We start from the raw sequence: 117,636 nt of genomic DNA, 5'->3' as shown, positions 1-117,636 counted from the left end.
CTACACACATTTAAGTTAATATTGAACAATGTTGTTGTTTTTGCGCTGCACTGTGGTGTATCGCCTCACAACAAGAAGGGTTGGGGTTCTCCGGCTTCCGCCCACACTCCAAGGACATGCAGCTTATTTTAATCAATAACTCTAAGCTGTGGATGTGAGTGTGAATGGTTGTGTGTCTCTATGTGTCAGGGTGCCCCAGGGTGAACCCTGCCTTCACCCAATGTCAGCTTGGATCGGCTCCAGTCCCCAGGGGTAAAAATTACTGGACGGATCAATGGATGAAAAATGTTTTGCTGCAGCATGGTTGAGCTCACTTGTTTCTACTTTACGTTTCTTAGACGAATCTTAAAATCCTCCATAGTTAACCGATTTATGACACAATATTGAGAAGAGACAAAAACAGCTTGTCAAGGAAGAAAAGTTTCCCTCCAAAAATCTACAGAAACACACACACACACATGCTACAGAATGAGTGTCTGCGTCAGGTTTTGAAAGAATGCCACTCTGAAGCAGACTTTCCACATGGTCGGCTGGCTCTTTCGGTAACCAGATGGCACACTTCCCTCTTTTCAACAGAGGGAGAAAAATTGGAGGCGGGTTTCAAGGGCGTGGATAATTTGAATATTATTTGATTAGGCACTTTTTATGCCACACTGGCAGTTGAAAAACAATTAATTTGTTCACTTTCACTGGCAGTTAGGTTGAACAACATGAAAGCTGGGGTGATGAAATTGTCAGGTTTATTGCCAGGCTCCGTGTACATGTGGTGAATCATAGAATTTAACCGCATTTTGATGGATTTAATCAGGTCTAAAAATTGGCCCCGTAAGAGTTCTATATTAGTTTGACATTTTAGGAAGTAAGCTTAATTGCTTGCTCGCTGAAAGGCCTTCACGCACAGGGGCTGTGACAAATAAACAACATGTTTTTCATTCAGATTCAGATTTGCTACAGTTGCAAAACAGTTGTAGAATTATCCCATCAGTTGGTGAGGTCAATTGTTTGATAGTCTACAGTAAGCTATTACATTGAGTTTCCTTTTAGGGAAATGCTTTGAGAGAATGTTCCTCTATTAAACAGTTATGCATTGTATATGAATGTCAAGGGCTTTTATTGGGAAAGGTAAGGAGTGGATTAAGTCTGTGTTGTCTTCGTCAAGGTTGAAAGGAGTAAAATTAACTTAGGCGTCATGGTGCAGACTATAGAGAATGTTGTTGAACTTGTTGTACACAATAGTTTAAATTAAATGTGTCTGTTCTAAAATGTGATTGGTTGATGCCTTTATTCGTGGTGCAAAAAGCTCAGAAAGATTGACTTGTTTCCGAAAAAATAAAATAAAATAAAAAAGCCTGGGCACCCATGGACAAAAGTAACCTTTCTCCTCTAGTAACACTCACTTCTATGCACGGAAAGTGCAAAAAAACATTTCAGCACTAATATCACCTCGGCAGGCCATGGGTTACTCGCCTGAACTTGCACATGTGTGACCGTGGCTTTACGTAACTTACTGTGTGAATGTACTAATGACAAAAGCAACAGTTTGACAAAATATATATGCAGAGTGTGTTATCAATCTTCTCATCTTACTTTATCTTCCCAAGTTTGAAAGAGCAATAAATGAGAAAGTGAACGAAAAAATGTCTTTAAACTTTCATTCATCAGCAAGCTAGTAAAGTTTATATTTTAAAACCTGACAAACAATTTTCCCAAAGGATGGCAGTGGTCCATACAGTACAAACAATAAATTCAAGAAGTGAATGCAACCTTTCCTTGTTCCTTGTGTCATACAAGCTAGCAAAATGTAACTGAAACCCCACTGCCACAAACTTAAATAATATGTTGATCATGAATAAATAAATATGTTATGCATGGATGGTGTGATATATATAAAGAAAGGTATCATTTCGGGGACTCGACCGCCTCACAGATGGTATACTGGGTTTTATAATGAAAAAGAGTGTGACAAGAAAATGACAACCTTATGATGGAGATATACACATTCGCAGATAATGACTTTGACATTTGAACCAACCCAGCCTCAGCATACAGCTGGAAATCTAACTTTAGCCTCACATGGATTTATGTTATTGATGTTTTTCTGTCAAAATATGTGGGTAAATTGGAAAAGTGTGTCCTAAGAAATGAATCAGACTGGGTAATGTACAGGTTATAACTGGCCTCTTTTCACTGAGCTTAATTTCTTTCTTTCTAAAGGAAAACAACACCAAAACAATGGTAGTCTGTGCAACATAGCAATTTCAGCTGTAACAATATATGTCCCTGTCAGTACCAATGTTCCCACATCAAGCATATGCAGACGACAGGGCTGCAATCTGGGGTTTAGGTCTGCTGCATCTCTCCCCTGTTGCGTTATAATGAGGGCTGACTAGAGGAGAGATTAACTACGATCTGGTTTACGTTAGTCCCCAGCAGTTTCAGGAGCTTCAGATACAGATTAAATGTTTTAACATGGTACTATAGGTCGGTGGTTCAGCTAGTTTTGTCAAGTCTATTCATGAAAAACACACCCAATTAGGCCAAAATTTAATTGGATGGCCATGGTAAAACTTATTAGTGTGAAATTATTGCAAGTCGGTCTTGGCTCATGTAAGTCGGTGGAAGCAGCAGATATAAAGACAAATCTCTTTGACGATGTGCTGATGTCACCTGAATCATGGCGTTAAAAATAACAATGAGTAAAAAAGCAAAAATTTGTGCCTTGTAAACTGAACTTTTAAATTCACCCTCTTCCCCTTTGCTCAATAAGACGTGAAGCACGAGGCTCATGAATGAGGCTGCCAAAACACACCACAGTGCACAGGCAACAGGATCAGCTAGACCTCCCAAACACTCAGACCGTACAAATACCTATGTGTGCGATAGCTTTGTCGTTCTTATTTATAATGAAACTATAATTACCGCCACATGGTTGTATGCCTCCGGCAACCAGCCATGGTGAAGTTTACGTCCATGTATTTCCAAAATGTCATCAGTTCATCGTTTGATCCTGTTAGACTTTGGTGGGAGATTGTAATAATTTACTTATGAATTTGAGTTATGTGTTTTGTGAGGTGAACAATAACGTTTGATTACCAAAATAGTATCGCTTCATTCTTGTGTCCATGTGGAAGTGTGAGCCTAATTTGAAGAAATTCGCTCAAGGCGTTCCTTAAATATGGTGTTCACAAGAATGGGACGGACAGAGGGACAACCCTAAAACATAATGTCTGGGGCCACAGCTGGCGCTGGCACTGAGGCATGAAAACAAAGAGAGTTAAGGTATAGTTTAGCTTGACAAACTGCCAAGCTGCCATTTTAAAAGTTCTTCACACAGTGAGATTGGCTCATTGAAGCCCATGGTCAGAAGTTTAAGGGTAAGATGATTCAGGAATGATACCAAAACAAATTGTTAAGTTTCCCTACCTATTCAAACAAGTTTATTAGGGTGAGTTTGAGAGCGAGAGCATGTGAAATGTCTTGTTTTCTCTTCCAAGCAATAATTGTAAAATTGATTATTAAAACTATTTTATACTGATGTCTGACTGCTTTTGTTGCTGCTGGTTGTTATGATTGAAAATCGATACTAGTTAGATCAGTCATGTATCGGTAATAATGTATATGTATATTTATGTAAACTAAAAAGTGATGTTCTTTTTCTTCTTTTTTTGTTTACAATTTTTGTCTTATTTTTATAGTTTAAGACATTATTTTTATTGGTTACAACAAGAATATACGTACCAACGTAAAATAAATAGATTCAAATGCTTAATTAATCACAAAGGAAAAGTGTTACAGCCGTAAAATCATGCAAACAAAACACAAACAAAAGAGGAACAGAGGTAAGAAAGGAATACAGTACAGTAAATAGCCTTAAACTATAATAACTGAAGAAAAGGTTAAAATAAATCCTAAAAGTATTGGTTCATCATATTTCATTTTAATGGGCACTGAATATACACTCTATCATAATATGCTGCATAGAAAGGTGCTGATTGTCATTGGATATTATTATATAAATATTATATTATATGCTTGTATGTTGAATATATTTCTACTCACAGGCAGATGTTTGTTTTGTAATACTTAAGAGTTAGGAAAAATCTTATTAGATATAAATGACATTTTAAGGGACAACAATTATAACAACAATAGCATTTAACTTAAAAATACATAACACCATTTATGTGTTATGTTTTTGTGCTGAGAGTATTTGCTGAGATCTGGAAACATGGTAACATCACTGCAGTGAATTCAAAATAGGACGAGGACCACAAGTGATCAGATGTTTGGAGAGGTTGAAACCAAGCCAATAGTTTATGACTGTAATTTGGGGCAAAAATAAATCTGAATGCACCCAACATATAAATTGTGCATGAAAACATTTACACAACTATAGCAGTTATGCTAGTTTAAAGTTGAACCAGGGGGTTAGGAGGCCTTTATTTTGTCTTTATTTAATCTGGAGGTTTGTTTCAAACACATAGTCTGTCTGCATGTGTTTCTTAGCCTTCTTTTTCACAGCGTTTACAGATCCTAGTAACTAACTTATTGACTCATATAGTTAAATATTTCCAATAGGAATGATCGCCAAAAGCACAAAAAGGACCCTGGTTGTAACAAACCCGAGTTATTGTTTAGCGTAATACAGAAATTAGAAACCCCCCCTCTGTATTCAGCCTCGATATCTTCTTTGATCCTCTCTTTGAAAATAAACTCTTCACTGAGCTGAAATACAATATTAAATTTGCCTCTTCGATGCTGACCCACACACAGTAACCTCTACCTTAAGGGTGGATGCACATGGCTGATGGATTTAGCCCCAGATGGGCCTTCCTTCTCACATTAAAAAGATGTTGCATCCTGGTTTTTCACTTTCTCCTTCACCACCAACTAAAAGAATGGCTGAACGGCAACTTTGGCACATAATTAAGTCAAGAAATTGTGTAGCGGTCTGCCTCCAGGCTTCCCTTAACCCTCGGTTTTGACTCCATTCCTGTTTCGAGACGTATTCATCCATCCGCACCCTCTTGATCCCCAGTCCAAACCACAGCGATGACTCACGGGTAAATGAGCCGAAAGGGGAGGAGGAGGGGAGGGAAAGGACAGAAAGCGGACAGATTAAGTCTCAGGGAAAGGTCTATGGCGGGGAATCAGAGAGGCGTAGTTTGAATGAGACCGCTCGCGGGTGCTGGAAGTCCATCAGGCAATGCAGTTGCCTGGAATAACAAACAGAGACTCTCAGTATGACGAGCATGGACGGTGGTCCCTACTGTAAAGCCTCTTATAATGGAGCCTTCTCCAGAAAAAAGGAAAAAAAATCAAATTTGTTTTCATTCTGGAAAGGGTTTGGGAAGACATCCAATGTGTGTCTGCGGAGGATAGTAACACTGTTGGATGAATACTACGAACAATATGAAACACTCCTTTCATTCACATTTATCAAAGGGACAGTTTTGTTTATTGTTTTTCTGCTTCTCCCCAATAGAGCTAAATAAAAAACACTGTTATAGGTAACCCTTAAGTAATCCATCATTTTAAACTTAAAGGTTCAGTGTCACTTTGTATTTTTTTATTATTGTCAACAAATCCTATTAAAAGACTTAAACTAGCTATTTATTGATCTCAATAACAAGTATTGTCTGTGTAGCCAAAGCCTGATATAACTTAGTTCTCTTTCCGTAGAGCTCCAAAAACTATTGAAAACACATCGATAACTCACACTGTTGCACTGGATGACATCTTTCTTCATTATTATGAACATGGACGCCTTAGTTTATTTTGAGTTGACATCACACACACTTTCCTGCTGTCGTAAGTAATCGCTAAACACACATGTATTAATACGAAAACAGTCCCAAACAAATGCAATATTAAATCCTGTTTGAGTAGATTTTGCTAAATGCTACAGTGCCAAGCTGTTCCAGGAAATGAGACTTTTTTTAATATGAGACTTCTTATTCATGACTGATTTGCAAAGATTTACATTTTCAGTAGGAACATGTGTTTTGGGCCGAGTGCCACAGACAGGCAAATTAGCTCATTGTTGTTTTTTTCATGTGATTTGTTGGCTACAAGTGCTCACCACTAAATGTGTATTTTTCCACAGCTAAAAACAGTCCCTTGCAAATGCAGTATTTACTCCTGTTTGAGTAAGATTTTGTCAAATCTAGTTTAATATCTACTTTTTTCATGAAACTTGGAATAAACAATAAATAAGTAATTGATTTTGGTAGAAGGGAAGCCAGTATTAAAAGACTGACTACAGCATTGCTGATTTTGGTATGTATTTCTATTCTATTTATCTGTTGAAAAAAAAAATTATTAAAAAAAAAAAAATTAAATAAAAATTATTAAAATGTATAAAAAAAATGTATCCATTAACTATAAAAGCAAAAGAACATGTTGACAAATAATCATAATTTATTTTATGATTTCAATCTACACATCCGCCACTAAAAACCCTGTGATGCTATTCCTTTATTTATCAAAATAAATAAAAAGATCAATCTGGACACAAAACACGATTACTAAAGAACCATCCCATTACAAAAGAAGTAACTAAATCCAAACCATCCAAAAAAATATTTCATTTTATTTATTTAATTTCTGTTTCACTAGTCATCAAATCTTTAATTGAGCCACAGAACAGTCTGTGAGTAATTGTACGTTTTCATCCATTTTATTTGTTAGAGGTAAACCAGTTAAAAAGTTAAGAAAGCCATTTTACAAGTACCACAGTAGAATCACTTAAAGGGAATAAGAAGCACATAGTAGTTGAGATGTTTTTGACTACTGATGTTCAAGCATCGCCAGATGGTTGTAGTTGAGAAACCGGCTGTCTGCCAGGCCACTTCACCAGAGGCACTACCATCCACAGCAGAACGCTGGTGAGTGTCCAAGTGCAGAGAAAAAAGAAGAAAAACACTTCTGTTTTGGTAAACACCATTTGGACATGGGTGAAAAAAACAAAGGTAAGATGACTTAAACTAAAGCAACGAAAACTGAACTCTTATTTTTTTTTAAAATGCATTCACTTTCAGTATTCACCTCTTCATGTGGATTGCATGCACACCGCGTGGCAGACCTGTAAACTGCACAAGAGACAGTTTTAGGAGAACAAGCTGTACCGTTCAGCTGGTCAAACATCACATTGAAAAGGGCCAAACCGACCTTTCATCAACGTGAGTAGAGACAAGTAATTATGAGGTGATAATAGCAGAGTTTAGACAAACGCAACACACACGGCCTGCCCGGGTTACAGATGTATCAACAAAACAGATGTTAGCGCTAAATCCAACATATGTTCTAAACTGTCTTTTATTCTTTGTATTTCTGGGATTGTACTGATTGATTACTGATTAAAACATTTAGTAAAATTGCCATTTTAATTTGAAAGATCTGGAGAAAGAGAAGTATCCAGACAGGCATGGAAGAAGCTCACTGAAATGACAAAAAAAAACAGTATGTAAGATATATAAATAATAGATTATTTATATATTTAAATAATGGATCAAAAAGAGTAATTAATAAATTCAGAAAGATCTGAAACAACAATAGTTCTTCACAATCTATATGATGTATGTATATATATATATATGTAAAAAAAAAATTAAAATGGAACAGGAAGACATCTTTAACAGTTCAACTGAGTGCAACAACTTCATGTTTTGCTGACATGATACTTTGTGTTATTATTACAATAACTGCAATTTAAAAGATACAATGAGTCATTCATAAAAGTACTGGTGTTGTTATGACTTGTCTCTAATGTGTAACAGTGTTTAACTGATGTTACACATTTCAGTGACCTCACTCCTGAGCCTCAGTTCACGTTTCTCCCTCTGAGCTCTTCCTGAAATAAAAGCAGCATGTAGAAGGGTCGTCTGAGGTAGCTACGGAGGATGTACTACTCACGCATCTCCCTGTATGTGTGTGTGTGTGTGTGTGTGTGTGTGTGTGTGTGTGTGTGTGTGTGTGTGTGTGTGTGTGTGTGTGTGTGTGTGTGTGTGTGTGTGTGTGTGTGTGTGTGTGAGAGCCTCAACATCTGGCCGCCATCAGGGGCCCGAGCCGAGGTCCTGCTGACAGTCGGGACCAGCTGGCTGACTGGACAACGACACAGTTGTACCAAAGCAGACCAGCAGCAGACGGAGGCTGCCGCGTCTGACCCTCAGTGTGGGAAAATACTGAGTGTATGACCTTGATTGTGATATTGATTCAGTCTTATTTTGCATTTAGTTGTACGAAGCATAAATGCAATTTCTTCCACTAAACCCTTCTTGCCCCCTTTTCAGGTATATATATAATATATATATATATATATATATTCCTTTGATAATACTTTTATTATTGCATATATTTATGTATGAAGATGGAGATGAAGAGGCTATGAGAGGATACTGATGAAGTAGCATGTTTTTTGATACTTTAATGTATATTTACATCTTCTCTGTGTGAGTGTATTCATGTTGCTGTACATTAACCCATGTTTTCTGTGAGCTTACTGTGAAATTATTTTCCTTATTCATTCGGATTCAGAGATTGTAAGCAAAAGTCAATGGCACAATACATGACATTTAATTAAGAAAATTAAGAATTATATAAAAAGTACTTGTTATTTTGCCTTATTGATCAGAACGAGTCTGATGGTCTGGAGGGGTTTGGCTATTTGGGAAAACTACATGATCAATTAACACAATGCACTGATCAATGAAAATACAGCATGGTGCACGATGTTTCCCTTAGGAGCACCGGCCCAGAAAATCACTTCCTTTTTGTTTTGTAGTCATTATTTTTGAGATGTTGCTGACAATCTGTTTACTACTTGTGTTAAAGGTTAATCGACAACTGCACTGAAATACATTTATCCATTTTATGTTTCAATAATATCAACACATACATAATAAAATAATAATCAGAGAGGTCCCACTTTGCATAATGAGTAATTGGTACTTAAAGTAAATTTGGCTGATGATATTTATTTAAATGTACCTAAAGGATAAGACTGATGTAATTCAACACAATTGTTTTTTTCAACAAACCCACAGTGCTTTAGTCTGCATCTCAATACTTTACTACTTTTACTGTTGCTAAACATAGATCTTAAAAAAACATTTTACAAATGTTTTTGGTTTCTTTTTAAAAGCCTGCCCAGATAAGAGGTTAAACTTTCGCTATCAGGTCTGGAAGTGGAGGGCTACTGTATTTCCTCCATATCCATTCCTGGATGAGATAAGAGTCGGACCAACGTAAAACGTGGAGGACTGAAACATCCTGCCTCGGAGATATCTGCCTTGTAGCTGGCTCAGCCCCTCAGTCGGCTCATTGTATATTCAACAAGTATCAATGACGCAGATTTGAATGCATTGTGGAAATTGCCAAACCGCCTGTGCGACTTACTGGTGAGTCAGTGCATCTTTGTTATGGCCAACTTCCTTGGAATGGGGCCCTACAGACCAGACTGGACCAGACCACAGCAGAATGAGAACAAAGCATGGCCTCTGGCCCCGCTGTTGTTCCCACACTTCCACTGCTAATCACGGACAGTCCATAACACAGGATAAAAACAGGCTTAGCTAATGTCGGCATTTGCATCAAAAAAAAATTGTGCTGGAATACTTTACAGGATGAGCACAGACATGGAGATCATTCTAAATTCGGAAAGGAAATCAAAATGGCATGTTGCTAGCATATCATGTGTCCTTTTTAAGTTCTCTGATCTCTTCATTCCAGCAAAAAATGAGAACCATTCTTGTCTGGTTTCAGGCGCATCATTTATGTTTTAGGTTGAACAGTGTCACTGACATTTATTTTTTGAATACAGATCGAATGTTTGTTTTCCTCTGTGTGCACCGATATCTTCTGCAATCAGAGCACATCATCACGGCTGCGGGGCAGAAATGAGGACAAATAAGTCACGGGTAAATTGTCTCTTTCAAACTGTTCAACATTGCGAAAAAAGTTCTGTATTCATAAAAAGTAAAGCTCTGGAACAGAAGCCAACATGACAAGACAGTATTAAAAAATTCCATGGATTAAATCTATTTAATTATTAACATGAGGTGTGGGTAAATGTGTGCCCAATGGTTTTAAACCATTACTTTTTTGAAGGTTGTGTGTGGCTCGGTGTTACTGTAATTCTGCAAAATGGTCGTGACATTTTCAGTGATCATGTATCACGTCTTTAGAGGCCAGCCGGGATGCCCGGGAGGTCTGAGGGCTGTGACTCATGCTTAAAGCCTTTGCGCCTGTGACATGGAGAAAGGAAATAAGAGCCAGATGCCAACAGATATCCACAAGCACATGGCTAATACAACCAACCCTGCTCTGTGTGTATTCCCAGCAGTCATACACAAAGGATTCAGATGCATCCCAAGTGATTTTCCACTGCCGATTTTACATCAGAGTCTCAACAATATGTTTACAATTCTCAGAAATTCACATTTAGAACCAAAATAAGACTTGCAAAATCATGGCAGAAGTCTAGTTCAGTAAGATGTATCATGGGTTTAAATTGTTTACTTTGTGACCTATAATTTTGTCCTGGTTTTTCTTTTTTTCCCCCATAGTTTTGGCAGGGATCGAAATGTTTCAGCTAAAGCAGATTTTACCAACTATGTTTTGAATTAGCAGAATTTGAGAGCTGGCAAAGACATTGGTTTCCATCAGAAATATCTTAATACACTGTGGTGTGCTGCCAGCAAATAATTTAAAAACCAAGATCCACCAAACAGTGGAACACTCACCATCTGCTTATGTAGTTGATTCACAGATTGAACTCGACTTTATGAAGTAAAGCTTTCACAGGGGTTTGACAAATTTTCCCTATTTTAATTCTTAAAGTTGAGCATCATTTGTTTCTTTTCTTTCTAAAAGTACTCTGAAATGAAGATGACTTGAACATAGTTCTGTAAAAAAACAGTATATTTCAAACTAAAGTCCTTTAACCATCTCTTTAAAATGGACCTCCATTGTTGTGCACACCAAAGAGCAAACCTGAATCCTTTCCATAGTGTTCAAGTTCTGATTTCAAAGTGATCTAATTGGTTACAGGTGTTTTCACAGGTGCTGGGTTCAGGTGATTATTGAGTGTGGCATTTCAATGGCAGTGTTTCGCTAAAAACACACACTTTTAGGTGTGACTGATGCGCCTAATATAGATAACCGTGGGTAGTTATTTCTAAAAACTGTTTTGGAATTTCAAACATAGTATGAAGAGACAGTATGCTTATTGTTTAGCAGAGCTGGTCAATAGATAGGTGAATAGGTTTAAATGATTGTGCCACAAGTTTTTGTGTCATGGCAAACACATAAAAACTTTAGGCCTAATTCCTTTATATACAGTTTAGTCCAGTGGTTCCAACCCCAGGGATTGAACCCTTTAGAAATCTTGTATCCACATAGGTTGGAGAAGGAGTGCAGACTTTACTGTGTGGTAACATTGATGGCTGTGAGTGTGCACTGTATAAACTTTATGTGTAATGGGGATATTTGTATATTTATATTAACACTGTAAATAAAAGACAAAAAAAAACCACATTTAATAACCCTTTGCTAACTTAGCGTAAAGAAAAGTTAGCTAACACATCTGTTTTGCCATTAATTCATGTTATAGCTGGAGCAGACAGTTTTATTACCAAAGTGCTGATTCAATTTATCTTCCATAAAAAAAGTGTACCAGTGTTCTACTTAAATTACATAATGTGAACTAGTCTCATAATTTATTATTTATCCTTGTCAGATTAAATGGAAATCAACTCATCAGAGGTCCCTGTGTCACAGCATCGTCCTTACTAATAGTACAATGCAGAAGCCAAGTTGTCTGATTCTGCCAAAGAAAATCCTCAAATTTTCAAATAAAAATAAAGAAAGAAATTTCCCTCAAGGATGAACAGGGTGTATCATATTAAAGAGAGGTGGAAAACAGAAGAACTCAAGTCACTTCATTTAGGGCCCTCCAGCGAGCACTACACCACACTAAAAAGAAAGATCTGGCAAAGCCGTCCCCCAAAAGCATTAGCTGTGAATGATGGTCCAAGTATCAGCTGGCTGTATTAAAAATCAAAGACTAAACTGTACATCTGGGAAACATGGACTTGTAAGGGTGGGGGGAGGGGGGGCTGATTATCCCAAATATTCATGAGCCTTTAGAGCAATCTGTAATTTTTTATCAATCAGAACAGGGAAGTAATCCATCATTTTACTTGAAGAGGCAATTAGAAATCCATATTTCCATGACTGACACATATTCACACTGTTACGCTAGGCCAAAGGTTGGTTTATTTTAGGTAATAGCTGAATGTTGTGAGGACAAATAGCATGCCTTCATGAATGTCAAGGGCAATTTTACATATAGATGGTGTGCAGACCACACTGCTCTATGGCAAATACACAGTGACAAGTGAAGTAAAAGTAAAATAATTCAGACCTGATGTGCTCTAGTTGGGTTAAACAACTTGTATCTCTAGGGGAATTAGTCACCTGGACATCTGTAACCTGAACAAGAGTTACAATGATGGTATTATAAACAAAAGCCATGGGTGAATGGCTCCAATTTGTGAGTCTTTGACCCATAGAGCTGCTGCTTGTTCATGTAATGCTTTTTAGTTTGACATGAGCCCTGATGTGACTCATGATGTTCACATTTTCCACCACATTCTTCTCTTTACTGGAGCACACAGTGAAAGGGATCAGCACACTAGGAGTTGGGTGTGGTCGAGGTCAATTAGAGCAGGTAGCTAGCGGAGAGTCGTCAGCATATTGTTTAAACCTGTCCGATTGAGTCACTCGGCTTTGTTTAAAATTCCTGTCTACGTAAAAAAGAAGATCCATTTACGTCAAGCATGGGAACATCTCCAGTTAAACACTTTGAGGCTTAAATGGTTCATACATTTCAGATCTACACAAACTCAGAGATGTGCTCATACAAAAGTGTATAATAATTACTACCATTCACAAAACTTAATTAGTACAACTTTCTTTTGCAGTTTCTGTCTGATATATTGAGACCACATAGAGTAAAAACAACGGGAACTCACAGAAATAAGTGAAATGGCCGGGACCTCTTAACAGAGCATTAAGTAGAGGTGGCACGTAATGTGTAAATTACGTGCCACCACCACAAAAACTACTCGGTTTGGTTGAGGAAAGAACAGATCATGATTTGTTACTTAACTTCTTATGTAGCTTACAAAATATAAAATAAATCAATGTTGACTTTTGATTTCGCACAGGACACAAACACTTGTTTCCTGGAGGAAGTCCCGAGTTCGACCCTGCCCCGCTCTCTATTTGGACTTTGACCAAAACCTATTTAACGTAGGGATTTGTGTGATCCTAATTGAATTTCCATTGGCTTTGTTTCTGTGGTGCTGACTTAACAAAAATTGCCGCAAGAGAACAAAAAGGTATTGTATATACGTTACTAACAATCCCACAATGTAACACTTCATCTGTTAGGAATTATAGTAAAATGATGATGATAGTGTTGTCTGTAAATTTATCAAGCAATGATAAAATAAGATTTTTTATATTATATACATAAAGATGGCTTGCTGGCTGATGTGTTTGTATGATTACTTCATCTCCTTTCATTCAAGGGCAAGTCATTTACTAAAGAAACACCCACATCCTTATTTGTAATCCACTTCACATGTTGTGTTTTTGAACAGAGTAGCAGTATCTTTATCAAATAAGTTAGATGTTAGGGAACAACTGTGAGCAGCTGCAGGTAGAGTTATCTCATTTTGGTTTGGTAAATCAGTGGGAGTGAATCGTTTAACTATTTCACTCATCACTTTTAGTAAGACGGTCCTCACCAAGAAAAATGTTAACACTTTTGAAATTAAATTCAAGACGGCCGAGATTCTGAAGAAGCAATGGTTTTAGAACACGATCCCCTACATTGCTGTTCATCAAAATTCATATTAATATGGTCCTGTTCCTCAGTCTTAATTTGTATGCACAACATGCCTGTGCATGCAGATGTGTAGTAGGGGGAGACATGCTCGAGTGAGACAAGGGGGGTTACTCCCATCCTCCAACCTCCAGTGGCGTTTCCCAATTCATTTTTCTTTCAAATTTACGCTGACTCTGAGGATACGAATATTTTATTATTACAGTTTTTACACACAAAATTTAAATGCTTGGACAAAGCATCAGAAACGTAACTTGTATAGCCATGCCTTAAACTAAGGATCCAAAAGTAAAAACACATTTCCTGCTTTGCATGTTGTTTGCAATTCTGCAACACAAACTTTACAAAAAACTACACACTGTTTTCTACCTACAGTACTATTTGTTGTTTTTGCACTGTAATTTAAAGTAATATATTTGTTTCAGTGGGTTTTTTCTTTGTTGTTGTTGTGGAGGCCTGAAGAGGCAATTGTTGAAATGTGAGTAGATGTACTGTAGAAGAACAATCTTTTACTGAAGTCTGTATGAGAAATCTTAAACGGTAAACAAAGTACTTAAGACAGTAGCGTGTGGTATAAAGTACATCATTGTGTTGTTGCTGCTTTGAAAGACTCATTCAAATGGTGCATCATGTGTGTATCATTTTCTTGCAAAAATGCCATTTTGAAAAAGGATGGAGAGGTTTCATTTTGATCCTTCTAACTGTTGCGTTTTATTTGGCTTGTGAGGAGAGTTTTGTATCAGTGAGCCAAATCTCACATCAAGTGTGTGGCAATCACAAAAAAACTGTAAGGGCTTTTTCAACTTCTGAGGCAATAGAGACTCTGAGAGACTGCATGAATTCTAGAGATTAAGACACCTTCATGGCCACCAATGGCAACCTGAATGACTACAATGACACAGTCACCTCATATATATCAAAATAAACCTAGGAGTACTACAGCTGACCCCTCTCTCCCAAACACATTTGCAAGTGCCATTACACAAAAACTGGAACTTGTGGCAGAATTATTGAAACCACTTACTCATGTGGTCTATCTTTTGGCCAGCAATGCTGAACTATAAGCAGAATGTCTGCTTTACACAAAATGTTTGTGTTTATGTTGTTTGCTATTGAAATATCACACTCAATTATCAATCACCTGCAACCAGAATGCACATGTGAAAACACCTGTAACCAAGTAGATCACGTAGAAATCAGAGCTGTAACACTACAAATAGGACTCAGGTTTGGTGTGGGAAAGCAATCGAGGCCAATTTTGGAGAGAGAGTTAAAGGATTGTAATTGCAGCTTTGTTTACAATACAATACAGCTACTTTGGTCATTCAGTTCAAGGAATTGTGTCTGATACTGTTATGAGTATATTAGTATTGAGAAAAAACAAATGTGTTTGTTTCCCCATAGCATTTGTGTTCATATTCTATATTTACAGCAGGCTACAAATGAAAATACCAAAGACACTAGATAATAGTGTTAATGTTGTGCTACACCAATACCATTTTTAGAAGAGATTGTATAGTGTTGAAGGAAGTGTTTGCTTTTGCAAGAATAAAAATATATTTTGTTTCAGAAAATGTCTCCTGAGTGATTGCAAAAAACTGCAATGCCTTCTACTAAGATCGGAAAAAAACCTTGTGCCACTCGCCAAAGCCTGACCACAGTCTTTCTGTAACACCTTGGCTGCCTCTTCCTCCATCTTCATCTCTGCCAGATCTTACTTCCAAGCCAGCTATGACCCTCTCCCCTCTGGCTCACACCATAACCACAGCACAGCAGGTCTACTGTACGCTCAAGAAAACAAATGACTAGGAAGGCTGCTGGACCAGATTGAATTTCACCAGCAACACCCTGCCGAACAGCTCTCACCTGTCATGGCAGATCTCCTCTATCTGTCCTTGCATCAGTGCATCACTGTGCCAGCCTGCTTTAAAACATCTGTCATCATTCTGGTACCCCAAAATACAGAAGATTACAAGCCTGAATGACTTTTGTTGTCATGAAGTGATTTAAGTGACTCATCTTGCAACATCTCAAAACCATTACTCCGAGACCCTCTGCCTTTGGGGCAAATCAATCATGGATGATGCCAGCAACCTACAACATTTTTACAGCACACTGACAAAACATACAAATGTGCCAGCATTCAGTTTGTAGACTTTAGCTGTAATCCCAACACTGAGCCTAACCGACTTACTGTTAAAAACACAACTCGTTATTCAAAGTCAGTGACCACATACCTGTAGAACCACTCTATCCCAGCACTGGTAACCTGCAGGGCTGTGTTCTCTCCCCTCTGCCTTACTCACTTTATACCAGTGAATGTGCATCGAACTGGAAATGTGTCAAACTTATTTTTGCGAAATGACACCACTATTTTCCTGAAATAGCTTAAGAAGTTCAGTCCAGTTCTGACACAAGAACCAGAACACATTTCGTAATTCTGACTCAGTAAATTTGTTCTAAGGTGGTAAGCAGGATCTTTCACAACACGTCCAAATGATCAAGACTCACATATTTGCAACTACTACTAAACAGTTGTCCAGTCAATTATGCATGGAGAAAAATACATGAAACTGAACCCTTGTTTCATGGTCTGCTGGTTAACATCAGTGATTTCCCCCCAGACTGTTTACATTCATTCACTTTGGTGCAGTAATTGTGACTATTTTGACATGTTATATACTTTTTTCTAGATGTAATCCAATTCTGGTGACAAAGATAATCTGCCTCACAAGAGAACTGGTCAGTGAGACATTGCTGTCTCCACTCAGCGGAGGTACAGCATTTTAGGACTAATGGAGCTCACCCGCCTCTGTTTAAGTGTTTCCATATTGCCAGATTGCGTTTCAGTCCTAGATTTTACATTTGACCTTTCTCCCTTGCCAATTCGCGTACCATTAAATACTGGGACAGTTTAATGTTCTCTGGCACAAGAACACAGATCAAGTAAAATGGCCCCATTCTTTTTGGGAGTGTGCTGCCAGAATATCAGTGCACTTATGAATTTCTGTGTGCAGGCCTGATTATGATGATTTATTGACTTTTCTATGCTTCCAGCGGTGTTGTTTATGGAGTCCTTTGAGGATTTCTCATTCATATTGTTTCAGTATGAGGGGTGTGGAGGTATTGACATGCTGTAGGGCTGTGAAACCAGACAAAAAGCAAGTTATCCTCTTAGCCGGGACTCTTAGAGTGATGCATGGATGGCTGACTATTAGGAGAAAACAGAAAACATGTTTCTTTTAAATGTCTCACTTTGAGAGCCGGTAGCTGCTATGGTAAACATTTCATTTAAATGACGTTTGCCGCAGGATAGCTGCCGGCGGGCCACTCAGGATTTAAACCTAATGGTAGGCATTAAAGGGAAATTAAGGGGCCCACATGGCGCACACTCACTTGATCTCCCTGCTAGCCAGCGACTTTGGTCTTTAACCTCTTTGCTCAGAAGAAACTTCAAAGGAGAGGATGTCAACGCCTGAGCAGCACAGATTCATAACTGGGAACAGAATGAACCGGAGCAACACTGCTTCCACAGCAGCGTGTTGGTTCTCTCTTTATGTTTTACTGCTCTGGAGTTTATTTGATGAATTGACACATTGGAAATAGTTTTCTTTGCCAGAAGCAGATGGTGCTGAGCTGAATCAGGAAGGTTTCAACACACCAGGCCCCTACGTAGCAAAACTGCAGCTGCCTCGGTAGCAAACTATGAAGCAAAAAGAAGCCTGAAAAATGTGATCTGCAGGACATTTATCCTGCAAACTAGATGCAGAGTTGAAACTGTGGCTCAGGAGTATTGTGATGGAAATAACAAGGCTGAATACAGTAGGTTCTCATGCAGTTCCATCTCATACACCTTTCTATACTCACACTGTCATCTAATCTGCCATGAAGTCAAGGTTTTTGGTATGATGAAGGGTTAACACCTGCCTGGTTCTCTCGTCAGTGTAACAGAACACCGTTTTATGACCTGCTGTTGACATGATTTGCTGTATTAACTGTTAATCTTAATGAAAAGGCATGATACGACATGAGCACAAGGGAAATTGGGACACACACGATATGTAACAGAATCCATAAAAACAAAATTAAAAAAATCCACCAAAGAAAGGTTTCCTTGGGTTATTTTTGAAAAACTGAAAATGAGCTCAAGCATTACTTGCATGATGAATCTACTTGTTCTTACTTCTTACTGATATGATAATTTATGGAGCACTTTGTGCTAACTTATTACAATTATTTCTATTAAATCATTGTTCAAGTAATGATAACCACACCTGTTTCAGTCCTCTCCGTTTACATGAATGTCTGTGTGCCAACTCCTTGGCTTGACTTTCCTCTTCCCACGCCGGATCGCATATGACATATAACAAGAAAATTTGTAAGCCATGCAATATTTATGCACCATGTAGTCTGTGCTGACTTCAATGTAAATTAATCGGCGTAATTATGATACGCTGTCAATAATGTAGTATTAAATGTGAGAGAGACAGCTTATGTTGGCAGGTGGGGAGGTGGATCGGTAACAAACACAGGATTTACAACCATGAGACCCAGTGTCCCAAAGTGTACTGATGTTATGTTGTTTGAGTACGGATTTTACTTAGCTCACAAGACCAACCATGATCTTTTTCCTAAACCTAACTAAGTGTTTTTTTTGCCTAAACCTAACTGATACTGTGTCGCGGTAACAATGTGGTGTTTAGTGACACAAAAAAAAACATTAAAAAAACTTAACGCCAATGTCTCTTTCCAATAATCATGAAAAGGTTAGTCAAGATAATCCAGAGACTTTGTTGTGAGTAGTTTCAGGTTTTGGTGCACCATAAAGCCATGTGCCATATCGTTCCAATATATTGGAGAGAAGGCTGACATCTCTAGGACCGATACCTCCATCTCTGTGATAAGTGAATTCAAAGAAAAGCAGTCAGAAGGGTTTATAAGTGTTTTAAGGAAATATCCAGGATGTAAAACTGATTCAGCTGCTAAAACATTTTTAAAAGATAAAGAAGTTAAAGCCATAGAACACAGTGTAAAAGTGAACCACAACGACACCTGGCGATTTTAACAGAAGACAATGAAATTGCAAAGCCAGGTAAGTCTTTATTCACTGTTACAATTATTAAGGAGCACAAGCAGCATGTGCATACATATAGTATACCTTTAGTAGCTAGCATAGCAGATTGATAACACTGGTTAATGAAGCACTGGTGTACTCTGCTAATGTTAGCTCTACAGGTTTAAACGTAGAAACATTTTGTTTTAGAAACGTATATCTGCTTCCAACCTCAACATTTGACATGAACTAGCTCCAAATCCACAAAACCAGACTGAAAATGAAGAAAATATGAAACAATTGCATGAGCCAGATAGTTGACAGTTGTTGACAGTTCGAGACTTAGCCAGCTGACATGAATAAAAATAAAATAAAGAAGTCGCCTGAGGGTTTTACAGAGGAGATAGGAGAAATGAAAGACGTTCCCATCATCTCTGCAATAACATTGTCCATATAAAAATTTGCCAAGTTGCAAGAAAGGTCCCAATTTAAATGAAAACGACTGCGTTAGTATAAATTTGTAATTGTGAAATTGTCAATATGATGCTCGACACTGAAGTTGGTTATGTAATGCTATGATTTAGTATCAAGCGACATGTGGTTTTAAAGACATACATATTCCAGTAAACAATCTGATTCTCCTCAACTGGAGCACGACACTTGCTTTGGCATTTTTAAGTAAGAGGCAATGATAAGTTGCAAAACAACTTAAGACGTTGCCACAAAAGCACAATTTCAGTTGGTCATGTGCACGGGGAAGTAATGCAGAAAAGGAATGAGAAGGACCGTCTTATAAAAAGAAACATCAACAAGATGAAGACGCTTAACTACAAACACAGGTAAGGCATTTTATTTCAAAATTGATATTTCTGTGAAGATTAATAAACTGCCAAGACAAGTCCTGAGGCTGCCTTTTTTTAAATGAAACAGAAAAGAATGATGCTATTACAATTCATGTATTACCCCTCGAGTGACAGTGATAGTATTTTGTGGGTCGGGCTCAGTCATGGCGCCGTGAAAGAGAAAGACACAAGGAAAGAGCACGAGAGGCGACGATGGGATCCCTTCCCCTCCTTTAAGAGGAGTGACATTTGGAACAAAGAGGCCAGTTATGTGAGCAGTTCTGAGTGGGACCGGCAGACTGACAGAGGCCAAATACTCCCAAGCCCGCCAAATCAACCGCCCACGTAGGGTGGGGTCACTCCAGGATGACTCATTCACACACACACACACACACACACACACACACACACACACACACACACACACACACACACACACACACACACACACACACACACACACACACACACACACACACACACACGCACACAGGGAAACAGAAGCACATGCACAACTGTTATACAGTTCATTCTCAAAACTTCCTTAAAAACATCAGTTCTGCAAGGCAAAGGTGTGCAACCTTCTGCAAGGAAACATTTAATGGAAACGTCAAAGGAAATAAATATCTTGCTCTTACACTTCCACATTTGTCCCGGCACTTTTTGTCCGCAAAGGGCAGCAAAGGTGAAGGTGTTGCCGTTGGGATTGCCCATCTGGCTGTCTTGCGCTTGTCACTGATAGTGTGTGCGTAGGCAGCCTTTGTTTTCACTTGCCATGTGGGCAACCTGCCAGATCAAATAAGACTTTTTAATGCTTTGTTTCTAGATCCCTTCCTTCGTGAGATAGCACTTGATATGGCTCCTTGGAAAGGGCTTTATCGTTATTTCAGCATCCATTTAGTCACAGTAAATTATACCAGCCAGACAGATAAACACCATTTACTTTACATTGTGTGGCTTCGGTATCACTGACAAGTCAGCTTAGCTACCAGCAGCAGCTTTTTGCATCTTTCCCTGGAACCTTTCTTTGTGTTTCTGTGTGTCACCAGCTCCTTAAGAGGAGAAATGATGAGATTTGGCATATATGTTGCTGGCGCTCGCTGAGCTGTTAATGTTTATGTGATAAGTTCGATAGAGCCGGCTGTTCCCTAGCAACATAATATTTGGCCATTAATAGAAACTAATGGACAAACATCTCCGGTCTTGGCTACCTTCCAAATATCACCTATGGTTTCGGTGACCATTTTTATAAATGATTACTCCTTGAATGCTGCATGTTTGGACTTTGCAATAATTGTGTTGTTAACATAAGCCAGAGGAAATACTAAAGAGTTGAGGAGAGTTGTTTGTGTCCACACCTTAGATACAAAGTCGTCATTGTTGAGTCTTCCTGTTTTGGTCTGATATGTAACGTAAAGTTATATAGGATTTTTTCTTTGATCATTGTAATAAAGTCCAGGAGTCAAGGTTACTGGGCAACATGCTTTTAACAAACCAGCACAATTTATACATACATCAACAAAATCAGTCAAATCACAATAAAATGTGCTGGTTACTTATTATTTCAATGTGCAAAGGTGACTCATTCCTTTGTCCCATAGCAGAGTCCTGTATCTGGTCAAGTACCTGCATGAGAGGTGAGATTTTTTCTCTTAATTATCCGGGTTCGGATTTGGGTAAAACCAACAACATAGGGGTGTTGGATAATAAAAAGGCCTATAGATAATTCAAATAAAATAAAAATAAATAATAACAAAAAAAGGCTTATATTTAGTCCACTATAACTGTGGGGATGTGCTATTCAATATTATGCGAGTAAGCAAAAGTCATACGTTTAAATTCATTGTTTTTCCTGAATTACCTTTGTTTTAAAATATATAATCTGGGTTTCAGACGTATGAAATGACCAAGAATGATCACTTTAAAGTTGCTACCCAACCTAACTTGAACATCGCATGATTATGATAGGATTTGAGATTTGGGTCGGGCTGTGGATCTCATGTTGAAGGGTTGGGTTGTGGAACTAATTGGTCATGTGTGGGTGGCTACGCAGGTGTGGTAGTGGACGACACAGTGTTAGCTCTATTGTTGTCCAAAAACATATTAAAAACATCAATGAGCCACACTGTTGTACTTGGTAACATGTTCCTTCAATCATGGACGCTTTAGGTTATTTTGAGTCGATCCCACATGCTGCTGCTCTAAATTAACTGTTCCTGAAAATAGAATGGGAAATGGACTGCAAAAACGACAGAGCCCAGCTGTTTAAGGAAATTATTATTTTTAATATATGTGAAATCTTTTATTAAAGACCCATTTTTAGGAACGACTTTTGGGACTGAGAGCCACAGACAGAGAAGGGAAATCGGAAAATTTCGAGAGACTGACTTGGTTGGTTTTTATGTTTTTACGGGACTCGATAAAAATAACAAAGAGTTAGAACATTGTAAACTTTATCCTTTACGGTAAGTTCTTTTCGACAGCAGGGCTTTTTTCAAACACGTGGACTAGTTTTCCAGAAATCGTATAGTTTCATGTGAGTTTTTAGGACTTTAATCCAGAGTCACGTGAAACAAAAATCTATTTAAAAATATAGAACGTGGCACTAACTCTTCCACAAATAGAAGTACGATTCCCGCCAAGCTGTACTTTTACCAAAGGGCCTAGTGTTGTAATAAAGTTAGATCAAATAAACGGCAGGGGCAGAAGAATTGCTCTGGATTTTGCACATGTTTGGTTAACGCCAAACAGATGTAGGCATACTGTGTGATTACTGCATTATAGCATAGATTGTATACCCACTCAGACAGGAAAGAGATGGCAGCTGTTAGCCATCAGCGTGGAGGCGCAGGCAGCCCCAAACTGTAGGCCGCAGCCATGCCTACTCAAACACACTTGAACGTATGCACATGTTTCCCGAATGTACACGCCACTGCGGATGTGCAGACGCAGAGGAGCGTGTGGAGGCACGAACACACACAATCTAATCCCTTTTATCTCGGTAATCCGATGTTTAACGTCAGCGCCCACCGTACGCCTACCGCCATCTTAAAAAGTACAGAGCTTCTGCCGTATAACATAAACATCGTGAAATGACCGCTGCTTTGCGTCATTTTGTTATTTCCATAACAGAGCCTACTGTCTGGTTATTTCAAGGCTCTGGGTGACCCCGAAAACCAGAAGTCTCCTCACTCCTCCTCTCTTGTTATTTGGGGAAAACTTCAGTGTTTCCTTTCCTGCTCTCTCTCTCTCTCTCTCTCTCTCTCTCTCTCTCTCTCTCTCTCTCTCTCTCTTTTGGGTGTGGTTTTCAAGAGGCAAACTTGTGTGAATGATGTGTACTCTCCATAGTCATAGCTTTGACTCAGTCCACACCCTTCAACTTAAAGAGAAGTTTGAAGGAGGTGGAGCAAAGCTGGGAGCACATTTTGAGCTTGGACTTGAGCTCGGGGGCTTCTGCAGGCAGCATGTAGCCTACGTACCCTGTGACCTCGGTTGTTCCCGTGCTGTACTCTGTGGCTCTCGGATCTCTTCGGTTTCAGCCTGTGTAGAGGCGTCAGGTTTTCTTTTCTTTTTTTTTTTTCTAAAAATGTCCTCTCCACTCAAAGACGTGCGTGAGTTTGAGAGCAATTCCTGCTTCAGGAAAGTTTCAGAGGTGAGTCTGCATGTGGTGGCTGCTGTGAAGGTGAGAATGAAAGAGTGGATTCATGATGTGTCTTTGAGAGTAAAATTGTGTTTATGTGTGGTTTATTTAGAGGTGTAGTTTGAGTAATATTTACACAGTTTAATTGCAGTACTGCAATACTCTGCCTTTTTATTTTCTTTGGAAATTAAGATAAAATTATAAATATATGATAATAATTTGTTCACCGGTGATTTCTTGTTTTTTAGCCTGACAACTTTAATATCGGTATATTTATTCAATTATTTTCAGATTTTTGTTTGTTGGTTGCTAATTTCATCAGGAAATATGTGCCTGTGACAATCAGGACTTGATTTGCACAACGTGGTAGAAATTAAACCCTTAACAAACAATTAAATATGAACGTGTTTCCTTCTTCAGACTGCTTAACTATTCTGAAGTCTCTGTGCTAAACAAGGACTAAATGCAAGAAAGCGCATAAGAAAGTCCCATTTTGATGTTGTTTGTGACTAGCTGAGTAAATATTAATCAGATCCATAGTGTACGTGGCGGCCTTTGGATTGTACTCCCTTCATTTTCAGGCTTTGTTCAAACAGCTCTTGCATCAGAAAACTTTGTGCCTTGTTACTGAACCTTAATTGACTCCTCCATTCATCTTTTCTTTGGCTTTCCTCATCAATAAACTGTGTTTTTATACTAATCTGCTGGGTTTCATGAACGGTGCTCGGATGGATTGTGTTTAACTCTAACACTTTAACTGGAGAGGATTTTTTAAGGTGATTTGGTTTCTGTCACACAGAGAAAGGAAACCCAGCGCATGTGGCTTCTCTTCTCTCACTTTCTCTCTTTTTTCGTACTCGCTCTGTCTTCCTTCCTCTCTCCATACGTTAAAAGTTGGCACAGACGGAGGAAGTAGCCAGTATTTTCCACCTGACATCACTTAGCCATTGCACACATGTACACACACACACACAATAGAGTCCCCCAATTCACTGCTGCCAAGTTCGCTTAACTGGCTATCTGGGTTTCCTAAGCAAGCAGTAAAGAAATCAAACTGATACTGTCCAGAAAACAGAAGCAAAACAAGCCAAACTGACTGAAAAAGCACAGCTCCAGTCTATATGTCACTGTTTGAGTGTTGAGACGGTCCAGAGTTGGTTTTACTTCTTTAACAAGCTGAAGCACTGAGAGAAGGCCCGGTGCCATCATTACTAATTGTTTCTGACATGAAAACTCGCTGTAACATGACGCCTGTATTGTGTGTCATATTTCAAACAAATATTGTTTTTTAAAACATTGAAATTCATTTTTTAAAATGTTTATGCCGGTGGTGATACAGTGGGGGATTTCTGCTTCAACATGTTGTGGAAAGTCAATCACAATTAAATGTTGGATAACATTGGATTATCTCCACTGCTGTTTTGCCTCTTTAATAATAATATTTTTCTCATGTTTTTAATAGCATTTTTTCTATGACAAATAAGACAAAACTGACGACAGCAGGAAAATACTTTTAATGCAATTTGGCGGAAGCATGCTGTTTTGTACGACTGCTTTGCATCAGCTTTTGAGCTAATAAAATCCGACACATCAGTGGAGGTGAACTGAGACGGAGTCCAGGCCCTGCTGATTGAATTTTATTGAGGCTGATATGTAATGTGCACAGTGGAAACCCTGGCATGAGGCTGTTTTACGAATTATGGGTGCTTATAAACACCAAACATGTTGGAAATAGCTAGTTGTTTAGGAAAAGGAAGAATTCAAATTTTGTATTTTATTTAACTAATGTCACTCACATTCTTGCACAATTGAATCCGTCAAATCCTATTGAATATGGTATTAAAGCTGTAAAAAACTATCAATAGCTCTTTTTTTATTTAAAAGTAAAAGCTTCATTCTGGATTCAAGAAAAATAGAAAAAGTACATTTATGTCAGTGAGATACTTTGATTAGTCGGGGAAGAAATGGAAAGTGAGGAAGAAGAAGGAGGGACACCGACTGGGTGAAGAGACAGAGAGGAGAGCTAAGAAACAGAAAGCTGAAGGTCAAAGATCCAAAGCTGAAAGCAAAGCGAGGGAGGAAGAAGTGCAGGCAAACAAAGATGAAAGGCGGCAGTGGTGTTGGTCGAGTGTGAGAGGATTTGTTCTCCTCAGTGTTGTTTACAGGAAGTTCTTTAAAGTTCCACAGATGGCTGCATTCACAGAAAGGCTTTTTTATTGCATTTTTTCCGAGGCCCATAAACTCCCCATACCTTAATTTATGTGTGGGAACGTATGATTGCTGCTGCCGCTTGGCTCAAAGCCGGTCTCATCTTGAGATATCGTCTAAGTGGACCGCATGCTTGCTGCAGGTTGAATGCCAAGTGTCATTATCACCTTCTGAATTAACTTTTTCTTTGTTTGTGTGTGTGTGTGTTTAAGTGTGTGTAAGTGTTTGTCTGTGTGTGTGTTTGTGTCCACTTTTAAGGTCAGTGCTTTTGAGGAAAAACAAGCACAAAATAATGTAATCTTCTGATCGACAAACACACTGTAGCACTTACAGCAAATTATACATACACGGAGGACCAAACAATGGTTGAGCTTCATGAAAATAATTCTGCATACATGTATGATGTAATGTATTAAAGATAATGTAAATATGTCCAAATAATTTTAAACAATCCATGTCAAGTAGACTTAATCAAGCATGTGATATCCTTTTTCTTAAAATATTAAAATAAAGTAATTATATAAATTATTTGAGACCAAAAAAAGCAAAAAAAAGACTAAAGTGGAGGAAAAAAATGGTGCAATTGATAATTTTTCAAGTTATCAACAATTATTGTAATCGTTTAAGTCCTTCATTAAGGAAACTTAAGATACCAAATATTTGTTAGTTAAGTTATATCAAACATGAGGATTTGCTTCTCTTCTTATCTTTATATCACTGGCGATTAAATATTTAAGCTTTTGGACATTTTGGATTTTTATTCACAATTGTTACCATTACTTGTTGAACAAATGATTAATAATCCATAAAAAAAAACAATCGTTAGTTGGTCCCCTAACTGGCATGTAAACCAGTTTGCTTCTCAGACTTTGAGTCCACAGAGGGCGTTTTAAAATACTACAAAGGCCTTCGTGCACCATGTTGAGAGCTAAATAGAGTTAAGGGCTCCTTAAGGCCTCCTCCTCGGTCTGTAAGAGATTTTGTGGGCAAGGAGTTTCTGCAGAAGAGATTTGTCTGCAATGGCCAAACCTCAACCAAATTATTTTCGTTGATTTATTTCACAGGCAAACGTAAACCATCTTATGGGTTTGTAATTAGGCTTATTTTTAGGCCTTTTTCCATTTTGTTTTACACATATGTTGACAATTGAGGCTTTAATCTGGAAAAAGATATATGTTATAGGTTATGTTTGGATGCTTGGTGGCTGCAAATCTTCAAAGATGTGCCAGCAGAGAACATGTATTTAATTATGAAATCATTCTGTGTGAGCATAACGAACTACAACTCCCTCAACTTTTGATTTAAAATTACAAATAATAAGCACAGCCGGGAAGTCATTTTCCTGCAAAGCATAAAAGATCAAAGAACATTTTTGAGCAGTTTATTCTTCTGAAATACTCAGTAATGTACACTAAATTATTGTTTAGTCAAAGTTTGTCAGATGTTTCAAAATGGGTATAAATATGAAATGGCATTACAATTACTACACAGTATGGTTGATAGTGGAAGAAAAAGGATGTTTATTATTATTCACAATCTTCATTGTAATCACTGAAACCAACTATCAAATGTCTTATTTTTCATGTCTTGATTCAAAAGTCTAGATTTTAATAAAAAATAAGATTGGAAAGTTTAGAAAAAAATCCACATAATGAGTCTATAACTTGTGATTACCATGGGTTGCAATTAAGAGTGCCTCGAAACTTGTTAGCTAGCGAGCAGTTAGTTGAAACAGTTTGCTAAAAGTAATTTATAAAATAGCTTTAAGTGATGGATACACTGTTTCAACAGTGAATGGATGAAATGACCAACATAGGCAGCTAAAAGTAATTGAGAAGTTTGGAAGATAATGGGTGAGGGTCAGTGAAGGGATAGTTGAGTTCATCTGACAGAGCTGTCGGGGTACATTATACAAAACAGTCGGGAACCTCTGGACTGTAGAAGTCAGTGTTTGTGTCTTTGGCTGATATGTAGAGATTGTAATTTATTCCTTGATGCTTCAAAAAGAGATCAGAAAAAGTCATGGATAATCCTTCAGAGCAATGCATGCTGACTTATCACTGGCTATAGAAATGTGTTTAATCTAGGAGAAGCTACAGGCCGCCTGAAGTCAAATCTCTCTGAAGCTCCTCTGTCTGCTCACACGTCATATCTCTGACTTCCCTCTATTCTCTCTTCCTGTGTCTGCCTCTTTCTCTCTTCCCCCCTCTCCCTTCCTGCTTATCAGTCTGTCCCCTCCTCACACATCGGGCACAAAGCCAACTCTAACGTCACTTCGGGAAGCCCTCCCATATGTTCAGGAAAACGTGGTGCATTGTCCACATTGACATGTGGACAAAGCACCATATGAGCCAAAAACTCTCAAAAAGTTCGCCTAGGATGTTGACAAGAGATTGAATTACGGAGTCCTGATCCAAGCCTTTGAACATTATAAGCAAAGTGGAGAAATTGATATGAGCTGCAACTTGGATAAACCAAACATGAGTAAGCTCCAGACAGACTCTGACCAATCATGTGCGCCCTTGGCCCATTCCCAAAAAAAAGTGTCTAGCCAAAATACAGCACAGCTGAGGCTGTTAAAAAATCACGGGGTAATCACAAGAGAAGCCCTGGCCGGTAGCTCTCCAGAGAGAGTGAAAAGGTAAGCCGAGGAAGAGCAGAGCTTGTTTGGGCTCCCAACACATGAGGCCCAATCTATGTGTTGAGTGGGGGGTTAATGCATTACCAGGCTGAGGTTGCAGCTGCTGATGTTTTTTGGGGTGCCTCAGAAATCACAGCCATCGCAGCACTCTGTGTTTCAAACATACCTTTTTTTTTACCTGATGCAAAGCTGGCGAGAGAAAAGCAGTTTCTGCAAACCTTATAGCCGTCATTCTAAAGAACATGCCAGAACTCGTGGATTTAGGGATTCACTTATTATATTCCGCTGAGATAGCCCGGCAGATGAGTTTCAGGCGCTGTTGCAATCAACCCGTTTTTGAGGAAAAAACATTCAGTATGCAGAAGCGGCTGCTGTGGAATAGCTTGACTCAGAAGAATGTTTCTAATGGTCATGAGAGGCCTTCGTTCCAACTTTGAAGGCTGATGGGTAACAAGCAGTTTTCTCTCTTCAGGAGCACTGATTACAATTTGATTAAAATCTGTCACGAGGTGAAGGTTAATTTTGCCTTTTTACTATACATTTCTTCATCTTTTGTCATCTTGTCATCTGTTGGGATGGACAGCGTTGCCCTTTCAGTTTTTACTTGTAGCGTGAAGAATGAACGACGGTAAATTAGAACAGAAAAGAGAAGAGCGAGTGGAGGGCATTAGTCATGTACGTACTTCCTGCTGTTATTGAGTAGCCTGGGCGGTCTGGAGCTCAGCCAAGGCAATTGTTGCTCATTTAGCTGTCAAACAGCCATCGCCCAGAGGCAGACACAGGCAAACTTTATACTTTTTACTGGTTGTAAAGTAAGACTTTATTTTTATGTTGTCATGTGAGTGGGTTTTTTGGAGACGTGTGAGCAACCCTTTGAGGTTAAAATCAGGGGTATTTTTTCCTAGCTTTAAATTGTCTCACTTTTGGTGCTTCTGTTTTCGATTTGTCGGTGTAAAGAAATGATCCTGGAGGTTTGTCACTCTTGCAGTACATTGGTACTGCATTAGTGCACATCACTATTTAAAAATAATACTCTAGGATGTCATTAAACAGATGGAGAGAGTGCAAGGGAGATGGAAACACAGATGCAGACAGGCAGACAGTGCTCAGCTATTGAGTTACCGTGACTGGCTGTCAAAGTTGAGCACTGACACAGACTTGCTTAGGGCTATCGATGTCAGCCAGCTGTGAATCCAGATAAATGTGACAGAGAGCACAAGAAAGTTTGAGCTAGGGTAGAAAACTACTGCAGCACTGGAACCAAAAGAGACAGATTTCGATAACAAAATGCTTATACCTTGTTCCCACCAAAGTAAAGCAACTTAAAATCTGCGTTTACAGACTTTGGTGAACAACTATATCATTTATGAGTCGTGTTTCTGATCAGCTTACCAATTCAGGTCAAATATTCACTCTTTTAGCTTTTGGTCTCCACCATCTCCTGGGGGTAATATCTGTCTCTTTAGCTGCTAAATGCTCCACTATATTCACCAGCCAGTCACTAACTTAGTGTGCAGGGGCTGTTAAGATGTTTTTTTACTGAATAAATAGCTCCCTGTTGTGTCTGGAAACAACACAATGAGAACAGGGAGAGTGAACCAAAACAGCAAAGTTGCGGGTCTTAAAAACCAAAACAATTAGCTTAAAGATGCCAAAACCCTCTGTGAAATTATTGGGAACTGCAGTATTGGGTGATAATAAGAGAAGAACATACATCTTTTCATTCATTGTTAAAATATAAATATTGATTGTAGTAGCTTTAGAGCTTTACAGTTGTTTCTACTATTCAGTTTCCTTTCAGAAATCTCAGGTTTGTATGCTAAAGTTTGGTACATTTGTTGGAGCATAAAAAAAAGGTATTATTTTTCTTTTTTACATAATGATACTTTAAAAAAAATACCTGGGAAGAGAAAAAGAAAGAGGGGACTGACAAGGTCCCGAACTGGATCAAAACAGATGCGTAGTGGATACATGGCATATAAATAATCACGGCTTGGGGCTTTCCAGAGCATCAGAGGTCTACGACACATAATAATAATATAATGACATTTTTATTATTATGTCTAGCGGTGTTGGACCACCTGGTTTCCAATATTTACCTGTATAGCTTGCACATAAAATAGGTTTCATTTGATGCACTGGTTCTAAAGGTAAACCCTCTCGTCCTCCATATTAAGTAAAGCAAACTCTCTTAATGGTTCAATGAATCTGCATAATGACCAGCAGCAGCAGAAACATGTAACCGAGAATATCATTGTCAGGGGGAGAGAAAGGCTGCTGTTTATTTTGGCTTGGTTACTATTATTCTTACAAATACTCTGTTGAGATGAATATTTAGAAAAAAGCCCCAGTAGTCAAATCATATTTGCTCCACTTCTTTGTATCCTCTCATACATACAAAGGTGTATGCTGTGGTTTTCATTTTACTTCAAAAAAAGTCAAATGAAGCAGTGACAACCGTCTTTTTCACAACCTGTTTAATGGGACAAATAACTGCTTTGTTAAATGTGCATAATCATTTCAATGTCATTATAAATAATGGATGCCCTTTTTTTACACATGAGCTTTCTTTGGTACTTCCCTCTTTTTGTTTTTTTCTTCCTGTCCAGCACGCTCAAGAGCTTCGTGACGGGAAGCTTGTGGTGACAAATGCAGGAACACCACACATGGCTTTAGCCTGCACTGTGTGAATAGAAAATGGAAAATCTCTTCTTTCAAACAACAGCAACAGGCTGCAAATAAAGTCTTAAAGCACCTCGGATACATCAAGCTATAAGAGAGGACTCAAAGAAGGAGTTATAGTATTATGTTAAATTTGTTCAGGCTTTCCTCCATTTTTGTTTGTTGTTTTTGAAACCTACTAATACTTCTAAAAAATGATTCAAATAAAACATGAAAAACTATCCCTCTTTGGCTCTTCACAACCAGTGAGAAATTGTTTTCTTTGAAGGGATAACAAGCCAAAAGTTGTTGGGGAACATTGAAATAAGTCATTATAGGGAGAAGTTGGCAACTGTGAGAGTAATTTCAACATAACAATTTGGAAACAAAAATGACAGTTAATAGTGGAAAATGATTTTCATAGATTGTCTTTCCAAGAAAAATAGCAGTATTTTCTTTTTGCCATGACCAGGCTCTTTCATAAATTTAGATTTTTTGTTTTTACATGTCCATATGTATGTTGACCTCAAATGTGTGAAATTGTGTGATTTAAAACGTTTTACATCCACTGTTTGACATTTGATTACTGCAGCCATGTTGGGGATTTTGGCTGCCTCACTATGTGTTTGCATGGTTTCCTTGTGTGAGACTAAAGAAATATAGGTTGTAACTCCCTGTCACCAAAAACCTGTAACCAACACAGTCCTGCACAGCTCCTAAACAGAGTGTTCATGTGCTTGATCACTCACACACACACTCTCACAAACATATCGGCCTACGTACCCACAATCAATTACAGCCTATAGATTTAAAATACTGTTTGTCCAGGTGCGCCAATGACAGAGAACTTGGCCGACTCTGCTAACAAGCATGAATGGTGTGTGGGTGTGCATGTGTTAACATTTAAAAGTTGCTGCGTGTGTGTGTGTGTGTGTGTGTGTGTGTGTGTGTGTGTGTGTATATCCCATAATCACATAGTGATGAGGGAGTAAATGTGCTTTGCCATGCTGATGTGTGCTCCGATAGACACCTGTAGACTGCAGTCTTTCTTTTTCTTTGTCCTCACCTGCGACCTTCTTTCACCACAACATGCATCTGTGTTCGTGTCATTATCTTTATCTCCACTTGTCATTCTCTCACTGCCCTTCTCCATCCTCCTCCATCCTCCTCCTCCTCCTCCTCTTCGCCCTCTCCCCAGACATATGCTACTGAACGGTTGGTTTAGCTGGAAGGATTCCTGGCAGAGTGATTTTGTTGTGATGTAATGTAAATCACATTGCCAGGGATTTCCAACTAGCTACAGCTGAGACCTGCAACAGTGTCCAACACCCGATGGCTGCTCGGCAACGCTGTTGTTTGCAGAAGTCTTTCTTATACATTCTTGATGAGAGTTCGATGGAAAGATCGATAACTCTACATGAAATAAAGCTATTGCAAGCTGCTGGTTAGCTTAGCTTAGCATAAAGACTGCAAATAGAAGGAAACAGCTAGACGATAGCTAGCGTTTAACATCTTTAAATCTGTTAAATTCTAACAAATAAAGAAACATATGTTACCGTCTTAAAGGGTTTATACTCATACAAACAAGATACACAATGTAAATATAAGCTTTAGAGGGTGGACTTTGTTTACCTTTGGACACACAGGCTAGCTGTATCCCCATTTTCAGTCATGCTAAGCAAAGCTAAGCTAACTGCTCACAGTAGCTTCATAGGCTACTTAACATGCCTACAAAAGTGGTATCTTTTCATTTGAATCTCAGCAAGAAAGTGAATACACGTATGTTCCAAAAATGTTTAACATAGTAGAGGCAGTGTCTTCCAGATGCTCTCACATGTGTTTGTCCAGAGTTTGATGGAGGGGCAGGACTTAGCTCGCTCCGTGAACAGTTCAGTGAAAGCCTGTGTTCACAGTGGCTAAGTTCCGCTCCTCACAAGCCTTTCCAGCTTTGAACTCCCAACGTTACAGCTGTAAGAAGTCAACATGGAAGCGAAAGGCTTTTTATGAAATGATGTGTTGCTACAATGGTTAATGGTGAATGGACTTTTATATAGCACCTTTCTAGGCTTTCTGGGCTTTACACTACATGACATCATTTCTGGGCTTTACACTACATGACATCATTCACCCATTCACGTGGCGATGGAACAGCCTTCTGGGAGCAATTTGGGGTTCAGTTTTGGAAAATATTGGTGTTTGGTTTTGTATAGTATTTAAATATATACATAGAGTAGCCTACATGTGTTAAATCGGACAGCACAATATGTGTAAAGGCTCAAGGAATGTACTTTCTTTCTTCTGCAATCATCCGTTTTGTCTTTTCTTCACAACAGACGGAGGGAAAAAAAAGACATAATTGGTTCAATCTGATCGGAGAAGAAAAAGAAGGATCCTGAAAAAGAGATATGGGTAAGAGAAGAAGGCAGGCGGCTGGGAGGGGAAGGCTTACTCATACAGGAAGGAAGTACAGGAAATGTCCCATCAGGAAAACAAGTAGCGATGTAATTGTGATTCCTGAGCTCATTTACTGTCTGGGTGGTCGTGAAAGCAAAGCACTGATTGTATATCCATGTGTATGTATGTGTGCACGCAGCTACCCATGTATGGTATGTGGGGGGAAAAGAAAAAGAGACTCAATGCTAAATGCTGCTTACTTGGTTCAATAAAGACTAAAAAGTATGTTAGGTTTGCTTTTGATTAGAGATGTTTTTATGTTGAGAATTATTTTATTACCTGTCCTTACCTTCACTATGTTATTCCTCTATTGATTTTATGTCTTTATTGTTATTTACTGCATGTTGTAACCTTATATTGTTTTAGGCTTTCATATTTTAAACCTGTGAAGCACAACATGCTGTACAAAAATATCTACCTATCCATCCATCTAGCTATCTATATATGCATATCTATATATCTATATATACAGATATATATATAGATATATAAATCTGCTACCTGGTGCAGCAACAATGATTCTGCAAAAGATTGTCACGTAAGTTGGCAGAAATAAAGGGAAATTAAAAAATATGCATTAAATGCAGTTCACCTAAATTATAATAAAATATACTGGCTATAGTGGTATCTAGCTTTGTATGTATTGAGACAGCTTCCACCCCCAACATAATGTAAATGAATGGAATAACGCATGTGGTGCTCACAATGGTTGTGTTAAGTGGATTGGTTATGGTGTATTTACTGTAATATGAAAAGTAGTGAAATCAAATTTGAAGATATACTCTGTTGTGAGAGTTTGTGTCCTTTTTGCATGTCCAGACTTCCTGTAACAGTTTAGCCTTATCTCTTGTTTGCTTCCCCTTGTGGTGAAAGTAGGTGGTGCAGGTACCTGGGCTCAACCTCCTGTGCCTACTGAGCTGATAACAGTTTGATGTTTTACAAACACTGGCTCAGTTCAGCAGGAACCGGAGTTAGGCCCTCTAGAAACAGCAACGGATTCCATCACCATTCAACATAGGCCTCCTGTGCTTTACACCAATGATAGTATGTGTCAATAGCCACGTTTCCATTCACATATTTGTATGCATGTTTTGAAATATCGCTTTAGAAAAGTGTAGTCAAACTTCCTCAAATGCCGAAAATCGTTTTTGCGCTTGATTATGGTTGTTTATGACTTTGTCTAAAAATAGTTCATGCGCTAAATGGATTATGGCATGACGCCTTTGCTGAATACATTTTGACATAGCGAACGTTTACCTCATATATCTAATAAGCTGTTGCAGATGAAACATGGTCTCCCTGACTGTTTACTGGCAGATTAAAGCCTATTGCGCCAACTTCTGTCCAAACTATGCTGCAGCCGAGTTTTTGTTTAAATTTGCTTTAGTTCACTTAAGTTTGCTTAAAGATTCCCTGGAAACATGTTGCCATAATACTGTAAAGTGAGCTATTTTGTCTGTAACAATATAGCTGGCTTATAGGTGTTTTTTTCCCTCTGAGGATGTCATTATTTCTTTACTGCTCTAAAAGGCCATTACACTTTTTCCACTAAGTACCATCAAGGCCATTCTCCAGTGCTGAGGAAGCACAGAACTCACATAAACGCAGCCACACATCCTCTCTGAGCGGTAACCTCTCACTGTTAGCCTGTAATGGAGGAAATCTGCTTCTGTTGGTTTGGTATTACTGAAAGATCACAGGAGCAGAGTTTTTCCAGTTGTACTTTCTACATCGGACTGCACGAAGGTTACAGGAAGACTCATTCGGGTGTCATCAAAGTCATGAGGTCCATTTCAACAACTGTTTAACGTGCCTCAATTCAGTATATTTCAGCACTTCTAGCAGCATACCTTAAAACATCCCCTTGATACGCATAATAATTGGGAATTTCATATGATGGTTAAAAGTGTTCAATACAGAATTTAGAGTGAATCTATTGTCTCGACGTAGCTCTAATCGAGAAGGTTGAGATGCCAGCTAGAAGCTAACGCGCTAACAACACAAACAATGCAAACAACCGTAATAGTGCTGACGGAACTAGCAGTGTTAACCTGGTGTGGAACGTGATGCGCGCCAGGCCAGAGAGACTCAAATAAACTATATTAATGCTCTGAATTCAGTATTGAGCACCTTTGAAACTACTCAGAAAAATTAGAAAGTTGCAGATAAGTTAAGTTTCAAAATAAGTCTCTTTGTTTATGAACATCACTAGAGTCTGTTAAAGTACAACATTGATGGAAAGTAACCAAAAACCTTTATTCAAGTATGTACATAAGCATAGTTTTGAGGTTCTTGTCCTTTCCGAGTGTTGTATGCTACTTTATACCACACAATGCTGCTAACATTGTTCAATAAAGAATCTTAAAACAAACATGTTAAGTTTGCTTTTATATCTGTTTTTACGTTTAGAATTATTTTATTACCTTTCCTTTCCTGTATATATGTTATTATACTATCTGACATCTGCAGTCACTGGTTACTTTTCCCATTAAGATAAGGTTCTTTATGAAAAGACACTTGATAAATGCATAAAATGCAATAGATTGTTAAAGATTAAACCACTTGAATTTCACATTTAGCACCTTAGATGTTTGAAGGCTACAATAATATCACATAAAGGGTACATTTTTCTGCAGGATGAGTGCTTCTACTTTTGATACTGTACATTTTGCCGCCTACGTAAATTTTGAAGGCAAGACTTTGAATAGGATTTTTTTTTAACATTATCTGTGCTTTTTACAGAAGTAAAGGATCTGAACACTTATAAATCACTTGATCACACATTGCACAGGTATAATGGTGAGATAAATCTGTAAGACATATCTACTGTAGTCTAAATTCAGCTTGGAAAAACACCTGACTGAATATTCAGCAGTTGGTGGAATATTTCACTTCTATTCATAAATCTTTCATTTTATCTTTAATAAGTAGGATATTTTATGATGGATTTGTCTAAGCCATCTTCGCAGCATCTTTGTCTGTGGGAAGGATGTGATAATAATTTGCTTCACTTATCAACAAATAAAGCACCACGTTAAGGTTCCTATAAATAACCCCAGACACATTGTTCCAACCTGGATACTAATTCTTTATAATATTTATAATTGTCTAATCATGATGTAAGAACCTCATTGGACAGCACAGCACCCGAGACTGCACCTCTTGTGCTTTAGTTTATTGCTCTGACCAAGATGTCATTTGCCAAATATATACACTGTGTACATTATAGAAAAAAAAAAAATAGGAAAATAAAGATGTGAAGTCAATGTCAGTTTTGTAATTTTAACTTTTAAAAAAACATTAAAAGCTTTTTTTGTTGCTATTTTTCTTTTCTGGTTAGATCTCATCTGCAAAAGAAAAATATTTGAGAGATTTTCAACACCATATACTTACTTTCCTCCATCTGCATTCTGCAGCCATGAGTCATGTACCTGTTTGTGTTTTTCATGTGGCCTGTTCACACATAAACATTTATAAACACACCTGCATCCACACAAACTCCACTCTTACATAACCTGTTTTTCACAGGTACATACACAAGATCAAACTGTAGATTGATACCAGCTACATACAATAGGCTCCATTTTAACTCTGACCTTATAAAATCATTAACGCACCATCAGGAAGAGTTTTTCTTTCAAGCAGTGAAAACACAGCTGTAATGTTAAACTGAAGGAGAAGCCAGTTCGCGTGATAACAGATCATCTTCCCTATGTGAGAGAAACCACAGAAACAGCTGTGTGGGTCTCTGAATGTGGGTGTGTGTGTGTTTGTGTGTGTGTGTGTGTGTGTGTGTGTGTGTGTGTGTGTGTGTGTGTGTGTGTGTGTGTGTGTGTGTGTGTGTGTTTGTGTGTTTGTGTGTGCATGTGTTGAGTTCAATCTGTGTTCAATACAAAAATAAATCATTTAAAAGCATGTGTCAAGCTTGTTTGTGACAAACTCAAAGACAAACCCAGTATGAGGTCTCAAAATGATAATTAAAGTAGACTTAACAAACATTTCTGGTTCAACTGGTTCATTTCAGGAACCATTAATCACATATGATTAAACTGGGACAAAACTGTCTATACCAAAGGTGCTACACTGTTTTTTAAATGAACATAAATGGATTTGGACAAACCTGATGAGACTCAGGCTATCTTTTTTTTTTACATCTGAACATCTAATGAAGCAATCTTGAGAGAGAGAGAGATATGGGATAAACAAAATATAATTGGTTCCAGTGTTCCAGTTGTACGCTTCACAAAACTCGGAGAAAACTAATGGCTGTGCTCCCTGACCTGACTGGTTCTGTATGCGAGACGTTTTGTCTTCTTAGCTCTGCTGGCTCGGTGACCTTTGTATGTTTTACTTGTTTATTTTAATCCTGATACCTTAGAATTAAAGCTCTAATTCACAGACAAGCTCGAAGTTCTAACTAAAATGGAAAAAGCATGATGTGAAAACAGAGCACACAATTGCTGTAAGCTATATGACCTCGTAAGACCAATATATATAATTATTATTATTATCCTCAACAAACCTGTTTTTTGTTTTTTTACGTGCACACAGGACACACTACTGCAACAAAACAGGGGAAAATACCACACTACCGCAGGCCAAATGCATGTATCATAGATCATATTTCGACAGTATTTAAATCATCAGTGTGAAAAATCATACTGCATGTGCCAAAAGACAAACAACCCCAGTCACTGCAAGAAAATAAATTACAATTAACACCAAAGCACATATTGCACATACGTTGTTGACAGCAGCATATTAGCATAAATCAGCAGGCAGACAGACTCCATGACATCACCCATAAAAGCAGATCAGCGGGAGAAACAGAAAACTGAAACAGAAACAGACAGCTGGATCAGCAACCTCGTAACTTACTGGTATTTCCAAGCGCACAAACACTGACAGATATCAGTTCAGTATGTGCATATTAGCACAAAATAGAAAAACATACTTAAAGGTCCAGTTTGAAGGATTTGGCGGCATCTAGCAGTTAGGTTGCAGAGCGCAACCAACTGAAACTTCCTAAGCGTGCAAGAGAACTATCGTGAATGACACAAAAATGCGAACGGCCCTATCTAGAGCAGGTGTTTGGTTTGTCTATTATGGGCTAATGTAGAAACATGGCGGACGGATCCGTGGAGAGGACCTGCTCATTATGCAACAACTTGCAATGCCCTTAAATATCCCTAACCTTGAGCCTTAATTTAATTTAAACAGGTGAGTTGTATATAAGAATTCTTCCAAGTGGCGTTGTCATGAATGGGGATAAAGAGAGCAAAGCCGTATTTTGCACCAGGCTAGAAACATTTCTGCTGTAAAGTTTGCTGTTTTACCATTAGTGTCTATGGTGATTAACTCGCTTTTAGATCCAACCCCAAGTGACCATTTGAGAAACTGCTATTTTTGGGACTTGTTGGCTTAATTTTTAAGCACCCGATGTTGCCTCTTGGGTATTATGCGTTTTTCTTCTTCACCTTTTAAAGTGTGTGTTTTTTGAGTTAGTCAGTCCTAAAAAGTGTTGAGTTTAACATACAGCAGTTTCTGATGGGTCGTGCAGTGTGTTTTGCTGTTGCAGTGAAAATACATTTGCAATAAGGGAAAACACAGAGTCACAGATTAGTTTGATTATCAACTCAAAAAGTATTTCCGTCGCTTCCATAAGCTTAACAGGAGAATATGGATGTACAAACAGCCGGAATGAGCTGCACTTTAAAACACAGAAGCTACACAAGGGTGTCGTCTGTAATGGAAGTATTCCTTGTTTCACTTTCAGGAGAGCAAAGGCTTCAAGGAAGTTTTATCTTGGGTAAACTACCCTAAGTAGATGAAATATTTCAAAATTCTTACCACAAGCAGATTTTTTTAAAGGGATGCTGTCTTATATTTGGTCCGAAAGGTTTGGACTGTATCCTTGAGAAAAGAATGTCAGTGGGTTGTCTGCAGCTTGCATGCTTTTACTCCATTTAACTGTCATAGCAGAAATTTAACACCCATTATTAGACATAATGCATTCCACATTATGAATGAAGAAGCTATTCACCTGAGCTTTAATAGAGACCTTTGAGGTTACGGAGAGCCGTCTAAGACACAGGAAGCTATCACACCATATTTGCTACTATCAGTGTTGATCAGTGTAATCTGCACTAAACTAAGCTTTACTACACTGACTTTTTTCTTTACTAGATTAAACCAACTTCATTCCAAGTCAATGCCAATGATATAGAAAATATATGATATAAATATATATATATATATAGGCAAGAAACAATGCCAATGGAAAGTCTTTTATGATAATTTGTCGTGATGGACACACAAATCCCCAGGTTTAACAGAAATATATTTTAATCAAAGACCAGATAGGGAGGATGTTGGGACAAACAAGGGACATTCACCTAGGAGACCGTTTAGTTATTTTAAATTATATAGGCTACGTAAAAACGTAACAAACATAGTTATTGTAACCAAAACCATGATATTTTGTGTTGGAACAACGTAGTTTTGTTGCTAAACCTGAATTGTTTCAGTGGTGGCGGCGTGTATTTTTAATACATTATACCATATAATGCGCTGATGAGAGGTTGTGGCCATTTCATGTATTTCTTTGAGATCACGTTGCCTGGTTCTCACTGTGTAGAAACAAATGTGCTAATCATTAAAACCCACCTCCAATTATCCATCAACCTATTTCTGTAGCAGTGACATCAGTCCCCTCAGTGTTTCTGCACAGGGCTCTGTTCACAACAGCGCCACATCACCTGGATCTCTCACTATAAAGACGTAATGACTCTAAGGGGCCTTCTGCAATGCTGAACACCTGTGGAGAGACTGCATTTCAGCTTGCTTGTCTCACCTGGAGCCTCCAGCTATAATTAAAAATACAAAGATAAATCTGTAAATCAAGACCAACACAGTGAGATTCATAACTCTTTTTACTTCTGCGGTCTGACATAATGGTCACATTAAGATAAGATAAGATAAGATAAGATAAGATAAGATAAGATAATCCTTTATTAGTCCCGCAGCGGGGAAATTTGAAATCTGCTGCTAACAGACTCAACGATCCACAGAGTACGAGGAGTTTGGATTTCTGCCATAATTGGCCCCTTTACACTGCTTAGACTCTAACAAGAATGAGTTGTGTTCCCTGTTCTCTGTGTAATAGAGGTTATCTGCTGTTTGCAGATGGTGCAGAGCATCTGCATCGTCAGACGGCGTCAACAATGTGTGCTGGAGCAGTTTTTAGTGTGTGAAACATTCAGGATTAAATCAATACATTTGATGATTTTCTCTCTCTTTTTTTTAGGTGAGAAGAAGAGTAGATGCTTTAAGTATCTCAGATATATTCATGAGTGACAGTGAGGGGGATCCAGCAATTTTGAAATATAAAATACATGTCTCCCAAGATCAAAGATTAATGATATCAGTGTAAAAGCTTGCAGTTCATCACCTCTTCAGATATATTCATTTGATGCTCTGTAATACAAAAGTATTGATTTTAAGAAGTTTTTAGTCTTCACGTGAAAATCAGAAACAGGGTGTCGCTTTACACAGAAAATTAAGTCAGGTAGCCTGTTCACACATTAAAATGTGTGCTGGGTGATCAGATAATGATGAACATGCAGGTTGGAATGAACCCCGCCTGTGATGTTTGGCCGATTCTGAGTTTCATAGCTTCATCCAATATTCAAACACACACAATAATCCTCTTTTCTAGCTGCATGGCCACAGATAAAATGTGCAGGCGGGGAAGCAAAATCTAATCAGAGCGTGCACAAGACCAATTTCTTTTGTAAATTGTAAACCGCAGTCTGTTTTCTGTATTATCTACAAATGATCAGGATTGGAGGACACAAGATACTATCTGGACAAGTCCCAGACAGAAGACAACGAGAGAGAAACACTGATTAGGATAAAGATTTTAATTAGTAGGAGCAGATAGAGGAACGCGGTTAATGAATCAGTTTGGTCTCCAATACTGAAGTATAGTTAACTTTGAGATTTAAGCAAATTACTTCATCATCTCACTCCTGGCAATTAACTTGACACTCCCCCAACAGACCCACACTCAGGCCTGGATGCTGCCCTAATCCGTCTTTATTCCGCAGAGGACTACGACTGATTACTGGACTGTACGACTGCAGCAAATGTGTGTCTGTTTGTGTTGATAGCCAGAGCTCAGTTGGTGATGTCATTTGTTTTTATCTCATCTGTCTGTATTATAGACTGTGGCTTTTACGAGCAGTTTTTAGACCATGAAAGGCAAGATTTACTTCGTCACTGCAGCCTCCTCTCCTGTCTGTCCATGTGTATTTCTATTTGTCTAAGTCTGTTTCTATGACTCACACAGTCCTTCTGTATTCACTGTGTAGGAATAACACATCACTGCTGAAAGAACATTGCGCTGTAGGGTCACATGGATATCTGAAGGGCACAGAGACTTTTATGCTCCCTTGAATGGTTTCTTATCTTTGTTTATTAAAGAATTTAAATTAATTCCCCTAATGCACTTTTTCAGGAAGTTAATCTGTTTAAATGCGTCATCCAAAAGCTAACAACTGTCTTTTTTTGCTAATTAATGTTTTGTCTACAAATGTATTCTGCTCTTACCTTAAATAAATAGTACAACACTTTCGGGAAACTACTTGCTTTCTTGCTAAGGCTTTCATGGGAAGATCGATAAACTATCATGTCAAGTGAAGTTTCCATGTACGTAAACTAAAGTTCTGTTTACATTCACTGTTACTCAGCAAAACACATTGTGCGTCTCTGTGAGGTAACAAACAAGTTTAATACGTTTACTTCCTCATGAAACGCTTGAAAAGCTGATTTTATTTTTTAAGATTTAAATCCTGTATACTCATGTTTGGTAGCTTGTCTTCTTGTCTGCTGACCCATTGCTACGTTTCTTGGCGTATTATCGTCTCTTTTAGTTATAGTATGAAACAATTGGCAGAAGTGTGGGTATTGTCACCCATCACCAATGTGTGTGTGCATAAGAAAAACAAAACGGAGACTCATTCATTAAAAAAAATGTCAAAATATAAATTTAAACTGTACGCATCCAAAAAAAAATCACTGTTATGTTTCGCTGCATTAACATTTCAAATGATAGCCTGCCACTCTTTAATCGGCCTACCCTCAAAGTTAGCTCAACACTTTTTTCCACACTGCGACAATATCACAGAGCTGTTACACTTATACTGAATGAAAATCAGCCAAAAGCCAAAAGCCTTTTTTCTCTTTTGATGACATTACCCCATAATTCAGGCTGACATATTTGGTATTTTTGGAAACCATGGCAATTTGAGTTGAGCTGAAAATAAAGTTTTATGGGTTCAAACAGTGTTTGTCTTTGCAGTTGGAAATTATGAAACCACCCAAGCTTCTATTGGGAGATGAAGGACTCCCCCATGAGGAAAGGCAATCCCCATTTTTATAGCACATTTCATTACAGGTAAGTTAATGGGTTTTATATAAAAATGCATAAAGCAACAACAGACATGATAATATAATAACAGTCTTGGAATTAATAAGAGTATTGTACAACTTAAATATAACTATCAACCGATGCTTTTGCAGAACAACAGGTTGTTTATCATATATTTGAGTTTAAAGCAAAGACTGTTTCCTGTTCGTTACTTACTGCTTTTTGTATTGTAACCTATTAGAGAGCTCCCTCTAGTGATTAATCCTTTGAAAAATGAATTACACTACATGTCCACTGCTGCAGGTAAGCTGCTCTCAGACCTGTGTCTGTGTTGAACTCTGCAAGGGTTTGGAAAATGGGGTGAGAACATCTGAACACTCACAGCTATCTTTTATGTCAAATCTGTATATATTCCTGTTGGATGAGGAGGCATTTTTTACAGTGTCCTCTCACATATATCTTGCAGGTACAGCAATTAAAAAACTTTCTATAAAATTGTAAATCAAACTGAACCAACCACAAGTTGGGTGTTTGCCTGGGAAAGGCAGGTCTAACCTGCAAACATGTTCGTACATTGTTACAGCTCCAGTTTGTTTTTGTTTGATGTGGGCTGCGGGCTGCGGGCTGAGCCAGAGAGTGAGTAATGAGTTAGTCATCCGTGTTTTACACACAAAGAACACACTTTATATTTGCTGTTCACTCCCTTTTTTCCCTCACTTTGACACAATGCACATCCACACATTCCAACAATAAACCAGTCCTTTAAGCCATTTCTGGATCTTCATACAATGTGGGGGTATTCTATATATGTCAACAGATTAGTTCTTCTGAAAACCCTTAAATGTGCTACATTTTAAATATAGATTGTTTAGCGGTTTCCTTTGAGCATCTGAAACATTGGTTAAAGGGAAACAAACAACATCAAAAGCCTTTCCTTTATTTAAAATCTAAATTCTAAAACCACTGTACTGACACAGCTTGATTTATATGTGTCAATTTTAACTTCTTTTTTTCAGGATTATACATTTATTTGTCTCGAATACAGCACTTTGAATTGCCTCAGTGTTTGAAGTAGCTATTACACAGTTGCTTTATTTGCCTACTTTATCAAATAATCGACGTGATGGTCCAGTTTGTCTTCCAGCTTCTGTCTGGCTACACTCACAGTAAAAATCAAATCCAAATCAATATACGTACAGTACCAGTCAAACGTTTGGACACACCTTCTCATTCAACTACTTTGAAGAATCTAAAATATAAAACATATTCTGGTTTGTTGAGCATTTGTTTGTTTACCACATAATTCCATATGTGTTCCTTCATAGTTTGGAGGTCTTCAATATTAATCTACAATGTAGAAAAAAAATAAAGAAAAACCATTGAATGAGAAGGTGTGTCCAAACTTTTGACTGGTACTGTAAATTAACTTATTCAATCTAGAACTTAATTTACCTTCAAGCCCTTTTATTTTGAAAATAAACATATTAATCGCATGTTTCGCTTAACCTCTTTTATTTTGAAATCAACAACTCATGCCACCTCTACTTCTTCCTTCTTCCTTCTCCTGGGCTCTCTTCACTAATATGGCTCAAACAGTTCAGAAGCTCGTTGCCAAAGTACCAACTTTAGTTGGTGGTAAGTTTATTCCTCCTTATTGTTTATTCCAGTGATAAACAGAGGAGGTGAAGCTCTGTGTGTGTGTGTGTGTGTGTGTGTGTGTGTGTGTGTGTGTGTGTGTGCGTGTGCGTGTGCGTGTGTGTGACCTTTGGTAAACTCAGGTGTGGACACATGAAATTGTGTTTGATTCATTCTCAGCCGCCGTCACATTCTCCAGACCCCGACTGGCGGCCTTCTGGCGCTATGCCCGGGTGGAGCTATGCCCGGGTGGAGCTGGTGCCACCGACCCCCGCTGAGATCCCCAGAGCCGTGGACGCAGCCTCCGGCCTCATCAGGAGCTTCAGGTCGGGACGCTTCAGACAAACTACTGTGAAGGTGAGTCCGTGCAAATATGAGAACCATTGTTTATGTGTGTGCCTGAACCTAGAGCTGAGGAGTCGGCAATATGTGCATCCATTTTTTGCATCCATTTTTGTATATATATATGGGGGGGGCATGAATTAAGAATACATGTATATATATATATATATATATATATATATATATATATATATATATATATATATATATATATATATATATATATATATATAAATATATACACACACACATGTATACATACATATATATATATATATCTCTACACAGAGTACCAGTCAAAAGTTTGGACACACCTTCTCATTCAATGGTTTTTCTTTATTTTTATTTTTTTCTACATTGTAGATTAATATTGAAGACATCCAAACTATGAAGGAACACATATGGAATTATGTGGTAAACAAACAAATGCTCAACAAACCAGAATATGTTTTAGATTTTAGATTCTTCAAAGTAGTAGAGAAGGTGTGTCCAAACGTTTGACTGGTACTATATATATATATATATATATATATATATATATATATATAATAATCTACAGTTTGCTGTAGTAAAACAGTCTGCAAAGACGTGTTGTCACGTTCTTTGTAAGGCCCGCAACATTTCTATCTGAAGACAAAAAGATAAGTCGACAAATCATCAGGCACCAGAAAATTGAAAACAATTTTAAATATTATTCAAATCTTATTTCTAAGTTGCTACGCACCTGGTTTGATAGCCTGATTTCGGCTTCTTTATTCATACAATGTACTGCATTTGTTCTGTTCGATAAGGCATATCTCTCCCTTTTGGACTGTTGGATGGACCATGCAAATTATTTGAATCTGCAACCTCAGGACCTGTGACGTGTTTTTGTTTAGTCACAAAATGAATAATTCCAAAATAATATACCAATTAATCAATAAGGTCAGTAACTGTAGTAACACTAAAAGCCCTAAAGTCATTCTGTCAAAATAAAGATTAATCGAAGATACAAAGTGTCAGTAAATATTAGCTGCACACTGTATAAACACTAAGGATGTTATTTTACAGAAGGCCCTAAATCTTTCTGGATATTGACTGAAGTTGTGAAGGCCAGCTGGTTAGCCCCTTGACTTTCCAGTCCTGTTGTTTACACCAGTTGTACGTTTGAGTTTATCTGCATAAACAATAGAGATGACTGAATACTTGTATTGTGACTAAACTACCAACGTAGGAAAATGAATTGCCATCTCAGTCAGTTCAGTGGAAAAGGAGCAGAAAAACACTCGGATACAAGTATTTGTGCAAAGATGTCAAGCAACAATAACACAAACTTCATACACAACAAGTGCAATGAAATGCATGAAATATGTATTTCATGTTAGTGTGGGTGGATCCATAACGTGTTGTCTGCGACCGTAATAGTATACATGGAAAGGGACTTTGTGCACTCCTCAATTATTTTTTCATTTTACATTGTCAGGCTTCATTTACATATAAACAACCACAATTCATTTTCTAATTCTATAGAATGTCATTAAATCAATTTTCTTGAGTGAAATATAAATTGTTTTGTTTTGTAGGATGCCTTGAGGAATGGACTCGTGGCCACCGAGGTGCTGATGTGGTTCTACATTGGAGAGTGCATTGGCAAAGGAGGCATTATTGGATACGATGTCTAAATGTTGTACACTTCTTTCTCCCGTTGCACTTTTAACTGTCACATTCTCAACAACCTGCACAAAATGTTCAAATAAACACTGTCCATATCCATAGAAGTATACCTGGTTTCTCTTGAGTATTCATTTCCAAAGTGAGTGAGTTAGGTTATATTTTATTCACAAAAAGAAATACAAAATGCAAGACATGAAAAACGAGAACAGAAAAATATTTCACTAAAGCGTTTACGGGGTGGACGTTTCATGCACAGCTGAATAAAAGCAAAAATGTGTAATTAAAACTGGAAAGTGCTCATGAATGTGATTTAAACAGATTACTGATGCCAGTGAAATATATTATCCTTAAGCTGCATATTTTATAGATTTTGCTGTTATGTGATGATGGACATCTCCTCTCGCTCTCGACTTTCCGACATTGTATTTATAACATTTCCCAAGTATCTGCAGAAAGCTTGCCTCACATCCTCTGGTTCCTCCTCCAGGTTGGAGTGAATAAGCGCCAGTCGGCCCAAATGTGAGGCTGCATCAAAAGAACGAACATGTTAGACCAGAAAGAGGTATAATGAGTCAAACAACAGCTTTGGGAGGCCTGCAATGGAAATACCTAAAGGCAGCCGTCCATCTTCTACTCCGCTGCCGGGCTTGTGATGAGCCATGAGTAAACACTGTTTGTCCTGCAGACCTTGAGAGGAGATGAACATCGAGTACCACGTCTCTATTTCTTTTAGGTGACTTGGAACATCGGGATTGAAAATGATCACCACACCACTGGAGTCCTTTATCATTGCAGGCCAGCATGATTCGAATCTGTATGAAGAGAATATTTTGTGTATCTACATTTGGGTATTATACACTGAAAAACAAAACCAATCATTAGTGGCGTGTCTTTTAAGTATCACAAGATAACATCTAAGCCTTTGCTCATTGAAAATGTTTAATATTTAACTTACTTAAAATCTCCTGAACAGTCCCAAAGTTCAACTTCACATTTTGCGTTGTCACCACTGCCTTCAGGTTGTGAGTCAAATTCCAGTATCCTTGAAAAAAGTAGAACACAGTTTAATTTCGTTTTTGTGCCCCAAACAGCCTGTTAGATGGTGTTATTTCCATCTTCTCAGGGATCTCGTGTATGGAGAAACTGTGTACCATGTGGAAATCAGTAAAGCTGACACAGGGCTCGTACCTTACTCCTTGAGTAGGTCTGTATTCACCTCCCACATTCTCTGCTGTGTCTGAGAGAAAATTAGCAAGAACCGTTTTCCCACTCTGAAAAACATCATTTTAGAAATCATATAAAATACAAATCAGAACATAAATAAATCCTCTTGAATATTACTTTCTACTTTTTACATGCAACTCTTTTTTGCAGAAAATAGGAACTTTTCACAGCAGACATTTGGACTTTTTACAGTAGGAAAAGCACATCAGCAACAGCGATGAATGCATTCTGTGAAGGCAAAATGTTCCAGTAGCAGGGCTCTGGTATTATACTGTCATGACTTGGTAGATTGACTCAATGAAACCCCCAAAGGAAACAGAGTCATCATTAATGCACTTAGCTACACCTGTGCCTTTCCTGCAGGACAAAACGTGTGTGTTAAAAGTTTTGTCAGACTGGAACATCTTATAGCCCCGCAGAATACACAGTATGGAAGTAATATTACGGAAATGTACTTCAAGCATAAGTAAATGGAATCATATTGCTGTCAGTGTTATTGTGCATTGCAATAGTAGATACTTATTACTAAAACCTTAACGTGTAAACAGCATTTGAATGTCTAGGCAGAGCTTATATACAGTACCAGTCAAAAGTTTGGACACACCTTCTCATTCAATGGTTTTTCTTTATTTTATTTTTTTCTACATTGTAGATTAATATTGAAGATATCCAAACTATGAAGGAACACATATGGAATTATGTGGTAAACAAACAAATGCTCAACAAACCAGAATATGTTTTAGATTTTAGAAGTAGTAGAGAAGGTGTGTCCAAACTTTTGACTGGTACTATATATATATATATATATATATATATATAATCTACAGTTTGCTGTAGTAGAACAGTCTGCAAAGACGTTTTGTGCTGTAGTAAAACAGTCTGCAAAGACATGTTGTCACGTTCTTTGTAAGGTAAACATTTCTATCTGAAGACAAAAAGATAAGTCGACAAATCATCAGGCACCAGAAAATTGAAAACAATTTTAAATATTATTCAAATCTTATTTCTAAGTTGCTACGCACCTGGTTTGATAGCCTGATTTCGGCTTCTTTATTCATACAATGTACTGCATTTGTTCTGTTCGATAAGGCATATCTCTCACTTTTGGACTGTTGGATGGACCATGCAAATTATTTGAATCTGCAACCTCAGGACCTGTGACGTGTTTTTGTTTAGTCACAAAATGAATAATTCCAAAATAATATACCAATTAATCAATAAGGTCAGTAACTGTAGTAACACTAAAAGCCCTAAAGTCATTCTGTCAAAATAAAGATTAATCGAAGATACAAAGTGTCAGTAAAATAATAATAATAATAATAATAATAATAATAATAATAATTAAGCCTTTATTAGTCCCACAATGGGGAAATTCGGTTCTCTGCATTTGACCCATCCCGGAGGAGCAGTGGGCTGCAATGAAGCGCCCGGGGAGCAATTTTGGGGTTAGGTGTCTCGCTCAAGGACACCTCGGCATGTTGCCTGTAGAGGGGTTCGAACCACCGACCTTGTGGTTGCGGGTCAAGCGCTCTACCTCATGTGCATATTAGCTGCACACTGTATAAACACTAAGGATGTTATTTTACAGAAGGCCCTAAATCTTTCTGGATATTGACTGAAGTTGTGAAGGCCAGCTGGTTAGCCCCTTGACTTTCCAGTCCTGTTGTTTACACCAGTTGTACGTTTGAGTTTATCTGCATAAACAATAGAGATGACTGAATACTTGTATTGTGACAATAGAAGTAAAAACTTTGTGGGTCTTGATGACTAAACTACCAACGTAGGAAAATGAATTGCCGTCTCAGTCAGTTCAGTGGAAAAGGAGCAGAAAAACACTCGGATACAAGTATTTGTGCAAAGATGTCAAGCAACAATAACACAAACTTCATACACAACAAGTGCAATGAAATGCATGAAATATGTATTTCATGTTAGTGTGGGTGGATCCATAATGTGTTGTCTGCGACCGTAATAGTATACATGGAAAGGGACTTTGTGCACTCCTCAATTATTCTTTCATTTTACATTGTCAGGCTTCATTTACATATAAACAACCACAATTCATTTTCTAATTCTATAGAATATGTTTTATATTTTAGATTCTTCAAAGTAGTTGAATGAGAAGGTGTGTCCAAACTTTTGACTGCTACTGTAACTCAGACCGAAGGAAAAAGTGAATTTGTTCAGTACTGTTTTCAGCTCTAGATTAAAAACACATTTGGTTCTTTTGTGAATATTTACAGCAGGAACAGGTCCCTGTATGCAGTAGTGGGGGCTCATTGGTGTGTTTTAATAGTTTGTGGATAACAGATGTCCCTATATAACTATGTGACAGGCTACTTTTGACTGGTACTGTATTTACTTATTCTGTTGATGTTTGGTAACTGAATCTATAACAATATAACAATATATGTGGGGGTTTTTATGGAAAACAACATGTTGAGCCTTCAGCTGTCATGTAAATGAAGTGAGCTGAAAGTATAAAGTAGCAATATAAAGGAAAGACCTTACACACGTGCTTAGGTTTTTGATGCCTGCAGTTCTGATGTTTGCTTACTTTCCACTGTTAAACCATCATATTACCCTCTTGTCCCTATTGACACCTGGCAGTAACACTAAGCTAACGTAAGGCCATTATGAAGGACAGACATTCACGTACCTCGTTGGGGCCAATAAAGAGTACTTTTGCTTTGAACATATCCACTCGCCGAGCATCAACGCTAGCTAGCTAGCTAGCTAGGTGTTTAGCTAGCTTAAAACTAAACTACGCAACCAAAAACAAATAAAAACAAAAAACTAATATCTATTCTGAGTAGCCCATATATGTGAATAAGGCTATGGGTGTTTAGTTAACGCAACGTAACGTACAAAGTGTTAATAAACTCCGTGAATTGGTTTGTTGTTTTGAGACATCATGGCGCTAGCTAAGCTTCCTTTTCGTTTCTATGGTTTCAACTTTGCTTCCTGTTGTTCATTGGCTGTTCGCAAGTTTAATCATACTTAGTCCCGCCTACTTTGTCCTTGGGGAGCAAATCAGCAGCGAGCAAATAAGTCCGCGTCATTACGTTGCGTCAGAGCTGACCAATCAGGTTCGATCTTGTAAGAGGTGGGGGCGGGGCTCTTCAGTTTGGAGAAGCGTAACGCTAGGTGTTTAGCTAACTTCGAAAGAAGGGCAATGCTAAACTACGCAACCAAAACAAACAAAAACAATTATATTCTGAGTAGCCCATGTATGTGAATAATGCTATGGGTGTTTAGTTAACGCAACGTAACGTCCAAAGTGTTAATAAACTCCGTGAATTGGTTTGTTGTTTTGAGACATCATGGCGCTAGCTAAGCTTCCTTTTCGTTTCTATGGTTTCAACTTTGCTTCCTGTTGTTCATTGGCTGTTCGCAACTTTAATCAAACTTAGTCCCGCCTACTCTGTCCCTGGGGAGCAAATCAGCAGCGAGCAAATAAGGCCGCGTCATTACGTTGCGTCAGAGCTGACCAATCAGGTTCGATCTTGTAAGAGGTGGGGGCGGGGCTCTTCAGTCTGGAGAAGCGTAGTTCACAACAAGTCGAAAGAGTAAGTAATGCTTATAATTGTGGTGGTATTCTTTTGTTAGGGATGTTTTAATTATAATAGCCATGATGTAGATGTCATTGCCTTTGATTGGTAGAATTAATATATAATATTTGCAGTGCATTGTTTAGCTTAACAGCCATGTAACCTGGACTGTATGTTGCTATGGAATAGGCTTACTCCCACTGTCCTTCATAATGAGCAGGCTAGACTATGCAGTGTGGCTAAGGATAAATGTGAATGTACTTCTTTCCCTCCACTGTTTGTTAACATTAACTCATACTGTATGTTTTGTCAGTAGTAAGAGCTATGTCTCCAGGGGATGATCTCCATAGTCCCTCCCTTGGTTTCAGCTCCATTGTGGAGGATGTCCCTCTGAGCTGTGGGGATCTGGCTAGCTCTCATGAGCTGGGGAGAAGGAGCAGAGATCGCAGTAGTCTCCACACAAGAATCCCAGAGGCTGCCATCAATTGGTGAGGTCCTGTAATGCATTTGAACATACAGCGTAACCTGTGGGTGCAGCCACCCCGTAACACTTTATCTTCCTGTGTTTCATTTTAGTCATGGAGAGGTTGCCCATGGAAAAAGCTCTTTCCTGAAAATACTGATGGATGCAGAGGCAGCTGCCAACTCTGCTGCCATACAACTAGTGTCTTTTAAAGATGCCATGGAAGATGATTTTTCTGTATGTTATTTGCAATTTTGCAATACACCAAGTTGGGTTCTCCCTGACCATGTTGGAAACCATTCACGATCCATTATCTAACTTATTTTTTTCTCTTGCAATTAAGGATTCAAGACAGTCTGCCACAGATAAGCGCAGAATGACGAGGCAAAGAGGACTTTTGCTGGATAAGTTGGAGGATTTTAGACGAATAAATAAGTCTGTTCGACAAAAACTGAAACAGCTCCAAGATGCAGAGGTTGGTTACAATACTTCCACCTTATTTATTGCTTAGGTTTGTAAGTCATTTGTCTGTATTAGTAGTATTACTGTTATTACTGTAAGTTGAAACCAACACAAAAAACCCTCTGACTTAAATGCTTCTTGAACATGTATTTATATGTTTGTTTTTTTCAATAACTCATATCTTTCCTTAAAGGTTAATCGAATTGATGCCGACCACCAAACGGACATCTTACTGAAGAAGATCTCACAGGCTGAGAGTGAAAATGAGGTGTGTTTCTTTATGTTAATGCGATGATTCAAAGGAAGAACTTAATTTAAGTGTAAGGGATAAAAATGTGTTCTTAACTTTTGCCAACCTGGTTGAATATTTAGTCCGTGAAAAAGGTTAGTCTTACGTACTGTATAGTGGTTTGAATGTCAAGCCTGTGTCACTTAGCAACATAATACTAAATGAATGTCTCAACTGAAAGATATAAACTCTATGATATATACTATATGAGACTAGCTGCCCTATTAGAATAAACGAGCAATTTAAATGCATAAGACCTCGAAAATAATGCAAATTCCCATCTGAAAGCATGTACTGATTTCTGTAATTTTTCTCCTGAAGAAATTAAAAAGAGACTTGATTGAGACAGAAAGAAAAGTGGACGAGCTGATGGATCTGCGGAGAGAAGAGCAGGTAAACACAGCTGAAGTTTACGTATAGATTTGCATGCAGTGCAGATAATAAAGCTGCAAAGGCTGCAGGGTGCATTTTTAAAGCTTCTGTCTATATTGGACTTCATAGGAGAACATCAAGAGTGCCCTTCACATGACCAAGTCTGTGGAGGCGACTCGTGCTCACCTGCAGGGGCAGCTGCGCAGCAAGGAAGCCGAAAACAACCGTCTGACTGTGCAGCTACGGGTACAAAGGTTCCCTTCTCTCTTGGCAAACTGCTTTAAAGAAAATGTGTAATATTTTAGCATAATCCCTAATGTTTTGTTTTCCAGGCTGTGGAGAGAACCCTGACCGAGCAAAAGATGGAGATTGATGACCTGAGAGGATCCATTACCTCTTCGGCCGAGAAGGCAGCACAGGACAAAGAATCTCTGAAGAAAGCCACTCGAGCTCAGAAACGGAGAGCGGAGAGATTTGAAGCCGCTATTGACAAATGCTACACGCAATTGAGGGAAAAGGTAAAAAGTCAAAATGGCTATGATTTGATGGTTTTGAAAATAGTGTCTTCTCTGTACGCAGTTGCATCTTTCAGGATCTTGTTTTTACTTTCTTTTCTTGGTCGCCATCAGGATGCTCAGCTGGTCAACGCCCGTTTAGAACGAGACTCAAGGAGACAACAGAAAGAGCGGGAGATCGAAGAGAAAGACAAACTTGTAGTTCGCATAGAGCTGTTGAAAAGGTTGGTCACTCTTGAAATCGGGAATTAGTACGCACATCAACCAATTTTCCCTGATGACATTTTTAAATGCTTTGTTTTCAATAAAGTCAAATTGCGGACATGACGGCGAGGCTGCAGATGGAGAAGGATGAGCTCAATGCAGCTAATGAAATTGTGATGCAACGTGTTGAAAAACTCATCGCTGAAAATGGAGACCTCCACGTCAATAATGCAACACTCAAGGTACCCGTTGCCAAACAGCTTGCACATGAGAATCATTTCCATAAAGGATGTGTTGTCCATATTTGTTCATAGAGCTATTTAGTGACTGAAAGACAGCTGACAGATAAATGAATCCGTTTCAGTTTGTGCACGTCTGTCATATTCCATAGAAAGTTGAAATCATTCTCTCTCTCTCTCTGTTTTTTTATTTCTATCACTGAAATTATATTTGATGTTCATTTGATTGCAGGATTCTGTTGCTCATCTGGAGCAGCAACTGGTTGATTGTGATTCCGCCCTGATAGAAGTAAAGGTTGTGTCGGAGGAGAGGAAACATCAAGTGGAACAGGCACAACATCAGGTTGAAATCAGCACATTCATTATAAAATTTAGTTTTAAGAAGTTTTTCTTTCATTTATTTTGAAGCTACTACTTGGACAATCAGCAGTGTTTTGCATTTAAATTGGAAGAATAAAGATAATTCACTCTGTAGTCAGAGAAGACATTTCACACAAATCCCCACAAATTAACACACACACATACACACACACACACACACACACACATACACATACTGCGTATTACTGAACAACTAACTGTACTGCTCAAACATTTTTCTGTTTAATGAATAGATTATAAACACTGTGGACACATTGAGCATCTGGCCAAAGTGATAACAGCAAGTTTTAAGACTGTTGAACAAAATTTCCAGTTAAAAGGACATTTAATCCTCTTATCTTTTCTTTTCATGCCATAAATGATTCATGTTTTGTGCTTTTCCATTTGTGTTTTGAAAAATGTTTCGCACAAAAGAGGATGATCTTACTGATTTATAAAGAGTAACACTGAATGTGGTCTGTGGAGATTGATGAATGAATGATTCATCGAAAACACCAGTTAGCTGTTTTCAGTTGTAGGGAAGGACACAGCAGGTTTCATCATTCTGTTCTCTTGTTGTTGTTTTTTAGGTTGCAGAGCTTCAAGCTAAGTTAGATGATCTGAGGATGAAATATGCAAATCTCTTAAGAGAGACAGAGAAGACACAAGATGGAAAAGATGCAGAAGTTGAGAAGGTAACCCCCCGGCTTTCCATGTACATTCAGTTTTATATTTTATGAAAGATTTAAACTCCTAATGTGTATTAATGAATATGTATGTTTATTTAACAACTACGTTATATTTAACTTATTTCTTTCTTTTTTTGTTATTTCAATAACAAATTCTAACAGTACTTTTGTGCTTTTTCTAGTATATTCAGCCCTGCAGCACTGTTTCTCCTGCTATTGAATCAGAGAACTGTTAGATGGTTTATTTACTGTGTATCATTTGTTGCATCTGGACCTTCTAACTCCTAAACCAGCTGCAGTAATTCTGAGCAGCAAAGCACTTCTAAAGATGAATCTTGGCGCATGCTGCACGCTCAAAGCATGCACATCTTTGAGCGTCTCTTTGAGAGGTGTGTCGACTCTTCAGGCTAATATTTTGTCTGTTCCCAACACTCCACTCCACTCCTTCTGCCCTCCTCTGGAGCCCAGGTGAGGCAGGAGCTGCAGGGGCGCGTGGACGAGCTGAAGTCTTACCCCGAGTTACTGAGTGCAGCTGAGCAGAATCTCTTCGAGTGCCAGGACAACCTGCGACGCTCGGAGAGGAAGTGCTCAGAAATGTCAGAGTCCGTTAGGCGACTGCAGGTTAAGGTGTGCAACGTGAGCTGTGGCGGCCAGAATGTAAAGAGTCATTTCCATACATCTGACCACTAGGCGGTAGTACAACCCCATGTGTCTGTCGACGCGTCTCGTTTTCTGGTCTTGCTGTGAGTTTTTGATGTTTGTGATTTAAAAAAATCTCCGATTGCAATTGAAAAACAATCAGGTTCCATCTGTACCTACTTACCCATTTGTGAGTGTTGTTGTGCTGTGAAAATCCCTTTTCAATCACCCACATGTTCCATCAGCAATGATGAACTGGTGTCTAGAAAACTGCACATTTACTGTTTGCAAGATTGTGTTGTTCTACGCAGTTTTGCCCTCCTTTCTGCTCCAGTCACTGAATTTTACATTTTGCATGTACAGATGGAGAGTCAGACAAAACTGCTGAGTTCATCTGTGGAGATGCGAGAGTCCATTCATGACGCCAATTTACAACTGAATGAGAAAGTGGCCTCTCTCCAAAAGTAAGACGTCCTCTCGTGTGTCTGTTGTCACGGTGTCAAATGTTTGCGTCTCCTTGGTGCAAATCCCCAAAAATCTAAATGGTTTTTAATGTGTTTTGCAGGGAGATGGACACGCTGCAGCAGGAGAACATGGAGCTGGTACGGAGGCTTGCGGGTCAGGAGGAAGGTCTGAGCTACAGTAACCGTCAGCTGGATCAACGCTCGTCAGAGTGCCAGGCCCTCAGCAGGCAGCTGGAGGCCGCTCTATCAGACGTCAAACAGCAGGTAGAGCTCAGAGACAGTGTAGTGGCACCTGAGGAAGGAGAGATTAATCATGTTTTTCCGATTACATTATCTCTTTTTTTCTCACATGTTCCCATTTTTGTGTTTTATAATAATAATAATACTTTAATTTTATATAGCGCTTTTCTAGATACCCAAAGACACTTAGGGCGAAGACAAACTAAAAATAAAAAAAAAAAAAAGGTAAAACGACTAAGTGCTCGTTTTACCTCACTCTTCCTCATAATTAGTAAGTAATAATTTAGCCTGTTCCTGAAACCGTCTATGTTTTCTGTGCTTGCTGTTATAAACACCCTGTGTTCTATACTATAGGTGTTTGCAGATACACATCTGTCACCCAGGAATGGTGATAATACATTTTCTTCCCCCATATGTCCAGGTCAAAAAGGTAAAAGACCAGGCTTCTTCCAGAGGAGAGGCCCTTCAGACCAAAGTCCTGGAGCTGGAAGCCGAGAAGAGCAGGCGGGATAACGAGCTGCGACTTCTTTGCCGGAGCAAGCTCACCGTGAGTACCAGCGTATAAAACAAACAGCTGCCATGGAGATGTGTTGATGTCGAGCAAATATCTGAAGTGTGTGTTTGTTAACCTGCAGGCAGAGAAACAGTTTGAGGTGCGTCTGAAGGACCTGCAGCTCAGCCTCGACCAATCAGAGAGCCACAAGCAAAGCATCCAGAACTACGTAGATTTCCTCAAAAACTCTTATAAGACCATGTTTGATGAGGGACTGCAGACATCAAGTTATGGATCATCGTATTTTCTAAAATGATTTAAGGATTTATCTGTTTGCATTTTAACATTTGTATTCATTTATTTACTGTATTTTGTTTATATAATATTTATAAGGTATATTTAAAAATGAGAATGGAGGTAAGAATATGGATATCTACTTCTTAATTAAGCTGAAATTCTGGGACCCTTCCCCCCAGATATCAGGAGATTTTGATATTGTTTTTTAATAATGTCCCAAAAGACATTTTATGATATTCTCAGGTGTGTGCAATTGTTGGACTGTGAACTCTTGGTGCTACTGGGTCTCAAGGAGCCAGTTGCATAAATTCAGCTTCAGACTCATCAAACATTAGACTTATTTTAGATTGTGGAGGAAGGCCGGGCACCAGCAGCACAAATGTAAAGATTTTATTTCACTATAAATTGAATACCTTTGGGCTTTTTGACTGTTGGTGGTATGAAACAAGCAATGTTAAAATGTCACATTGGGCCCTGATTTACTGTAACGGGCATTTCTTCACTCTTTTTCTGATTTTCTAAAATGAATAAAGAAACAAAATGTGTTTCCCAGCTGGAAAAAAAAATATCTGCCACTAAGTGGAACTGTTTTTTTTAGTTTATTTTCTCTGTCAAGTGTCTTAATGTTACCCACAATACACTATGCCTCAGTCTTACCTTAGTCAATACTAAATGGGTTCTTTCAGCTCAATGTCTATTGCAAGTGTACGACTAAGTCTATCTTTCTGCAACTGGCTCCAGATCAAACTTTTTTTTGCCATATTTTAAAGCGGTACTTTCACCCCATTATTGAAGACATGTATACTACCCAAAGTAGTGATTGAAAACTTAACTGCCAAGTTTACCTGTGGTAAACCAACTTTACTCCCTTTAAAACCATCATAATATTGTTCCTGTCCCAGCTGGACTGAGATGAATAACAGAGCAAATCATTTGTAAAGCTGCCAGTTGTGAAGCTCATGCCTTTGGGGCTGCAATCATAATTACTGAGATACACGAAACAACCAGCCAGTTTCCAAACAGCTTTCAACTCTGTTGCTGTTTTGTTCTGATGCATTTTTGAGCCTGATGTTTGTGTTGCACTGTACCTCCTCCTCCTCTTCTTCTCTTGTTGCTTGGGGTCCCATCCTGTATCTATGATAATAAACTACCGGACACGATGAGTTCTTGCAGTGGTCATAATTCCCCCGAGTGAGCAGATCTCCTCTCAAGTTCTCCCAGACAAAGCTCTATTGTTGTGTTCTCCGTCAGGGGATGGACGCATTTCATCGCTGCATGCGTCAGTCCTCCTGTTTTTCCTTTTACTCTTGTTCTCGCCTTCTTGGTCTTGCCCGTTTACGTAATTCTATTGATCACACTTTGGGAATTTGCCTTTCTCAGCCGTTTGCTGGAAAATGAGCTCACGTGTGACTTCTGGCAATTTGTCTGGTATCACAGTTCAGCAACATGATGGACACACCCGGAGCTTAAGTGCTTGTTTGACTCAAATTAGTTGGGCTGCTGGACCAATTTTTATAAAAACAAACAGATACTTTACTGTTGCATATAAGAAACGATTTTCTAAAGGTCACCTACAGTGGTCTAATTCATGTATGATCTTTGTTGGTTGGGCAATAAACTGAATATTTGCATTCACAACACTCAGTCCCTTCAAGTCCCACTTCAGATTAAAATGAGCAACATATGATCAATTTAAAATTCATCATACTTAGTTTTGAAAACAACTTCAAGGGGGGAAATGAGTGAAGTTAAATCCAAGTAACGCTCACTGTTGCACTCAATATTAAGAATTGTCCTTTTTTCTGCATGTAATATTTCTCTGTGCAAAGTTTATTTGATTATTATTCTCTGCCACCCTATAACTTTTTCATTAAACAAAATTCTGCAGGTTGTGCTGAGCATCTGTCCAACAGCAGGGAAAGCTCTCTGAGGTTGACGTTACACTCATTGCCTAAACTATTCAGCGGCATAGAGGTTGTCACAGAAGTGAGTCAGCCAGATGCAGCTGAAACAGTGAAGCTCATTTCCTACTGAAAACTGTTACAACAGACCCCCAGAGAATTTCCTTTTTTTTTCAGATTATTGCAAGCCCCATTTTTGTTTTGTCAGAAAGAAAAATAATTGCACTGTTTTATGTGTTTATTTAAGAAAAATGTAAACATAGAATTGACAATACTGCAGTTAATTAATAATGATAATAATTAAGCCTTTATTAGTCCCACAATGGGGAAATTACAATTCTCTGCATTTGACCCATCCCAGAGGAGCAGTTTGGGCTGCTAAGAAGCGCCCGGGGAGCAACTTGGGGTTAGGTGTCTTGCTCAAGGACACCTCGGCATGTTGCCTGTAGAGGGGTTCGATATAATATATAACAATACACACTGAGTGAAGTATTAATTCTTATAAATAAAATGCATTATAGTAAATCAACAGAAACATGGCGACATATGTGTACTGATTTAGCAGCTGCCATAGTTTCCACGTCATTTCCATGTTGTCATGTCTCGTCAAGGGAGTAAATATAATAAGTATGTGTATAAAATAAAGTGTAGAGCAAATTTTTATTTAACTAGAAAAATAAGAATCTTCACAATGTATAAAAAAAAACAGCTTCAAAAAGAAGCCAACTACAAGGCTCCAATGTTATGAAGCAAAATCAAGAACAATACAGTTCAAGAAAATACATCCTGCAGATGTATGCAGCCACAAAGTGCAAATTTCTTCAGATCAAAACTTTACATTTTCAGTTTGTTGATATCATTATAAGCAGGTGTCCTTTCGTTGCTGCCGGAGCAGTTTAGGTCACATTTGCAGGACTGAATCACCATCACCATCCTTCTGATGATCTCCCCATGTTTGCAGCGAAAGTGGACAGGTGACGTCTGGGTTCGGTGAGGCCTGCAGCATCGCCCATCCGAGCAGGACCCACAGTACCTCGGCTGGAACTTTTTCACGCTACGGCAGCCTGCGTAGGACAGTTTAACTGGACGGCTGGCCTTTTCTGTGTGGTTACGTTTCTGACCTTTCTGTGGGAGGGAAGACACCAAAAGCAAAATTTAAATTTCTGTTTAAAATCTTCTTTGACAAACCATGATCAGAGAACAGGCCACCATATTATGAAATAATCAAAATGTTTCTTTGTTTAATCATACAAAATGACATTTGGGACATTCAAAATGTGGAATGTACCTTCAATTTGGTAATGGTCATTTTGCAAGGGCGGACTTCACAGATCCGAGTCTCTTTCACCAGTTTGCACTGGGTGTTGCTGTTGGTCTCCCTGGTGGACACTCCAGTGCCACAGGATTTGGAACAGGGTGACCAAGCTGTGGTTAGAGACACACACTTGACTCCTCTGACCAACATGTGGCCTGTTGGGTGACCCCTAAAAGCTGCACAGAGATAAAAAAAAAAAACAAGGTAAGAAAAGTGTAATCTGACACACATTTACTTTTATGTTGGCTCCTTGTTAGATAAGTTAGCAATGTCACCAAAAAGGACTGGACACTACAAAACTGCTCACCCGGTAAAGAATTTGATTCTCCTCGCCACGCGGGATCCAACTCATTCCTGTTGGCAAGGTCGTCTTCAGACGGTCTGTCTTTGCTGTGTTCTTTTCTGTGTCTTTCCTTCTCTGTCTTTGCCTCCTCGAGGCAGACGAGTTGCTCACAGCATCGTCCCCGTACCTTGACCCGCACGGGCTTATCACAGCCCAGTTTGTGCAGCGTGAGCTGATGGGGGCAGAGGGAGACGCATCCAACAGCACCGTCCATGCAAGTGCACTGGTGTTTGCAGTTTGGACGAAAGATTTCCCCGTTTTGGTAAATGTTTTTGTTGTACTCGCATGTTCTTCCATCTGATTTGGCTGTTTTTAGAGCAACAGAGAAAGTAGCGAGGTTTGATTTGAGAAGAGTAAACAGACAAATTGAGTAAAAACATTAAAAAAAAAAACAATAAGAGAATTGAACTCACCTCGACAGATTCCCTTAGCAGAGCTATACCCCCATCCAAAGTTGCACTCCAGTCCCTTAGTGTGATCACATGGCCGTGTCCTGCTGCAGTCTTCAAAAAGCTGCTGTGTGCAAACTTTACAGCATCCGCAGCCATCCAGCATGAGACTGACTCCTACTGCACACCTAGGGGTGTCGGGGGGACACCGGCAGTCCTTCGGGCACGATGCTGACACCTGAGATTAAACAGACATTTCTAAATAAAGGTTTGCTTCCAAAAATGGTCCTCCTATAAGATCTAGTGAAGCAGCTTATGAATGAACAGTGATTATTTCCTCACCATTGAAACACAGAGGATCACAATGAAAAATACTTTCCACATCTTCAGAAGTTGAAGTTATCTTTCCAGATCAGAAATAAAAAAGAAATCTCTATCATACAGCAGACCTTGCAGTGAGTTCACAAGTTCTTGTTCTCTCTCTCTTTTGGAGTCCCCGTCTCCTTTTATACACTCTGAGCATATCTGACGTATGCGCCGGCTGAAGAGGTGTCGCAAAACTATGAGAGGAATGCTTCAACCACCAGTCCTCACATAACGCCTCCTCTCCTCTCATCACTCAATCAGACAAGAACCACCCAGATTAACCTTCATTATTTAAGGGCTTTCTCTCCAAAGTGACCCTGTAATTAAATATTTTTAAATCTGTTCTGTAATCATGAAGTGGCTCTTCTATCATGAAATAAACCAGCTCTTAGAATTATTATTTCTAAGTAATGAAACATTCCAAACACAAGTGGCTTAATGCCATTTTTTTCTGCACTTGAAATGGAATTGTATTCTATTAAAGCAATGGAATGTTTGCTGCTAAACACATGCATATATATGAATATGGTGCTTACTAATAGGGTATTATATGAGATCTTGTTGTTTATGCACTTTGTCTTATTCTGTTTAAGTTGTTGATTTTATTGTATTTATTGTTCCAACAATGTCTTTATGCCACCTTCTTGGTCAGATCTCTCTTAATCTCAATAAGACTTTACCTGGTTAAATAAAGGACAAATTAAGAAAGTGTACTCTTTTGATAAAGTTATGTAGAGGACCCCAAAAAACAAGTGTGATACCTGAGATATCCACCTCATGCATGTGGCCGCAGTCCAACAGGGATTCAACATCGGGGCACCACAAGTTCTGATATAAATATTGAAGAAAAGCTACATATTTCTATGAGCAACTGAATTTCTATCGTGGTCAAAACAGTGTTTAGACTGCTGCACTATGTCTGTGATCGGTGTTTGTATTCTCCAACTTGTCTAGTGTCAGTCACCCTTAAGGGCGTGGATGGATTAGACTTTCTTCGACTTAAATATTTTTTAAATAAGGAGACAAGAGCCTCATGGAATGTTTGAACCGTAGGAATCCTTTGTTCAGCTGTGAATGAAAAACACAGCAAAAAAAAAGAAGGAAGATGAAAACTTAGGACATGCCTGAAGCAACATTCCACTCAGGATGAACATTGAAGGTTTCTTTGAAATAGCTGCCAGAATAAAAAGCATCCTCTTCTATCCACATCAAAGAACAATAAGAGTTATCAGGGAAAAAATGCCCTTCCTTTTCATTATAACCTGTGAGAACAAGAGGCTAGGAAGAGCAGACTGGCACGGCCTCGCCTCTTATCTAACCGAGGTTACGAGGGTACGGTCTGAATCAGCGCCAGTTCAGGCAGATGAAGAGCGAACAAGCGTGAGCTCGGTGCATTCACAGATGTCTGGATATTGCCGACTGGAGTGGAAACCTTTCCCACAAAAGCCGTAATATAAAGTATTTGCAGAACCATGTTAGGAGGTATTGTATATACGTATAACATATAGGGCAGCTGGGGTAGTTGGAAAGGATAACAGTTGCATGTTAAATTGGCATGTTTCTTACTATCAATCCATCAAAATCCATTTCCCAATCAAAAAGGTGTAATAAATTGTATTAATCATTGTACCGCTATTTGAGGGCCAATGTTTAGCATTTCTGGGGATCTATTAGAGGAGATTAATATAACAATGTTTTTATTAGTGTGTAAATTACCAGAAACTTTAAAATCATGTTTACGTTAGCTTAGAAGGAGTTCTCCATATCTTCGTCGTGTTGCACCGCCATTTCTCTAGCTTTTAAGACACTTAAAAGCTGCAAAATTCACGAAAAGGGTAACGGCTGACGTATTATTTTATATTGTAGAACAAAACGTTAACAACTTCTAAGCTTTTGTTAACCACATACACCAAAAACTAATTCAAAAGACCTATTGACTTTGAGACGGGGGAACCGGAAGCGCAAAAAATTCTAACTTATTTTGGGGTTTTAGGATTAATTCCTGAAGCACTCTATAAGCAATTTAAGGAAAAGTTCAACAAATTTGGGAATTTTAATTTTATTACATTAAACAGTTGTCTTTGGCGGATTTGAGGCACCCATATTTGTTTGATTATGAGAAAGAAAGAAACAAAATAGCTAAATGCATACGACAAAAGAAAATAAAAACTGTCCACCTGTTAACTAGATAGCTAGCTAGCTTACTGATTCCACATGCTTTAATGCTACACTGGTTACAGAAAAAGAGCAGAACAAAGTTGTCACTCGCAAAGTGCTTTCCCGCATGGTGAAAAGAGTGTAAGAATGAGGCATTAAGTTGTTACATTTAACTCATTTACTCTGCTCTCTATGCTTCATAACCTTACATTCCTGCATGGAACATAGTTAAGTTACCTAGCTAGCTAGCAAGCCGCGGTAATGGCCGTGTTGGGGTTGGTGATGCACATTATGCAAGAGTAGAGATGTTTCACACAACACCAAATGGTACTGTGACAAACCTTAGACAAACTGCGTCTTTTTTGTCTTAAAACATTGTAAGTGGTCAGTATATGTGTAATTTAGGGCATAGTTCAAATGGGATCATAAAGATATTTATTTCAGTACATATTGTTTTCTGAAAATAAGGTGACAACAGAAGGGGAAGGACTTTGCCTCCTGTGTGTTTTTACCTTGACAGCAAGAGATGATTCTTGAGGCCAGGGTGACAGATTTGCAGCACAGGAGGCCCTGATATTGAACACAATTCTTTTATATAAATAAACAACTGTATATATTCCTTCAAAAGTATTTTACATTTCTTCCTTTGGTGCTACTTGGATATAGTTTATTTTTTATAAATAAAAATGCCTTAAGTTGATGTAGAGGCATCTTTATAAAGAGCAGATGTTGGTTGACATTGGAAAAGTTGACGGGGATGTTGAAGTGAGCAGGACTGGACAGGAGTGAAAAAAGGTTTTAGTAACAAAAATCTTACCTCTGGAAAGTCCAACAAAAATAATTTATGTGAAAGGGGAAAAAAACAACAGATAAATCCTGCAGCCTTACAGCAAGCTATCTCTCCTGCCATAGACCAGTCACCCTTTCTCCATACAGAGAGTTGGACTGGTTTACTTTCATGTTCGAATTTTGTAGCTGGACTCCGGTGATTACGCTCCAGCACATCTGAACCTGTGACAAAATAATATCACTCAAAGGTCAACTATTTTTTAGAAGACAAAAAACACTGAGATGACGTGCCTATTTTATTGAAATGTGGTGATAGATGTGCATACTCAAAACTCCATAGAGGCAAAAAGCACTACTTTCCAAAATAAAAATAACCTTAGCTTTAATATTTAAACTAATGTGACTGCAATAAATATATTAAGTCTCTGAAAACAATACGTATCTTCTAATAGGAATCATTTTAAAACGCTCTTGTGACATCAAACAAATATCAAAACTTGATAAAGTTGTATAATAGAAACAGTAGGACAAAGAACAGCTTTTAGACTGGCTAACTGCTGTGGATCAGATGACCAAATTATCCAGATAGATCACGTTAGTACAGGTAGTACAAGGTCTAAATGAAGCCAGAATGTAATTTACTGTAGCACAGTTTTACCCCTTTTTAACTCAATGCTTGGAGGACCTTAATGATGCACACCTGTTTTCAATACTACTGATGGACCAGTGATCTGCACCAACATTAAAATGTGTTGATTCACTCACAGGGATAAAGTAAATACCCATTTGGTGAATTTTGACGCACAAATTTGCAACGTTGAACAATAGGCCTTTTTACACAGAAAATATTTCGACATGTCTGAGTAGGAAAGGCACAGTTATGAATAATAAAATGAATGTCTCAGCTTACAGGGAAATAGAACAGAGCCAACATTATGTTATAATGCTGCATTACAGACAACACGGAAAACAAAGAAGCAGTTTTCTGACATCACACAACAATGGAAGTGCACAGTGTAAATGGTAAACCATCAACTAAAAGTCAACCGTAAGTATATTTGCCTGTATTTAATTAAAATAATAAATACTTTTTATAGTAAAACCACTTCCGCATGTAAGTTGATGTCAAAATATGTCAACAGTGTAATTAGGTAGCTGGTTACGGTAAATAATATCTGAAAGTTATTTTCTCTATGCAAAAAGATATTCAGGAAAATGTAGAAAATGCCCCCAAAAATGCGGAGGCTGCATTGCTGAGAGTTCAGTTGTGTTTTTCCAAAGAAACATCCGTTTGTTCACAGTCAGCCATGTTTTTTTAATAAACGTTTGGCGTTGTGCACCTGGAATGTTTGGAGGTTGGAAGCTGGAAATTGTCTGCTGGAAAAAGTCAATAACAAACTACTTTGCCAGTCCTAAATAAAGGAAGCTTGCTTGTTAGCTGTGTTGCAACTGAACTTAAGCATTAAATTGCATATTGTCTGCTCCAGCAAAATATTTACGCTCTTGGTGTACTCCTTTGAAATAAAAAAAACAGAAACTAAAATAGGGGGATTTCTCTCTTATTTAACTTTAATTTATTTTCCTATGAATGAAACAAAACCAAAGAATTATGACTTAATGTGATTTCAGTTTGACTGTTATTGCTCCACATTTGCAGACAGCTATGAGATGAGAGTTGAATATCTTTTAAATAAACTATGTGAACGTATTGTCCCTTAAGCAACTTGGCTCTTACCAAAGCTTAGCTTTGTGTTTTCCCTCTTCATTAATTTTTCTTTGTTCTTTAATTGGTGTACAATGGTTAAAAGAAAATGCCAGAGGGGAGTGCAAGCGCATTAGCTAGGACAGCTTATCCCTCTTCAACTACTACATTTCTATCTGTAAATGGCTTAAACAAATATAGAACTTGTTAGTTAGTGAACTTAAGAGTTGTTGATAGTCATATTTTTTAACTTTGAACAGAGTCAGGCTTAATGTTTCCCGTCTCCAGGTTTTAAGCTAAGCTAGCTAATCACCTCATGGCTGAGTTAACACAGAAATATTTGTGGTAGGCTAATCTTCTCATCTGACTCTTAGATAGAAAAGCAGCATATTTCCCAAAATGTCAAACTATTCCTCTAACAGCAAAAAGAAATTAACATTTTACAGTATTATTAAGTCCATATTTGGAGAATTTTCTTTACTCTTGCTGCCAAGTTCATGTGGTCATCCATAGCAACTGTAAAGCTGGATTTAGCTACAAGAAATGTTAGGCAACCTTAATCCTGGAGATTATACTATCAAGAGAAATACTTTTATATTTTTTAACCCCTAATTTGATACTTGATACTGTGCAGCATCGTCATGAAATTAAATTGCTCCGTAGTTTTAGTTCAATGCCCGACATCCCTGGAAATGACATTTGGGAAAGGTGGGTGGGCAGATACTTGATGAGAGGTATATATAAAAAAAATAAAAGTGTTTCAAAAAGCAAGAAATGCAAGAATAAGAAAAATAGACAAAATATGGGAATCAAATTCTGTGTGACATAAAGACTGGCTAAAGATAACAGAAATGCAGAAATACCTTCCCAGTACTACTCAGTGTGAAACTACAATGGCTGCATATATGATTGCAAATCCAGTACTTTACATAATTGTATATAATGAATGAATGAATGTCCCTTTTCTTTGTGTCTCATTCACAGTAGACATCACGCACAAGTTTGAGCACTGGGTTCGTCTCAATCTTGGTGTTTTCCAGCCACACAGTACTTTTTACATTGCAGGACGTGACAAAACAAGCCTGACAACAATCTCCTCCGGGAGCACCCATCCTCAGACAGTTTGTGCCATATCATTATTAGAGGGAAGTGAAAATCTTGTTTTGCCATTTAACAAGTTTACCGGAGTGTTATGTTGGTTTCCTCTCATGCACGGCAGTTCACTTTGCCATTATGACACTTTGATCTCTATGCTTGATTCACACTTTCCCCTGCCAATCCCCTGTGACAATTTAATGTTACAACAACATGTATTACTGTTGCTATCCTTTTAATATTTAATGCCATCTTAGGCCACAAGCTTTTAACTCTACTTTTAAATGAGCAAAGTAGTCAACAAGACAAATTGATTATGTGTGATATCTAAAAAGTGTATTAAATAAACTTTAAAACCACATTCAAATATGCAGAACTGGATAAAAACTGTGTAATAAAGGTGACATTCACACAATGTGAGGTATTTGTAGTTAAATCTAAATGTGTTTACTTTGCAGATTAAGATTTAACAAACAAACGTATATTCAGTTCATGAACTATGCAATGTTCTTGAACAAATAAACCATAAAAAGTAGTTAAAATCAGCTACAATATTAAAATGCTTCACATTTGTTATTTCATCAGTAATTATAATTAAATATTTACACAGTATATAATTATAAAGCACAAATAAGTAGTTAAGGTAAGATTTTAAATGGGAGGACTCGTAGTCCACTGCAGGACTATGACCCCGCAGGCTCACACAGGTGTTTTTACTTATTCATGCTGATTGGACCTCCGCTCAGGTTGAAGGTGGGGGGAACCGCTGTATGCTGGGGATTAAACAGGGTCACCAAACTTAATGCACAGTACCAATATCAACAATAAAAGTTAAAGTTGTCGTGCTTTAACGAGGAGAGTGAGGGAGTTGTTAGTCGAGCATGGTCTGTGAATGCCCACACGGTCTTGAAAAGAGGTCTAATAAGGCAAGGTAAATGAAAACACCTGTGTGTATGGCCTTTAGGCAAAATACATGAGTTTTTCTTATACCGGTTTATACAAAGTACACTCAGTTGCCAGTTTATTAGCCACATCTGGCTAAAAATTAATGCAGTCTGATACAGTCCTGCAATACATCCTAACTTCATAAAACTTGAGCTATTAATCAGTATTCTGCACTCTCATGTGTACTAGATACTCAGTAAATTGAGCTCATAATACCTTATTATTTCTACATTTTGGTATTATCACTTTTACTTCATCACAGCATTTATATCAATGAAGTGCAAATTTCCAAAAGTGATCTCTGTGTTATGGACAACTATATTTTGTCTAATCATAACATATTTAAAATAAAAATCCATCTTATATATTCAGATACTTGCTTTAGTTCTGAACACACATTTCTAGTGTTAATGAAGTATTCAGATCCTGTAAACATGCCACTACACAAGCAAAAGTCCTGCATTGAAGTATATAATAATTAAAGAATCAAAGGTAAAAGTCAATGAAGAAGAATGGAGACTGTGAGCTTTATTACATATTGTTAAGAATATAAATGCTGATACAAGCTGTATTTCATACATACAATAGCCTTTAACTGACGTAGAGCTGATATGAACTACTCTGCACATGAGTTTTTTGTAGTTTATTTGGTCGCCTTGTACACTCTTCTTCACTATTTTTGTTTTTTGTTTGTGTGGGTTCACCTTATTATTATTATAGTGTTTTAATGTACTGGGATTGTCTTCTAAAAAATAAATAAGCAAACATACTGCTCAAACCGTGTGAACAACAAAGATATCGTAAAATAAATATACAGTACCAGTCAAAAGTTTGGACACCCCTTCTCATTCAACTACTTTGACGAATCTAAAATATAAAACATATTCTGGTTTGTTGAACATTTGTTTGTTTACCACATAATTCCATATGTGTTCCTTCATAGTTTGGATGTCTTCAATATTAATCTACAATGTAGAAAAAAATAAAAAGAAAGAAAGAAAAACCATTGAATGAGAAGGTGTGTCCAAACTTTTGACTGGTACTGTACGAATATGACAACTATTTTATAAAGGATACTATGGGACAGTTTAATAATTTCAATGCATCACATTTCAAATGGATCACAATACTTTGTTGTGTATTTGTTTACAGTACAGCACGTAAAAGTACCTCAAAATTGTACTCAAACACAGTACTTGCTTGCATAAGTATATTGTGTGGAAAAAAAGACTTTGTGATAAGTGTTTGAGATCCAGCAGCGCCACCTAGTGGACTGAGTCGAAACATCATCTCACCTGTATCAGAAACATTAAATAGGACCAGAAAACAATTAGTACAGATCACTAGGAAGAAAGTTAGTCAACTGTAGCTTAGTCTGCTGCAAATAGAAACGTTTCTATTTTGATTTCAGACTTTTTTAACTGATAATTAACTTAATAAACCAGAAACAGAGGACTTTGTTGTCTGAACTTCTCTTCTTCTCGTGTCGACGTAAACCTCTGAATCAGGAAGTCCGGGGGTTTCCTCGAGACATAAAAGTTGAATGGACGGTGACACGGACGCAATAATGACGAGCCACACTTGTTGACGCTTATTCATTTATCCATGTAGTTGTTTTTTTTTTATCATTATTACTTTCTTATTAACTTAATCTTAGTCGTCGTTTTTTTTTTTTTGCCCCCCCGCAACTCTTTGATTTTCACTTTCTGATTATTGGGAGGGATGGACGCTCCTCACCTCACTGAAGATGAAATGGCAGAGATTAAGAAAGACGTGAGTACAGCTGCTCCACCTCATCTTGCTTCCTAATCAATCATCAGTGTGATAAGGGGAATAAACTGTAGAATAAAGACAGATGTACCGCTCCGTTGACTCTTTATTTAAGGCCTGTTAAAAAGGAGGAAATCCCCCCCCCACCCCCACCACCACACCTTCTCGGTGCTCACATCTAAACCTGATCATCCGTACCATTTGACCACAAAACAATATTCAACACACAGGCTGGCTATTGAGTGCATTTATTTTGTAAATACATTCGGGGTTTGCTCAGTGTGCCTGATCAAAAAGTCAATACCGGAAGCAAAAGTAGTATAATAGACTGTATAGTGATTATAAACCACCTATTATCCCTCTGCATATTTTCTGTACTGTGAACTTTTGTGTATCCCTCTATCAATATTTTTGCACATCCTGCACGAAACTGTCATAGTGTATATTGTTATAGTATTTTTGTAGTTTTATCATATAATATTTCTATTCTATATTGTTGATCATACATTTTGCAGTACTGTGCCTCTATTTTAATGTTTTCTTAATGCACCAATGACCAAGGCAAATTATTTTATGAGTAAAAACCTACTTATAAACCTTATTCTGATTCTGCTGCAGACTACAGTGAGTACTAGTTTGTTTCTGTACTTTTGCTCTGGTTTATGCTCTTAGATGCTTGTTTAAGAAAGGAGATGCACTTATGACTTCTGGTGACTAGTAGTTCTCTTGAACACCTATGTTGAATACACTTATTGTAAGTCGCTTTGGATAAAAGCGTCTGCTAAATGACTGTAATGTAATGTAATGTAATGTAATGTACTACCCACTGTTGTCTTAGTTTGAGTGAAAAAAACCCAATGGAACGAGCTTCCCCCTCCTGTTCAGGACCTCTATGACTCACTTTGTCCCCCTTGTGTCTCTCCTACATGGCCGCCGTTGATTGCCAGGTGCTGACCAGAATGCGGCACTACCTCTGCGACAAGATCAGAGCCGAGCGCCACGTCGACTACCTGCGCTCTCGCCGGATCCTGACGAGGGACGACGCGGAGGAAATCAGCTGCAGGGCCACGCAGACCAAGAGGACGGCCACGCTGTTGGACACACTGGCGGAGAACCCCCGGGGCCTGGATGCCCTGATCGACTCCATCAGGGAGCTGCGCTCGCAAAACTTCATCATCACCAAAATCACGGATGAGGTGCAGAAGGCCAAAAACGAGAAGATAGAGGCTCTCAAAGGTTTGTAGACCAGTTCACCATGAACAGTATTTCAAAATCTATTGCTCTTGATGCTGTAATAAAACTTTTCCACTTTTCCCTTCTTCATCTGTCGCTCCACAGCCGTGGCGTCCAGTTCCTCGCCCGACAGCACCTTCAAGACTCCGATCACAACCTGCGACACCCTCTCCATGTTTTCAAACAACTCCACCCTGCTCTTCCACCCAGACGGAGAACGAAGCCCCTCCACTTCAGACGTAGCAGGCTCACTCAATCTGCCATCGTTGCAGAAAGGTGGAGACATGTCCCCCGTGGGCGGCGTTAGCATCGGCGTAGTCTCCTCCGTAAGCTCCTCCAGCCTCCCAAAGCCCGGAGACCCGGGGGCTCCTGCGCTGCCGGAGGAGGGGATGGTGGAGTCCCCCTCCAACATAGATGCATCATCCCCGGGTTGCACCAGCAGCGGAGGGGACCCAAACTTCCAGCCCCTCCGGTCGCGCTCCCTCACTCCAACATCACATAGGAACATCTTCTAATTTGAACAACTCGACAAGACACTTTTCATGCAGTTTACGGGACAAACCAGCAGAAATCCTCTTCCACTCAACTCCCACAAACACTCTCTCATTGTCGTCTCGCTCTCTTTTTGGTGACCGTGCCTTTGATTAGGCAGAAATAGTTGTACATGGGATATATACCCACTTTATTGTTATATTGTTAGAGGTTTTTTTCATTACCTTAGTCTGATACAAGGCCAAATAGTAACATAGTTTAAGGAATATACACTTTTTTTTTTACCAAACCTTCTTTTAATTAAACAAAATGTTGTTGTTTTTAAATATAAGCAATATACAATAACTTTGCCAAAATAAATTGTCAAAATTATGGTTTAAATCTGAAACTATGAATTTGAGCAAGCATTTGATGCCAGCTTTCATTCCTTAACAGTTTTTCAATACTCATGCTTCAAACACACTTTGGTACCCAGACAAAGAAGTTTTGACATTTGAATCTCCAAAGAATATTTGATTCACTCACTTTCGATCTTTTCTTCTTGTCTTCTTTCATCAAAGGTGTGATTTCCTGACAAACTGTTGAACACTGCAGGTACAGTTTAGGTGCTTTAGTTTTAGTAGTATAGTTTTATACACTGGAATGACTTGTACATATGTGTCCCCTCTGATTAAACACTTGATCAGAGCAGCATTAAGTCAACAACAAGTTACTTTACATTTTCTTCACTACAAAAGTCTTTTGTGAAATAACAAACCATGTCCCACTTATTACTTCATTACCTGGAGATGTACAATGATCGATTACAAACTAAAGGTTTTCTGTATGAATTCAACTCATGTTTCCTCTCTTCATTGGTGGTTTAGAAAAGAAATGTAGCTTATTTGCTGATTCACCTGAGATAATGAGGACATATTAAGCCTTAACATTTGGCATATCTGCTTTTTAGTAATCCAGTCTGTGGAATATTATCTGAGTCTTTTGATAGCCCTTGAAATATAACATAAATTCATTGCAGAAGCCCACAAACAGTTTCTGTGTGTGCAGAGATTCTGTAACTATTTTGGAAAAACTGGAAAAGCTTAACATGACGCAGAGGAGTGACATGACACGGTATTGTGGTGAATGCTGGTGTGCTGACAGCACAGTCTGATAGACAGAGAAGTCCAGAGTGTTAAACCGGTCGCTCTGTGTCTGACTGGTGCAAAGGTAATAATTCATTTATTGTTATTATTTCTATATATCTTGCCTTTTTCTTTAAATTTGCTGCTTTTATTCTCTAGATATAAATCCCTACAAGGGGAATATAGTTTTTTTTTTTTAAAAAGAGTGTTTAATAATTACACTTTAATAATATTTGCATTGTAACTGGCTTTAACTTTCATTCCTTCCTGTTTACTGTTGTGATTTTTAATTTGATAGTGTGATATTTTAAGTGTTAGAAAATATATGAAGACTACATTTACTGTCTGCTAGATGCTCGCTGTTGCAGGCATGTCTGCATTAATAACCTATGGTTGAGCTAAAAGTGGCTAAATGATGCTTTAAAATATATATTTTTTGCATGTATTTAGAGCTTAGCTGTTGCTTATTTTAGCATAATTTGTTTGCACTTTAGACTAAAATTGTTGAGAGAGTTACAGCAGCGAGCACATGCAGGAGAACCAGTTTGATACACATCAGAATGACTGGAATGGGTGAAGCCGTAGACCTTATCTTCAACACGTGTCTGATATACATTCAATCAAAACAAAATATGTGGAAACTTACTGTCAAAACTCTCAAAAAGAATAGTTCTATTCTGTAGTTGAGTGTAATGGAGGAGCCTGAGTCGCTGTTGGCCTCGAGGTCAGAGGAGACGAGGGTCAACGGACGCTGCAGATGGAGCGCTCCCACTCTGGATACCAAGGTGGTGGAGGACTTCAGGCGGAGGCTCAAGTACTTCTTCATGAACCCCTGTGAGAAATACAAGGCCCGAGGTCGCAAACCATGGAAACTGATGTTACAAATATTAAAGATTGCAATCATCACGATCCAGGTACTACACAGATATTTTTATTTTTTACATATATTCCTTGTTATCAGGCATCGATGTGCACAGACAGTAGATTTCACATGTGTTTTTTTTTCCCCCCGTCTGTGCTTCAGTTAGTCTCTTTCGGCCTGAGCAACGAAATGATGGTCACCTTCAAAGATGAAAACCTGATGACATTCAGACACCTGTTTCTAAAAGGATACAAGGACCACCGTATGGGAGGCTATGCACTGTACACCAAAGCAGATGTGTGTGATCACATCGACTACGTTATCAACAGGGTACTGACATTTTAAGTGTTTACATCACACCAGGATTTCATGTTATGAAAATATGTGTTTAACTCCTCTGTGCATATTTCTTTTTTTTTTTCAGTACATTAATCTCCAAAACCTGACAGTTGGTAATCTTGCATACGAGAGCGTTGACGGCAATTACACGCCTCTGTCTGTCTGTCAAGAGTTTTACAGAAACAGCAGCATCGATCCTGAAAATGAGACCTTTGACATTGATCCACATATTGCTAAAGGTACAATGCAAAAGCACACAATTGCTATATAAATACATAAACATTAAATTAAATTGAAACAGAGTGGTAGCTGTGTATTTATGTCTATTAGTTTCCATGAGTTGTGTCCATATTGTTTGATGTATTAATGGAAGCTGATTCATGGCTTGAGTGGAAAATCATCGCAATGTGGATTTACTTGTGACTTCATGAAAAGAGGAAGTAGCATATTTAGAGAGATGTAATTCCTCTGTTGAGCTAACGATAAACTGAACTGCTTTTTTTAAACTAATTGCCTCTATTTCCTCCTCACAGATTGCGTTTCCATTTATCCTGCGCAGCGGTTTGACGACAACAGTTCGAACTTCTCTTTAGATTTCAGAAGGTGACCAAACTGAAAATGCTGGTTTCTCGCCGGGTGTATGAGAGCGCTGCCTTCTAATAAATACTTTTGTGTGTCCAGGCTGCTATCTGTGAACATCTACCTCACTCTGAAAACAATCAACCTGCAGACTGTGCGGCACCACGAGCTACCAGACTGTTATGACTTCAACATAATGGTTGGTGACACGCACCCTCATCTGTGCTTCACAGGCTGATTCATAAATGCTCCTTCACTTGCCGTTCATTGATTACATTTTTGTTCTTTCATACAGATAAAGTTTGATAACCGTGCGCACAGTGGAAAGATAAAGGTCGATGTTGAGAATGATGTCAGAATTTATGAATGCAGAGACTGGAACGTGGAAGGAGCTTGTAAGTTTTAGCTAAACCCAATTTCAACCTAACCATTGATATATATTATGACCCAGTTGAACACAAAATCTTATAATGGTTATTGAGTCAAAGGCCAGCAGGGGGTGCACTGATATTTCTCTGCAGACCTCAGCACCTGTATGATCTAACTCAGCAAGATCTCTGACCTCTTACAACAAAACAAATACAATACCCATGCGACCACACTAGTTAGTGTGCTAGAAAAAGATTTACTATGTTCCAAACAAAGTATGTCAAATGCAGTATGCCAAAAATACCAGGGTGCCCTACTTTTCTGACCCCATTCCTTTGCGCAAGAAATATATATGAGCAAGAGGGTCAAAGTTCAAGATGCAATGTAATGATGAAGTAGTATAGTATCTCCCAAATGAATGCATACTGCATGCAACACTACGCACTTTGTAGGGGCACATGTAGTGTGTACTAAAAGTAAAAATAAAAAGTTTGCAATCTGGAATGCAGCTTTTGTGTCTCAGATCTGTAGAAGCAGTGTCAACAAAAACTGCAACCTGAATTCTGTGTCTCTGGTTTCTAGCGGGTAAGAACGATTACCTCCTCCTGCTGTTTGACTCCGTGGTCATCCTCGCCTGCTTCATCTCTCTCATCCTCTGCACGCGATCGGTCATCAATGGCATCCAGCTCCAGTTTGTAAGTTGTGAGGAACAAGTGAATTATCACCATCACCACCACTGATGATTGTAGAGAACTTAGGTTGATTTATTTACTAATTCAATCTTAAAATGATATTCCCTCAAAATGGATCGCATCAGAAATTTAAGTTACTATGTGCTTGTTATTATCATGTTTGAATATGTAAATGTGTATCTCATTATATGATTTTCATCACAATAAGATTCCAATCTAAGACAAATGTTGGGTATCTCTATTGGCTTAAATCTGTCCACATTTAAGCCAATAATACATAAATAAATGAAAAGCAAATAAAGGATTCAGAATTTGAATCTTGTCGCTCAGACATTCAGACATTTATGTTGGGGAAAAAAATTACAGGAAATGTAAGCGAAAAATATTCCTTTTTTGTCTGATCAAATGATTTTTGAAAAGGGTTGCATCTGTTAGCATCTGTTTTTACAATATCAGTATTTTTCTCTCATGCAGGAGTTCAACATCTTCTTCCATGCGTACTACAATAAAATAGTGTCCTGGTCAGACCGCATGGAGTTTGTGAACGGCTGGTACATCCTCATCATTGTGAGCGACACACTGACCATCGCTGGGTCAGCACTCAAAATTGGAATACAAACAAAGGTTTGTTTTTCATTGAGCCGCATTAGCTTAATTACATTTTTAATGTAATTGTTAAATAGTTTGGGCCCTCAACTTGTACTCATTTGATTCCTAGTTTATCTATTTGTGCTCTATTTCCTCTTGCAGTACCTGACAAACTACGACGTCTGCAGTATCTTGCTGGGAACAGCCACAATGCTCGTCTGGGTCGGCGTGATGCGTTACCTTGGTTTCTTCAAGAAATACAACGTAAGAACTTCCATGTTTTGTTTTTTAGTGCATCATGCATCAGCCAACCTGTTTAAAGTAGTAAATGCATATCGAAAGGAAATGACAACCTTAATTCCTTTTCTAGATATTAATCTTAACCCTAAGGGCGGCGTTCCCAAACGTGATCCGATTCTGCTGTTGTGCGGCCATGATCTACCTCGGCTACTGCTTCTGTGGCTGGATCGTCCTTGGGCCTTACCACGAAAAAGTATGCAGATAATAATAAACATGATCAATCTTTCTCAAGTGTCAGTTCGTCCTAATAAATCCCTCCACACATCTGGGAGCTCTGTCCTGGTGACATTGACATATTATGATCTTATTTTTTTCTTCCAGTTTCGAACGCTCGACAAGGTGACAGAGTGCCTCTTCTCGCTCATCAACGGGGACGACATATACGGCACCTTCCTGAAGATGAGACACGAGGGCTACATGGTGTGGCTTTTCAGCAGAATCTACCTCTACTCCTTCATCTCCCTCTTCATCTACATGGTGCTCAGCCTCTTCATCGCCCTCATAACTGATACTTATGAGACCATCAAGGTCAGTCTGAGTCACCTAGATTCACCGTACAGAGGATCATTCTGTTGTTTTGCTGCAGACAGCTGTTTTTCAGGTTATAGTTTTTATCTATTCTTTCAATCGGAGGGCCCTAACACTCAACACTGGTTCTTTTCTAGCATCATCAGCAAGACAAAGTGCTGGTGTCCCAGCTTCAGGCCTTCATAGCAGAGTGCAGGGACAAGCCTGACTCTGGAAGATACCAGACTGGTGAAGAACCGGCCTGCTGCTGCTTTGGATGAATTGAGAAAATGGTGGCTTTTACCTTTGCCAAGTGTGAACAAGGAGTAACATCATACGAATAAATAACGCTGCAAAGAGTCCCGACTGTCTGCATGGAGAATATGATTACACTGAATTGTGATGAGAATGCCAGAAAATGCTTTTAATTTCTTTAACTTGTTTTCTTACTTGAATTGATGAACACTATTGACTCAAAATGACCAGTTAGTTTTATGGTCACCAGCTCAATAACCTGACATTTCAGTTTTAATATGCACTTACAACTGATCCCTCCTCAGTTCAGTGATGCATTCAAATGTGTTTTTTAAACTCAACCTTTGAGAGGAATTTCCTCCTGACAGCGCACAGTAACTAAGCTATGTGAGTCTTTATACAAGTACTTGAACAGACAACTTAATAAAAAAAAAAGTGATTTTTATAATCAAACTTGAATGTACTATTAAATGAAATAAAAAACACTTAATTAAGTTAATTGTTGTTGCTTTTCATCCTTTGTAGTATGTTGCTGCACCGTGCATTTTGCTCTGCATATTTCCTGTATTTAACTATATTGATATATGAACTGCTTATATGGATTTGGTTTGTGTATTTCTGGATTGCTTCTGTGTATTTTTTTGCAGCTCACACCGAATTAATATATATTTTTTCAATTAAATTTGACAATAACTCATTATATTCTTTTTTTGACTTTAATATACTATTCTTGTCTTTTGCTCAACATTATATTTTTTTTACTGAAAACTATGAAAAAATAGATTAATAGAGAATCTCTCAGTATGTGTGGCACATTTATTTGACCACAGCCTAACTGCAGTAAAACAGTTAAAAGAATGAAAGAAAGAAATAATTATTTTTACATATTTATATATATAGTATTTTTTTTACTGTCTTATAAGTCAAGGCAGTAGTACTGACATATTTTTGGCTCCATAGGTGGAGCCATTGGAGCTCTTGTTGGCACCTGACAGCTTTCTCTCATTTGCATAATCGTCCTCTTGCACATGTTCATATCCAATGCACGGCTCACATACTGGTTGCTCAACAACACTGCCTCCAATAACAAGGGCGTTTGGTTTGAAGGCAGCGGAAGACTAGACTTTAAAAAAAACCACACACACACACACACACACACCCAGCCTGAGGAGAAAGCTGCACACCTACTGTCGCGACATCAAGAAAAAGGTGATATTTTGTTCGCTTTTTTTTTTTTTTTTTTTGCAGCCGACGGATCCCTGCAAGGGCTGGTGTTTCTGATTAAGCAGCATTTCGACATCACAGAACCTGGCAACCCTCGGAGAGAGTTCACCCTTTCCACGCCTCACCCGTGAGTATGTTTCACTTAGCATGCAAGCTATTATCCAGGTTAGAAAACATAGTAGTTAAATGTATGAAATCCTCTTTTAAGTCAAACAAAACGACATGGTAAACACACTTCAGTCAGCCTCACTTCAGATAAGAGTTGTGCATGTTTTTTTCTGGTTGGTTAGATAACAACACAGGAGTGAGTTTTGCATGTTGGACACTTCTTTTGACTGGTAGTTAATGTCCTCACCATGGTGCTCTGACTGCTGAACTACTTAAACGTGACTCTCTTTTTGTTCATTAACACAATGTGCCTGACAGCCCCTGAACACAACTTTGTAAAGTTGTGGGAGTGGTAACCTAACATAGATATCTGGTTTATCTTGTTTCACCAGAGCATGTAGGGATCAGAATATTATCCTGAAAGCACACAAGTAGAAAAAAAACCCACACACACATGCACTCTCAGATTCCTCATTTTTCATTTTTCATAATCTGTTGTTTTTATGCTGAGATCATTTTACAACCCTGCAATTTATGCCAGTGACCAAAAGGGAAGGCCCTCTTAAACCCCAAATCCAAGCCCCACTGGCACACATCAGGACAGTTAATCCTGTGTGGGTGAAGCAGCAAACCCAGATTATCTACTGCCGGTCTATCTGATGCTTGATGCCGCTTTGCAGGGCTCAGTTCCAGAGAGAGCATCTGATCCACCGCCTGACTGCTAATCCACCTCCCGGTTGGTAACTCATGACCTCGTATCCCCGAGTCCTGATGTGGCGGTGATATGGGAGAGTGGTGGACAACTGTGCCAATAGGGACGTCTCTGGGTATGTTTATCAGCTGCTGGGATGTATTTGGTAGAGAATGTCAAGAATAGAAAGGCTCATCAGCTATGCTTTTTTTTTTTGGGAATCCGCTAGAGGTGACCCATTTTTTCGTTCTCATTTTAGAGCAGCAACCTAATTCAAGCCTCTCAGTATGAGGGCATACAGTCGATGCTATGCGAGTTGCAGTAATTTCCCTGTCTTCTCTGTTTTTAGGAAACTATGATATCTCCAGCATATCGCATATGACGATGTCCCCCTCGAGACAGAACAACCTTGTGTCAATGTACTCGTCCTTGCCACTGACCAAAAGCTCCTACAATGTGATAAGTGCCTTTTGCACAGAGGATAATATTCCTCAGTGCATCACATACATCAATCAGGTACAGGAACGCCTTGTTGAATGCTCATTATTGCAATATGTCATTTCAATTTCTGTAGAGATCCTTCACTCCAACGGTGACGTAATTCCTCTGTCTTTCTCAGGAGCTTGACTCACTGGGCCTCTCCTCGACATGTATTGAGGCCAGCTCATCGGGGGGAGCCAGCCTGAGCACAGTGCCAGCTCTGAACGCCATGTATGAGCTAATGCAGATTCACCGGCGCGATATGTGCGCTTTAGAGGATCTCGAGAAAGAACAACTGAAGAAATCCAGCAGCTTGGACCACATGCAGATGAACAATTCCAGACTAAAGGCATGTATGACCGGGGGGGGGGGGTGTCTCTCAGGGTTATGTCTGTCTCAGTCATGTTCCAGCACAAGACAATGTCTTGTTTTATTCCCCTTTTGGATCTAGCTCTGTGTACCCACAGACTATAATCTAAGTATGTATGGTGCAGTATAGGTTATTGACCACTAGGGGTCAGAAAAGAAACGTACCATTGTGTAAAAGTGAAATTCCCTCCCTTCTTTTTCATCCAAAAATAGATGAATATGACTACTATACTACAGAAACAAAACGAGGACAAACCTTAGAAAGTACTGTGCTGAGACGTCTCACTACTTTATCATTTTGAATAGCACAATGATGGCCGTGTTCCCTTATCTCATCTATTGTCTTGCTATGCTAAACATACCTCTTTAATCTAAACCTAGCAGAGAAGATTTCAAGGTTATTTGTATCACAATATTATGTGTAGAGGTGGGAGTGGTTCAGGGGCGGCCTTTTTTTTTTTTAAGATGAAAGCAGCAAATATGTGGCCCACGTGAGGATAGTGTTGGTATATTTACAGTCTTATTAAATCCTCATGTAGCGCATGCCAATGTCTTGCAGCTTCAACCCTGAACTAATCTGTTGTGTAAATCATAGCCACTTCATTGTTCCTATAATAAGAATGATGTGTATTTCCCTCCAGGATCAGTTGGAACTGTCCATAAGGGAGAAATCAGGTCTACATGAAACAGAGAGGCAGCTACAACTCAAAATTAAGACTTTGCAGAGCTGCTTGAAAACCGAAAAGGATGAGGTATAATCTCACTGTATCTTACAATGAGCACAACACTCCTGTTTTCTGTTTTCCAAAAATGTTCAAGTGCATACAGTATGCATGAGCCTGCCTGACTCATCACTCAATCATTCTGGACAGGTTCAAAAGCTGCAGAGTATCATCTCCAGCCGGGCCTCTCAGTACAGTCATGATGCTAAGAGGAAAGAGAGAGAAGCTACAAAGCTCAAGGAACGCCTCAGTCAGCTACTGGTTGACCGAAAGGATAAGAAACTAGGTAAATGTGCTAGTCTAAAGCAACAATGTATTCTGGGAATTTCAGAACAAGTTCATTAAAGTTTGTGCTCTATTTTCTCCCAACTAGCTATTGATGTTCTGAATTGTTTGGGACGGTCTGATGGAAAAAGGAGCCACTGGAAGACTGCGAAGGCGACAGTCGGGTATCATGAAAGCCTTCACGTCACTTGTTATCCATATTTGCAGAATGTGTATTCGTCAATCAGATAACTGCATTTGTAAATTGCTCTCTGCAGCCACGAGGGAGAAATGTACAAGTCCTTGCTCAATGACTACGAGGCGAGTCAGAGGTCCTTGATGGTGGAGAACGCTGAGCTCAAGAAAGTTCTCCAACAGATGAAGAAGGAGATGATCCATATCCTGAGTCCACGTAACCCCTCTCCCAGAGGAGGCACTGCTGATGACAGCCAGGATCAGGTATTTATTTAATTTTTTTCTGATTGTAGTTATGCTCATAAAGACATTTTAATTACCTGTGAGTTTACGTGTCTGATTTCTTGAGACAAAATGCTTACATGTTGAAAAGTAACCCAGTTATTTTTTGCTGTTTTCCTCAGGTTGATTCAGACGGGGAGGAAAAGGCGGGCAACTCTAGCAGGGAAACTCTGGACCAATCCTGTGAGCAGGCCAGGGAGCAGCTCACCAACAGCATCCGCCAGCAGTGGAGGAAACTGAGGAACCACATGGAGAAGTTAGACTGCCAAGGTACAAACCGAAATACTGCAAAAGTAACTTGTGGGGTGGTTAAATGTTGGTCAAACAACTGAATGTGAGAATGTTAAAAAGTTGTATTCTAGAAAAATGTGTAGGTTACACACATTCAGTGTGCCTCAGAGGAAATCAGGATCCTCATCTGTTGGTGTATTTGTTTGCAAAGCCTTGCAGGTGCAGAATCAGCTTGAGTCCAATAAAGAGGTGATACCCAGGGAGACTCACGAGGACGAGATGGAGAGGATGAGGCGTGAAGTGCAGCAGTGCAAAGAGTTCATTCATGCACAGCAACAGCTCCTCCAGGTCAGTTTCTACTTGTGTGTTGCGTGTTGCGTGTTGTGTGTGTGTGTGTGTAAGAGCCGAGATGGCCAGTATGTCTGTCAAGGATAAACATTTGCTTAGCAGAGTTTGATACCACTATATGATAGGCATGAAATGGCAGATAAGTGAGACTTTGTCTGTTGTATATCATTATTTAACAATTCTAAAGAATAATTTGGTCAAAATGTATTTAAACACTAGTTTTCTCCCCATCCAGCAACAACTCCACACTTCGTTTGATGACGAGACAGCCGCTCTTCTTAATGACTGCTACACACTGGAGGAGAAGGAACGTCTCAAAGAGGAATGGAGGCTGTTTGAGGAGCAGAAGAGAAACTTTGAGAAGGAGAGAAAGAACTTCACAGAGGCTGCTATTCGCCTGGGACGGGAGGTACTTTCAGTCCTCTGACTACGATATTCTTCAACGTGTTTTGTGGGTGTTGGAATTTCACTGCATTCCTTTTTAAAATCTGTTTTTACTCCACAGAAAAAGGCCTTTGAGGAGGACCGTGCTTCTTGGCTCAAGAATCAGTTTTTGAACATGACTCCCTTTACAGACCGACGGAGATGTTCCTCGTCTGACGGTCAGAGTGCCTTATCAATCAGTAAGTCGGTGTAATATGAGAAAATGAAAATTACAGTTAATAGAGGGGAAGATGGTGATGCGTGACAAATGATGACAACATGATAGATGATAGTAGAGAATCCAAAATGAGTCCGACAACTACAATGAACAGGATCAGCAGATTATGCTACAAATGATATGATTTGGGTGTAACTAATGGTGCTTTTCCTTAAAGAGAAGAGATGCATTTCATCAATTGCTAATGAATAAAGAATAGTAGTTATTACATTTAAAAACCAGTGACTTTACAAAAAAAGTGTTATCTTTGACCCATTTATCCACTGCATTTCAGGAAGTGAGCCAGAGATGAGGATATCTTCCACCAAAGCTCAGCCGGTAAAATCGTCAACCTACGCTACGTTCTCCACTCCTAAACCTTCACAAAGTGCTACTGTGCCATCCACCACTGAACTTTACCGGACACTCCGCCTCATACCCGACAGCAGGTAATATTCACTCACTTAATAATATTGTCCGATTAACTTACATTTGTGTTTGCAGTGCTGCTATCAGACCCTGTTGACGGTATTATTTTTGCCATGTCATACTTATTCATCCTTTTTTTTGTATTTTCATTTCAGTTCCTCAAGACATTCTAATCGAGGACGCTGGCAAGAGTCCAGCAGCATTGAAGATGTTCGGGTCAAATCGAAAAACCGAGTCCAATGTGGAGACTTGAGTATCTTCTCTTTGGGTGAAGATGAAAACAGCCTCACTTGAAGAACCTCCAGTGCCTTTCCTTTTTTGTGATTTTAATTTCGCAGTGGACTTTAGGATCAATTCATGGCCGACGAACACTACGCATTGCAGATGCTTTGTTAGGGACATGCACATTCACCAAAGCTGATCAAACAAGAAAGCACTTTAATGTTTTTCACCATTGTTCATTTATTTCCTTTTACAAACAAATCAACACTGATTAATCAGATTTTAAGCTATATTCAAAAGAGGGGAATCAACCAAGTAGTGATCTGATCATATCGGAGTAAGAAATCTTTGTACATGTTGATGATTTTCAATGTTTTAGTTTAGAATTAACTTTAATATTGACATTATTATGATTTTAATGGGAGCATATATTGATATAAGATTGATAATGATCTTCCAGGCTGGTGTAAAGGTACAATAAAGATATTTTTAATGAAATATGTGTAATCCTCTTTTGATTTGGCGCCCACTAGTGTGTTTCAAGTCACATGTTTTCAACAACCGGAACCCGGAAGTGATCATCTTTTTGCTTTTGTCTCAGCATCCAAGCTCAGAGTCCCACCCACACACACACACACACCGCCCAGCCTTTATTTCTCACACACACACACACACACACACAAAAGAACACAACACACATCTCCAAAAATGTCGGGCTCATCTAATCTCATGGCCATGAAGAAAGTGGTCCAGCAGCTCCGCTTCGAGGCGAGCATCAACAGAGTGAAGGTAAAGTATCCGAACATTGACGGAGCGGGGGAGGGCTCAACCGCTACGTCGATCCGCTAACTACGCTAGCATGCTAGTAGCTACCCGATGCTAGCAGCTAGCGCGTAGTCAACAGGCGTAGCATTAGCGTTAGCATCAGCATTAGCATTAGCATTAGCATTAGCATTAGCATTAGCATTAGCATTAGCATTAGCATCAGCATTAGCATTAGCAGGGCGTTGCTTTGACTGGAGGGAAGTGTGTGTGTATTAATCACCTATATCTGACAGTAGAGACCTTTTAGCTTGTGACATTCAGCCTCTGTGTGTTTTATTTAATATGACTAAAAGGAAAATTAACATTTACCACTGGCTACCTGATGAATAAACTCCTTTTTGTTATTCAGAAGTCAAAGGCCATTTCCCCTTAAACATCTTCACCAGTCACAAAGTCCAACAACGCATTGACTTGATGCAATGTGATTTAAAACAGAAATAATGTGTGTGTTTAAGACTATATGCTTCCTTGTGGGTTGGTTTTGAATGTTTGAACAAGACAAGAATTCAACAGTTCTTTCTGTAAGATAAGATAATCATTTTATTAGTCAGCTACAGCAGCATAGATGATAGTGCAAACAAGAGACATAGTCAAAAAACAAGATCAAAAACTAGTATTATAAAGAAGCAAATGAGCAATAAAAAAGCAGTAAAGAATCCACAGTAACTGAAATATTATATATACAGACAGACACTAGTATAACGATTGTATTGCACAGTGTATTAGTATTGCGGAGGTTTTTAGTGTCAATTTGGGAATTAACAAGGAAATATATATTATTTATCTTCCCCACATGGTTCAAGTTCCTTGTAAATGTAGTCGGACAATTGTTTTAGGTATTCCAAGTCATAAGTGCATCTCCTTTCTTAAACAAGCATCTAAGAGCATAAACCAGAGCAAAAGTGCAGTGCAGAAACAAACTAATACGAATACAGTAAGTGCTAAGTGGAAGGCTCAGGATAGTACTTCTTCCCCCCCCCCCCCCCCATAGTTCAAGTTCCTTGTAAATGTAGTCGGACAATTGTTTTAGGTATTCCAGCAAATCAAGTACTGCGTTTACCAAAAAAAAATGAGGGGACAAGCAAGCAAAGGATTCATGGATAAAGGTCAAAATTGAAGCATCAGGAGGCCTAGATATCCAAACTTTTCATTTCACGTATGCGTCAAGCTTAAGAACATTACATTACATTATATTACATTACAGTCATTTAGCAGACGCTTTTATCCAAAGCGACTTACAATAAGTGTATTCAACATAGTTATGCAAGAGAACTACTCGTCACCCGAAGTCATAAGTGCATCTCCTTTCTTAAACAAGCATATAAGAGCATAAACCAGAGCAAAAGTACAGTGCAGAAGCAAACTAATACAAATACTATAAGTGCAACAGACTAATACGAATACAATAAGTGCTAAGTGGAAGGCTCAGGGTAGTACTTCTTGAAGAGGTGAGTTTTCACGTAATACACTTTCCAAAATGCAGTTCATAACAGTCTTTCCTGATAATTCCAGAATTTGAAAGAAAAGCTCCTTCCCGAGCCACACAAGACATTATATAACCTGGACTCATTGATTCTACACCTGAGTCCAGACAGGTGTAAAATCAATGAGGTGTATATTTAAGGGCCTTTTTAAAAGACCCCATAACCCCATGTTTTGGTTTACATTTTTCGTTTCCCTTTCTTTTCACCAGGTCTCCCAGGCAGCTGCAGACCTTCAACAGTTTTGCATGCAGAATGCCATGCAGGACCCTCTGCTCACTGGTGTGTCCTCCAGCACCAACCCTTTCAGGCCACAGAAGGTCTGCTCCTTCTTGTGAAACCACTGCATTCATCGGTAAGTCTGTGACACATTCAGGCACGCACTTATACATACTGTACATACAGCACAAGCAGTTGATATGTTTTCTTAAAAAAGGCCTGAACAGTTAAGGATGTACTGGTTAGAATTTCCTTAAATGCATTTTGAGTGTTCCCCTCAGTGCCTTTATACAATATTGTGTTTTCGGTGGGGGAAAACCTTTCACAACAATGAAAACCTTTTATTCCGAATGGTGGATGTTACATGTTGGTGTTTTCCTCCACTATACTACAGTGACTGTGGTCTGTTGAAAATAGCAGTATTAAGCTATCAAAGTGTATGAAAAAACATCTAAACATGAATAGAAACTCCTCAGCCCTCTCCTGCATTACTTCTTTGACATCTGCGTGTATGCTCAATAATAAATATGGACAATATGGATGTTTGTTAGGTAGTACTTCATAATGTTGCCATTACTTACATGATATACGTCTGCTAAATGACTGTAATGTAATGTATTATACAATATATGCAGGACGGAATACAGATAAATAGTCAAATGAAATAAAGCATTTAAGAGATTAAGAGGATTAATTAAATGTATCTGTAGTAATCAAGCTTTAAACTTAATAATCATTAACAACACAAAGCATCTCTATATGTACAAATATAGTTAACTTGAAAACATTCTTTTAAAAAAAAGGTTAATCCGTTAGAATTTCTGTACGAAATGAAACCTACTTCAATTAATTCAAATCAAATTCTCAGACTAATTTACTTTCCATTTGTGTCCTGCAGGCCTTCATTTTGATGCTACAGGGAAAAGTTGACCTCAACACTGCTCCTCATGCCAAGCCATTATACTGCCACGGGATCTCTCGAGTGTAGAACACATTGGAATCATGTCAGGAAGATGACCATCTATTTTCAGCCACAGTAGAAGAAAGGAGACAGTTTTATTTTCCATGGCACAGTGTGATTTTCGAGTAAATAATTGTGCCTTTTCTATTGTTCTATTTTAGTCATCACTGTTCTGGACTTTTTTGTATTTAATGAATAAAAAAACATTCTTTACTACTCCAATGTTTTATTGATTATTTTCTATTTTTTGCAAATTATTTGACAGCAATGCATGACAGACATAATTGTCCACATTATACTGTATTCTAATGTATTCCTGTGATAATAAGAGAGGCATTTGAAATCTGAATTTCTAAAATGTAATCCACATCATTTTTACACAGGAGACATTTCAACATGTGACAGTATTACATTTCGCTGCTTTGGTTTCAGGGTCCTGAAGCAGCAGTCGTTTTTAAATGTCATAGTAGGAAAAACACAGGTGTGTTCAATAACATTAATGATTGCTGCTTTCCACTAAGGAGAGGCCCTTGTATTGCGCACGCTGACTCACTTGAATAGCTTATTGGGACACTTATTGAAACTGAGCCATCGTTATCGTTATCAATTTCACCTGTGCTTTTCCTTCTATGACAGGTCAAAATATCTGCTGTGAAAAAGGCCTGTAAGAAGCAAGTCTTCAGTCCTAAATTCTACTTTAAAGTACATATTAGTGTTGTCTGCTAAAGAAAAGTATAGTGTAAATTTAGTATGAATGTACATTATGTATGAGATAAAAAGTGAAATTGATACTTAATAATATATATATTAAGAATATATATATTCTTAATTCATGCCATTCAAGCCCCCAAAAAATGGAAACACATATTGAAAATAAAAATAAAGAAAAACCATTGATTGAGAAGGTGTGTCCAAACTTTTGACTGGTACTATATATATATATATATATATATTTATATATATATATATATATATATATATATATAAATATATTATATATATATATATATATATTAATAAAAACTGGCATTACTGGCAGTACAGATGAAGCACACAATCATCAATTAATGATGAAAACACTAGTTTATTTTAATGAAAACACTAGTTTATTGTAATGAAAACACTAGTTTATTTTAATGAAAACACTAGTTTATTTTAATGAAAACACTAGTTTATTTTAATGAAAACACTAGTTTATTGTAATGAAAACACTAGTTTATTGTAATGAAAACACTAGTTTATTTTAATGAAAACACTAGTTTATTGTAATGAAAAAACACTAGTTTATTGTAATGAAAACACTAGTTTATTTTAATGAAAACACTAGTTTATTTTAATGAAAACACTAGTTTATTGTAATGAAAACACTAGTTTATTTTAATGAAAACACTAGTTTATTGTAATGAAAACACTAGTTTATTGTAATGAAAACACTAGTTTATTGTAATGAAAATTAGTTTATTGTAAAACACTAGTTTATTGTAATGAAAACACTAGTTTAGTAATAGTTAATGAAAACACTAGTTTATTTTAATGAAAACACTAGTTTATTGTAATGAAAACACTAGTTTATTGTAATGAAAACACTAGTTTATTGTAATGAAAACACTAGTTTATTTTAATGAAAACACTAGTTTATTGTAATGAAAACACTAGTTTATTGTAATGAAAACACTAGTTTATTGTAATGAAAACACTAGTTTATTGTAATGAAAACACTAGTTTATTGTAATGAAAACACTAGTTTATTTTAATGAAAACACTAGTTTATTGTAATGAAAACACTAGTTTATTGTAATGAAAACACTAGTTTATTGTAATGAAAACACTAGTTTATTGTAATGAAAACACTAGTTTATTGTAATGAAAACACTAGTTTATTTTAATGAAAACACTAGTTAATTGTAATGGAAACACTAGTTTATTGTAATGAAAACACTAGTTTATTGTAATGAAAACACTAGTTTATTGTAAGTTTATTTTAATGAAAACAAGTTGAAAACACTAGTTTATTGTAATGAAAACACTAGTTTATTGTAATGAAAACACTATGCCAGCGTCACCATGGAGCTAATATTCACAAAGTGGTGGTCGAAAGAGGCTCCGCGATGACGTAGCCGAGCGTTGGTTCAGCTCTCGCGAGAAGTGAACAAAAATCGAACGTCCGCTCCGTGAACACCGGGAACTGAACCCAGGTCGGTGTTCTCGTCCCGCTCTGTCCGCGTTTACACCAGAGACCGTAAATCACAACTGCAGCTCGACCAGCCGAATGAAAGCACCCTCTACCGGCGTGAAGAATGAATCATGGGACAGCGTTACTGTGGAAACGACGGTAACTTCTTTTGTTATATACGGTAGAGAAGCAGACAGTGCCATGTGCATGCATTATAGATAGGCCAGATAGGGCTGCTTGATATATATATGTGTTGTGTCTCGCCGGTGTTTGTACCCCGTTTCAAGCAGCTGCAGATTGCTGATGTAACGTTGGAGCACAGCTACCACGATGATGGTGCAGCAGGGGTCCACACAGCTCCTCTGCCTCACAGCCAGCAGCGGGGTGCCTCTCTTCACCAGAGGAGCCTCCAAGCAGCTGCCCTTCTCTGTCATCGGCTCCCTGAATGGTGTCCACATGTTCGGTGGTGGCCAGGGAGTCGTGTTGTCCTGCTGCGAGACCCAAGGTGGGGGTAAGGTGGTGTGGAGAGTCTTCCAGGACAGTGTGATGCTCATCGCTGTGAGTGGAGGTGGAGGTGGAGGAGGAGGTGCATTCAGCAGGAAAGAGATGGAGAAGGAGGAGGAGGAGGAGGTCAGTTTACAACGCCTCCTGGAGAATGTGTGGAGCTGCATGGTGCTGGTGTTGGGCCAGGATGAGCTGACAAATATCAGGAACGTGGAGAGGCTGAAGAGGGACTTGCGGTCTTGCTTCACCCTCATTGATCAGCTGTTGGAGGAGAGGCAAGAAGGCATCCTGGGTAATCTGACACACTGCGCTGATTCGCTGCTGCCTCCGAACCCCACTCTCCTTCAAGTCGCCGTGGATGGCTTTGCTCAGGCTGCAGACAGTGAATTTGGATGCCTCGTCGTCCACGGGCGGGTGGCAGCAGCGACGGAGAAGTGGTGGCGCCTTGCACCGCAGGAAGTGGTGCTGCTCTCTGCTCTGATGCGGTCCCTCTCGGCCTCCGGCTCAGCCTCTTGTGATTACCCAATTTTCCTTCCTAAGGGCAGCCCCACCGTGGCCCACCGCCTGCTCCGCTTCCAGCTGCTCCCCGGGGCAGATGTGTGCGTGCTGTGCGGCCCAACACCTTCCCTGCACCGAGCCGAGAGCGGGCTGGTGGGTCGTTTCTGGACACCTCTGGTGGAGACCCTGAGAGACTGCCTGGCTATTGGAGAGCGCTGCTTACCAGGATCTGTGTCCCTGCGTCCTGATGTGCTGGCTCTTCTTCTCATCAACCGCGAAACACGGCGCTCAGTCTCCCTTGTGCGGACTTCCACGAATCAACCGCTCAGTGACCCTCCTTTACCCTCCAAGGCCCGCTGCTGGGAGCTGCTGAAGCTCTTCTACATCTTCAGCACGACACGCTACTTCACCCAGGAGGAGACTCTGTCGGTCTCCCCAGAAGAGAGGGCTCAGAGAGGCTACAATGAAGACTTTGTCCTTGGATTCACCCATCAGCCGATACAGTGCTATCTGGTTACAGAGGAGTGCAAATGCTTTGGACTTCAGACACCGCAGCACCAGCTCTTCCTGCTCATGCCACTGTCGGTGTCCACCTTTGCACTGCGTACTGTTGCCACACAGACCCTCTCTGATATAGTTGCAGCCACTGGGTTTTAATTGAACCATTTGCTTTGTTACAACATCCTTATTTTCATTTAACCCATCTTTGACTGAATAATAGATGAACTTAGAGGTGAATTGCTATTAATTCAAATGTTAATTACCGGCTGCTATTTAGATTTTTCAATTTTCTTTAAACAATTACATGTTTTCTAACAGATCTAGAGGCATAAAAATCAGCTTCAATCTGTCCAGCTTTTGTACAGAACATGATTAACAGACCACTGGTAAGAGAGGCACAATAGAAAAGGATATCACTGTTAATGTTCTCACCAGGATCTTCACTAACTAGTGCTCAGGAATGATGAAAATATTTGAAAATGGCTTGACAAAGTGAGCTGCTTGGTTTTTCATTCAGGAGATACAATTGTCTAACTCCACTGGCTTCAAGGCTGCTCCTGTCACAGTAATGGAAGCTGGCTAGACTCAGTGAATACTAACATCACCACTACGATTGCACTGTATTTCTAAATGTATGACAGAATCATGTGAACATGTTACACTGGGATAAATAAGTGCCTGCTGTTTGTTGTGTAGACTCTTTGCATAATTTGGCTTCAAATATAAAGAAATGAGTTATTTGTCTGAACTATTTTTAATCCTAAATATTGATGGTTACTTTCTGTGGGTCTTGTGGTCTTGAGTGATCGAAACTCACTTTTCCCTCCTCTAATGTGATAATAATTAATGTTTGGCCTTTATTGGTTGAAAGCTTCATGGCAAAATCTGATGACAGTGCTGGTGCAAATAAGGCATTTAAACCACTTGCCAAAAAATGTAAAAGACAATCAAACAGGCAGTTCAGTAGTTCTAATATTAGTTTTTGACTAACTGCTTACCAATGACAGCTAGTACAAATATTTTTATATTGCAGATATTTTTCTTGACCGCTTTGGCACAGTATATAAGTGCAGTGAACGTTCGGAAAAAAATATTAAAGCATCTGTCCGTAAGTCTGCTTCATAACTCGTACTTGCAACCCCCCCCCAAAAAAAAACCTTTAGATTCTGTGAATTAACCAAACCATCTCTTTTCCCACCAACAATATTCTATAATAGTGGCAGAGATTATTGACAAAACAAAAACATATTTAAATGAATACCTCATATCATGATAATTGCACCTCTCTCAAAACTGCACTGATCATTTCAAGAAAGTCACTAAGTTTTTTTCTGAAAGTCACACTCTTGGTATTTATTCTGATTGCACAATTAATGCAGATTTTTCTCTTAGTTATTTGCATCAGACAGAGGGGAACTGAAGTGGGCTGCAGTCTAAAGTAGGAGGAGCATTCATGCTTATTTTGTTCACCAAGAACCCCTTAAATTCAAATATTTTTATATTGCAGATATTCTTCTCTACCGCTATGGCACAGACAGTTTGCAGTATATAAGTGCAGTGAACAGTCTGCTCCATAACTCGTGCTTGCAAATGCAAAAAAACATTCTGTGAATTAACCAAACCATCTCTTTTCCCACCCACAATATTCTATAATAGTGGCAGAGATTATTGACAAAACAAAAACAACATCTTTAAATGAATATATTTTGTTTTATCTTTAAAACTGCATTGATAATTTCAAGAAAGTCACACTCACACTCTTGGTATTATTCTGATTGCACAATTAATGCAGCTTTTTCTCTTAGTTATTTGCATCAGACAGAGGGGAACTGAAGTGGGCTGCAGTCTAAAATAGGAGGAGCATTCATGCTTATTTTGTTCACCAAGAACCCCTTAAATTCTATACTAACTCGTGCTTGCAAATGAAAAAAAACATTCTGTGAATTAACACCAAACCATCTCTTTTCCCACCCACAATATTCTATAATAGTGGCAGAGATTATTGACAAAACAAAAACAACATCTTTAAAATAATACCACATATCATGACAATTGCACTCTTGTTTTTTCTCAAAACTGCACTGATAATTTCAAGAAAGTCACTAAGTTTTTTTCTGAAAGTCACACTCTTGGTATTATTCTGATTGCACAATTAATGCAGATTTTTCTCTTAGTTATTTGCATCAGACAGAGGGGAACTGAAGTGGGCTGCAGTCTAAAGTAGGAGGAGCATTCATGCTTATTTTGTTCACCAAGAACCCCTTAAATTCAAATATTTTTATATTGCAGATATTCTTCTCTACCGCTATGGCACAGACAGTTTGCAGTATATAAGTGCAGTGAACAGTCTGCTCCATAACTCGTGCTTGCAAATGCAAAAAAACATTCTGTGAATTAACCAAACCATCTCTTTTCCCACCCACAATATTAATACTTATATAACTCGTGCTTGCAAATGCAAAAAAACATTCTGTGAATTAACACCAAACCATCTCTTTTCCCACCCACAATATTCTATAATAGTGGCAGAGATTATTGACAAAACAAAAACAACATCTTTAAATGAATACCTCATATCATGACAATTGCAATATTTTGTTTTATCTTTAAAACTGCATTGATAATTTCAAGAAAGTCACACTCACACTCTTGGTATTTATTCTGATTGCACAATTAATGCAGCTTTTTCTCTTAGTTATTTGCATCAGACAGAGGGGAACTGAAGTGGGCTGCAGTCTAAAATAGGAGGAGCATTCATGCTTATTTTGTTCACCAAGAACCCCTTAAATTCTATACTAACTCGTGCTTGCAAATGAAAAAAAAACATTCTGTGAATTAACACCAAACCATCTCTTTTCCCACCCACAATATTCTATAATAGTGGCAGAGATTATTGACAAAACAAAAACAACATCTTTAAAATAATACCTCATATCATGACAATTGCACTCTTGTTTTTTCTCAAAATTGCACTGATAATTTCAAGAAAGTCACTTAAGTTTTTTTCTGAAAGTCACACTCTTGGTATTTATTCTGATTGCACAATTAATGCAGATTTTTCTCTTAGTTATTTGCATCAGACAGAGGGGAACTGAAGTGGGCTGCAGTCTAAAATAGGAGGAGCATTCATGCTTATTTTGTTCACCAAGAAGCCTTTAAATTGAAATATTTTTATATTGCAGATATTCTTCTCTACCGCTATGGCACAGACAGTTTGCAGTATATAAGTGCAGTGAACAGTCTGCTCCATAACTTGTGCTTGCAAATGCAAAAAAACATTCTGTGAATTAACCAAACCATCTCTTTTCCCACCCACAATATTCTATAATAGTGGCAGAGATTATTGACAAAACAAAAACAACATCTTTAAATGAATACCTCATATCATGACAATTGCAATATTTTGTTTTATCTTTAAAACTGCATTGATAATTTCAAGAAAGTCACACTCACACTCTTGGTATTTATTCTGATTGCACAATTAATGCAGATTTTTCTCTTAGTTATTTGCATCAGACAGAGGGGAACTGAAGTGGGCTGCAGTCTAAAATAGGAGGAGCATTCATGCTTATTTTGTTCACCAAGAACCCTTTAAATTCTATACTAAGCAAATGAAAAAAAAAACATTCTGTGAATTAACACCAAAATCTCTTTTCCCACCCACAAATTCTATAATAGTGGCAGAGATTATTGAAAAAACAAAAACAACATCTTTAAATGAATACCTCATATCATGACAAGTTGAGGAGCAGTGATTGTTGAGCTCTTAGTTATTTGCATCAGGAGAAAAGTTGGTGATCACGGTAATGGGAGGAGAAAAGAGAGAGAGAGGAGAGAGAGAGAGAGAGGGGGTGGATATAACGGTGGACACGAAGCCACGCAAAGGGGAGGGATACTCAATGCGGTGCTGCCATGTGTGCGGGGCAGCGTACCCCGCAATAACTTCAGAGCGAGAAAGAAGGCAGTGTTTGTGGTTGTAGCAGGGACTACTTTATCTCATCCTGTTGCACTTTGACCTCTGCACGGTCCAAAGGGCTGAGGAGTTAAGTCATTTCTTATATAGGCGCAACTTGCTGAGAGAGACACCCAGTGCAAACATGTCAGCCACACGGATCGGGCTGCTGTCTCCGAGGGCCGCCCGGCTTGTGAACGACTTGTCAGCCGGCAGCAGTGGTGGTGCTCCCGGGGTCCGCTCACTCACCTCTCCCCCTCTGTCCTCCTCCTCCTCCTCCTCCTCTTCCTCCTCCTCTCCCGGCAGAGCCCTATCGAGTCTGAGTGCGACGCGACGCGGGCTCCCCAAAGAGAAGATGCCCGAGAACGGAGCGTCGCCTCGGGCCAAGGTGCTGACCCTCGACACCATGAACCCCACGGTGAAGAAGGTGGAGTACGCCGTGCGGGGGCCCATCGTGCAGCGGGCCGTGGAGCTGGAGAGGGAGCTCTCTCAGGTTTGTAAAAGATATCACTCTGCATCCCACATGTGTCTCCTCTATGCACCACACTTTGTTTTTTTTTGTCTTTCATTGGAAACTCCACCCACTAGATTTAAAGTTTTGTGTTTGCATTACATCAGTTATACTATTAGAGCCTCCTGCTATTAGTGAGGCAGGGAACAAGTTATTTATCTATTGTAGAACAACATAAACTAGTGAGAACATTTTGTGTCAGAAGAAAACACTTAATACTCCACCAAATAGTTTAAAAGTAAGTAAGTAAAATGTATTTATATAGTGCTTTTCACAGGCAAACAGTTATTTATTGTAGAACAACATAAACTATTGAGAACATTTTGTGTCAAAAGAAAACACTTAATACTCCACCAAATACTTTAAAAGTAAGTAAAATGTATTTATATAGTGCTTTTCACAGGCAAAAAGTTATTTATCTATTGTAGAACAACATAAACTAGTGAGAACATTTTGTGTCAGAAGAAAACACTTAATACTCCACCAAATAGTTTAAAAGTAAGTAAAATGTATTTATATAGTGCTTTTCACAGGCAAAAAGTTATTTATCTATTGTAGACCAACATGAACTAGTGAGAACATTTTGTGTCAGAAGAAACAACTTAATACTCCACCAAATAGTTTAAAAGTAAAGTAAAATGTATTTATATAGCGCTTTTCACAGGCAAAAAGTTATTTATCTATTGTAGAACCAACATAAACTAGTGAGAACATTTTGTGTCAGAAGAAAACACTTAATACTCCACCAAATAGTTTAAAAGTAAGTAAAATGTATTTATATAGTGCTTTTCACAGGCAAACAGTGATTTATCTATTGTAGACCAACATAAACTAGTGAGAACATTTTGTGTCAGAAGAAAACAACTTAATACTCCACCAAATAGTTTAAAAGTAAGTAAAATGTATTTATATAGTGCTTTTCACAGGCAAAAAGTTATTTATCTATTGTAGACCAACATAAACTAGTGAGAACATTTTGTGTCAGAAGAAAACACTTAATACTCCACCAAATAGTTTAAAAGTAAAGTAAAATGTATTTATATAGTGCTTTTCACAGGCAAAAAGTTATTTATCTATTGTAGAACAACATAAACTAGTGAGAACATTTTGTGTCAGAAGAAAACACTTAATACTCCACCAAATAGTTTAAAAGTAAAGTAAAATGTATTTATATAGTGCTTTTCACAGGCAAACAGTGATTTATCTATTGTAGAACAACATAAACTAGTGAGAACATTTTGTGTCAGAAGAAAACACTTAATACTCCACCAAATAGTTTAAAAGTAAAGTAAAATGTATTTCTATAGGGCTTTTCACAGACATAAGTCACAAAGTGCTTAACAGGAGCAGAAATTCAGACAAGAAGAAAAATAATAATTAACACAAGGTGACCATACAAGGGCCATCAATTTACAAGGTGAGTATTTAGAACATGAAACGTATTAAGAAATGCACAATAGACAGTAAAATACACATTAGAAAAAATTGATTAAAAGCTGACCTGGAGCATGAACTTAACAGCTATGTCTTCAGCTGATTTTTTTTTTTCAAACGGATTTTCAGAACAATTCAAAAAAAGGTATTTTACTGTTACTGTTTTTTAAATTGTTGTTTACATCAGCCAAAGATTTTGCCATGAGGCTATGTTTAAAATGATTTGAATCTGGTGACAGTGTTGATTGGTAGGTTAATCAGAGTATGAATCCAGTCAGTGTCTTTCATTAAACATAATTGCAGCTCAGCAGGTTTCAATCCGTTGTTATGTTCTCACTATTACCATCTAAACATTATCCCAAAAGAACACTCTGGTGTGTTTATTACTTTCTGTTTTGCTTACACTCCCTTTTACCAAAGTCCATCAGTTAGTCAGTAGGCTGATCATGTCAGAATATTTGTAGACTGGTTTGATAATGTATAATCTGTTTTTTAAGCCTCCTGTCTCTAAACCACAGTTGCTGGAGAGATCCTCAGTGAGGTGAAGGTCCATAGTCCAAACCAGAGACTGTTTTTTGTACTGTTATCTGTTATCTGTCTTCGGTATGAGTGATGCACTTATCTGTTGCCTCTGACGGTCCTAAATGTTCAAAATGTACAACTAGCTGATGAGTAATGTAACTTTCAGCCAGAAACCAAGCATCGACGGGTATTTTTGTAGTAAAATGAGCGTCTCTGAAGTTTAGAAATCAGTAGGATTATCCATATTGGGCTTTTTTAAATCCATTGTATACATAGAATGTATATATGTATGTGTGTATATATATATATATATATATATGTATTTTTACCCAAGGTATTAGAGGTTCTTTCCATCTTATTGGCATTACAAAATCATTTGTGCATTATCCTATTGTTAGTTGTTTTTTTTAAAGGTATGTCGATCCCTTCCGCTCCCACAGTTTATGGTGATGTGGCAACCGGCTGTTAGTGTACCGAGTGCGTTCTGGTGTGAAAACTGTCCTCCCTTGAGTGCGTTGCTCAGGAAGGGACGAGTATATTGCGAGCAGGTTCTAAAACCGGTGAAAGGGGGCATGGACTGAAATAACCAGGTTGACACTGGCACCAAAGATTTTATGTTCTGTTTGCTTTGTCCTGATCCCCTTACTTTATACGATGTCCATTTTCTTCCCGACTGTGCAATTTAGATGTTCAAAATTCAGCTGGTAAAACCCAGTGAATATCATACACATACAACTTTACCAACGTAACTTTTTATTCCTCAGCATTTTTTCACTGCAGACTGTCAAACTGCCAGTCTTTTTCAATAGTACAGCACCCAGCCAAAGGGGTAAAATGTACCTCAAATAATCATCTACAGTCCTCCCAACTGTTCTTTAGTCCAAAACATCAATTTGACCATCTCCTCTCTTGCGGTTTGGACAGTGTTGCATTTCTTTGGGAAACGGGTCACAGTGGTATTCTCGATTTCATCCACAAATCAAACACACATGAATACGCTTTGTAATACTCTACTCCAGTTTCCTACACACCTTGTTTTTTGGAAATGAGATCTTTGCTCCTTATATGTGGTACAATTGCAGCCTTGTTCTTGTTAATTCCCCAAATACTAAAGCCGTGTTAGTTGTTTTCAGAAAAGGGAATAGAAACAAGGCCGACTTTGAGCCAATATTCTGTTTATATTCTCAGTTAACAAGTTCACGAAAAAAGGCTTCACATGCAGAAATGACATTGTGGTCTTTGTTTGTCTTAATGAGCTGCCAGCTGATAGTGAATGGGGACCTTTTGAGAGGGTCGATATGGGGACAGACCGCTGACGCACAAAGGCTTGTTTCTTTTGTCAAATTCATTCCACATATTCTGCCAGAATGGAAAGCAATATGCAAACCTCTAAAATGTTTTCCATTGTAGAATCCATTTTGCCTTTACAAATGCATTGTTCTGAATATTGAGTGCATTTGACAAAAAACTTCAATTATACAGTTCATTTTGCAAAGTGTATTTTCTTATTTTAGTTAATTACGATAAACATTTAACACAACATCATTTTCATTGATGAAAGGTTTCCTTTATAAAGTCTTAGGGGTTAAAAGAAATACTGCCTTCAGGGCACAGTTTCACCTTCTGTATTGTTTGCTGGACTGTTTTATGAGCGATGGAGGACAAAAAACACTGGCCTTTTAAAGCCGGCTCTCAGGAGCAGAGGTCAGTGTTTATAAAATGTCCCCATCGTGAATGGGCGGTACTTTTGACCTAGGGGTGTTATTCAGCCGCTGTAATGCTATTGGTCCGGACTGAGAGACGCCTCTGATGTGCGACCAATGAGAGAGTCTGACACTTGATCTGAACTAGATGGGACTACTCAAACAAACATCCTGCTTTGATTTCTGCAGGGTACCCAGTGTGAGGTTCCACGCTGAGTCACGCTGCTCTTAACATCTGGTGTTAACAGCGCGTGTGTGTGCATGTGCTTGTGTTTGTGCACGTGGCGGCCTGCATTGCTGCTTGCCCTCTGTGAGCGGTCTCAGCTGCTCGAGAGATTATCTTTCCAAAACGTTATGTAGTGTGCTTAGACGATGGTAAATTGATACTTCTATTTTGGTAATATAATATCCTAATTATTTTTGACGTTGTTTACTGCTGCTCCTACATCCTGGTCCTCAGTCTAGACTGAGGAGGTTAAAGGCCTCCGTGTAATGTGTGTGTCTCTGTGTTTATGTGTCAGAAGGTAAATGGCGTCGGTACGATAAGGTAGTTTGCACAGGTCAAAACTTTGTTCTATGTTTACGCCCACTAGCAGCATCAAACGCTGTTGCAAATGCACTTTGTTAGAAGAATAGAAAAAAGTTAGTGTGGGTGATGAACCGTTCACACCTTTCATTGGTTTAACCTGAATAATCATGAAAGTAAGTTATTTCTTAACACATGACACACTTACACGACAAACTTTTATCCACACAAATGCACAATACTAACAACAGCAGTAATCTGCACCACATTTAAATAAAAACCTCTATTTATTATGTCTTACTGTCATTGTATAAATACATTTCTTTGTCTAATTTGTCACCTGTATGTCTCAATGCATTAAAAAGTTACTTTAATCAGAAACCTGAAACCTTTTTTTTTTTTTCAAACTAACAATTTAGTTTTCATTAAAACACATTTTATGAATCCTAAAGGCTACGCTCTGTAGTGGTCAAAAACTCCAAAGGGTTCATATTAAATGGTGCTGTGTCCCCCCTGAAATTGAAATAAATAGATTTTAAATGTGCTGTAATGTACCTGTGTAGTTTGTTTTTTTGTCAATGTCCTTTACTTGGGCCTGCATGTCTGCTGTAGTAGCAGAGAGTCTGTTGCACCCCTTCATGTATTTTGCTGAAATTTGAGACATGACACAGAAGGAACAATATAGTTACAAGCTAGTAGAGCTTTTGTGCTTTGTTGATATTTTTATTTTTCACCATTCCTTCATACACCTCTGTGCTGGAAAGTCACTGGTTCACTCCGACCAGCAGCTAATCTCTCCGTCGAAGTAATGAGTAAACCCCCCAAACCCACCGTGTTCTCAGCAGCTGCTGAGCTCTCAGCCTCTGGCATGAATGTTTACGGAAAACTTATGTATGTGTTTAGGGATGTGTGTGTGTGTGTGTGCAGTGTCAAGGTTACTTAGGTGCTATGGGTGCTGTCAGCCAACCCCTTTCTCTTACACAAATCTAGTCACGTTTGTCAAGGGGCCGTCACTGTACATCTCAGTTTTGTGTACAAAAAAAAAAAAAAAAAAAAAGGTTTCAATGTTTTTTCCATTCTTCAAATGTATGATCATATCTGTATGTTGTGTTTATGCTCTGCAGGGAATGAAGAAGCCTTTTGTGGAGGTCATCAAGGCCAACATTGGGGACGCGCATGCCATGGGCCAGCAGCCAATCACTTTCTTCCGACAGGTCTGCTCCTGATCCTTACCCCCAACGTGTCATCTAAATTTAGCATCTCCCCTCTGACTTGCCAGAGTCTATGAAACAGATTTCTCCCTACTTGAAGTTGGTGTCAATATATATTTTATTTCCTGTTATGCAGTAATCTGTGCATGGTTTTGCATAATGTCCCCCTCCGTCCTTTATCCTCACACCTCCCTTTTGTCTCAAGGTCTTGGCGCTGTGTTCTTACCCTGAGCTGTTGAATGACAGCACATTCCCAGAGGATGCTAAAAGTAGAGCGCGGCGCATTCTTCAGTCCTGTGGCGGGAACAGTATGGGTGCGTTGGTTTCTGTACAATGAGCTTGTATAACCTCACTTGCTAACTATCACCTTTTTGTCTTTTATGCACGTGTTCAATTTTGCATTCTGGTGGCTTGGCTTCGTTGATGTTGAAGCGACATGTGTCGTCTCCACATGAATCTCCCTCAGGTTCCTACAGTGCCAGTCAGGGCATCGACGCTGTGCGCCAGGATGTGGCCCGCTACATTGAGCGAAGAGATGGCGGCGTGCCCTGCGACCCAGACGACATTTACCTCACCACAGGGGCCAGCGACGGCATCGTGGTACAAATCACCTCATTTTTTACACTGACTTTGTGTTGCCATTGTACTTTGAATAATGCCTGTTCGTAAGTTAAAATTCACCTGATGTCTTGATCATTTTGCTGGGATTTTAATTACAACATTAAACTGACAAAGCAGATGTGTTTTGGAGGGAACCCTTCATAAGCATGTTCACACATCAGCTGATACTAGCAGGAAATCAAATGCCTGTGAGAGCAACAAGATCAACAAAAATAATTAAAATTAGGTCACATATGCACAAACATTTGCAGCTCATGACCCTTTTAAAAGCCAGATAGAACATACTCACAACCCTTTGTCAAAGGTTATCTATGAGATGGGGAATGTTTCCTGTTCATACTGTTTCACTTCAAGTAGTTTTCAATCCTGATGAGTTACAGCTGTCCATGAAAAAAAAGCAAAAAGACAAGCAGTACTTTCTAATCTTGCTGACCATGTCTCCTAACCAACAACAGACTTTATTGCATAATGTGTTCTGTAAAGAGAGAACGGCTCGAACAGTGGTTTCATGCAGAAAACACAGATGCGGAGCACCAAACTGAAATCCAGAGCTGTAAAAGGCCACCAGTTTCCTTTTTTACTCAGATATTTATTCCTGTAAAGTATCATGCAGACAAAGCTACCGTGTATATGATATGTGATTACTTGTATGTAGGTTACACTGTCTGGCTGACATCTTTCTCGACATCCCTGCCCTGCACTTTTAGACCATGCTGAAGCTGCTGGTGTGTGGCGAGGGTGCGGGTCGTACCGGCATCATGATATCCATACCTCAGTATCCCCTGTACTCGGCTGCACTTGCCGAACTGGGCGCCGTGCAGATCAACTATTACCTTAACGAGGAGAAGTGCTGGAGCATGGACATCAGCGAGCTGCAGCGCTCGCTGGATGAGGCCCGGCTCCACTGCAACCCTCGAGCCCTCTGCATCATCAACCCTGGAAACCCCACCGGTAACCTTTCCTCCATTTCTTTTAGGTCGAAGTGACGAGATTGTTAGTCGTTGTCAGTATTTTCACATATTGAATCATCTGGTTGAACACTCCAGATGATCAGATTGTGTCCGTTATAGGAGATAGAACATAAAAAGTGAGAAGGACAAATTTTGACTTAACAAAGAAAGTGAAAGTGTCAAATTAGGTTTCAGGTTTACTCACAATATCTTATTTATATATTTTTCATTTTAAATGATAAGTAAAAATGTAGTAAAAATGTTCACGTTGGCAACAGTAAGAAAAACTTTATTTTACTGATGCATCCTTTATGTAGTCACATGAAACTGGGCCTTATTAAAAATTGCATACTTTAATAGATTATTTTAGGGTCCTTTTTCGGATAGTTTACAGAGAAAGAGACTGGAATCAGGAGTTCATTGGCTGGAATCAAACAGCAGGTCCACCAGGATCCCCAGGAATAAAGTTTATTCAAATGAGATCCTTCCTGGATGAGGCGTAGACATTATTGTGTTTCCTCCCTAGTATCTTTATAACCATACAGTCCTTACACTACTGCAAGAGGAGCCACTAGATGGCAGCAGATGGACATAACAGCCCGGCTAACCACCACTTCAAACCTTTCTCCTTGACGAGCCTGCTTCTCATTCACAGGTCAGGTTCAGAGCAGACAGTGCATTGAGGACGTAATCCGATTTGCAGCAAAGGAACGTCTCTTCCTCATGGCCGATGAGGTACTGTCTCTCTGCATCTCTTTTAACATCTGCCTGCTTTATTGTTTTCCGTGCCCCCTGTGACATCCGTCATTCTGTCCTTCATCTCCCAGGTGTACCAGGATAATGTGTATGCTGACGGTTGCCAGTTCCACTCTTTTAAGAAGGTCCTGTTTGAAATGGGGCCAGAGTACTCGGATACAGTGGAACTGGCATCCTTCCACTCCACCTCCAAATGTTACATGGGAGAGTAAGTCATTTTACTTTCATGCTGGGGAGGAATCCGCCAGACCTTGTTCAAATGTTGACAGCTTGCTCTTTGTGTTTTCTATAACCTTCTGTCTTTTTATTTTGCTTCCTTTTTTTTTTTTTTTTTTTGTATGTCACATCCTAATGTTTTCTCTCCCTCTCAGGTGTGGCTTCCGTGGAGGCTACATGGAGATCATCAACATGGACGAGGAGGTGAAGGCCCAGCTGAGCAAGCTGGTGTCCGTCCGTCTGTGTCCCCCGGTTCCTGGGCAGGCTCTCATGGACCTGGTCGTGAACCCTCCGCAGCCCGGTGAACCCTCACATGAAAACTTTCTCAAGGTACAGAGTCGACATCCCACAAGCAGGACAAATGAATCAATACGCAAATATATTGCAACATGCTCTGCTGTACATTATCAATACACTGACACCGTTATCAGTATACTGGACATTCTCTCTGCAACAAGCTATCCTTACAATGCTATGGTTAATGGGCTGTTTAAGGTTTTCCCTTAGACTAACTATAAGACAATGGAAACATCTGAAATACTATAATATTTCCATATCCTTCCTTTGCTACCCGGGTACAGGTCATCCTTTTGATAGTTTATGGCTGCTTGACTTTTTTAGAATAATGTCCGGTACATGCATATGTGTTGTAATGGCCTCGACTGTATGCATGCTTTGTTACACAGTTTTATCTAAAGTCTCTGAAATCAATTTGTAATGCAATGCATGTGCATTATATCCTGTTAAATCCCCTTACATTATTTTTATAACGAACAATAAGTCATTTTTTCCATAACTTTACTATTATCGTATTCAATTTATCACAAAAGCATTGTATCGTGAGTAAAACCAAACACAAAGCCGCTTTGAAACTCTCTATATAGTAGCATACGTGACTTTTAATCAACCCTCATTACCTCCTTGTAGATGTGAAATTTACTTTGACCTAAAAAGATCATTTGTTTACCTCACGGCGTTCATATGATCTCTGTTTACCCTTGCTGTGCAATATCTGGCACGGCCATTCTTCGGTCTTGTGGAGCTCACGGAAGTCTGGAGAAATTGAAGCAGAAAACTTTATTAGAAAAGACCAAAGACACAGTCGGCCATAGTTTCACTCCCAACTAATGTATTGATGTTTTTCTGATTCTAGTAACATCTCGCTTTTGGTTTCTCTCAATCGTGTTTTTTCTCCTCTCTCCCTCATCCAGGAGCGCACAGCCACGTTAAGTGCCTTAGCAGAGAAGGCCAAGCTCACAGAGCAGGTTCTCAATACTGTTCAAGGCATCAGCTGCAATCCTGTACAGGGCGCCATGTACTCCTTCCCAAGCATCACCATCCCTGAAAAGGCTGTGAAAGAGGCCACGGTCAGTCCTTAACATACTCTCATAAACATTTCAACGATTCAAGTTTGACTGTGTTGTCGCTTCAAGGAAACTACATTGATGAGGAGCAAATATAGTTAAAGAAGATTTTTTTATTTTTTTTACTCATCACTCTCACTTACCTACTCATAATTTGGTCTGTTTATATTTCATTATTTTTCTCCATGGCCTCAACAGCTTTTGTTCCACTAATACTTGTGTTCCACTGCTGGCCTTAAATACACATGCAGAAAACATGGGAAACGTTGCATAAGACCAACATCTAATACTTTACACTGTGCTTGATTAAGTCACCCTTTTAACAAGGTTTAATTACACTGTGCATCCACCACCCTGTTTGTTTGATTTCCAATTGTGGTTTAAATTCCGTCCCAAGGTTCACTGCTCAGTAGGAATTTCAAGGGGGGGGGCTAATGAGTCGAGCCGAGAATCTGATTAGCCCTGGAGAGGATAAGGTCTGAGTACAGCTGACCTGCTGACACCTGATCACTCCCAGTGGCTCTGCTCACCAGCTCGACCACACAGTTGTAGCATTGCTTTGTTTTCGGCTTTGCTTTTCCCCCCAAAAACAATGCTTAAGGAGAAAGAGCTTCTGGAGCAACATTCAATATTACCATTGGCAGTTTAAATAGAGCGGCAGATGTGCGGTCCATTGAGCTGGAGATCTCAATACTCAGCTACTTCTAAGGGCTGAGATACTTTAAAAGGGGGATTCAAAAAGGATAGCTCAAATTGGTACTTGTCACTTTTTAGTCTATTGACATCAACCTTCATTTATCTTTGAAGCCTGCTGCCAGAGAAAATGTCTTCAATTCTGAAGGGCACCTGTGCCTCAAATGAACAACAGGAGAAATGTTGCCATGAAACTGTAAAATAAAATATAAAGAGAAATATAAGCGCTGTATAATTAAAAAAATTAAAAGTTGTTTTATGTTAGAAGTCAAGCTGTTCTCATGCATACAAACACTGTAGAAAAGCACTCCATGAATAACAAATAACTTTTTATATCATGTGAACGGTTGTATGAGGATACATTTCTAGAAGTACAGGGATATACTGTTGGTTACAAAGAGATGTTTCTGCGTTCATTAGATTCGATTCTGCTTCAAATAAATTCGATTTTTTTTTCAAATTGAATATCCTTTATTGTTAATTTAACTTGTGAACAAAAAACAGAATGTACTGGAAGAAAATAATAAAGAAAGCTGCTCAGTGTGAATGCTGCAAAAAAGTACATGCAGTGCTTTTAGTATGAGGGCTATGCTGTGAGTCACGGTGTTAAATTACTAACATGGCTACAGCGCTACACTGTTGTAGTCACAGCAAAACGGCATTTGTCAAACAAAAAGAAAAGTAGCTAATATTCTTGATTAAACACTTGCTACTTTAACAGTCCAATGCCACCAGAATTTGAAACCTCAAATGGTGTGATAATGGGTTTTGTTTCCCTCTCTGTTAGGAGAAAGGTCAGCAGCCAGATATGTTTTACTGCATGAAGATGCTGGAGGAGACAGGGATCTGCCTCGTACCCGGAAGTGGCTTTGGTCAGAAGGATGGAACCTACCACTTCAGGTACAGAGAACACTACACACTATACATTTTATATAATGCCTCTCAGCTTACTCGAGCAAGTTGATGTCTTCAAATTGCTTTATTTGTCTGACCAACAGTGCAAAAACCCAATTATTCAGTAGATTTTGTGGCATTTATGTATGTGCTTATTCTTTTGTTGGAAAATAAACAAAAGTTCCACATTAAAGCTCCTTTCAGTCAGCATCTCTTAATGTTAACCTGACTGCATTTTTTTGTATTGGTCCCAAGTTTGTATGAGCGCCCAAGACACTTTTATGTAAAAAAAACAAAAAAAAAAAACTAATAATAATCTTACATTAATAATTTCACCAACAGTCTCCCCCAATGTTATTTATTTTCATTCATGCCAACTGCATTGATGAAATCTTGTACAAAGTGTTGGCTCTTTCCACAAATGTATGGGAATGGAGCCATAAGGAACATTTATGTAAAACACAACCATGGTAATGTCAAAAAGGTATCACTTCCAGAGGTTGATGGAGCCATCACTGTATCATATTCTATGAAACGTACCTTTTGCACTCTCGACAGTTATTGAATTACTTTCCGAGATGATTCTTAAGTGATTCTTCAAAATCTATAGTACTCTTAACTCTTAGCCAAAGCGTCTTCTCTCGTTGTATTACTTAATTACTCAGTTAATGTTTGTCTTTTTTTTTTTCTCCCCTTCCCTGCCAGAATGACCATCTTGCCACCAAAAGACAAGCTGACGATCCTGCTGAACAAAGTCAAGGAGTTCCACCAGAATTTCATACAGCAGTACTCCTAAAATTGCCACATATCTTCCTCTTATTTATAAAGGGAGGAACCCACCAACCATTACAAAAAGAACTCAGCCAATCAGAATTCATCTGTCTCTAATAAGTGCCTTTCTTACAGCGGCTCTGGTGGTCTCTGTGATGACACACTTAAGCCTTTACACCTATCTCATTTGGACATTTATAGACGGTTTTCAAGGCTGTGTTAGAAAACAAAACTGGACATGAAGAAATGAATTCAGAGACGTGTGTAGAGTTTGGTATAAATAATATGGTTTCAACTTTGAAGGATTTATGTATTGTGGGTCTAAGTATTTGTGAATATGAGAAATGGATGAATACCAAGCTAAAACGATTGAAGGAAAATGCAATGCTGCTTAAAACATTTGTACAACTAGTTAAAATATTACATTCCTGCAGACAGTACTTGACAGGGAGAATATGCAGAAAAGTCCCCATTTGCATGATGATTCAGATATGATTTTGTAGAATCAAAATAAATGATCAATATCAATATTATGTCTCGTTATTTTAGAAAGAGCCATCAGATTTGTTTAGAGTTCACATTAGGACAAATAAGTAATTTTCCTTTGACTGAGTACATTTATGGAAAAACTGTTATTAAAGCACTGTGGTTAATTTTAACCACTGAAGGTGGTATGTTACAAATCTTCATGCTTTCATTAAGGGAATGAGTTTCTCATATTTGAAAAGAAAATGGATAATTTGCTACTCTTTTTATTTCTCTTTTTAACCTCGGTTTCCAGCTCAGTTTTCAATCTAAAGTGCAACATAAGCAAACAGTGATTAGTCATTTTCCATCTCATTACATTACATTACATTACAGTCATTTAGCAGACGCTTTTATCCAAAGCGACTTACAGGAAGTGTATTCAACATAGGTATTCAAGAGAACTACTAGTCACCAGAAGTCATAAGTGCATCTCCTTTCTTAAACAAGCATCTTAAAGCATAAGCCAGAGCAAAAGTATAGTGCAGAAGCAAATTACTACGAAAACAATAATTGCAACAGACTAATACGAATACAATAAGTGCTACAAACTACTACGAATAGGATAAGTGCAGTAAACAAAACGAATTCAATAAGTGCAACAACTAATACGAATGCAATAAGTGCTACGAGGAAGGCTCAGGGTAGTACTTCATGAAGAGGTGAGTTTAAAGATGGGCAGTGACTCTGCTGTCCTGACGTCGGTGGGGAGTTCATTCCACCACTGAGGGGCCAGGACAGAAAAAAGCTGTGACTGGGTGGATCGGCCGCAGGGTCCTCTGAGCGACGGGGCAACCAGTCGCCCCGAGGCAGCAGAGCGAAGTGGTCGGGCGGGGGTGTAGGGCTTGACCAAGGCCTGGAGATAGGAAGGAGCTGTTCCTTTCACTGCCCTGTAGGCTAGCACCAGAGTCTTAAACTGGATGCGAGCTCTTACAGGGAGCCAGTGTAGAGAACGGAGAAGGGAAGTTGTGTGGGAGAACTTGGGGCGATTGAACACCAGACGTGCTGCAGCTTTCTGGACAAGCTCCAGGGGTCTGATGGCCGACGCCGGGGCTCCGGCAAGTAGTGAGTTGCAGTAGTCCAGGCGGGAGATGACCACCTCTGTAATTATTACACTGTTGAAGGCCAAAGGAGAATATTTTACTCACAAAATGTCACTCATTTAATGAAACGGTAGTTATAAATTAACGTGAGACCATGTAATGTTTGACAAAGCCAGTGAGATATTTTTCCTTTTACGAAAGTTGAATTCATGAGGAACGAAACGCACAATTGCTCAACTCATTACACCCAGGGATTTTGCTGATTCAGCCTTATTTGGTCTTGGTTCATTTAAGCAAACTCATGATTTATATTGCTGCGTAACTTTTTTTATTACAATAATAAGTGAAGTAATTAATTTCACTTGCTCTCAATAGAGGTCGCCTAATGACGATGGGCTGCATTACTTGATTTCTCTATTTTATTTTGTAGCCATTTGAGGGCAGCCGAACAAGCTGGAAACAAAGCATTGACATACCAATTTACAAAGTTGCGGTAAAAACACGTTCTGCAAGTTGTTTCGTATCTATTCACTAAACACAGAGCAACATTAGTGTTCATTTGGAATCCTATTTTATGTCTCTGTGCGAATGTGAGTCAAATATTCACTCCTCATTTAGCTCACTTTTGGTCTCCTCATGGTTTTCTCGAGTAGATAATGAAGGCATGCTGAATTCCATTTTAAATCTGAAGTCGAAAAGTTTCCAATTTCAACTGGAACTCCGCCTGAAGTCATAATCTTCGACTTGGAAAGTCAAACAAACCCTACCAACGCCGACATCAAAATCCAAGATGGCTGCTCTGTGCATCAACAGTTAACAAGCTGTAGTAATATGTTATATATCAGCACTCTCTTACACCGGCTGTGCATTACTCGCTAACTAGCTAGCTCTTGAGATGGACAAACTAGCCAACCAAACTTGCTAGCAAGCATAAATAACATGTTCACCACCTATGATGTGCCCACAAACTTAAAACTTAATTTTCCCTCACAGAAAAGGGTTCTATAAAAACATTTATTAATGCAGCTACGAGACAACTGACAGAAAAAAAGAATTCTGGCTATTGAAGAGAAATTTAAAGTATTATTATCCTTGTCTACACATTTACAGTGGTGGTCAAATTGTAGTTAAACCAGTTAAAATACATAAAAATAGACGTTAACAATGTTAACAAGCAAGCAAATTAAATATTGTTTGTACAAGACAGGTATAACCTTTAAAGATTATGTGCTAATCTGATTTATGGATTAATTCTCATTAGGAGAGGCTGAAGTCATAATTAGCCAAACAGGCCTAATGTAGACAATTTTCACTTTGAATATAAAAAACGATTTAGGTTGCTCCCCAGATGTCACTCACATCTGTGAGATGGGCAACTGTCTGCTGAAACTGTCACCTAGATACAACAGCTGCCTTTATTATCTGTATTAATCTGTCATCTTTTTTATCGCCTAGTATGCAGTTTCTCAGCACCCTGGGATGATGGATGGTAGTGCAGGTTGTGTGTGTGTGTGTGTGTGTGTGTGTGTGTGTGTGTGTGTGTGTGTGTGTGTGTGTGTGTGTGTGTGTGTGTGTGTGTGTGTGTGTGTGAGAGAGAGAGAGAGAGAGAGGTACAGAGAGTGAAAGACTATGTAGGAAGTGTGTTAAATTGAAGCATGTAGTTTGAAGATGTTTTCGGCCCTCTTCCTCTCTTCTTCACAGTGGCTGTCAGCTTTAATTATCTTTGACAATAGCTCTCCTGAATCCTAATTATACTGAGCCTTGTCTTTCCTGGAGCTCCTCACCATTCACTCCAGCAGCATGACGTGCTCACACGTTCCAGTCCTCTTCACCCTAAATTAATTGGGTGCGGTTGGGTTTTTTCCTTCTCTCATCTCCTGACATCTTTTGGGAATCAAAGGTCATCATTAGTTCGGGTGAGGATGTAGGGCGACAGAGAGACAGTCATGCATCAGGCAGCAGTGCTGTCATGTGGATTCCTGTGGTTATGAGAATGACCGGTCTTTATACACTGTGTACAGTCCTATATGATGAGATTCATATGCGACTGACCTGAGCAGGTAATTGGGAGTCAGTACCGTTTGTGAGTTGACAATTATATTGTGTTGATTATTCTGTATGTGTGTACAGTGATGACCATAAGGGTCTTTTAGCTGGTTCAAGTCTTAACTTTGGCTGGCATTTAGCATTGAAATGAAGGGTGGTTCTACAGAAAATGTCACAACAGACTCACACTAAAGATATTCAATATCTTAACTCTTAATCATTTTTACTCAAACCGTTGACCAAGTTTCATTAAAATTGATATCTAAAACTCAACACATTTTCCCCTCATGAAAAAATACAAGTTATCACATCTTAACATACTGGAAATAATGGCATCAGCTTATAAAAGGTCAACCATGTGGAACAGCTAAAACCCCAAAATCCAGGAGAAAATGTCCGAATGGCTAATGTGGAAGGTAAATTTGTTCAGGTTATTTTTTTATTTAAAATGTGGAGGGTTAAGGTTTTAATCTGGGAGCTAGAGGATTTGCCTTTCTTAACATTATATTTGTTTTGTTTATTTTTCATTTTTTGCATGAATGGATTGGATGGGTTTATCATGTCAGGAGGATTTATACAGAGCCATGTTGGGTAAGATATGTCCATGATTTCATATGTTTTTTAACACACTCACACTTATGGTTCTGTGAGGACAACCCTGCAAATTTGGCAACAAAGATGTCTACCAAAAGTATGCAGAAATACAAAATCATCCATGTCTATTTCTATCTTTGTCCTGCATGTTATTATTATGCTGCAAAAAATGGATCTGATGAATTGTGGGACGTGCAGAGGAGTCAGAGGAACCATCAGCATCTCCAATCAACAGCTGCATTGTTTTTTGTAAGGTATGTTTACAACTTAAGGTTGAGCTAAACTCTGTTGTTGCAATTACTTTGTTGAACACAATGATTTGAAGTTAGTTGTTGGATAATTGTAGATCTGAGAAAAGAGGACAATATCTACCTCCTGTCATTTATTGGTTTTGGTTGTTTCTGAATGAGAGTCTGATTCATGTCCATAAAATAATAAATCTTTCCTCATCACATTGAGGAACTGTATTTTCTATTTGAAACACAAACAAAAACCAAAACTACTTTGGATTGGTAATATTGTCAAAGTGCTAAAGAGAAACACCCGCCTTTTGACAGCTTTTGTTAGATGAAAAGATTGATACCTGGGACAGAAGATATTATATGCTGTACAGATTCTAAAGCCCTATGAGGCAAATTTGTGAATTGTGATTTTATGCTATAAAAATAAATGTAATTGTATTGAATTACTGTTTGGCCCTGAGCAGTTGCCAGGCAACCAGTAGAAACAGTAACGGATGTTACTGCCAGTCTTGAAGATAACCACCCTAGAATGGGAAATTGTTGCTGTGATTGTGTAGCCTTATATTTATCAGACAGATGTGAGAGTGGTGTTAATCTTTTCATCTTGGCTCCCCAGCAGAAAAAGCAAATAATAAGCATTTTCTTCTTCTCAAATTCTTTTTAAAAATATTCCACTGAAAAGATAACACCAAAAATGTTGCAGCCTTTTTGTAAATATTACTTTAATTTAATGCATAACGATTAACATATTTTGTGAAGGCCGCACCTCTGAAATTTAGTGTGAGAGTTCATTTGTGACCTTGGAAATAGTAATTCCATTGAAATAAGCAAACAAAATAACTCTCTAATGGCACATGAAACATTCTGTTGAAAGTTTTGGAATTGAGTTTGAGTTAAGATATATAAATGTTTTCTTGTTATCTAATCTGAATTTATATAATTGCACTAATGTTCCCTTATTCAATTAATTTAAGTAGCATATTTTCAATAGATCTCACAATTAACAGGCTAAATAACTTCATAGGCCTCATTATGTGTTGTTGACCTTCAATAGTTGTCTGGTATTTTGTTGAACTCTTGTTTTTTTTAACTCTTACTGGTATATGAGGGGAGAATTGAATGGTTCATATTTGCAGCCTTCATCCCTCTGAAATGTAGGTTAAGGTTACCATTTGTCACTTAACCTTGACAACATGTTAAAGGTGCTAAATTCAAAATATAGAGCATATCTATTGACTCCACACCGCTCTCAATATTTTGATCGCTGAGCCGGCAGCTCATAGAGAGCTAACACTGTTTACCCGAGGGGAAACCAAAGAGTGCAAGCTACGCTTCTGTGATGACGGTGTAAGTCGGGGTGACCTTATCAGCTGTAACTGCAGTAATAGTGCAGTGCAGAGTGTCAGCGGTTAGCTAGCCAGTGGGGCCCGCTCACATGCACTAACATGCACTAAAAGCATGTCCGGCTGGCAACACAGATAAAGAATTTGGGATTACAACACCCACAAAGGGTAAAGCAAGTTCATTCTCTGCTCATTAGACATTACTCCACTATATCTTTACATAAATAATATGTTTTTGCTATTATATTTATGATCTCAATGTCCTATACAGGACTTTGAAGAAGTCATTCACACTTTTACATGACATACTCAAGTCAATCAATGGAGAAGGGCAGTTTTAGAAAAAAAAAGTAACGAAAGAGAAAACAGTGAGAGGGGGGGAGTGATGATACAGAGATTGGGTTATAAATCTTGTTCTGATCAGGTTTCTCTGGTGCCCTCACACCTCAGTCTCTTTCTCGGGGTAATTAATCAATCCCAGACTGGCGGCATTGATCGGCCTCTTGCGGCCCCTCAGTATGTTTACACTCCTCGATTGTATTTGCCACTAAGCCCCTCGCTGCCGCTCAATCTCATCGGCAGAAAATGTGACACTCCGCCTGCTTACGCCATGAGCGAAACGGTGCATCGATTGACATCTCGATGAAAATCAATCTACTTATTTTTTTTTGTTGCACAGGGGATTTGGTTTTGTTATAATCCTTTGTTGTAATCCTGCATTCCAGGTTGCAATACATAAAGTTTTATTGTGAGCAGTCAAAACACGAATGCAGGGGCGAGCTTACCTTCAGAGACAGTTAAACACACTGCAATATTTTCTTATTTCATTTTTATTTTTTTAATATATCTTTAATATATCTTCACTCTCAGGGAAAGCATTCACAATAAATGTTTTTTGAGACCTCTCATTGCTTTTTATTCATTTACAAATCAGAAATCTTTCATTTAATTTAGGAATCCGCACAAGAAAAGAGAAGACTCGCCCTCCCACATTGTTAAAGAAGAATGAAAAGACTCAAGGACATGCACACAAATCAAAATAAGGGTTTTAAAGCAAGGGTAGTCAATCGCATGCACCTGTACCACCATTGTTATTCAGACGTGGATGTTTTCAAAACGATGGGAGCCTTCTTGTTTGACGCCCTCTTATATAATTACAATGATTATGGGAGAAAAATGTTTTATGTTACGCACGTTGCCTCAATGGATGGAACACAATTCCAGATCTGTTGGAGATTTAAATCGTGCTGTGGTGTCGTAATTGAACTTAATGTTAACATCAACGTTGAAATGGCTCGCTGATTAACAAGAAAATTAAAAGTGGCACTTCATATCGAAAAGGTTGCCGACCCCTGTTTTACCTAAAGGCAAAAAATGAAATCAAACCAAACAATGACTTTGATTTTCACTTGAATGAAAAGCCCCGCTTTCCATTATGAAATTCAAGCCCCACCCTGCATGATTGTGATTGCTTCTCCAACTTAAATACAGCACAGGACCAGCTTTGAGTGGGTGGTGTGGTAATGCATTCTGTTACCTCAAACCCCCCTGCTGAGCTGAACCGTTGAGCCCTGCCTATTCGCTGGCTTTTTCCTTGGAAACAGAAAAATAAACAGTGAAATTCTGAACGAGCAGAAGGTGTGAAAAGTACTGAGGGACATGCATCTTATCGCTGGCCGGCACACACGCTGTTTTATCATTTGATAAACACTTTGGTGTCACTGGTCACATAATATTTCTGTTTATATTCTTGGCTGGTAATAAGAGGTCCATTCAGTTTCCCTTCCCATTCACCACATACATTCTTTGACAAACCTGTCTCAGCTTTGATTGTCATAAACACAATTGAACCCTGCTTAGCCACGCAGGTCAGGCTACATAAATGCCATACATATTTCATGCCGCATCACGCTTATCTGACAAAAGGGATTTTTTTTTTTTTTTGGTGTGAATTGAAATCCCGCCTCATATTTCATTAGACACTCTGAAAGTCTTCGGTCTGTGGTCAGATGGGCTGTATGTTTTATTCATGTCCTCTGAACATCTGCTTGTCCGGATGTCAAAAATCATCAGGCTCCCCCAGGACTCCTGCCTGACTGGTTGTAAATGAACTCAAAAGTCGAGACTCAAAACAACCTGTCAGAAATCTCCACCACCAGAGGAATCCTTCAATACGGCCGCCGAGGTGAGCCGTGTAACTAAGATCTTGTGCAGGGAAAGAAAAGAATGATGAAAGTCAACTTTGCACCCATTTTTTAAAAACAGAGATTTTAAAAAAGAGCACACTGATTCATTTGGTGCGATGCTGTGAAAAGCTTTCTGATACAAGTTGCGTGGCTTCTTCCCACAGCTTTTGGTTGGATTTTGACACTGCTGTTCACTCTGGCTCCTGGTCGACAAGTCTCCCTGAGTCACTGAAGGCTCTTGCCAACTGGAGGGAGAGAGCCTGACCACTCACAAGTGCTCACTGACTCATAGCCGCCACAGTATGTCCCACTGTGTTTGTGTGTGAATATGCGTGTGTGTCTTTATATACTATTCTATTATACACTATTCTATTTCCCGCTTGACACCAATCCCACATAAAATGTGTGGTCTTTTAGAAATGATAATATTTTAAATCACGTGCGGCGCCCTCACAAACTACTGTCAGCTTTAACAAAAATCTATGAATTAAACAAAAGGAAACCAGGAAATACTGAGGAGAAAGTAAAATATATCAAACACGACCAATAAAACAAATTTTTTCAAGAAAGATTTTCTCTGACATTTCCTTTTTGGCATCCATTGTTGCAAGAATAGCTAAAAACGTTAGATGTTTTTTGCAATTTGACTTAAACTGCACTAAATCAGCAGCTAATCAACATCCATGGTGCTAACATGCTCAAATTGGCATGCTAACATGCTGATATGTAGAAGGTACAATGTTTCCCATATTCACATCTACATTTAGCATGTTAGCATACTATCTTGTTAGCCTTTGCTAATTAGCATTAACACAAATGACAGCTGAGGGGATTGTCATTGGCGTCACAGGCATATACTCATGTAGGGCAGACAGTCAGCGGATGAGGAATATTATTAGCATTCATTTGTAACTGTGTTTCTGACCACATAATGAATGTAAGTCTAATATTCACTCTGCTTCCAGCTCTGTTTTTGTCTCCTTAGCTGGTCGCTAACTTTGACTGTCTGCTGTTTGATGCTCGGCAGGTAGAGTAGAGTGGATTTTGGCTATTTCGTTGAAAACAGCTACCTGCTGTGTCTGGAATTGACAGAAGTGAAACTAAATCAAAAAAGTAAAAAATAAAAAACACTGAATTTCCAAGTGGTATGATTGATGCTGCCACTGTTGCAAAGACAACTGTATCGCTTTCCGTTTTCCTCAGAGCCTACTACTAGTGACAAATTTAGTGACTTATTCAGATCATCAGGGAAATAACAAGACATTTTTCAAATATATGATATTGTAATTCAAGTACCCCCCCCCCCCTATCCTGTGCACAGTCAGTCTCTCCCTCGCTGCAACCAATACAACCAAGCTCTATGCATATGAATCGGCGATGACGTCACAGTTTTTCAAATGCAGAGTTGACATCATCTGATGACTTTTGGAATTATGGCAACTTCCAATGGAAGAGAGTTGGCAACACTGCACAGGATATAATGCATTTTGTTTTCCACAGTTACTTTGGTTGTTCCGAAATACTTGTAGTAGCCGGGGATAGCTGCTGATAGCACAACGGTTGATACACTTACTTTGTGCCGTGAATCGAGCCATCATTTTGACGAGAGATCGTAAAGCGAGGCTTATATTGAACCAATGTAAAAGCCGATTCTATAGCCATTACATTGTGCAATCAAGATTTACTTCATTATGATAAGTTATAGCAAAAAAAACTTGTCTATTGCTACTTTAATATAAAATGGCTGATTACATCCACTGTAAAGGTCATATCTCAAGGTCACATTATTCTATCCTCCAAAAATTAGAAATGCAAGAGATGCATGGGAACAGGGCCTTAACTTGACGATCCCTGACACCACTTGGGTCCGTCTTGTTATTCATCAAATTCACTCCTCATCTATATATTTGCACACATGCTACTGTTCATAGTGGCATTTTTTCTCTATTCTCTATTTACTATAGATAAAATAGTATCCCAACTCTGATATCAGCAATCACAAGAAACTAGAGGCAATATGTTCTGGTCATGCTACTCTTCAAATAATTCCTGGACCTCATTGTTGGAAATGTTCTCATAAAGAAAACAATTGATACAAGCTCTTGTGGCAACATTTTGGTGTACCTTCAATGGGACAAAGCATTTCTAGCTTGAAAGGCTGCCTGACCTTTTTCTTAATACGATGGATAACAGAGGCCATGATGTAACTTCAAAAACTACAATTATCTTTAAATGTATCAACTGAAAATAGTACAATAAAATGTAGTTTCTCCTAAATGCTTATGTAGAGAAGCTTTTCTCTTCTTAAGCAGACATCTTAACCTCTTTCTGTCCTAAGTCCCAAAACATTAATGTTTTCTGTCTTTTGTGAACATTAGTTTTGTTTTAGTCAGTTAAGTTGCCTTGGTTTTTAAATTATTTTCTTATTTGTCCTTGACATGTATTGAACAGGCTGTATGTTTGCAGTACAACTTTCTCTCTTACATTTACATATTGCATATACCCATCTTTTTTTTTTTTAACAATTTCTTCTATTTCATTGTTTGTTAATTTACACCCTCTTTAACTCCATCTTCATAAGAATGTGAACAGTTCTGTGTGGCACTTTTTGGGGATCACGATTCAGTTGCATTTGTGATTCTCACAGAATCTCATCGGGGCTGCAATCAAAGCCTCGCTCCTCCCAAACAAACAAGGCTATCTGTATTTTTCCTTCCTCTTCATCTATCTCTCCACCTTGCAGCGAGGTGCCATCGACGCAGAGTGACAGCCTCTGCATTCATGAGCACATCATCATCTGCCCACCTCAACAAGAGTTAGCCCTTCATCACTCAAACCTCACAAAGGCCACTGTGGTGAAGTTATACGTGGACAGGACGTTTCTTTTAAATCTTAGACATTGATGGATCATTTGAATCATTTTATAAATAATTGAACATTAATTTGTAAATTTGACTAAAACTACGACTTATTAAGGCTAAAATCATGATATAACAACTAAGAATTTCGATATTTAACTTACTGGTGAATTGCTATTGGTAATTAATTAAGTGATCTCACCCTATTTACCATATACATGCCT

General features: G+C 38.6%; 9 protein-coding genes and 1 pseudogene across 12 annotated transcripts; 8 read left to right on the top strand and 2 right to left on the bottom strand.

Annotated features, from left to right (window-relative positions):
- The first annotated feature begins 44,369 nt into the window (after positions 1–44,369).
- On the top strand, positions 44,370–46,584 carry LOC129088856 (ATP synthase subunit g, mitochondrial-like; annotated as a pseudogene).
- A 235-nt stretch (positions 46,585–46,819) lies between these two features.
- Positions 46,820–50,640, bottom strand: ift22 (intraflagellar transport 22 homolog (Chlamydomonas)). Its single transcript, XM_054596107.1, has 5 exons — positions 50,355–50,640; positions 47,660–47,742; positions 47,427–47,513; positions 47,081–47,283; positions 46,820–46,996 (listed from the first exon to the last, which is right to left on the bottom strand). Exons 1-5 carry the CDS (start codon positions 50,391–50,393, stop codon positions 46,848–46,850), a joined length of 561 nt encoding a protein of 186 aa, XP_054452082.1. The 5' UTR covers positions 50,394–50,640; the 3' UTR covers positions 46,820–46,847.
- A 548-nt stretch (positions 50,641–51,188) lies between these two features.
- Positions 51,189–58,122, top strand: LOC129088854 (outer dense fiber protein 2-like). Of its 3 annotated transcripts, XM_054596106.1 has the most exons (17): positions 51,189–51,264; positions 51,560–51,734; positions 51,823–51,946; positions 52,053–52,184; positions 52,365–52,439; positions 52,782–52,853; positions 52,962–53,078; positions 53,165–53,350; positions 53,462–53,571; positions 53,658–53,793; positions 54,023–54,133; positions 54,741–54,845; positions 55,308–55,466; positions 55,842–55,942; positions 56,044–56,206; positions 56,604–56,729; positions 56,818–58,122. In XM_054596106.1, exons 2-17 carry the CDS (start codon positions 51,571–51,573, stop codon positions 56,989–56,991), a joined length of 2,055 nt encoding a protein of 684 aa, XP_054452081.1. In that variant the 5' UTR covers positions 51,189–51,264; positions 51,560–51,570; the 3' UTR covers positions 56,992–58,122. The 3 variants fall into 3 exon arrangements, with proteins under 3 accessions (XP_054452081.1, XP_054452079.1, XP_054452080.1); XM_054596104.1 differs by lacking the exon at positions 55,308–55,466; XM_054596105.1 differs by lacking the exon at positions 55,308–55,466 and having other exon boundaries at positions 51,218–51,264; positions 51,563–51,734.
- Positions 58,123–59,707: 1,585 nt separating this feature from the next.
- On the bottom strand, positions 59,708–61,304 carry LOC129089127 (CCN family member 1-like). Its single transcript, XM_054596495.1, has 5 exons — positions 61,263–61,304; positions 60,945–61,158; positions 60,496–60,837; positions 60,162–60,364; positions 59,708–59,998 (listed from the first exon to the last, which is right to left on the bottom strand). Exons 1-5 carry the CDS (start codon positions 61,302–61,304, stop codon positions 59,708–59,710), a joined length of 1,092 nt encoding a protein of 363 aa, XP_054452470.1.
- Positions 61,305–69,373: 8,069 nt separating this feature from the next.
- bcl10 (BCL10 immune signaling adaptor) lies at positions 69,374–72,298 on the top strand. The gene is made up of 3 exons (XM_054626115.1): positions 69,374–69,747; positions 70,692–70,980; positions 71,083–72,298. The coding sequence occupies exons 1-3, from the start codon at positions 69,697–69,699 to the stop codon at positions 71,490–71,492; spliced, it is 750 nt and encodes a 249-aa protein (XP_054482090.1). The 5' UTR covers positions 69,374–69,696; the 3' UTR covers positions 71,493–72,298.
- Positions 72,299–73,270: 972 nt separating this feature from the next.
- On the top strand, positions 73,271–77,110 carry mcoln3a (mucolipin TRP cation channel 3a). Its single transcript, XM_054595998.1, has 12 exons — positions 73,271–73,507; positions 73,618–73,785; positions 73,880–74,033; positions 74,328–74,397; positions 74,476–74,572; positions 74,669–74,768; positions 75,325–75,437; positions 75,909–76,058; positions 76,185–76,286; positions 76,393–76,515; positions 76,644–76,850; positions 76,988–77,110. The coding sequence occupies exons 1-12, from the start codon at positions 73,286–73,288 to the stop codon at positions 77,108–77,110; spliced, it is 1,629 nt and encodes a 542-aa protein (XP_054451973.1). The 5' UTR covers positions 73,271–73,285.
- A 1,081-nt stretch (positions 77,111–78,191) lies between these two features.
- ssx2ipa (synovial sarcoma, X breakpoint 2 interacting protein a) lies at positions 78,192–83,759 on the top strand. Its single transcript, XM_054596201.1, has 14 exons — positions 78,192–78,435; positions 79,097–79,243; positions 79,457–79,623; positions 79,727–79,936; positions 80,598–80,708; positions 80,829–80,964; positions 81,052–81,127; positions 81,221–81,401; positions 81,542–81,689; positions 81,862–81,998; positions 82,234–82,407; positions 82,504–82,621; positions 82,934–83,087; positions 83,223–83,759. The coding sequence occupies exons 2-14, from the start codon at positions 79,201–79,203 to the stop codon at positions 83,359–83,361; spliced, it is 1,794 nt and encodes a 597-aa protein (XP_054452176.1). The 5' UTR covers positions 78,192–78,435; positions 79,097–79,200; the 3' UTR covers positions 83,362–83,759.
- A 136-nt stretch (positions 83,760–83,895) lies between these two features.
- On the top strand, positions 83,896–86,991 carry gng5 (guanine nucleotide binding protein (G protein), gamma 5). The gene is made up of 3 exons (XM_054626657.1): positions 83,896–84,078; positions 85,808–85,950; positions 86,713–86,991. Exons 1-2 carry the CDS (start codon positions 83,998–84,000, stop codon positions 85,931–85,933), a joined length of 207 nt encoding a protein of 68 aa, XP_054482632.1. The 5' UTR covers positions 83,896–83,997; the 3' UTR covers positions 85,934–85,950; positions 86,713–86,991.
- Positions 86,992–88,980: 1,989 nt separating this feature from the next.
- Positions 88,981–107,140, top strand: gpt (glutamic--pyruvic transaminase). Of its 2 annotated transcripts, XM_054623645.1 has the most exons (12): positions 88,981–89,107; positions 94,710–94,896; positions 100,224–100,313; positions 100,516–100,624; positions 100,777–100,910; positions 101,639–101,882; positions 102,537–102,616; positions 102,709–102,845; positions 103,009–103,183; positions 104,065–104,220; positions 105,698–105,810; positions 106,510–107,139. In XM_054623645.1, exons 1-12 carry the CDS (start codon positions 89,073–89,075, stop codon positions 106,598–106,600), a joined length of 1,551 nt encoding a protein of 516 aa, XP_054479620.1. In that variant the 5' UTR covers positions 88,981–89,072; the 3' UTR covers positions 106,601–107,139. The 2 variants fall into 2 exon arrangements, with proteins under 2 accessions (XP_054479620.1, XP_054479611.1); XM_054623636.1 differs by lacking the exon at positions 88,981–89,107 and having other exon boundaries at positions 94,303–94,896; positions 106,510–107,140.
- Positions 89,031–91,457, top strand: fuz (fuzzy planar cell polarity protein). Its single transcript, XM_054623657.1, has 2 exons — positions 89,031–89,107; positions 89,239–91,457. The coding sequence occupies exon 2, from the start codon at positions 89,279–89,281 to the stop codon at positions 90,605–90,607; it is 1,329 nt and encodes a 442-aa protein (XP_054479632.1). The 5' UTR covers positions 89,031–89,107; positions 89,239–89,278; the 3' UTR covers positions 90,608–91,457.
- Positions 107,141–117,636: the final 10,496 nt, after the last annotated feature.

This window comes from Anoplopoma fimbria, chromosome 3, assembly GCF_027596085.1.
Source record: "Anoplopoma fimbria isolate UVic2021 breed Golden Eagle Sablefish chromosome 3, Afim_UVic_2022, whole genome shotgun sequence".
Lineage (NCBI taxonomy): Eukaryota > Metazoa > Chordata > Actinopteri > Perciformes > Anoplopomatidae > Anoplopoma > Anoplopoma fimbria.
The sequence above is the reverse complement of the archived record's forward strand: the minus strand, read 5'-3'. Positions and strand labels throughout refer to the sequence as shown.

Excerpts from the sequence above, each read along its gene's own strand:
- ift22 (XM_054596107.1), bottom strand. The coding sequence starts at position 50,393 with ATGTTCAAAGCAAAAGTACTCTTTATTGGCCCCAACGAG. Across the intron at positions 47,514-47,659 it reads AGACCTACTCAAGGAGTAAG|GATACTGGAATTTGACTCAC; the intron begins GTACGAGCCCTG and ends ACTTTTTTCAAG. Across the intron at positions 47,284-47,426 it reads GACTGTTCAGGAGATTTTAA|ATTCGAATCATGCTGGCCTG; the intron begins GTAAGTTAAATA and ends CTCTTCATACAG.
- LOC129088854 (XM_054596106.1), top strand. The coding sequence starts at position 51,571 with ATGTCTCCAGGGGATGATCTCCATAGTCCCTCCCTTGGTTTCAGCTCC. Across the intron at positions 52,185-52,364 it reads AACAGCTCCAAGATGCAGAG|GTTAATCGAATTGATGCCGA; the intron begins GTTGGTTACAAT and ends CTTTCCTTAAAG. Across the intron at positions 55,943-56,043 it reads AAAGTGGCCTCTCTCCAAAA|GGAGATGGACACGCTGCAGC; the intron begins GTAAGACGTCCT and ends TGTGTTTTGCAG.
- LOC129089127 (XM_054596495.1), bottom strand. The coding sequence starts at position 61,304 with ATGTGGAAAGTATTTTTCATTGTGATCCTCTGTGTTTCAATG. Across the intron at positions 61,159-61,262 it reads TGATCCTCTGTGTTTCAATG|GTGTCAGCATCGTGCCCGAA; the intron begins GTGAGGAAATAA and ends GTTTAATCTCAG. Across the intron at positions 60,838-60,944 it reads TGCTAAGGGAATCTGTCGAG|CCAAATCAGATGGAAGAACA; the intron begins GTGAGTTCAATT and ends CTCTAAAAACAG.
- bcl10 (XM_054626115.1), top strand. The coding sequence starts at position 69,697 with ATGGACGCTCCTCACCTCACTGAAGATGAAATGGCAGAGATTAAGAAA. Across the intron at positions 69,748-70,691 it reads TGGCAGAGATTAAGAAAGAC|GTGCTGACCAGAATGCGGCA; the intron begins GTGAGTACAGCT and ends GTTGATTGCCAG. Across the intron at positions 70,981-71,082 it reads GAAGATAGAGGCTCTCAAAG|CCGTGGCGTCCAGTTCCTCG; the intron begins GTTTGTAGACCA and ends GTCGCTCCACAG.
- mcoln3a (XM_054595998.1), top strand. The coding sequence starts at position 73,286 with ATGGAGGAGCCTGAGTCGCTGTTGGCCTCGAGGTCAGAGGAGACGAGG. Across the intron at positions 73,508-73,617 it reads TTGCAATCATCACGATCCAG|TTAGTCTCTTTCGGCCTGAG; the intron begins GTACTACACAGA and ends TCTGTGCTTCAG. Across the intron at positions 74,398-74,475 it reads TTCTCTTTAGATTTCAGAAG|GCTGCTATCTGTGAACATCT; the intron begins GTGACCAAACTG and ends TTGTGTGTCCAG.
- ssx2ipa (XM_054596201.1), top strand. The coding sequence starts at position 79,201 with ATGGGAGAGTGGTGGACAACTGTGCCAATAGGGACGTCTCTGG. Across the intron at positions 80,965-81,051 it reads CCGAAAGGATAAGAAACTAG|CTATTGATGTTCTGAATTGT; the intron begins GTAAATGTGCTA and ends TCTCCCAACTAG. Across the intron at positions 82,408-82,503 it reads CTATTCGCCTGGGACGGGAG|AAAAAGGCCTTTGAGGAGGA; the intron begins GTACTTTCAGTC and ends TTTACTCCACAG.
- gng5 (XM_054626657.1), top strand. The coding sequence starts at position 83,998 with ATGTCGGGCTCATCTAATCTCATGGCCATGAAGAAAGTGGTCCAGCAG. Across the intron at positions 84,079-85,807 it reads CGAGCATCAACAGAGTGAAG|GTCTCCCAGGCAGCTGCAGA; the intron begins GTAAAGTATCCG and ends TCTTTTCACCAG.
- fuz (XM_054623657.1), top strand. The coding sequence starts at position 89,279 with ATGATGGTGCAGCAGGGGTCCACACAGCTCCTCTGCCTCACAGCCAGC.
- gpt (XM_054623636.1), top strand. The coding sequence starts at position 94,549 with ATGTCAGCCACACGGATCGGGCTGCTGTCTCCGAGGGCCGCCCGGCTT. Across the intron at positions 100,625-100,776 it reads CTGTGGCGGGAACAGTATGG|GTTCCTACAGTGCCAGTCAG; the intron begins GTGCGTTGGTTT and ends AATCTCCCTCAG. Across the intron at positions 101,883-102,536 it reads CAACCCTGGAAACCCCACCG|GTCAGGTTCAGAGCAGACAG; the intron begins GTAACCTTTCCT and ends TCTCATTCACAG.